General features: G+C 42.0%; 6 protein-coding genes and 1 long non-coding RNA gene across 10 annotated transcripts; 5 read left to right on the plus strand and 2 right to left on the minus strand.

The window, feature by feature from the left end:
* Positions 1 to 14361: 14361 nt before the first annotated feature.
* LOC109632240 (protein phosphatase 1 regulatory subunit 35-like) lies at positions 14362 to 66432 on the plus strand. Of its 3 annotated transcripts, XM_069537477.1 has the most exons (6): positions 14481 to 14696; positions 31521 to 31701; positions 36038 to 36125; positions 40223 to 40338; positions 40418 to 40508; positions 45266 to 45718. In XM_069537477.1, the coding sequence occupies exons 2-6, from the start codon at positions 31522 to 31524 to the stop codon at positions 45562 to 45564; spliced, it is 774 nt and encodes a 257-aa protein (XP_069393578.1). In that variant the 5' UTR covers positions 14481 to 14696; position 31521; the 3' UTR covers positions 45565 to 45718. The 3 variants fall into 3 exon arrangements, with proteins under 3 accessions (XP_069393579.1, XP_069393577.1, XP_069393578.1); XM_069537476.1 differs by lacking the exons at positions 40223 to 40338; positions 40418 to 40508; positions 45266 to 45718 and adding an exon at positions 64353 to 66002 and having other exon boundaries at positions 14434 to 14696; XM_069537478.1 differs by lacking the exons at positions 31521 to 31701; positions 40223 to 40338; positions 40418 to 40508; positions 45266 to 45718 and adding an exon at positions 64353 to 66432 and having other exon boundaries at positions 14362 to 14696.
* Positions 57098 to 76369, minus strand: kiaa1143 (KIAA1143 ortholog). The gene is made up of 3 exons (XM_020091453.2): positions 76145 to 76369; positions 75538 to 75688; positions 57098 to 58922 (listed from the first exon to the last, which is right to left on the minus strand). The coding sequence occupies exons 1-3, from the start codon at positions 76256 to 76258 to the stop codon at positions 58717 to 58719; spliced, it is 471 nt and encodes a 156-aa protein (XP_019947012.2). The 5' UTR covers positions 76259 to 76369; the 3' UTR covers positions 57098 to 58716.
* A 2644-nt stretch (positions 76370 to 79013) lies between these two features.
* Positions 79014 to 84728, plus strand: LOC109631960 (transmembrane protein 42-like). The gene is made up of 4 exons (XM_069537345.1): positions 79014 to 79300; positions 79747 to 79865; positions 82777 to 82923; positions 83022 to 84728. Exons 2-4 carry the CDS (start codon positions 79815 to 79817, stop codon positions 83163 to 83165), a joined length of 342 nt encoding a protein of 113 aa, XP_069393446.1. The 5' UTR covers positions 79014 to 79300; positions 79747 to 79814; the 3' UTR covers positions 83166 to 84728.
* LOC138413516 (uncharacterized) lies at positions 83066 to 86930 on the minus strand. Its single transcript, XR_011245874.1, has 2 exons — positions 86793 to 86930; positions 83066 to 86630 (listed from the first exon to the last, which is right to left on the minus strand). It is a non-coding gene; the product is annotated as an uncharacterized lncRNA (long non-coding RNA).
* An 11945-nt stretch (positions 86931 to 98875) lies between these two features.
* On the plus strand, positions 98876 to 110249 carry polr1h (RNA polymerase I subunit H). Of its 2 annotated transcripts, none has more exons than XM_020091031.2 (5): positions 98876 to 99080; positions 99362 to 99507; positions 100100 to 100203; positions 100293 to 100402; positions 109685 to 110249. In XM_020091031.2, the coding sequence occupies exons 2-5, from the start codon at positions 99390 to 99392 to the stop codon at positions 109707 to 109709; spliced, it is 357 nt and encodes a 118-aa protein (XP_019946590.1). In that variant the 5' UTR covers positions 98876 to 99080; positions 99362 to 99389; the 3' UTR covers positions 109710 to 110249. The 2 variants fall into 2 exon arrangements, with proteins under 2 accessions (XP_019946590.1, XP_019946592.1); XM_020091033.2 differs by having other exon boundaries at positions 98883 to 99143.
* Positions 110250 to 128089: 17840 nt separating this feature from the next.
* On the plus strand, positions 128090 to 130876 carry LOC138413506 (uncharacterized). The gene is made up of 7 exons (XM_069537167.1): positions 128090 to 128261; positions 128501 to 128581; positions 128686 to 128772; positions 128881 to 128952; positions 129043 to 129102; positions 129195 to 130299; positions 130504 to 130876. The coding sequence occupies exons 1-7, from the start codon at positions 128228 to 128230 to the stop codon at positions 130727 to 130729; spliced, it is 1665 nt and encodes a 554-aa protein (XP_069393268.1). The 5' UTR covers positions 128090 to 128227; the 3' UTR covers positions 130730 to 130876.
* Positions 130867 to 139540, plus strand: LOC138413558 (uncharacterized). Its single transcript, XM_069537639.1, has 6 exons — positions 130867 to 131499; positions 131597 to 131732; positions 131901 to 132960; positions 133849 to 133985; positions 136347 to 137120; positions 137226 to 139540. The coding sequence occupies exons 1-6, from the start codon at positions 130867 to 130869 to the stop codon at positions 139025 to 139027; spliced, it is 4542 nt and encodes a 1513-aa protein (XP_069393740.1). The 3' UTR covers positions 139028 to 139540.
* The last annotated feature ends 2124 nt before the right edge of the window (positions 139541 to 141664 follow it).

Raw genomic sequence — 141664 nt, forward strand, 5'->3', positions numbered from 1 at the left:
ATTGGAATCTATCTGATAAATATGATTTAAACCAGTGTAGTGCTGTTCCTTTAATTCCTATATGTTGTTCTAATATCTGTAGCAGAATCTTATGATCTATTGTGTCGAAGGCTGCACTAAGGTCCAACAAGACGAGGACAGAGACAAGTCCATCATCTGATGCCATAAGAAGGTCATTAGTGACTTTCAATAGTGCTGTTTCTGTGCTGTGATAGGTTCTAAATCCTGACTGAAATTTTTCCAATAAACCGTTACTATCTAAGTAACCACACAGCTGGTTAGCAACGGCTTTTTCTAGGATTTTGGAAATGAAGGGCAGGTTGGATATGGGTCTAGAGTTAGCTAAAACCTCTGGATCAAGCGTAGGCTTTTTAAGCAGAGGTTTAATAACGGCTACCTTAAAAGCCTGTGGTACGTAGCCGGTTAGCAAAGACATATTAATCTGATTTAAAATGGAACTGTCAATTAGGGGGAGGACTTCTTTAAAAAGTCTAGTTGGAACAGAGAGATGATGAAACTAACGAGGTCAGTTCAGGAAGATCAATAGAGTAAAATTTGTTTAGACATAAATCTGGTGCTATGGTTTCAGGACCAGACAATGAATCCGTGTTATTCACTGGGAGGAGGTCGTGGATTTTATCCCTGATGGTTGTCATTTTATTAGCGAAGAAGCTCATGAAGTCATTGCTTCTCAGATCTAGAGGAATAGATGGGTCAGTAGTGGTGTGACTTTCTGTCAGCCTGGCTACAGTGCTGAAGAGGAACCTGGGGTTGTTCCTATTTTCTTCTATTAGTAATGAATAATACGAGGTTTGGGCATTTCTAAGTGCTTTTTTGTAATTTATAAGGCTATTCTTCCAGGCTAGGTGGAAGTCTTGGCGATTGGTGGAACGCCACTTCCTTTCTAGCTCCGCCACTTCCTTTCTGTTTTAGAACGCGCTTTTGGGAATTATACCACGGAGCCAATCTCCTCTGACTTACTTTCTTCTTTTTTAATGGGGCGACAGCTTCAAGTGCTGTTTTTAGTGAGGCTGCAGTACTATTTACAAAGTTATCAACTAGTGTGGGAGTAAGGTTTTGATAATCTTCTTGTATTGTACTGACACGTGGCTGAGAGGGAAGTGAAGGGGGGAGCAGTTCTTTAAATTTGTGAACAGTTTTGTCGGATAAACATCGACTATAATAGAATTTCTGTCCAGAATTGACGTAATTAACAATTCTGAATTCAAATGTAAGTAAAAAATGGTCAGACAGAAGCGGGTTCTGTTGGAATATTGTTATATTTTCTATGTCAATGCCATATGTCAGGACAAGATCAAGAGTGTGATTCAGGCAGTGGGTCAGTTGATTCACATGTTGAGTGAAACCAATCAAGTCTATTATTGATTTAAATGCTGAACTAAGGCTGTCATTGGCAACATCTATATGAATATTGAAATCACCGGCTATAATGATCTGATCTGTTTTAAGAACTAGTTCTGATAAAAATTCAGAGAATTCAGATAGGAATTCAGAGTAAGGGGCGGGTGGACGATATATGATGACTATATTAATTGGTTTATGTGACGTCAGGCTTGGGTGGATGAGGCTGGTTCTAAGATTTTCGAAAGAGTTATAACTGTCTTTTGGTCGGGGGTTGATAGATAGATCAGATTTAAAGATTGCTGCAACCCCTCCACCTCTGCCTGTGTTCCGAGGAATGTGAGTATTAGAGTGGGTTGGGGGCGTCGCTTCATTTAAACCTACATATTCTTCGTCTTGTAGCCAAGTTTCTCTTCCCTCCAGATGGCAGCTTGATTAAACCTACGCAGAGTGCAGACCAGTGAACTAGTTGACTCTCTTTCCTGGGAACAAAAGTGCAAAAGCATAAAAATAACAATAAAAGCGTCTCTCTCCATCTTTCGACGTAATCACAGAGCTGAAACAAAAGAGAGACCTGGATATCTAAGGCTCCACCTGAATGCTCTTTGCAGGCAAACAATCACAGGCAACGGATGACCAGCATTTAAGGCTAAAGGAATATGAAGCAGAGTGGCTCTGTCTTCATTCTGGGGCCCAATGGCAGCCATGGTGCAAGCAGTCCCCATTTCCCCTCTCTTATGCACATAAAAGAATGGGGTGCTGTGCATGAAGGCAGTGGGGCAGACTGGACATATTAACGTCCAGACGATGAAAGCTGTTGTTTCAGCTAGGTAAGGTCTAGCCAGTTGAAAAAATCATCATGTTTCATATTCAAGGTTAAATACTGTCAGAACAGTCATGGTACATATACATAAACTTCCACTACATTTCCCTCCTTTATCACACTATGATAATAACATTATATCCAGTAAGATAAATTTACGTCTTCACAAATACATTTACATGAACTGTGAATAGAAATTACAATGTAAACCCAACACTGGTTTTGGACTCCTTCAACAACAATGATCGACGTTAGGAGTAAACAACACAGGCCACACCAGTCTAAAAGGATGCCAGGGTCTGTGTTCCACTGTAGATCCCTCAAGGGTGTTGGGACCTGGTATCTGTGAACCATAGTAGGGCCTACATGTGGAGTCAAAAGCCTGACCGCATGTCTCCTTTGCTCTGGAGACAAAGGAGAGCTTCCAGAACTCAGTCTCCCAGGGTGCTTCATCTTCATACATAGGTGGTAAAACTGCTCCTGGAGACAACTCTCAACCACTATTGGTCACTGTGTGCCCCATGACCCCATGATATAAGCAGAATTTCCCCTCTCCTCTACGCTCTCTTCTCTCTTCTGCTTCTTCCCCTGCTCTCCCAGCCAGGGAGACTTCCTCCCTACACAAGCTCCTCAACCTCAAGCAGGCCTGCCTGGAGCAGACTGCTAAAACCTTCCTTTTGTCTTCATAGTGGCCAGCCGCCATTTTGAATCTCACTCACTCACTCACTCACTCACACACATGCATACACATCCGTATATAGTAAGTACATCTTTTGTTTGTTTGTGTGTTTATATTATTCTCATAATAAATGTTTTTTTTCAAAAATGTTGCATATGTTGCATAAGTCTGAATTTTGCCAACCTCTACACTGTCAAGAACTCCATATCCTTTAACTTTGCTAGCTATTGATGTGGTAATTTTGGTTATAGTTATTTATTTAATTATTAATCACAGTTCCAAATTTGTAGTCAGTAATTTCATGAGACTTATTCAATAAATTGGCTATCTTTTCCCCTTTCTTTGAAGTGTGGTGCCCGGATTTATCTTTTATCAGTTTAATTATTGTTTAATATTAATATTTTTAAGGGTTCTGTCCGCAGCGTCTCCATGTCGTGGGCGCAACACTTTTGCCCTTCGGCGCACAGAAAAAGGATGCAGGCAGGGGTGTGGCGTGTCTCGTACCACTGCCCCCTGGAATCAGTCCTGCTGTTTTGGCTCTGGGTGTTCTGACGGGATCCGGTTGCTCCGTCCTGTGCTGGTTCTGGCTGGCCGCTGTACTCACGGCCTCTCCCCTCGTGTCGGACGGCCAGTGGCGCATCACCAGGAGGACAGCTTCGACACCACTCATTTTAATCACGATAATAATAAATTGTTTTATTTGGTTTTGTTTCTTTCTATCAGTTGTAGGATTTATTCTGTTTGGTATTTTCCTTATTTTGTAGCTGAGTTGTGCATTATCTGTTTTCTTTATTGAGTGTTTATTTTATTTTGTTATTATTGATTTGGAGTGTGTGCATGTGTGTGCATGTGCATGCAGTTAATGTGTGTTAATCCGTAATCATTGTTTATTTCTGTTATTTCTATCAGGCATTGTTTTGAGCACTTATGGCGTTATTTTAACTTTTCCTTTTGTGTTGGACAGGTGCTGTGGGCCCCCAGCGGCAGCCCAAATTCCCTGGTGGTGGTGTTCATCACGATCCTCTTTTTAGTTGGTGTGCAGTGTCACGGTTGGCTAGGTTGTGATCCCTCTTCCCTTTTTGCTCCCCTGCCGCGGTGGTAAGTAGTTAATATTTATTGTTTATTTGTGTTGTATTGTTCAATATTCATTTTAATTGTAATAAAAATATATTTTTATATGGAACGCTCTCTGCCCTCTGTGGATATTTGGACATGTGCGACCTTAGTTGTTAATTCATTCTAGGCAGACCTATATGAGCCTTGTAGGACGTTTATTGCGTGCACACACAGAGCAAGCTGAGATGTACTCAGTGACATCTTTGGTCATGGCGGGCCACCAGAACCTTTGCAGTCCTTTTGACCCCAGGATGACATGTAAGCAGCGAAGTGTGAGCCCAGTGGATGACCTGAGGACAGAGGGAGACTGGGACAAACAGCCTGTTTGCGGGACAACCTCTAGTTACTGGATTCTCACCACTGACGTGCTTTACCTCAGTTTCTATAGGCTAAGAAACCGCTCCTACCACACAATTCAGTGGCAGGATGGGTTTGGGTTCTCTGGCCACTGAATCTGGGTCATAAAGCCGGGAGTGGGCGTCCGGCTTGGTGTTCTGGGCAAATGGTCTGTAAGACAGTGTGAAGTTAAAACGATTGAAAAACAGAGTCCATCTTGCCTGAGCCTGACGTGAATTCAAACTTTTTGCCTTGCGAATGGACGGATGAGACCGGCTTTGAGAGATGCCTCAATGTAGTTGGTCATCGCCTCCTTCTCTGGCATAGAGAGGGAATACAACCGGCCTTTGGGGATGGTAGGGTCCTGGAATGAGGTCAATGGAACAGTCGTATGGTCTGTGAGGGGGCAGTGTAGTGGCTCTGGACTTGCTGAAAACCTCCCTTAAGTCATGGTAACAGGTGGGGACTTGAGTGAGGTCTGTGCCGTCTGAGTCTTGGTCGGGGCTGTGAGTCGAGGAGTAGTAGTAGTCTGGGTGGAAATCTTTCCCACCACAACATTGTCAGCATCAGGGTTCTGTAAACATGAGTCTTAACATCTCTCTCCCCAGTTTATAATTTTACCTGATCTCCTATTTATGTGTGGATTGTGTCTGGTGAGTCATGGATAACCTAAAATGATGGGATGCTATGCTGAGTCAAACAGATGAGTTCTGAGTGAATGTTATTTACTATGACTTGGACAGGCTTGGCAGGTCTCAGGACGGGAGGAGCTGGGGAATGCCCCCCAGGGAATCAAAGGGGAACAGCCGTCTTACTCTTTTCTTTTTCCCTCTCGTACAGCCGATTGTCCACTCTGATGGCCATGGCGATGATGGAGTTGAGATCTGGGGGGAGTTCAAATGGTGCCAGGTGGTCCTTCATGGGGTCCGAAAGTCCATCCACAAACGCATCTAGGAGGGCGCTGGAGTTCTGGTCTGCGTTGGTCCGGAACTCTATGGCATAATCTGCCACTCTCCGCTGGTTCTGCCGTATCCTCACCAGCATGCGAGCAGTGTCTCTGCCAGATGCTCTGTGATGGAAGATCTTTGTGAATGTTTCAATAAAAGAGTCTAATGATATGCAGATCGGCGAGTTGCCAGACCACTCCGGCAGTAGCCCAGGCAGCCACTCAGCTGACCATATGAGTGATCATAAAAGCAATTTTTGCCTGCGCCGAAACATAAGCATGAGGCAGTAGTGTGAAATGGAAGATCACACTGGCCCAAAAAAGTCTTACAGTCACCCGTGTCTCCCGAGGAATTTCTCCGGGGTTGCCAGCCGGGGAGTGGCCACTGCCTGAATCCCGGGTGCTTGGTTCACCGGAGGGTCGAGGAGCCCCGGGGGGGCGCTGTCCATCCTCCTTGGTGTGGTGCCAAAGTGCTTGCCTGTTGTAGGAATTGTTGGGTTTCTCTATATTAATAAGATTTGATAGTCTTGACCTTCTATGTAAAGTGCCTTGAGATAATGTATATTATGATTTGGCGCATACAAATAAAATTGGATTGAATTGAAATTGAATATTTACGTCATTTACATGATACATATATCCATTTTTGGACATATGTTGGTGTCTACATTTAAACATGTAAATATTCATCAGACCTGACGCACCTGCATAATTTGGTAGGTTTTTAAGCATGTTATGTGTTGTTCCAAACACTTTGTTAGCATTCTGGCGAAGTGCATGCCATCTTTACCAATGTATCAAGGCTTCCTTGACCTATTTTTAGGTGGAACAAATGAAAAAACTGTCACAGCAAGACATGTATCAATCAATCAATCAATCAAATGTATTTCCCTCCGGGCACTCCTGCCTCCCTCATGGTTCCATGGCTCCAGAGGTGGGAGGTCCTCAGGTGGGAGTGCTGGTGGTTGTGTGACCCTCCATGTCAGCCCTGCGAAAGACCGGCAACCTCACTAGGTCCATCCCTCATCAGGACCCAAGCCAGGATGGGCTCCGGAGAGCCGCACAGTATTGACCAAGGAGGGGAGGAGAAGACCCAAGGAGTTAGAGATATGTAATAAGATATAACAAAATAAACCAGGCAGAGAGTGAAGAAGAGAGAGGAAGATAGAAGGTGCTCGTGCCTGATGGGTGATCCCCCAGCAGTGTAGGCCTATAGCAGCATAGCTATGGATGACTATGGTTCAGGGTGGAGCTAAAAGCTTTATCAAAAAGCAAGGTTTTAAGTCTAGCCTTAAATGTAGAGACTGTGTCTGCCTCCCTCACCGAGAGTGGGAGCTGGTTCAAAGGAGAGGAGCTTGGTAACTAAAGGTTCTACCACCCATTATACTCTTAGTAACTCTAGGCACTACAAGGAGTCCAGAGTTTAGGGAGTGAAGTAGTCTGTGGGGGCAGTAAGGGGTTAAGAGCTCTTTAATATATGATGGGGCCTGATTGTTGAGGGCCTTATAAGTCAGTAGGGGGATTTTTAACTCTATCCTCTGTTTAACAGGGAGTCAGTGAAGTGAAGCTAAGACAGGAGTAATGTGATCCTGTCTTCTGGTTCCTGTCAGTACTCCTGCAGTAGCATTATGCACCAGCTGAAGGGTTTTTAAGGATCTGCTGGGACACCCTGATAATAGGGAGTTGCAGTAGTCTAGCCTAGATGTAATAAATGTCAGGGTTCGAGTGGGGGGTGACGTGAGAAGGGGAGGACCAAAACGCAGAGACTAAATAAGGTTTAACAAAAAGTGTATTTTATTTAACAGGGGGGTAAACGTAACACAAGAAATCTTCAGGAAACAAAAAGTCGCACTCAAAAAACAGGAGTGGAAACACAGGACAGGGCAGGATACAAACTTACGGGGCAACGTGGCGGGCGGCCCGGAGGCCGGTCAGAAACAGAGCCCGGGGGCGCGGGCGGGCGGCCCGGAGGCCGGTCAGAAACTGAGCCCAGGGGTTCAGGGAAAATCAGCTGCTTCTGCAGTCCAGTCAAAGGGAGTTCTGGGGAAGATAGCAGCTGGGGCTGCTTCTGTGACACAGGAGGCTCTGGAGAAGATAGCAGCTGGGGCTGCTGCTGTGACACAGGAGGCTCTGGAGAAGATAGCAGATGGGGCTGCTGCTGTGACACAGGAGGCTCTGGAGAAGATAGCAGCTGGGACTGCTGCTGTGACACAGGAGGCTCTGGAGAAGATAGCAGCTGAGGCTGCTGCTGTGACACAGGAGGGTCTGGAGAAGATAGCAGCTGACGCTGAGGTCGACACTCAGGAGGAGATGACCGATGACGCTGCTGTCGCTGTACCGGAGGAGACGACAGCTGCCGTCGCGGCACCGGAGGAGACGACAGCGACCGCCGCCCCAGCTGTCCCGGCGCCGGCCTAACCCTCGACTGTGGGACAGGAACAGGAACTGAAGCGGAGCCAGGCGAGACCCGCATCCGTGGGACCGGAACAGGAACTGAAGCGGAGCCAGGCGAGACCCGCATCCGTGGGACCGGAACAGGAACTGAAGCGGAGCCTGGCGAGACCCGCATCCGTGGGACAGGAACAGGAACTGAAGCGGAGCCAGGCGAGACCCGCATCCGTGGAACAGGAACAGGAACTGAGGCGAAGCCCGACGAGACCCACAACCGTGGGACAGGAACAGGAACTGAAGCGGAGCCAGGCGAGACCCGCAACCGTGGAACAGGAACAGGAACTGAAGCGGAGCCAGGCGAGACCCGCAACCGTGGAACAGGAACAGGAACAGGAACTGAAGCGGAGCCAGGCGAGACCCGCATCCGTGGGACAGGAACAGGAACTGAAGCGGAGCCCGGCGAGACCCGCATCCGTGGGACAGGAACAGGAACTGAAGCGGAGCCAGGCGAGATCCGCATCCGTGGGACAGGAACAGGAACTGAAGCGGAGCCCGGCGAGACCCGCAACCGTGGAACAGGAACAGGAGAGCCGCTCGCCGTAACCCTCAGCCGAGGGACAGGAACTGGCGAGACGACTGCTTGAACCCCCGACCGTGGGGCAGGAACAGGAACTGGAGAGCCGCTCGCCGTAACCCTCAGCCGAGGGACAGGAACTGGCGAGACGACTGCTTGAACCCCCGACCGTGGGACAGGAACGTGAGTAGCATCTGCGGGAATCCCCGACGCCGGAACATGAGTGACATCAGCCGGGACCCCCGACGCTGGAACGTGGGTAGCATCTGCCGGGATCCCCGACGCCGGAACGTGAGTGACGTCAGCCGGGACCCCCGACGCTGGAACGTGGGTAGCATCTGCCGGGATCCCCGACGCCGGAACGTGAGTGACGTCAGCCGGGACCCCCGACGCTGGAACGTGGGTAGCATCTGCCGGGATCCCCGACGCCGGAACGTGAGTGACGTCAGCCGGGACCCCCGACGCTGGAACGTGGGTAGCATCTGCCGGGATCCCCGACGCCGGAACGTGAGTGACGTCAGCCGGGACCCCCGACGCTGGAACGTGGGTAGCATCTGCCGGGATCCCCGACGCCGGAACGTGAGTGACGTCAGCCGGGACCCCCGACGCTGGAACGTGGGTAGCATCTGCCGGGATCCCCGACGCCGGAACGTGAGTGACGTCAGCCGGGACCCCCGACGCTGGAACGTGGGTAGCATCTGCCGGGATCCCCGACGCCGGAACGTGAGTGACGTCAGCCGGGACCCCCGACGCTGGAACGTGGGTTGCTTCTGCCAGAATCCACGATATCCTGTACTGAGGTTGCCGCTTGTGAACTGGTGGAGATGGATGGAAACAGAGTGAGGGGGCTCCCCTCCGGCGCCCATCCCGCGCCGTAGCGTTTCTACGCAGACTGCGGGGGCCACCAAAAGCCAGGCGGGTGCCGAGGTAGGGATCTGCAGGGGGAGTTGGGGATGAGAGGATGTCCTTTAGTCTCCTCTCTACGGTCACCAGGTGCGGGACAAAGTGGCTGACCCAGGGTCTGTCCTTAAGCCAATCCCGCACCGGTGCCATCCTCTCCAGGAGCTTTGCACGCTGCTTGGTGTCTGCGGTGCTCAACTCGTCCACCAAGGAGTCTAAATAAAAAACCCTACTACAAAAAACATTTAGCTCTGCTTGGTCCATTTTTGGTTGGTTCGTACTGTCAGGATTCGAGTGGAGGGGTGACGTGAGAAGGGGAGGACCAAAACGCAGAAACTCAATATGGTTTAACAAAAAGTGTATTTATTTAACAAGAATTCTACAGGAAAACAAAAAGTCGCACTCAAAAAACAGGAGTGGAAACACAGGACAGGGCAGGATACAAACTTACGGGGTAACGTGACGAGAGCTGACGGGACACATGAACAGACAGAACCAGAATCTCGATGACGGACAGGACCAGACCAGAAATGACGATGATGAACCAACAACCACATGGGGGAAACACAAAGACTTATATACAGACTGGAACTAATGAGTAACTGGGGACAGGTGGCACAAGACAAACAGGTGAACCTGATGAGGGCAGGAAGTCAAACGGGTGAAAACACACAGGGAGCAAGGACTACAAAATAAAACAGGAAGCACTGAACAAACTTATCAACGAAAACAAAATACAATAACCAAGACAGGGATGAACACAGGAGAGGCACAGGGTGAAACATAGCGAGGGACAAGGAGGGGAACACAGGAGAGGGACACAGAGAACAACACAGGAGAATCACAGGGTGGAGCACAGAGGAAGGCAGAAGGGAACATGAGAGGAACACTGAAAATACATAACTGTGACAATAAAGGCATGAATCAGTTTTTCAGAATCCTGTTTTGACAGGATGTGTCTGATTCTCTTTATATTACGCAGATGAAAGAAAGCTATTCTGGAGATTTGACTAATGTCTTGGGTAAGTGACAGATCTTCATCAATGATAACTCCTAGGTTCTTCACAGTGGAGTTTGGAACCAGGCGGTTTTCATCTAAGTTAACCGACTGGTTAGACAGAGTTTCTCTGAGGTGCCTAGGACCCAGGATGATGACCTCAGCTTTGTCTGTTTTTAACAATAAGAAATTCTGGGTCATTTAGGCCTTGATGTCTTTAAGACAGTTTTGAAGTCAAATTAAATGGTTCAGTTCGTCTGGCTTCATAGATAAATATAACTGGGTGTCATCTGCATGGCAGTGAAAAAGAATGTTATGTTTTCTAATAATATTGCCTAATGGTAACATCTATAAATTAAAGAGTATTGGGCCAAGAACCGAACCTTGTGGGACTCCATGATTAACTTTAGTGTATGATGAGTATTCATCACAGACCCTAACAAAGTGGAATCTATTTGATAAATAAGACCTAAACCAGCTTAATGCTGTCCCTCCAATCCCAACCTCTTGCTCTAATCTTTGAAGGAGAATGTTATGGTCAATGGTGTCGAATGCAGCACTGAGATCTAACATGACCAGCATGGAGACAAGACCCTGGTCAGAGGCTAGGAGAATATCATTTGAAACTTTTGAAAGTGCTGACTCTGTACTATGGTGCATTCTAAATCCAGACTGATAGGCCTCCTGCAGGTCATTTCTCTGGAGGTGATCGAGCAGCTGATTTACAACGGCTCTTTCTAAAAGTTTATAAGTAAATGGGAGGTTTGATATAGGTCTGTAATTTGCTAAGATACCTGCATCTAAGCTAGGCTTCTTTAGCAGAGGCTTAATTACTGCTAGTTTAAAAGCCTTTGGTACATAGCCAGTTAATAAAAAGCTATTTATAAGATTCAATACAGTGCTGCCGACTTCTAAGAAAGCCTCTTTAAAGAGCTGAGTAGGGACGGGGCCAGCAACCAGGTTGAAGTTTTACAGGATAAGATATTTGTGAAAGGGTGATCTGTGAACTGATCTAACCGTGAGTCTAGGTCTACACTTTTTTCATAGTTGACATTTTGTGACTGAGTTTTTGGGGAGTAAAGGTGAATTTTCTCTCTGATAGTTTCAATTTTATCAGTGAAGAAGTGAAAAAGTGAAAGTGAAATTGCTGCTCAATGACAATGGGATTTTTGGTTCAATAGAGCTGTGGCTCTTGGTCAGCCTGGTTACAGTGCTGAAGAGAAACCTGGGGTTGTTCTTATTGTCCTCTATTAGTCTAGAGTAATATGAGGTTCTGGCACGTTGAAGAGCTTTTTTATACACTTCAAGGCAACTCCTCCAGGAGGTAAAGTTAACTTCAGAACGGGCGGAGCGCCACTTCCTCTCTAACCTCTGTGTTGCCTGTTTTACGGTCCGAGTTTCAGAAGTAAACCACGGAGTGAACCTCCTCTGATGAATTAACTTCTTTTTCAATGGAGCAATACTATCAAGGACAGTTTGAAGTGATGAGGTTGTATTATTCACTAAGTTATCGAGTTCTGCAGGAGCGAGGTTGAAAAGATTATCACGCGTTTCATTTACGCATTGGCTGCAGAATAGAGGGAATTATCTCCTTTAATTTATCAATTTTGTTATCGACTATGGGAGAATTTTTGACTCGCCTGAGTACAGTTGCTAGTCATAAATTCAAATGAGAGAAGGAAATGATCTGACAATAAAAGGTTGGAATCACACACTACTAGATTCTCAACATCAATGCCATGTGTTAGTATAAGGTCTAAGGTGTGGTTTAAGTTATGAGTTGGTTTATCTACGTGCTGACTGAAACCAAATGAATCTATCAGAGAGTTAAATGCACCTCTAAGGCTATCATTTGCTTCATCAACATGAATGTTAAAGTCACCCATGGTGATGATTTTATCTGCACTAAGGACTAGTTCTGATAGAAATTCTGCAAATTCATTTAGAAACTCTATATAAGCAGCGGGTGGGCAATAAAGGATGGTTAAATAAACAGGTTTATGTTGTTTGAGGGTTGGGTGGGAAAGACAAAGGGTGAGGTATCATATGGAAATGTTCAGGATGTGACTTTGTTGTACATATGTGGTTTGAGGCAGATTGGAAAAAATACATGGACCCTGACAAAAACTCATAGTTTATATAAATTCAGAAAGTCTTAAACATGGCTTAAAACAAATGTGAAGTTGTTCACATGAAATCTTTGGAAATATGCATTTGAAGTGAGCATCAAAATGTCAAAAAGCACAGCAAATTAAATTTTCAGGCCAAAATGGTTGACTTTCTTTTGGATGTGGCGAAGAGGATTTTTTGTACCTCTGGCATGATACACATGTGTGCCGATTTTCATTACTCTAGGCCAGGGGTCGGCAACCCGCAGCTCTGGAGCCGCATGCAGCTCTTCAGCCCCTCTACAGTGGCTCCCTGTACAGTGTTGTGCATGACACGCATATTTTTTTCGTATCAGGCCATCATGAAATACCAGGAGCAGGCAAATGTGTGAGTGTGTGTCCTCCCAGACAGCGCACACATACATAAAAACCACTCACATGCTGTCAGTGGGTACTAATGAGGAACCTAGTCTAAGAGGGGCACATAAGGGGTTTGTGACTTTACTTCAGAAGTCGCTAGATCGAAAGCTGCTGACGTTTAGAAGATCTGCAGTGATGTTATATATGTATATGTTTTATGTTCAGGAGTGACAGTTGATTGCTGTACATTTCCCACAAATATGGTGAGGACTAAAATAGGCATGCATAGTTCTGTGTTTAATTTATTTCAAAGCAGTTTTCTTTATTGTCGTTCAATAATTTCATAAATGCAACAAATTATAGTTTTTATATATATAGTATAACTATATATAAAACTTTATAAGCTGTGTTATCAAATATGTTTTGCAGCTCCAGACCAATTTTATTTGAGAGAAGAGGGCAAAAAATGGTTCTTTTGATAGTAAAGGTTTCCTACCCCTGCTCTAGGCAAAAGTAATTTAATAGGAAGACCCTCATTGAAATTGTAGGGGCGCGCTATTGATGCATTTTTGGACACACATTCCCGGTCACATTATAATACATACATTTTCTTCACCTGACCTGACCCACCTGCAAAATTTGGTGAGTTTTTTAAAAGTATGTTCAGGCCCCACAAAAAGCATTTCAATATTTTGGGACCTAATAATTGTTGCAAATCTGAACATTAATGAACTGACTTGGGAGGAGGTGAGAAAGCACAGGCAAGCCAAGAGTTTGCTTTGGTAATACCATGACACCCCAGCTCACAGGGGGACTGACTGGCAAAAACAATGGGGTGGGGGAGGAAAAGGACACCAGAGAGCAAACAATAATATCAAGGTTAGGAATAGGACACATGATTAAACAAAACAATGAACTTAATAGGGAAACATCCATGCCAGAAATGTAACACAGAGAGAGAAAGCTACAGAAGGAGCTGAGGAAATGTGAGGTGGAAGTGTTAAATCTGAACTAGAAAATCTCTCCTGCCGAGACATTTTGAATGGGTGTCTTGTGCTCGTTGACGCCGCTCGCACAGAGACATTTCCTTTAAGAGGAAGGACAGAGACCCTGCCTAAAAGATGCTGGTTATTTAAAATAAAAGTCCTGGATGATGACAAGACCTTACCAGTAAGCCCCAAGGAGTCTGGATTTTCAAAATAAAACCCCTGAATAGTTGCAGAATGTTCCCAGGAAGCCTGAAAGACACTGGATTTTCAAAATAAAATCCCCAAATAGTTAAGGGATGTTCCTAAGAAGCCTAAAAAAGACTGGACTTTCAAAATAAACCCCCCAGATGGTTACAGGGTGTTCCCAGGGAGCCGGAAAAAGAGTGGATTTTCAAAATAAAAACCCCAAATAGTTACAGGATCTACCTAGGAAGTCTAAAAAATGCTGGATTTTCAAAATAAACCCCCCAAATAGTTACAGAATATTCCCAGGAAGCCTAAAAGATGCTGGTTTTCAAAATAAAAGTCCAGGATGATGACAAGACCTTACCAGGAAGCCCGAAGGAGTCTGGCTTTTCAAAATAAAATCCACAAATAGTTACAGGATGTTCCCAGGAAGCCTGAAAGAGGCTGAATTTGTAAGATTAAATGCCATGGATGGTGATAAGACCTTACAACATGGTTTCTCTCTGTCTCTCTGAAATTGGTCAAGTCTCTCTGTCACCGACCTGGATCATGCATGATTACAAAATTGAGCAGCTTTTGGAAATGTCTTTCGCTCGCTCTCTCTCTCTCTCTCTGAAATTGGTCAACTCTCAGGGTGTCTGTCCTTCCTCTTAAAGGAAATGTCTCTGTGTGCGAGCGGCATCAACGAGCACAAGGCACCCATTCAAAATGTCTCGGCAGGAGAGATTTTCTAGTTATTTGTTCAGTATTGGGTAAAGGAAATCTGAAGCAAACCCACACTCCTTTCCAGGCGGTGGCGGTAATACATCTTTAACGTTAGGTGCAATCCGCCATGAAAGAAGAAGAAGAAGAAGAAGAAGGAGACGACGAAGAAGAAGGAGAAGGAGGAGAAGAAGAAGCAGAAGCAGCAGCAGAAGAAGACGTTTGAGGTGAGTGGCGATTGATATAAAACATTTGGATTTGGAGTTGGATTTAAGACCGTTTGTTTTGTTTAAGTAAACAGTGGATCGAGTGGAGAGTGAGGGCAGGCTTTCTCTCCTCGAGACTGTTTGCAGCGACGGAGGCGAGACTGGGTGTTCCAGTTTAACTGGAGATCATGGCTTCTGGTTATGTTGTCTTTATTGCAGATTTTTCTGGTCGGTTGCAGACTCAGTCGCAGGTTCGTCATTTTTCCCAAAGCGCCTGTGTGTGAAGTGCGGTGATATACTGAAGCTCTTTTTTAAATAAACATCCAACAAAAACCCATCACGACTTAATACATGTCTGTCCGTGCCAACATCACATTAAACAACAATATAAATCATATAGGTAAAACAATAAATATAGTCCAAAATCTTGGACGGGATTAGAAATGACGAGCTGAAGCAGTTTATTAAATACAGCTTGTTTTCCTCGATGAGATCTTTATTGAGAGAAGAACAACTCTTGTGGCAGTTAAACTTACGTTCAATGGTTAAACTTGAAGATGTGCGCTGCGGTGCGCACATCTTCAAGTTTAACCATGGAGCCTGCAGCTGCGAGCCAGCGCCCTTAAACACAATTGACGCTCGTTTGTTCCGAAATAATAGTAATTAAAAAAATCATGTTAAACAATAACTTAACCAAAAACAGAATAATACTTAGGTCTGACAGGTTTTGTCAAAATGTAACGCAAAAACTATCCAAAAGGCACCGAGTCTAAAAAGAGGGTGAGAGAGAAATAGCCTACCTAACAATTAATTAGGCTACTTAACAAAGCCTCATAAAAATAACTAGTAGGCCTAACTCACATACAACTTCAGCACCAGTCTACTGATTTTTGTTGATAAAGATAAGCATGTTAACATGCTCTGGGGTCAGACGTGAGCGCAGCCTGTTGACCGTCAGTCCAGCCACTGAAAACACCTGCTCTGAGGTGACTGATTTTGCCGGGATGCATAGGTACCTCTGTGCATTATTCACATCATTCAAGCATTTTATCGATAAAAAAATAACGGGATCAACGGAATTCTTAACGATCAATTATCAATTCATCGATTAATCATGCCCATCCCTAGTCCGAACACAGGATAAATGCTGCATACTTATTAACAGGCTTCACAAACTGATGACCATCGTTCATAGGAGACACATGGAGTTATGAAGAATACACATGCGTGACCCCACGGATTGTTGTAATTCACTTACAGCCAATCAGATTGAGACAGTTTTTGTCAGCTTTCCCTGTCAATGGTACTGAACTGTTTAATTACTTTTGAATAACAGTCAGGTTACACTCAACATCATTTCACTCTGAAATATCTACACATAAGGAAGTATAGTATAGAATATTAGTACTATACAGTATTAGGTTGAACTTCTCAACCTTTTCCTGGCTTGAGTATATAGTAGAATTCAGGCCACAGTCCCAGAGACTGAAGCTCAGATCAGGGTCCAACTTCTTATATCCTGATCTGGTGTCTGAGCTGGTGGGGGCACAACAGCAGAAGGTTTAGCTGAGGGAATAAGGATGAAAAAGGCAACACCATAATTGGTGACATGTAGTCGTTTAGACATGTAAATTATATAATAAATGAAAACATTTTGTTCTCAAACTAGTTAACGTTTTATCCACATTACTTCCTTCCTCACATAGCAAACTCAAACGTTAAAGCCACTGGTGCCTTTTATTTGAATACAATTTTGGATTTCTCTAACTTCTCTGGGTTGGAGATTTGTTGGAATTTATTTAACATGTGTTTCCATAAATGTTTCCATAAATTCCACAACTGTGTGGTGGCTCAGGTGTATGAGGGGCTGGCCCAGGTGTAGGTGGGGAAACACATTACTCTTCTTATTCTTCTCATTGACTGTACAATAAAGGACACATATGGGGCCCGATAATACTTAAGATTAGCCTTATGAAACATCTTACTGTATGGTTGTTCAGGTGTAAAAGGGGCAGAGGAGGTCTCAGGATGTAGATTCCTGAAAAGATCAATGGTTCAAGTACAGCCAGAATACTATTTAATTCCTCTATTAACTTTGTATTCAATTTACATGCTGAAAAACACATATGGGCCACAGTGTAGAAATTGTTAAATAAAACCTTTGACAGTCCTCCCACTTTGCTAGGAACAGTGGAGGGGGCTGAGGCCTAAAGACAACAATACATTTTATTTGGTCACATTCACATGGATAGATATAATATTTTTTTAGTCTAAGCCAAGGATTATATCCTATATATCATCAAAAATCATGTATGAATCAAAATGTTGTAAAACACAAGTGTGCCACAGAATTAAAAATGCCAATAATATAAGATACAAATACAGTAACAGAAAAAGCACAGAGATTGATGTAATTTAAAACAGTCTCTTACCTTTGCTAAATAAAACACCCCACATGTGTAAAGTATAGGGATAAGAATCTTGTGTCTCACGATTTGATTCGATTCTGATTCTTAGGGTCACGATTCGATTCAAAATCGATTCTCAATTCAAACGATTCTCGATTCAAAAATTTATACAGTGCATAGTGTGTTAATGAGGCAAATTATGGCATCAAAGTAATACAGGTTGTATAAGATGAGGATAAGTTATATCAACTGATTCCAAGGATGTAAACACACAAAGGTAAACTTCAGACAAAAGGTAACATTTATTCATGCTAAACAAATAGAAACTTACTTACTGTACCAGAAATAATACTGTTACATAAATAAAATTGCATACAATAAAACCTTAGGCCAGCTGCCCGTTTTCTCCCGGAAAGTTACAAAAATATAATTGTACACAAATAACACAAATTGGTGTTTTGTGTGATTTTTCAAAATACAAACTCTTTTTCTCTCTCATAAAGGTGTCCATTTCAAAATACACAACAATGAAACTGGTGTTTTCTTTGATATTTCAAAAATAAAATTGTACAAATAAAACTGCAAACTTTAACTGCTATTTTGTGTGATTTCTCAACAAATCACATAACAAGGGTGGACACATCTTAGAGTTGGTGTGTAGGATTACAGTCATTCATATTCCATGTGGGATTGCTGTCCATCAGTAATATCTAGGAATCAGGAATATCTGGTCATCTTTTGCAAGAAAAGGCAGTTCTTTGAACCTGGGGTCGAGTGTAGAGGCTGTGTAGAGAATGGTCTTATTCTGCACACTCGTGTATTTCTTTGTCAGGTCTTCGTGGATGCCAGTTTGATTTCTCGGACAATGGGTGTGTCCCCAGCGATGCTTGCGTCTGTGTCATGGAGCAGCTGTGCATGCAATGGAGCGATCACTGACAGTGTGGGTGTGGAGTCCTCCGACATGATGCTGGTTGCCTCTAGCTATTTCCTCAGCATTTGAAATGTCTGTTTCGCTGAGTATGCAGATGTCGCTTGAGCTACCACATTTCCTCACCTGTGGAGAGAGGAGAGTGGCACAAATAGCTGCCTGCTGCTCCAGAAATCTTTTGATCATTTTGAACACGCTATTCCAGCATGTAGGCACGTCAGTTTTCAGCTTGTGTAGTGGCAAGTCCAGGAGCCTCTGTTTATACTGCAGGGCATGGGCAGCGATGCTGCTGCGGGGGAAGAATCCGGTGATTTGCCTAATCCGCCCAAGCAGCCGCGACACCAAATTTAACTTCAGAGCTCGCTGAGCGGCGAGGTTTAGAGTATGTGCAAAACATTTAATGTGTGTCAAATGTTCACAGCGTTATCTGTAACAATCACCAACTCCAATTGCGTTAGTTTATATTCATCTGCGACACGGTATCCTATGAGTACGCGCAGAGAAGCGGAGAAACGATTTTTGAAGTTTATGAATCGATCCAGAATCGTGATTCTTACATGAATCGTTTTTTTCCCCCACCCCTAGTAGTAGTTGTAGATCGACATCTGCTGTAGTTTGTTGTTCTTCAGTCACTGAAGTTGAAGGAAAATTTGAGGAAGAGAGATGGAGATGAAGCTGAAACAGCACCAAAATGTTCAGTGGCTGGGAGGGGCATTATGTCCATAGTGGTTTAGCACTACCAAAGAGAATGAATGGGAAACTGTTTAGGGCCGTTAAGCTAAACAAAACACAACTGCCGCGCGGCTCCAAGAAAAGTGCCTTTCTGTGACACTGGTGATTTTGTTTTTCGTAGTTTCTGTATTGCAAGTGGTGTTAATCTGTGTGTAATCTACACATATACTGTCGGAACTGTGTCAAGTGTGTTGTCAATATGACGCATCTGGCAAATCTGGAAAACGTACTTAACGTCTTCATAGTCGAACAATGTGTTGTGTATTTCTTCTCTACTGTCAGATGACTATGTGCTTTGTTGAACTTGTGTCAGTCGAAGAAGTAAATAAAGTACCCTGTGTAACAATGAAAACTCGCAAATTATAATAATAATAATATAACTTTTTTGTATTTTGTATTTTCACGAACATTCTGGTGTTGCAGGCAATTGAGTACGCTTCAGGAAACATCATTAAAAATAAAAGGGCCGTTTTGTGTCAGTATCATCTTCAGACAAAACCACTTACTTGTGGGGCTAAATATAAATGTGAGTAAAATCCCACCAGGGGAGTAGATACACTGTCCTCCACATAAAAAGGTCTCACATAAAGGTGATGAAGCTGCCAACTACGCTACTGATCAAACTGAGAGGCAGCATTACTGCTAACTCTGACAGGATGGCAGGAAGAGGAACAGACATAGATAGCATGGAGTGTAAAGAAAATGACCAGTGTTGGGAAAATTAAATTATCTAAAGTTGGGAGAGTGGGGGAGCAAGGGACCAGTGGATGCAAGGGCTAAATCAGTGGAATACCTCTCACAGTAAGCTTGGCACAACTTGTCCCACCCTGTGGGATAGGGCAGTAGAAAATGAGAGGGAGCTGAGAAAAAAGAGACATATAGAGTATAATGATTGAATTTTAATTAAAGTGGCTACCACAGGAGTTATACTTTGGATTTATGAAATTAATCGAATTAGGGATTTCGTGCCAAAGCCAATGAGATGCTTCAACTATCAAGGGTTTTGGCATATAGCTAAGATGTGTTAAGGGAAGAGGAGATGTGGCGGGGAACATGAATATGGGAAATGTGGGGAGGGGGTGAAACCTAAGTGCTGTAATTGTGGAGGAAATCACAGTGTAGCTTATTGGGGATGTGAAGCACAGAAAAGGGAGGTGGAAGTGCAGCACATAAGGGAGAAAGAACAAGTTTCCTATGCTGAAGCAGTTAAGGTGGTTAGGCAGGAAAGACAGAAAAGAGAGGGGGATTGTAGTAAAGAGCAAATGGCAGAAAAAGAACATCAAGCGAAAAAGAATGCATGGAGTGAGAAAAAGAAATTGGTGACCTTTATAGCTGGAGTAATAAATGCAACATATGAGATCAAGTCCAAAACTGAAGGATCCAGGTTATTTTGAAAGCTGCAGAGCACCATCTGGGTATGATAGGTCTAAAATGGGAAGAAGTGATAGATGAACTCTATCAGCTCGCAGGCGGTGGTGGCGGTGGGGGAAATTTCCGATTCTTAGATGCATCATGATTTGGACGTGGACGATTCTGAATCGATTCACAAATGTCCAAATTTCGATTATTTAAATAAAGTAATACAGACGGTTCTAAAATGCGGAACTAAGAAGCCCGGTACGCGTCATCTCCGGGACACTATGAGGAGCGCATCTGAAGCGGGTACGCTGCACAGAGGAGAACAAACATAATGGCTGCAGCTCCTCATCTCGCCGTGAGATGCGAACAGCTCCTTTCAATTTAAAAGCAGACGTGTGTAAACACTTCGGCTTCTACAATGTCGACGGCGGAAGCTGTGTCGCGCTAAACTAAAATACTTTGGCAACACAACAAACACGAGAAGCCATCTAACTCGTTTCCACCTGACAGAGGAGACGGGGAGACGGAAGGCTGCGACTAGTGGCCCTACCGACCAGAGAACAATTGAGGAAGCAATTAGAAAGCTGCCACCCTCATCGGAAAAGGCGAAGCGAATTATGAAGTCCATCTCGGCATTTATTGCCAAGGATTTGTGTCCGTATTCCTTCGTGGAAAATCAGGGATTTCGAGCAGTTCAGGCATACATTAGAGCCCAAATACATCATCCCATCGCGACGCTATTTCATCGACACGTCCATCCCGACACTCTACAACTGTATTGCACAAACTTTGTTTACATTTTTTCTTAAATGTGTATAGGACACATTTAATTTTTGTGATTCAAGATACCTGTTACCTTTGGTTCTGTATAACGAAGTTGTAACTTTCCAGTTTGCACACATTTCCATTAGTTTAATAAAATCTAATGGAAATCAACTCTTGTTTCTTATTACAAATGCACTGTTTTTAAAAATTGCAAGTGATGAATTTGCATTCAGTGAGACGAAAAGAATTGTTGTGAAAAAGTGCATCAATATACATAAATTGAAGATGCATCAATAATCGTTTTATAATCGAATTGTTGACCTCTGAATCGTAATCGAATCGTGAGGTGCATAAAGATTCCCACCCCTAGCATGTACACAGTAATAGTGATAACATGTGAGAACTCCCGTGGGAGGTAATATGGCCACATGCTATCCGCTAGCAGCTTAATATCTCTCGTGCACCGCTGCTCCTTCACACAGATGTTCCGTAGGTTGCACCACTTATTGTTAATAAACATCGCCACTCCTCCCCGCCCTCTGAAGTTCAAAATTTTCCAATATAATCAATGAGTCCGAAGTGTTATCATTTAGCCATGTCTCTGTGAAACAAGTGATGCTCGCCTCCCGGTACTCCCACTGCTGGCTGGACAGTGCCGCTAGCTCAGTCATCTTATTGACGTGTGTATTGGAGCGATCTTACGTTTCCCATGATATGACAGAAAGTAAGCATGGTTTATACCTCCTTTTCTTCTCCCGGCACTTAACTCCAGCTCTGCAGCCCCTCTTACTTCTTCTGATCTCAGAGGGGATCTCTGGTCTTTCCGTGGGTAGTAGCTTGGGTACGCTGAGTGCCAACAGCTGGTCGCGGGTGTAAACAATGGAGCCCTGGCTGAACGGGTTGCCCAATGTCGTATTAAAGAGTCATATGGGTATGTAGCAGTGAGGACAGATAGAACAAAGGGGGCAGGAGGGGTGTGTGCCACTTTTGTGAAACAGGGTATTCCCTACAGAGTAGAAGGTATGGGAAATGAGGAAGGATATGTAGTATTGAATTTGGGTGGAAAAGGAAGAGCTGGTAATTTTAAATTATTAAGACTCACAGAGATAGAGAGGCAGAGTAATAGTACAATTGTTTGGTGTTGATAATGGGCACAGTGCCACATGGGGGAGTGACCAAACAGACACTAATGGTCAGGTTGCAATAGCAGTACCAAGTGTTAATTTTGGATCCAGTAAGCGAACATAGATAGATCATCTGAATGTGTATGCTGTTGAGATGTTTTTGCCATGATGATGGCATCAGAGTGGGTTGACCAAAGTAGCTGCACGAAGATAGTTATATGCAGTGAGTCCGTATCCTCGCACTAGGGCTGGGTATCACCAGGTATGTCGCAATACGATACTATCATGATATTTTGCCCACGATAATGATAATATCACGATGCAGCGATTCTGCGATAATCGATATATTGTAAGAAATTTCATCCACGATACATCACAATATCTGTGTCACTGAAGAAATGTATTAACTGCTCTAACTGAATGCAGAAAATACACTCTCACAATACACATACATAATACAATCTCACTGCTAGTATTATCAACTTCTTCTCTGTGAACATCGACACATATCTGCTGCTTAACAAGCAGAATCACATTGTTTTATGAAAATTGGCAAATTTCACTGCATATGAAAAATAAACATTTTAGTCAGTGCATTATAATCTCAAACAACTGGGTGGTCTATGAAAACGTGGGCACACATTTTAACTTGTACTAACCACCATGTGTAAAGTTTAACCTAAACCTGCACTGCAGACTGCACATACATTTCATTGCTATTACTCATATCAATTTGTTCTTTGTAAACTTGAAAACATTTAACTTGTGCTTAGTACTTAACACCTTGTGTAAAGTTTAACCTAAACCTATAGTACGCACACATTTCAAAACTGTCATCAGTCAGTGGTAGAGGTGGAGAATCTGGGTATTGCTTGACCTCCGTTTCAGCTATGGAAGTAGCCGACAGATGGTGGGTGGTCTTGAACGTCTGCCCAAGGAGATCAATTCAATTTATTTGCATAGCGCCAAATCATAATATACATTATCTCAAGGCACATTACATAGAAGGTCAGGACCTTAAAATCAAAATATAAAGAAACCCAACAGTTCCCACGATGAGCAAGCACTTTGGCGACTGTGGAGAGGAAAAACTCCCTCATTAACAGGGAGAAACCTCTGGCAGAACCAGGCTCAGTGTGGGCGATCATCTGCCTCGACCGGTTGGAGTGAGCAAAGAAAACGGGGGAAGGAGATGAGAGAGGGGTGGAAAAGAGGGGAGAGAAGAGAGAGGGATAGTGGGGAGGGGGAAGTAGGTGAGAGAAAGACCGGGGACACTTGAGTGCCATCAGGTATCAGATCTGACTAGTTAAAAATGGAACAACAGTGTAAAGACTATTAATTACTGTGGATAACAGACACATTTTATATCATAATGAATTAATGCGATATTGTAATTAGTAATAGCAGAAGTTGTTGTCCTGAGGTTCCGGGGTCAGAGATATCTGAAATGAGAGAGAAAAAAGAGAGAGAGAGAGACTATTTTTATGTATTAAAATAAATAAATGAGTAAATGTGGGGGGACAGAGAGAAGTGGAGAGGTTCTCAGTGCATGATGGGAGTTCCCCCAGCAGTCTAAACCTATAGCAGCACAACTAAGGGATGGTTCAGGACTCACCTGGTCCAGCCCTAACTATAGGCTTTGTCAAAGAGGAAGGTTTTTAGTTTTACTTTAATTGCTGGGACAGTGTCTGCCTCCCGAACCCAGAGTGGGAGCTGGTTCCATAAGAGAGGAGCCTGATAGCTAAATGTTCTACCTCCTGCTCTACTCTTACAGACTCTTGGAACCACTAGAGAGCCTGTGTTTTGTGAATGAAGTGATCTATTTGGATAATATGGTGTTATCAGCTCTTTGATATATGAAGGAGCTTGAATGTTAAGGGCTTTAAATGTGAGGAGCAGGATTTTGCAATCTATTCTGAATTTTACAGGGAGCCAATGTAGAGAAGCTAAGACAGGAGTAATATGATTTCTCCTTCTAGTTCATGTCAGCACTCGTGCTGCGGCATTTTGGACCAACTGGAGACTTTTTGCCAATTTTCTGGGCATCCTGATAATAAGGAATTACAGTAATCTCTTCTAGAGGCAACAAATGCGAGGACTAGTTTTTCAGCATCCTTCTGAGACAGGATGTTTCTAATTTTGTTAATATTGCGCATTTGGAAGAAAGCTGTCCTAGAGACTTGTTTTATATGTGGGTCAAATGACATGTCCTTGTCAAACATAACTCCAAGGTTCCTCACAGTGAAGCTGGAGGCCAAGCTGACACCATCCAAGGTAACTATCTATTCAGACAGTGATTTTCCAAGATGTTGAGGGCCAATTACATCGACCCTAGTTTTAGAAGTAAGAAGTTTTGGGTCATCCAGGCCTTGATGTTCTTGAGACATTCCTGAAGTGAACTAAGTGATTAGATTCATCATGCTTCAGAGAAATGTACAGCTGGGTGTCATCTGCGTAACAATGGTAGTGTATGTAGGCCTGGGACGATAAGAAATTTTGCTGGACGATATATTGTCCCACAAATTATTGCCGGTAAACGATATTATTGTTAACATGATAATATATCATAATAATGCACACCCTTTCAAATACAATAAACTTTTATTTCTCAGTGTTTTTTACCATTGTAATTGTAATTTCAACAACGTTTAAATATCCTTAATAAATAAAACAAACCAGAAACAATAAACAAAAATAAAATGGACTCTCAGTCTCTGTTAGCAAAAACAGCACTCAAATATAAAACCACACACAACCAAAACAATTAAAATGGCTTATCAAGTCTCCATTAACAAAATTGCACTTCAATAAATACCGAACATTTAGGCCGTTTGTGACATGTATTTTCTCGCAGGCAATTCGTACTGTCTGTCAAACTTTTGCAGCATCCCTCTCAATGCTGGCTTTTCAACTGTATTAAAGGGCAGCATTTCTTTAGCTATGTAGCGAACTTCACTTTATGTGAGCGCACACCAATTTGCGCTGTTCTGTTTATATTTACTTTGTCGACCAAACGCCTCAGTGAGTGTTGACTATCGGAACGAAGGCTCTGCATCTTGAGGTGCACTTTGTTTCCCCAGCTGGGAACACTGGGTCGGGTGGTTATGCTTTAGGTGGGCAGTTTGTTGTGTTGCCTTTTTTCGTTTCCACCACTTTTGAACTGGCTCATCAGTGTTGATGGGCTCACCTTGCTCATTCGGTTTGAAGCCGAAATATTCCCACACCGGGGCTGTGGCATTTGGCTTTGCAATCATCTTTTTTCCTCGCGTTACTTCGCACGACGCTCACTCACTGCACTCTGTATGTGTAGCATTTGTGGCTAATGCTAGCAGCCCCGCCTCCCCCCACAGAGACAAAGACACTGGATGACTGACAAGAGGGTTCACTCCGTTCATTCCGCAACAAACGCCCCCAGGTGCTGAGACCGAGCACAGAGTGAACCCTCTTGTCATCCAGCCTGCTTGGAGGCAAGAGACGAGGAAAACAAACATGCATGCATATGGCGATATATCGAGGCCGGCAAAATTATCGAGTTCATTTATCACCGGCCCAGGCCTAGGTGAAGAGTATCAGTCCAAGGACAGAACCTTGTGGAACTCCATGACTAAGTGCATGTGCATTGAGGGGTCATTGTTGATGTTAACAAATCAAAATCTATCTGATAAATATGATTTAAACCAGTATAGTGCAGTTCCTCTGATCCCTATATGTTGTTCTAGTCTCTGTAGCAGAATCTTATGATCTATGGTGTCAAATGCTGCACTAAGATCCAACAGGATGAGTACAGAGACAAGTCCATCATCTGAGGCCATGAAAAGGTCATTAGTGACTTTCAATAGTGCTGTTTCTGTGCTGTGATTGATTCTAAATCCTGACTGAAATTTTTCCAGCAAACCGTTACTATCTAAGTTATCACACAGCTGGTTAGCAACTGCTTTTTCTAGGATTTTTGAAATGAAGGGCAGGTTTGATATGGGTCTATAATTAGCTATAACCTCTGGATCAAGTGTAGGCTTTTAAAGCAGAGTGTTAACAAAGACATGTTAATCTGATTTAATATGGAACTGTCAATCAGGGGGAAACCTCTAATGTCTAGTTGGGACAGAGTCTAATTGACAAGTTGTTGGTTTACATGATGAAACTAAGTTCAGTCAGTTCAGGAAGGTCAATAGAAGAAAATTGGTTCAAACATAAATCTGGTTCTATGGTTTCAGGACCAGACAATGTATCTATGTATGTGCTATTCATTGGGAGGAGGTGGAGGATTTTATCCCTGATGGTTATAATTTTTTCGTAAAAAAGTTAATGAAATCATTGCTTCTCAGGGTTAGAGGAATAGATAGGTCAGTAGAGGTATGACTTTCTGTCAGCCTGGCTACAGTGCTGAAGAGGAACCTGGGGTTGTTCTTATTTTCTTCTATTAATAATGAATAATAAGAGGTTCTGGCATTTCTAAGTGCTTTCTTGGACATTTCAAGCTATCCTTCCAGGCTAGGTGAAAGGGCACGCTGTGAAGCAAGGTTAAGTACATGTGCAAAACACCGAATGTGTTCAAATCAAATCAAATCAAATCAAAGTTTATTGTCACATGCACCAAATAACTTAGCGTCATCAGAGCAGTGAAATTCTTGTGACATGGCAGGCAACATCTACGCAGTAGACGGGAAATACAAGATAAAAATAAAAATACAAAATAAAAAAAATAAAAATATATATATATATATATAATAACATGACATATAACATAGTAACATATAACATTTAACATAACACATTTAACATATAACCTAGTGACATATAACATTTAACATAACATTTAACATTTAACACACAACATAGTAACAACATATAACTTTTAACATATAACATAGTACAACAGTTTAAATTTGAATTTAAATGAAGGGCTAGCAGCAGTTTACAGGGTGAAGGAGTGCGGGATATTAAATTAAGTATTAAATTAAATAATATATGTGTAGTAAGTGTAGTTGTATGAATGAGGGAGCAGAATGTACATGGTGATGCGACTGTTCAGTGGGTTAGTGTTGCTGGTTCAGAAGCCTTACGGCCTGGGGGAAAAAGCTGTTTGTGAGTCTGGTAGTCCGTGCTCGGATGCTCCGGTAACGTCTTCCAGACGGCAGCAGTGTGAGGATTCCATAGCCTGGGTGGCTGTGGTCCTTTATGATGTTCCGTGCTTTTCTCAGGCATCTTGTGTTGTAGATGCCTTGCACGGAAGGGAGATGGCAGCCGATGATACGCTCCGCTGTCTTCACCACCCTCTGCAGGGCCTTACGATCAGCAGCGGAGCAGCTACCATACCAGGCAGTAATGCAGCCTGAGAGGATGCTCTCAATGGTGCATCTGTAAAAGTTTGTTAAAGTTTTGGCAGACATGCCAAACTTCTTGAGTCTCCTCAGGAAGTACAGGCGTTTTTGGGATGTTTTGACTGCCGAGTCCGCTTGTCTGGACCAGGTAAGGTCATCCTTGATGAACACACCGAGGAATTTGAAGTCAGAGACTCTCTCCACTACAGCTCCCTCGATGTGTATGGGATCGTGACCCCCCCTCTGCAGCTTCCTGAAGTCCACGATCATCTCCTTGGTCGTTGACGTTGAGAGACAGGTTGTTGTCTTGGCACCATGTTACCAAGCCCCTTACCTCATCTCTATAAGCGCTCTCATCGTTGTTAGAGATGAGACCCAGGATGGTAGTGTCGTCCGCAAATTTCAGGATGATGTTAGAACTGTGTGTTGCTACACAGTCCTGCGTGTACAGGGAGTACAGGAGGGGACTTAGTACGCAGCCCTGAGGGGCCCCGGTACTCAGGGTCAGTGAAGAGGAGGTGTGGTTGCCCATTCTCACCACCTGGGGTCTGCTCGTCAGGAAGTCCAGGATCCAGTTACACAAGGGGGTTTTAAGACCCAGGCTCCTGAGCTTGGGGACGAGCTTGGCAGGCACAATCGTGTTGAACGCTGAGCTGTAATCCACAAACAGCATCCTCACATAAGTGTTCGCCTTTTCCAGGTGGGAGAGGGTGGTGTGTGTTGTGAGGGCGATAGCATCATCCGTGGACCTGTTTGTACGGTATGCAAACTGCAGGGGGTCAAGGGTGTTCGGAAGGGTCGAGCAGATGTGGGTTTTGACCAGCCGCTCGAAGCACTTCATGATGGTGGAGGTCAGTGCTACAGGGCGATAGTCATTTAAACAGGTGATGGATGGTTTCTTGGGTATGGGGATGATGGTGGCCTGCTTGAAGCAGGTGGGGACTGTTGACAGTTGAAGGGAGAGGTTGAATATGGAGGTGAAGACCTCTGCTAGCTGGTCGGCGCACCCCCTGAGGACACGGCCTGGAACTCCATCGGGCCCAGTTGATTTACGAGGCTTCACTCTTTGAAGCTCTCGCCTCACGTCAGCCACGGTCAGGGACAGAGTGCAGTCATCATCTCGGTCCTCGGCCAGTCTCACGGATGGAAGGATGTCGGTTGTCTCAAACCGTGCGTAGAAGGTGTTGAGGTCATCAGGTAGAGAGGCGGCGGGCTGATCATCACTGCTATTTCTCCCTTTATAGCCAGTGATGTGTCGCAGGCCACCCCACAAGCGTCGGGGGTCAGAGCTGAGGTAGTTGGATTCCAGCTTGTCCCTGTATTCTCTTTTTCCATCTCTGATAGCCCTCCGCAGGTCCCATCTGGACTTCCTCAAGGCCTCTGGGTCACCGGAGTTAAAGGCAGAGGACCGTGCTCTGAGCTTAGCACGGACATTACCATTTACCCAGGGCTTTTGGTTAGGGAAAGTCCTGACACTGACCCTAGGGATGACATCATCAATGCATTTGGAGATATATGAAGAGACAGTGTCTGTGTATTCGTTGATGTCCCCATCCGCTGCAACACAGAACATCTGCCAGTCTGTTGTTTCAAAGCAGTCCTGGAGAGTGCTAATGGATTCAGCACTCCAGCGTTGAACTGCCCGAAAAACCGGTTTTTCCTGTTTTAGGCGCTGTCTGTAGGTTGGGATTAGCATGATGGAGGTGTGATCCGACTTCCCAAAAGCGGGGCAGGGGAGGGGTGTGTGGCTGTTCCGTATTTGGGTGTAACAATGGTCAAGAGTCTGGTCACCCCGGGTGGGAAAGTTAATGTGCTGATGATATTTTGGCAAAACTTTCCTCATGTTAGCCCTATTGAAGTCACCAACAACAATAGAGGCTGCCTCAGGGTGTGCATCCTCAAGTCCATTGATAACTCCATACAGATCGTCTAACGCGCACGTTTTGTCTGCCTGCGGAGGAATGTAAACAGCTGTGATGATGACGGAGCTGAATTCACGGGGCAGGTAGAAGGGGCGCACTTTTATCGCCAGCAGCTCCAGGTCTGTCGAGCAGCGTGTAGAAAGCACAACAACATCCGAGCCCCAGCGAGAGTTCACCATGAAGCATACCCCTCCACCTCTGCTCTTACCCGACTCGGGGGTTCTGTCCTGCCGGTAGATGGAAAAACCGGCCGGAGTAACGGCCGCGTCAGGCACCATGGGATCCAGCCAGGTCTCCGTGAGCGCCAGCACACAGCAGTTTGCGATGTCCCGCTGAAAGTTAATCCGTGCGTGTAGTTCGTCCATTTTATTGTCCAGGGATTGAACATTTGCGAGCAGAATGCTCGGCAGCGGGGGATTGCAGCATCTCGTCCGAGATCTGCAGAGGATACCGGCGCGCTTCCCTCTCTTCTTTCTTCTCCGTCGGCGTATTGGTAAACATAGCGGCGGTAGAACAAAGGGGCCGCAGCAAGCACTCCGGTAACTCGAGAAAAACTCCGTATTTAGCGAAGAGCGTATATCCAAAAGTGCGAGTCGATCATACTGTATGAGCGACAGTGCAGTGTGTACAAAAAAGCAAACAAGAAAGAGCGAAATAAACATAAAACTGCGTAGTGCGTGCGGAGCCATTGTCAGTGCGACCTTTCTCTACGGCGCACCGAACAGACAGCTCAACAGCAACAGTTATATTAGATGCGTTGTCTGTGACCACCACTGGGTCTTTCTCTGTAAGCTTCCACTCCACCATAGCCTTCCGTATGACTTCTGCCATGTTAGCACCGGTGTGAGACTCGGACATCACTTGAGTCTGGAGAACATAGGACTGCAGTTCCCATTCATGAATAAAATGAGCAGTGAGCAGTCACAAAGGACTCTGTGGCCCTGGAAGTCCACACATCGCACGTAAGTGCAACTCTCTCAGCAGATTGAGGTGTATTTTTCACTTTTGCTTTCGTCTCTGCATACAACGCAGGGATAGCTTTTTCAGTAAAGTATTTTCGACAGGGTATGTTATATCTTGGTTCCAGTGTACTGTATGTAACATTCGGCGGAAGCCTTCATTTTCGACTACACTATATGGTCGAAGATCTTTACAAATAAAGCAAGCAATTGACATGGTAATACTCGCAGCCCTGGGGGATGCAGAATGAAGCTTTGCTTTGAATACAGCATCAATTGTTGGCTGGCTTACAGAAGCGTTAGCATTAGCGTTGTTAGCCGTCCTCTCTTTCACATGTTTTTTTCTGTTTGCTAATCCTCCTTGCGCCATTCTTCTTCTTTTCTTTTTCCATTTCCTCTTTCTTCTTCTCTACCACAGTCGACTTCACCCACTCTCATTTATGCTGAGCGCCATCATGTGGAGGCTAGTAGAGGAAGTAGTGACGCTGTAAATCAAAATTGTGGCAGGGTTTTGTGAGGGAATCTGTTTAGAGCGGCTGTATGTTTATTGTTTAAATATCGATATTTGGCGCCAGTGTATCGATAACGCCCCTCAAGACGAAATAGCACGATATATCTTAGTATCGATATTTTGGAACACCCCACCCCTATGCAGAAGTATTAAAAAAGGAGAAGCAAAATACCATAAAGATCTTATGTTGGAAATATTATTTACAGTGACAAGAATGGGGAAACAAGGAAGGGATTTAATGTTCATGTGGATGCCAGCTCATGTAGGAATTTTAGGGAATGAGGGTGGATAAATCGGCAAAGGAGGCAGTTAAGAGAGAAGCTATTGAGGTCAACATTAAGTTGTCAAAGGCAGGGGGCAAAGGCATAGTGTGGAAGAAAGTCATTAAACAATAGACTTGAAAACGACATGCTCAACAATACACTTGAAAACGGCATGCGGCTGATTGACCATGCAAACGCGAGAGGCGGCTGGCTTGACCATAGTTGATAAGTCGGACAATTAACCCACATTAACTCTAAAGCGGGGTAAGGTCAAGTAATAAGTTGAATCTCTATGGTTAAAGCAATTCAGTTTACTGTATATATACCATTAGCTTAGCAATAGGCTTCTGTCAGTAGATAAGCTGGAGTACATCATATTTTATATGTAATCTCTTTATTTCCCTATATCTTCTGTGTGGTGATCCTAGAGTGACTAATAATCATTGTTTCTATTAATTTACTAGGCTGTGACAGTAATGATGTTTACAGCAGAGGGTCAAAGTTTTAAGGAGCACTAAACTGAATAATTAAACACTTATGGTGTCCTTGTCAGGATGAGGACCTCCTCCCTCCCCTCTCCTCCACGCCCTGCACCCCCTCTGGTGTCCACCTCTTCTTTAAGTTGCTGTGCAGAACTCGACCTGTCTGTTACACTCTGCCCCACCCCCAACACTGGCCACTCAGAGATGAAGCCCCGCCCCCCAGGACAGACAAGTGGAAAGAGGAAGGAACAGGTGACAATTTTTTTTACTTATGTAGCTGTATTCAAACATGACCTGTGGGTGTTCTCTGGAGAATTGGCTATGGAGTTTACCTGCAGATTGCCTTTCACACATGCACAACGCAGCATGAGATTCTCTGCACTCTTTGACACGTTCACTACCGTAACAGATCTTCCACATTATTCAGGTGAGAGGTTGAGCAAGTAATGTATTAACTCTGCTGCAGAGATCACGTGATCATGTTTACAGCACCCCAACACTGTCATCGACTTTTATCACCACAAACTCTCTTGACATCTTCGTTAGTGTCTTCTATTTGTATGACACTGCCCTTTTCCCGGGAGATATTTCTTAAGGGTTAGAGTTTTAGTTTTTCCATTCTTTCATCTGTCCTGAAATTAAAAAACGTGTTCCGATTTAAAAACATAAATCACACAGATCTAATTATCCATGAGTTGTGAGTGCTTGTTTTAGTACTGGGATGGTTTGGTTCTGTCAGGTCGGTCTTTGTAATCCTGGACTCAGTTCAGCACAAAGCTCCATGATCACAGCTCTACAGAATCTACATTAGCTGATCAATCAGTCATCATCATGGGCCAGGAAATCAGTAAACACTCCAACATGTCTGACATTCTACAACCAGGCAGCCCCAAGGTAATAACTGTATCCAGCAAAACAACACACTAATTTCTCATTGACTTTGATATTTATGCCAGCTATTTTGGCTGTTAAACAGATGTAATGTCACTGCAACTGTTTATTTAAAAAAAAAAAAAAGTAGGTCACTCTAACTGTCTTTGTTCTCATATTGTTGACCCCCAGTGAAGTTTTACTTTCCACAAGGATTGCACAGTTTACATTTGGGGTCCTGAGCCTATCTGCAAGTGTATGTGTGTATACTTATGTACAGTTGTGTTCAAAATAGTAGCAGTGTGTTTAAAAAAGTGAGTAAAGCTCAAAATCCTTATAATAGCTTTCCATACACACAAATGCATTGGGAACACTACACATTCTATTCCAAATCAAAACATGAAGAAAAATTTATCAAATTTGTTATTACTACAGAAATTGAAGAAAAAGGAATATCAGGCTGTTCTTTACAAACTCAAACATTTACTGTATAAACTGAAACATGCTTGAAGATTTAGCTTTCTTGTGAATAACTGAAGTAATATTTAGTTGTATAACCACTGTTTCTGAGAACTGTGTGTTGCATGGAGTCGACAAACTTCTGGCACCTGTGAACAGGTATTCTAGCCCAGGACGATTGGACTACTTTCCACAATTCCTCTGCATTTCTTGGTTTTGCCTCGTAAACAACATTTTTGATGTCATCCCACAAGTTTTCTATTGGCTTAAAGTCCGTGGATTGGGCTGGCCACTCCATAACATTAATCTTGTTGGTCTGGAACCAAGATGCTGCTCACTTACTGGTGTGTTTGGGGTCTAACCCTTGTTGAAACACCCATTTCAAGGGCATCTCCTCTGCGGCATAAGGCAACATGACCTCTTCAAATATTTTGATCTATTCAAACTGATCCATGATCCGTGGTATGCGATAGATAGGCCGACACCATAGTATGAGAAACATCCCCATGTCATGATACTTGCGCCACCATGATTCACTGTCTTCACAGTGTGCTGTGGCTTGAATTCAGTGTTTGGGGGTCATCTGACAATCTGTCTGCCCCTAGACCCAAAAAGAACAATTTTGCTTTCATCAGTCCACAAAATGTGGCGCCATTTCCCTTTAGGCCAGTCACTTTGTTCTTTGAAAAATTGTAACCTCTTCAGCTGTTTTTTCAACAATGTGACTTTGCGGGGGCTTCTTGCAGATAGCTTGGCTTCACATAGGCTTCAGCTGTTTTTTCAACAATGTGACTTTGCGGGGGCTTCTTGCAGATAGCTTGGCTTCACATAGGCATCTTATTGTCTATCACATAGGCATCTAATTGTCTATCACATAGGCATCTAATTGTCTATCACATAGGCATCTAATTGTTACAGTACTCACAGGTAACTTAAGACCTTCTTTGATCATCCTGGAGCTGATCATTGGCTGAGTCTTCACCATTTTGGCTATTCTTTTATCCATTTGAATGGTAGTTTTCTGTTTTCTTCCACGTCTTTCTGTTTTTTTTTTTTTTACCAATTTAAAGCATTGGAGATAATTTCAGCTGAGCAGCCCATCATTTTCTGCACTACTTCATACTTTTTAATCAAAGTACGCTGTTCTTCTGAACAATGTCTGGAACGACCCATTTTACTCAAATTTTCTGAAAGAAATGCTACATAAATAGCATGTACAACATTGGCTACCTGTTTGACGTCTGTTTTTTCACAGGATGAATGACCTCGCTAATTAAACTCCACACTGTTATTATTTTTGAACACGCCACTTTTAATTAATGATTAATTTACACAGAATCAGCAGCATGCATGTCATGACTGAAATATAATTTCTACCGAAAACAGTGATTGATCTGGTTAGTGATGTTGGACTGCTATTATTTTGAACACAACTGTATATATGACATTATTATTTTTTCTTGGCTAAACATCATATGGGGGGAGGGAACATCTCTGAAATTAAAAAAGAAATGGAGAGAGTGGAGTAAATGCATAGAAACATTCTTTAAAGCTAACACCAATATTCTCCATGAATTATGGGGGGAATATAATAATCTATCCATAACTAAGGCAGAGTTCATTTTGCACATGATAAAACACAGGTATTATTATGATTTTGACCGTGCAGGGCATTACTAAGAACAGTGTTTTATAAATGATCTTTGACCTGTATTACATTACATTACATTTAGCTGACACTTTTATCCAAAGCGACAATAATTGCATCAACCATGAGGGAACAGACCCAGAACAAGAATCAAGTGAGTACAATTTGCTTCAAAAAGCCAAACTACAAAGTGCTACATGTAAGTTCCATATAAGAGCAACAATATATGTATATTTAAAAAAAAAAAGAAATATATATATATATATATATATATTTTTATTATTATTATTTTTTTTTTTTTCTTGGCTACTAGACATCATCATCATCACCAAGGTGTAGTCAGAAAAGACTTGTCTATATTCTGGGCAGAAGATGTATAGACATTCTGCTGTCCTGGTGTCAATGGGGAGCTCATTCCACTATTTTGGAGCCAGGACATCAAACAGTCATGATTTTATGGAGTGGTTAGCTCACAGTGAGGGAGCAGCAAGCTGATTGGCAGATGCAGAGTGGAGTGGACGGGCTGGGGTGTAAGGTAGTTAATCCACAAATGCCAGTATTACAGTAAAAACAATCCAAAAGGACATTATTTGATGTTTGACCTCATGAATTGTATTGTTTTTTTCAAAATAAACACCTGAAATACTGGAAAGAATGCCTAAAAGGGGGGACGGCCTCCAACAATGTCAGACTTCATATTATTGATGCTACATTTCCAGTGGACTTTGCTGCTCTTTCTATCGATGCCTATAAAGCTTTCGATAGACTAAAATGGAGCCACCTGTGGCTGGTCATGAAGGGATTTTGATTTGGCCCTAAATTCTCTCCATTACGCAAACCCTTTATGGCAAAGCAACAGCATCAGTCCCTTTATGATCCGTCTTGCACCCCCACCTAAATTTTTTGCAGATATGCATTCCCTCATATCGAAGTTTATCTGGCAATAAAAACATACAAGAATCAAACTCACAACCTTACAGATGAGCAAGCCCACTAGAGGCTTAGCTGTCCCAAACCTTAAACTTTACTATAATGCTGTCCAAATAAGAGGATTGCAGGTTTTGAAAAATTGCAAGTCCCTTGGCTAGCTATATAGGCAGCACCGATAAAGCCACACAGACTTGAAGACTTGTATACAGGCACGTGCACAGAAACATTAATTAACCATACGGGAGCATCATAACCAACTCCATAAATTTGTGGAGGATGGGTGAAAAAAGTATATTACTTCTAACTTGCTATGGAATAACTGCAATTTCCGATCAGGTGGACAACCTTTCACCCCCCACTTATTATGAATCAATAAATTCTCTGTAAAGCACTTTGGCATTGTACATGTATGATGCTGCCGTGTGAAGTATTTACTTAATTCTTAATTTCAGCAGCAATAATCAGGATAAAATATTAAAACATTCTATTAAGGGCTAATTATAATTTATTATCATTACAATTTCTCTCAAATGCTAATGCACACATTTGATGGGATCCAATTGATCTTCATCATCTACTCATACATTTTTTACCACCTCTTTCAAAACGGTGTATGTCTGTGTGAGTGAGAAATGATATCATCCTTCAGTCCTGATGCGTGTTTCTTCTTTTGTTCTTTAGGTGTGTTTTGAAGAGCCAGTGGTCGTCAGAGATGCCCCACAGATGCAGCCCATTAGAGGTCAGCTGTGGAGGACAGGATGTTACCATGGTAATGTCAGAGGTCAAATTGACCCTGGGCTATGCTAGAACAAAGCCTGGGTCCTGCTGCAACAGTGTGTACTGCTCTTTCAGAGCTTACTGATATCCATTGCATAGTTTATTAGGTTCTATCAGACAACAACCATATTTTATCCACCTGTCACCCATCTCCTTCTGGATTGGTTCTATTTTGTGGTGCAACCTCTCATTTTAAATATCACTGGTTCTATTTGGTGCCAACATAATAACAGTTTACTAAAACAAAGAATCATCATTAGCTGGGGTGGGTTTTAGTTCTCTTGCAGCCTGTTCTCGATTGGAAAAAGGGAGAGGGTCACAGTGGGGGTCCGTTCTGACCAGGGGATGCACAAACTACCATTTGTAGTACATAGACTGCACTGAGGAGGCTCTGGCACAGTACAAAAATCTGTAGGAAGTTTCATCCACAGAAGGGGTGCTTTTGCTCTACCTGCAAGCTACACAGTTTAAAAAGCCCCCTGTGGTGACTGCACCTCAGGTATTGCATGTACACACTTTAGTGACCACTTGCATACTGCAAGCAGAGCACACGCCCACACAAGTAGCACATGCATCATAACCTGGTCTCAGCCAGGGATATCAGTCTGTCCATTTGGGAAGCACAAGTGATTGTAAATCAATTTCACCTGCTTTGGTTCAAATGAAAGTTACAACAGGTGCAATGTAGTTGTGGCCACAGACAGTTGCTCTCTCCCTATCCTTCCAGACCAAATATTCTCTAGTTTTGTGTTCTGGTTGTATCTTTGTCATTACTGGTAGCATGAGGTGTTACCAGTAGCCCAATCGGGTCGCACAGTAAGTCCCATTCCTCTAGGATGGCACATCCATATGTTTTGCTGTGTCTCACAAAACAGTATCTGAGCATGGAGTAATAATAATAATAAATGTATTATTATACAGCACCTTTCATTCATAAAATGCAGCTCAAGTGCTTAACAATAAAATCAATAAAGCCAAAGACATGAAATAAGAGAACATTTAGATGTGTTAGCAATAAAACAGATACAGTTTATTAAAAGAAGATCGTAGAAATCTTGAGTTTCTTAAAACTATTTTGGAGGAAATTTATCTCGAGGTCTTTAATAGAGCTCTGCAGAGGGTTTCACACGCTCAGAGTGGAACACCTCGAATAGTGAAAGGAGAAGGTTTTTATAGAGTCAGCTAAACAGGAAACATAAGAGACAACCATTAGTGAATAAGAGCATGAATGCGGAAGCCACCTGTAGTATGGTTGACACAGAAAACTGTCTGCTCTTGCTTCTGCAAGAAAGAGGAAGTTTGCTAGCTACACAGATCATGGTCAACAAGAGGATCATCATCAAGTATGGACATAAACTCTGTGGTTACATCTGCCAAGTGCATAGCAACACTCAGGGCATTTGTTAGTTAAAGGTAAAAAGAAAAGGTATCTATCTAGTTTAGAATTGTCTGTCTGCACGTATGCCAGACTCTAATGCGAGCACAACTGTATTTTTATATGAGGAGTTATTGTTGAACACAGCACATGAGCATTGATCAGACATAGGAAAGAGTTCAAGCTAAGATCATATGCAAATTTTCCATTACACTATCAACAGAAGAAGCTTATCTGATGTGTGGTGGGAGCTTGTTCCAAACCTTTGGTGCATAACAAGAGAAAGCTGTGTCCCCAAACTTTTTGTAGTTTGCTTTTGGGATATTGAGCAAGCCTGCGGTAGACGACTTAAGGGAGCGGTTTGAAACGTATTCCGATAGACAGAGATGTATGAGGGTGCTGTACCATTAAGAGACTTAAAAACAAGTAAAAATAATTTTAAAATCAATCCTCAGTGATACTGAACGCCAGTGTAAGGATGCTAAACCCGGAGTTATGTGATCTTTTTTCCTATTTCTCGTTAAAAACCTGTCTGTTGAATTTTGTGGTCGATCAATCGATTTTTTTGGTAATCCTGAATATATTGCATTACAGTAGTCCAAGCGAGAAAGTATAAAAACATGAGCCACCTTTTTGGCATCTTCCAGAGTGAGGTATGGTCTTACTCTTGCAAGGTTTCTTAAATGATAAAAGGTATGAATTAAAATTTTGAGTCAAGTGTAGCACCTAGATTCTCTACTTTTGATTTGTTGTGATGCACCAGACTTCCAAGTTTACTGATATGTTTTGTCTCTGACAAATTACAAGAATTTCTGTTTTAAAAAAAATTGTTGCTCACCCTTTGTTCCACGTTGGTGTGGCAATTTATAATTTGATTTGGAGTCATCTTGCACTAAGGATAGATACAATTGAGTATCATCAGCATAACAATGATAGCTGACACCAAGGTCACTAATAATTTTTCCAAGTAGTAACATATGTAGAAAAAATAGTAGTAGACCAAGAATGGAACACTGTGGAATGCCGAAAAGGCTATCATGCTTTTGTGAGACAAAATATGTCTTGCCAGTAAGGTATGTTTTGAACCAGTTTAGTGCTATGCCTGTAATACCAATCCAAGTTTCGAGCCTGTGGGATCTTGTGATCTACGGTGTCAAATGCAGCAGATAAGTTGAGGAGCATCAGGATAGATGTATTTTTCTTATCTGCGCTCACTTGAAGGTTATTTATTATTCTCCCCAGTGCTGTTTCGGTGCTGACTCTTTCTAAAAACTAGACTGAAATCGGTCATGTATATGATTCATAAATAGGTATTCATCCAACTGAATTAAAAGCACACAGCTTCAGGCTGCTAGTTGAAGTGAGGGTCAGAATAATCTTTGTTTTGAGGGCTATGAAGCCCTAACACTTGGCCCTACCCCTTCATCCCAATAGGTTTTGAACACATGAAATACAAAGGGGAAGGGCCAAGGGGTGAAATGGGATTGGGCCTTAGTCACATTACTATCTATACACCAGTAAAAGGAATGAAATGGTTCTGATGAAATAGTGTAAATGTACATGCGTTTAAATTCTTACACAATACTTGCAACAGGTAATTCCAATTTGCTGCTTCCATACAGTCCGTCAGTACTCATTCATTCCAGCTTTCCAGTTAAAGGCCACATGACTTTTGGGAGCATGCCAAACTGGAATCACCACAGTTTGAGTTTTCCTTGCATCAAGGTTTTGCTGATCCAAGTTATATGTGGGATGGTATCCTTTTTAAGTCGTTCAAACTGCTCTGTGGCCTTGAGCTTTGCAATTACCTGGCATTACTGCAATAGTTCAGAAGGGTGTTCCCTCTTTTTTCCTCAACTTTCTTAGGCTTCTGTTTTCTTAGACAAATCATTGTATAAATATGTATAACCAAACTTTTATGATATCTCCTTTAATAATGACAGACAGACAAACGTAATGTACGGTTTTATTAAACTAACTACATTAACCTAATAACTCCCACCGTAAAGGGTGTTCTCAACTGATGAAACAGTGTCACACTCAAGCTCGGACATCCGCTTACTGTCTTTCAAGTGTTTATTTCGATAAGCATTCCTATTTTACACATGCTAGGCTAACTAGCACATGAACAGTAACCGTGCCGTTCGCCAGGTAATCAACTGAAATGACATAAAATGAACACAAAACCACAATATTAATGACACAGACATATTATACATTGTATGATCTGTATACATGAACATATTTATAGCATTCAACAAGTTATAAGCAAATTGTATGTATCTCTTAACTCACCAGCTCAGCTTCACCAGTCAAAACAATAGCATCCATATAAAAGAAGATCCGGCAGGTTAATACATCCGCCCCAATTAGCCTACAGGGGGGTTTGCTACCACAAGAGGTCGCTATTACGTTACAACAAATGTTGAATAACTTCACACTTAAGCTCATGTTGATCGTCCATTATATTATCATTTGATGGTTAAAATTGTTCATCCTGTAAAGTCAGAAAGAATTCAGAAAATAAGAAAGGTCCTCTATATGAAAGTAAGGTAAAGAGTTTTCCGTTGGGCTTTTCGCGTTCTTGTTCTTCAGGAGAATGTATTCTTTTTATTTATATTTTCTCTTCCTCATCAGACAGATTGTTTCTGTGATCATAGATTATTGAACAATGACTAAAAAAAATTTCTTCCTCTTTTCTGCTTGATATAAAGCCCTTAGAAAGTCCGTGGAGCATCTAGCTGATGAATCAAATCAAGATCTTGGCTGTCTGGAGATGATGGAGTTAAATACCACTCTGGCTTTGAAGGCAGAGTTTCAGTCACTGCAGGTCAACACTGTTTATCAGTAAATCATCACTGAGATCATTAACATTTTGTTACTGTAGTAATGTGTTTCTTGACCTGCAGGATGTAGAGTTTAATTTCCAGAACGCCATCCAAGAGACTCTGTATAGGTCAGAGAGGACAAAGAACTTGATCAATGCAAGAGCTACTAAAGGTAATACATACGACCACACAAAGGATGCTTCTCTTTTGTCTTATTCAATGTCGTCTTGTAGGGCTGGGCAATGTGACTTCAAATCAATATCACGATTATTTCAAACTTTTACCTTGATTATAATTAATTAATGATTATTTCCATTTTGCAAGAACATGTTACCTTTTGCCTAAACATGAGAATCCATTTAGAGATGGTGATTTATTCAAGGAAGCAATGGCCATTACTGCAGAGTCAACAATATTTATACCACTTGGCCCTGCAAAAGTGACAAGGCGAGTCGAGTTACTAGCAGAACGTGCATCAACAAGTGATAAAGGACTTGTCACTGTGTTTTTCACTACAGTAATGGTAGTGAAATACATATCCATTTCTAGAACAAGTAGCAGCCAAATTCCAGCAAGTCTTTGCCTTGCCGTGTGGAGTTGACATGGAGATGGTTTCTTTGCAAAATGATTAGAGCTGAAAGCCAGATCAAGAGAAAATGACTCTTTGGGGAGTTTCCTCTCCTACACTTAAATCTGTTAAATGGTATTTTCACAAATCAAAATAATCTTTTCAAAATACAGGAGCAGTTGAAAAAAGACATAGTTGAGCCCTCTGACGAAGATAATAACGCCTTTCTAGCTAATGGAGAGGACGCTAATGAGCATGCAGAGGTACTGCCTCATAAATCCTCGAAAGAAGTCCATGACTTCAAAAAAAGATAGGGACGTGGCTATTTCTGAAATAATAGATGATGGAAGGAAGGACGTGAAGGAAACGTTGACAACCCTTAAACTGGAGCTGAACCAGAAAATTGTAGGTCATCCAACTTTTATATCCTTAAGACATGCTTGAAGTTTAGTTAACTGATTGGATACATTAGGCTTGATCAGTAAATATAATTGGGTGTCACCGGCATAAAAATGAAAATTAATGGAGTAATTCCAAATAATGTTAAAGGCAGCATGTATAAACTGAATAGGAGTGGTCCTAGCACAGAACCTTGTGGGACTCCATGACAAACTTTAGTATGCATGGAGGATTCATCATTGACATGAACAAACTGAGATAGATGTAAAAAAAATACGACTCAAACCAGCTTAAGGTGGTTCCTTTGATGCCAATTTGATGCCATTAGGAGGTCATTTGTAACTTTGACAAGTGCCGTCTCTGTGCTGTGATGCACTCTAAATCCTGACAGAAAATAAACGGTTCTTCTTATATTAAGATATTAAGGTCTTGACTGTTGTGATTATACTACATTAAACATGGCACCATTAAATGGTGTGCTTTTGGGCATTCAATAAATTTGGCTATCAGATAAATATTTCATATTAATATTCAAAATATTAATATTAAATAATAATTTATTTAATTGATAGAAGATAAATTGGGATACCACTCTTCAAAGGAAGGGAAAAGTTAGCCAATTTATTGAATAAGTCTCATGAAATTACTGACTACAAATTTGGAACTCTGATTAATAATTTAAAAAATTACTATAACCAAAATTACCACATCAATAGCTAGCAAAGTTGAAGGATATGGAGTTCTTGACAGTGTAGAGGTTGGCAAAATTCACACTTATGCAACATTAATGAAGACATGTTTTAAAGAAAAACATTCATTATGAAAATGGTTAAAGTATTAACACACAAACTAGCAAAAGATGTACTTACTATATACAGATGTGCAGCTGTGTGTGCGTGTGTGTGTGTGAGAGAGTGAAATTCAAAATGGCGGCTGGCCACTATGAGGACACATGTATGTGTTTAGTTTGTGGAGATGAGTGTGTGAGTTGTTGGTGCCAGGTTAAAGAAAGTAGTTACATGCATGCAGATAAAAGGAACAGCATAACAGAAGTAAAATTAACTTTCAAATAACAGATTACCAAATATCACAACAACACAAGTCAAACTTACAAACATCACGTGAAATAGAAATAGAATCAAACAGTCCTTTGCTTAGCCTAGCGTAATAATAAAGCCCAGTTGTGTTACCAGTCCATGAAAAAGGGGGAAACGTCTTTTTTGGATGTGCTGTTTGAAGTCCAGTGAAGTGGTCTTGTTGGTTTGTGGCTCCTGTTGTGCATCTGCTGGTCAGACCCTGTGTCGTGGCCAATTGTGCTGAAGTTCTTAGGCAGGCTTGCGTCGCTGCCTTTGGAAGGTTTTAGTCTTAACCAGGCAGGCCTGCTTGAAGTTGATTAGCTTATGTAGAGAGGAAGTCTCCCCTGCCGGGAGAGCAGGAGCAGTACCGACTCCTCCAGGAGCGGTCAGCAGGAAAAGAGGGAGAGGAGAGGGTTTCCCCTGCGTTTCCTCTGCTTTTATTGGCCTTGTGACCTCATGGTTCATGGGGCACACAGTGACCAATAGTGGTTGAAAGTTGTCTCCAGGAGCAGTTTTACCACCTTTGTGTGAAGATGAAGCACCCTGGGAGAATGAGTTCTGGAAGCCCTCCTTTGTCTTCAGAGCAAAGGAGACATGCAGTCAGGCTTTTGGCTACACATGTAGGCTCAAGTATGGTTCACAGATACCAGGTCGTAATATGACCTTCTATGTAAAGTGCCTTGAGATAATGTATATTATGATTTGATGCTATATAAATAAAATTTAATTTAATTAATGTCTTTGCCTTGTAATATTTTTGATCTGATATTAGCAGACTGAGCTATGTATGGCCTACATACAGGGCTTTGGAAAAAGACGCTTTGCTGGTTCTTTTGTAGATGCGAACAAGCGCCACGGGGGACCAGCAATGGATTTTGCTCGGGATGGGATCCGCGATCAGGTAGAATCGATAAACAGCTTGCTTGCGCAGCTGAGGAGGAGATAGGCCTGGAGTTGGCATGTTGTAGTGATGAGGAAATCAGCCCCACCTGAATCATTGTGTTGCTGGGCAAAGGCTCCTGTGCAGACCACTTGAAGAATTTGAAGCTAGATATTCCCTACAAGCCTACAGCACTTCCGGTCCTTTGCTAAAGTTGCCCTTCGGAATTTGAGACGCACGCAAATAATTTCCACACGTGGATTTGCTGTATTCGTTTGGGACATGTGCAATTCAGATACATGTATCGTTAAATCCATACCGAAAAGTGAATGGCCCCTTTTAATAACAGGTTACAGCATTGGATGGTTCTGCCAGATATGCTAAAAACCCACATGTTGCACATACATCACAAAGAGATGTCATTTAACTTCAGGGGTATCAATTTGTCCATTTTATGGCAGAAGTGATTGTGAATCAATTTCCCCTCCTTTGGTGCAAATGAAAGTGACAACGGGTGCAATGGGGAGGCAAAATTTAGAAACCCCCCCAAAAGGAAATGGTTTTGCACTCTCCTTAACCTTCCTGACTGAATCATCTCTAGTTTTGTGTTCTGTGATTGTCCTTGTCACTACTGGTAGCATGAGGCTGTACCTGCAGCCCAATCAGGTTGCTCAAGTAATCCAGGTCCTCCAGGATAGCGCATCCATATGTGCAGTCGCAAGAAAGTTTGCTTTGTCTCCCAGCACAGTCTCAAGAGCATGGAGGAGATACCAGAAGACCATCCGTTAAACAAGGAGAGCTAGACAGGGCCGTAGGAGCTGGACATGGCTGGCAGCAGGACTGGTATCTTCTCCTTTGTGCAAGGAGGAACAGGAGGAGCACTGCCAGAGCCCTTCAAAATGACCTCCAGCAGGCTACTGGTGTGCATGTTTCTGACGAAACAGACTTCATGAGGGTGGCACGAGGACCCGTCAGCCTCCAGTAGGACCTGTGCTCACAGCTCAGCACTGTACAGCTCCATTGGCATTCTCCAGAGAACACAATTGGCAGGTCTGCCACTTGCACCCTGTTCTCTCCAAAGATGAGAGGATGTTCACACTTAGCACAAGTGACAGGCATGACAGAGTATGGAGATGCCGTGGTGAATGTTATGCTGCCTGTAACATCACCCAGCATGACTGCTTTGGTAGTGTGTCATTGATGGTCTGGAGAGGCATATCCTTGGAGGCTCTCACAGACCTGCATGTCATAGGCTACAGTACCCTGACTGCTGTTAGGTACCGGGACGATTATCAGACCTTACGCTGGTGCAGTGGGCCCCAAAATTCCACAAGTTTGGTCATCCTGTGATATTAATTTTTGACTTTGATTTTCGATGTGGTTTTGAATCTAGCCCTTAAGGGGTTAATGATTTTGGCTTCCATTGACAGTTGTTACATTGTCAACAAATTGTAGAATGTACAGTATTGTACACTTGAATAATTAGTTCATCAAGATCGGATGGTTGACTTATTTTTTTAACAGTGCATTTGAAAAGCACAAAATTATTAGTAGAACTCTACATAAAGGTGAAAAATACAGCGAATATGCAATGAGTTGATTAAGTATAAAAAGTATCAAAAAGAAAAACTCATTTTCTGGGTGTTTCTTGGGTGTTTCCACAACAGGCAGGGCAAATGATAGACAAGGACAACAACTGGCTTTGGCATACAATGAAATAAACTAAAACTAAAAAAAAAAACTATTGATGTTAATAACTGATTACAATTTCTGTCTCTGACACAATTTGATGATGAACACAATCTAAAATTCTTACTTGAAGTCAGGCCTAGAGTGATATTTCTGCTGTGACTCTTATGACCTTACCTCTTCAGATGAAATTTTGAACACTAGCAGACTGTTAAAATTATAGCTTTATAGCTCCTTTGTATTTACTTTGGGATTTCCTGAGTCCATGTACATTCTGCTTTTAAGTGTCTACTCTCTCCCTCTCTCTCTCACTCTAGTGGTAAATGTCTCTCGCTCACAGTCTCTCTTCAACTCTCTGGTCAGTGTCAACTTGCAGAAGGATCAGCTGATCAGCCTGGTGCTTCAGGACAGGCTGACCACCCGTCCCCTCTTCCATGACAACACAGCAGCAGATGGCCCATCCCGCTTCCTTTTTATGTCCTCTGACTTACTCAGACAGAAGCCCCTCCCACCAGAGGAGGACAATGTAAAATTGACGCCCAACCTATCGTCACGACCCATTTACTCATCCTTTGACCTCTGCAGAAGACAGAGACAATGGGAAGCCATGCTCTGACTAAGACCTCTGATCAGCTGGAGGTAGTAAGGTTCTTATCAGACAGACTGATATGATGTAATTAAGTAGTAATAATATTCTAATTAGTATTGAAATTACTTTAATCTGAGTAGGGTTGAGTTGAATTCTGTGCAATAAACTATTTTTACCTTCACTCACACCTTCATTCATTGATGTGTTCTGCCTCAGGTCATGCAGTTGAAAAAATGTTTGTGTAGATGTGGAACAAAGTGTTAAGTTTAACTAAGCAGACAGAGGAATAACTACTGACAATCAGACTATAATAATAATAACTAGAAAAAACCAACTAATAACACATTCAAAATTTCTCTGGAAATGCCAGGAAATTCCAGAGACTGTCAGTTTGAGAGACAGACAGACTAGCTGATTTAAGAGAGAGACCCACACAGAGAGAGGCGAGCAGAAGTGTCTTACTTTGAAACTCCGGCCTTTCGAGTTTCCTGGTAACAGAGTCCTCTCTCTCTAATAGAGGCTGGGTTTTCAAAATAGAACCCCCCTAGATAGTTATAGGATGTTACCAAGAAACATGAATAGAGGCTGGATTTTCAAAGCAATAGCCCTGAGATGGTAAGAAGTGAGGGTCTCTTATTGGTGGTTTTATTTTGAAAATCCAGCCTCCTTTTGGGTTTCTTGGTAACAACCTGTAATTATCTTTGTAAATCCAGCCTCTATTTGAGAGGAAAAGGATTCGGAATGCAGCAGTAAAGAGCAAAATAAAAGTTTTGCCCTTACTTGGTCTTAAACTCACAACCACTGATTCACTGTTCAAGTTATGTACCCACTAAACTAAATCAAAATGTTGATAACTGTGAAAGTTGTTATCTTAAATAGTTCAACTGTCCCCCTCTACTCTGTGTGTGTATCATGTTGCCATAGAAACTCACTGATTGCTTGCATCTGTTCTTGCTCCACTGGAAAAGAGACAGATCTAAGCCCTGGCACACTCCTCAAACAAACTATAAGTCCATCTGATAGAGTTAGAGTTAAGAAATGTGACCATTGGGGTGAGTTACAAAAGTGTGATTTAAGTGCTCCTTCCAGAAATTTCCTCTCAAAATTAACAATAGGGGCAACGGAAAACTAAAGTTAAAAAAAATGGATACAGCCAAAATTTTAGCTCTGATAGATTTCATAGTGTGACATTTCTGCAAAGCTAACAAGTTTTCCTAAATTTTGATCTAAAAATCATGTGACACAAATGGAGGTTGTCATACATGATTTTTACAAGATTCATACATGATTTTTATGACCAGCCAGGGAAGCGTGGTGTTGTTGGCAGGAATATGGGAGGCCTTAGCAGCCACTGAGTCCAACAGTCGTTCATTCTCCTGGATCTGGTACAGGTTGGAAATCCGACCATCGAGTTGAACGATTATTTGACTCCAGTGCAGTCTGGAGTAGGTAAGTGGTGGCATTGATTTGTGTTGTAGCGGAAACCTTTTGTGATGATTTAGACAAGAATATAAAGGCAATAGAATAAAAATTAAGAATTAAAAGTCAAATAAAAATGAATGCTGAGTAGTGTACATTATATGTAGGATGGTTGTACAGGCAAGTAAAAATCTGTTTTGTACATAAGAATAAAATGTCCAGATGATGTAGTACAGTCTGACAGCAGTGGGAATGAAGGCACCCCATGGTGTCATCTAGGGGATGTCAATGATTGAATACAGCTTTGCTAGAATCTTCCTCTCACCCACCTCAGTGGAAACCAAAGGGCAGTCCAAGACCAAGCTGGCTCTCCTAACCAGTTTATTTAGTCTTTTTCTGTCCCTCTCAGTGCATCCACACCCCCAGCAGACAATTGCGTAGAACCCTGCGGAAGCCACCACATCTTCAGCAGATGGAAGTGACTGTGGCCCCTATTGCAAAGGACCACTGTGTTTATGGACACGTCCAGATTGTTTTTGAGGTGAACACCCAGGTATCTGTAGTCCTTTATGATCTCAATGTCCACATCCTGGATGTTCACCTGTGTGGTCTGGGGCAACTTCCTGCAAAAGTCTATCACCATCTCTTTTGTCTTGGTGGCGTTGATGTAAGGTGATTTGTGGTGAGAATTTGCATTTACAGTATTAGTATTTGGCCAAGTAGGGACAGAGTTCTTAAAGCCATGCCAGGCTCAAGAATCTGACAACTATCTCTTCTGACAAGCTGGCTTTTATACACAAAGTTTGAAACACACAGCTGTCCTCGTTCACGCCACCATTGATCCATGATCAGACATCCTGCAACCTGCTGCATGGTGGAGAAGGTGGACATTGATCTCTCTTTCCTAAGTGTACAGACTGCATATTTTATCAAATAATTCACCAGTTGATCCAAATCACAGTGCACAAACATTTCCCATGTATAACACCCAAGTAAACATTCCTATTAGAGCTTAATGCTGATTCAGGCTATTTTAACTGAACTCACTTTGCATATTCAAGTCAAACAGTTAGATCTAAAAATGTCCATTACTCTGAGGTGTAAGGTTGAGTGTCATAGATATATGACCTTGCAGGCTTGTTCTCACTGAGGTGTTTAGGATGATTGAGCTAATTCTGATATTTATATTGTTCTGAGAGATGAGGTTGACTCCCAACAAGAGTATTCAGAGCCCTCTTCAGGGCAGTCTGGGTTTAGGCAAGTCATAGGAAAAGGAAATCAACAGCTGCAAGATTTGGCTGTGAGGTCACCAGCTGCACTGGATTAATAGTTGGGGGAGCAAGAGGCAGATATGATGATACTATAGGCTGTTGACCGTGATTTAGATACCCTCTGATGTGTTAAGGTAGGGACTGACTGAATTACTGAAAGAAGACTGGACTGGAAGAAGAGGTGGGCATGTCATTGCGCATCATTGACTATATATATTTATTAACTTCCAGTTGATCAGACTGCATAGATATATCAGCTGAAACAGGGTCACATGGAGTGACAGTACCGTTTAAGGGAGATCAATGGGGAGAATGTGAAATTACACCCCCTGCTTTCTCTTGAGGGAAAATAGTTGTGTATGAGGTTTTATTCTGGTATAGACTGGAAACCAGTTTAGCCTCCTCAAGCTTTATCTGTTGTTTGACTGACCTTCCTAGCTCTTGAAAGTTGATTGGTAAAGACACTCCGATTCATGATTCTTAGTTATCCAGTTTACTGCAAGTCATTTCTGCCTCCATTTTCTCCTCATGTTGTTTGATTTCATCCAGATCCTTGATCCAGAGGAGGTGTGGTTAGGTGTCAATTGGAGTGAGTATGGCTGGATGAGCCGTTTTCCTTTTCCTGTGTAGCTCTGCATGAAGGCATATGTTGAACACCAACTGTAGTGACATAATCTTTCAGATAAATTGGAGGGTGCCTGTCTCACTGCACCCTGCTGCTTCCTGATGGATAGTTTTTGGCCTGACTTCTTAACTGGTCAGTTTATGTAGCTGCTATTCATGTGTTTATGAAGGGGAGTAATTTTAAGCATTTATGCATTTTAAAACTTGTCATTCAGGAGTTGGTGACAAATAAGGTAGATGTGATCATGCTTTAATATTTAAAAGCACTTGGCAACAGAACAGAACACTTTGACAAACAGCAGGTAAACAGTGAATGTCTTTGAGGCAGCAGACACCTGTGCCATTGCTGCTCCCTTCACCTCTCTCAGACATTTTCTTATGTACAAATACTTTGAACATTGACACACTTTTCCATTATGTCACAAACTGATTTGTCTAATCAAAGTTTTAAAAGTAAATACTGTTATTTTATTCATGTTCTCAGTTATATGTCTCAGTTAAGAGCCAAGTCCTGCCCCTGCCCCCATCACCCTGTGTGACTCTCCAGTGGACACTGTGTGGAATCATATTGCTTCATAAGCACCTTTATCGTCCAGGACCTGAAGTGGTAGCTAAACATCAGCTCTTTCACCAAAAAAACATCCTCATCTCATCCATCACTGTATGGTAAGCTGATGCCAAGGACAGGTCAGACTGTAGCACATCATTTGCTTCACCGAGAAGGTGATCGGCTCTCAAGCATGTCTCTCTGTTAAGCTGTTGTCAGGGCGTCAGCCTTTTCAAGTTGCTGGTTAATCTCAGTCTCAAAACTGGGGTATGGTTCCTCTGGTTGCACATTACATGAGGTGTCATCTCCTGGGTGAGTCGCACTAGCATATACAATCATGTCACCTTCGGTTGTCAATGAGACACCGCAGATGGTTTTGTCTTGCAGTGACTCATGACGCATGACAGTGATCATTTTGGTCAGAGACGTGAAAAGAATTCAGTCAACCTCACCATTCTTGACTAGGGATGGGGGAAGCTCCCCATTGACAGGTTCAAAATATGGAATGAGCTGTCTATCAACATTCCTAATGCTCAATATGCTTTTAACTGAACGGGGTAGTGTGTCAGGTTCTGGACAAGCAAATAGGCTGATTGATTATTTAACTCAAGCATGGGTGTACCACAGACTGTCAAGTTAAGTTCCCAGAAGGCTGGAAGAAAGCCTTTGGACCAGGTATCCATTGTCCCTTGAGGATTATGAGACGGATTGGTGCTCCCGCAGATCGCGGAGGGATGATTATTGATCGCACTGGACACCTGGCATGTCTGAGGGATGGTCTGCCCTGATGACATTTGAGCTTGTTTGGCAGATAATGTGTATCTTTCGGCACTGACCTGGGACCATAGGACTTGATTAATGGTATCCAGCTTTGTGCCTAGCCTGACAAAAAGGTCCGCCCCAACAAAGAATGAGGGGTGGAGTTGAGGAACCACACTCACAAGCTGCTCACCCCATCACTACTGAGGTGTAAATGCACTGGCATTGCCTTACCAGATGAGGTCTAACAAAATCAACAAAGGGGCAGTGTCAGTCGTGAAAGTCTCCGGAGTTGTTCTGATAATGTCTGGTCCCCCAAAGGAGGCAACTTTCAACCTCCCAAAGGTAGTCGTCTACGTTGGATTCCCGACTAATTGGGTCGGAGTGCTCTCTGTCCTTTGACAGGGACTCGAGCTGGCATTGCAGATTCATTCTCCTCAAGGGGGGGCCCAAGCCATCAAATTCATCTTAGTCATAGGCCACGTGGTAATGATCATTGCGACCTCTACCTCCTTGTCCTGGAGTTGAGTTCCATTCTGGCCGTGATTGTGCACCAAGTGATATGTAAGCATTATTGGCAGGCAGGGTCCCCAGCCCTCCAGGGTGGAGTTCTTCCCTCATCATGGCTCGGCGCAGAGTGGCTTGGAACAGGATTCGGCGCACCCCCTTGGAGTGGATCATCAATGTCGACGGCGAGTGGTGGGAGTAGTCAAGAGTCACTGCACTCCCAGGGATAACCATAGCGCGTGTCACTGCACAGTTGTTAAGTACAACAGAATGTGTTTTAGAGGACTCAGAATCTTTTACCTGGGAGGATAGAGTGTCCACTGGCGCATCAGGCTACACTCTATTGCCAGCCAGGTCATTTCCTAAGATGACCTGTACTCCCCCCATAGGCAAAGAAGGGCACACTCCCATGATCACATCACCTTGCACCAGATTTGAGACTAGTGTCAATTTATACTGTGTAGCATAAAAGACTGTCAAACCCATCCCTCGGACCGCAACACTGGAACCAGTGTATGTCTCAGGAGAGAAGGTCAATACAGACTCCACAATAAATTATTCTAGAACCCCTGAATCTCTTAATATCCTTACAGACACTTTCATCTCACTCTCGACCAGTGAAACATAACCATCAGACACAAATGCTGTATAACCAGGGTCAACCTCCTCATGAGTCGAGGTATTTGTCTGTTATTGATCCCAAACCGGAACCTCAATCACTGACTTTAAAGAAGACTTTTTGTGTGTGTCTGTACATCGGCAATAACACAGCCTCTTTCTTCAGCATGCAAAGACACAGCCGCCCCAGATGGTTTTGCTCGTAAATAAACAGGCTTTGATTTTTTTCTCAACATTGGACATTAATTTCACCAGTGACCCTTACCATAACAGTAATTACAGACGCAATTGGGGTCCAGCTTTCCCCATAAACCCCGGTCTGCTTTAACTGAAAACTTTTCTGTCCCTTTTGAATAAAATTTTCTGGAGTTAGCGCCAACAATACTCTCTCGGAAGCCAAAATCTCCAAGACCACGGTTCTCACCAAAAAACCCTTTATGGATCAGGACCATAGACTGTATATAAAGATGGACGTACTGTCTGTGACGTCACCTGTTGGTTTCTGAAGAGCGAAAACAAGGCTCGCAGTGGGCGTTTCACCCAGCACCATCTTGCCGGGGCCTGACTCCTCCTAGTTCCTGGCTAACCCATAAATGGGCAAAGAGGAAGCGTGTGAGTGGATGTTAGGTGGGCTGAGTGAAGATTGACAATTAAGCGACACCCACAGAGCTCATCATTACCTGGTTAGCTCAGGCTAAGGAGCTAGGCTACATGCTGCCCGCTACAACAAAAAAACCTAGTGATTTATCTATTATCATGATCGTACTACATATACTTAAATGTCTCAAGTGGTTTGTTATTGTGGTAATTTACAGTTTATTTAACATGTCTAATGAACAGTTTGAAGCAAGTTCAGAATCAAAATCAGAAATACTTTTTTAATCCTTGTAGGGAAATTCAAACTTTAACTACCTTTAGTAAAGGGTTGTGTTGTCATTTGATTGTAATTTTAATAAGTTAATATTAATAAGCTGCATGTGTAAGTTGCATGTGATACTGATTACTATTACAACCTAATTTTTTAGCTGCTATTACACAGCTGATATTACATGTGTCAAAAGTATTTTAATTATTGTATTGTAAGTACAGTATCTGTAAATAATCGTGTTTCTCCTATGTTCCGTAATATCTACAGATGTGACAATGATTTCAGCATAAAACATCCTTTATCGTGACTTTTTTCATTTCATGAAGCACTGCAACACCTGATGTCCTCAGAATCCACTGTGGCAGCAGCAACATGGTGGAGATCGGCAGCTTCAGGCTGGTCATGAGGATGACCTTCACAAGCTTCATCTTCACAACACTTCATGTGTTCCTCCCTCAACTAAAGATGACCTGCAACTGCTTACAGTTGGCAGTCATTGCAAAGCATCATGGATAATATTGAGTCAATTAATCTATCCATTATGGTTGGTAGAATTAACACTGTTATCACAACAATGTTCATCTTTTACTTTCTGATTTGATAAACTTCAGATAAAAACAGTGTTTTCTTTTCTTTTTTGCCATAAGAGACAGGACATGGTCAGCACAGCTGTGTCCCTCAGGTCCATCCCTAATAAAATGACAGGAAACATAAAAGTATGGCATTATTGCAGAGATAAGTTAATTTCAAACAAAGTTTGTGTCCTTATATTCTGTGGATATTCAACTATGTATTTGAATATGGTTTGGGATTAAACTGTGCACTACCAAGACAATGAATCTGCAGTATGGAGTTCTTCCACATTAAAAGTATTGTATATATAATCTAATGCATTTTGTGCAATACTTTACCAGTGCTGTTTTAAGTGCATCTGGAAAGATACTTTCAGTTTCCAGTTTCCAGTGAGCAATTTAAATGTCTAAAACATTGAGAATAAAACTGCCTAAAACATCTTTAAAAATCTAGTCAGGATTGCATCCAGTGAGCATTTGGAAGACTTAAATTGTGCAATAATTCTGCTTCACTGATTTTTCTCAAAGAATTTTGAGTTGTCTGGGAAGAGGTTGGGATTGAGTTATTTGATATATCAATGGCATTTACAATACTGGCATGTGTTATGGAATGTTCACACTGTCTCTTGTCCTCCCTGGGGCATAGTGCAACAGGCTATTGTGTTTGGGAAGTGCGAGAGCTTGGCGAAGGTCAAAGCCTTCACTCCCTAGACATCGTAGATATGAGACTGCGTAAGCAGGCAATACTGTCTCCATAACTAGAAAATACATTTGATTGTTTAGGAACAAGCACACCCATAGGAAAGCAGACTTCAGAATATGAGAGAGCATCATGCACAGATGTTGTATGGATGAATTTTGATTTTCTCCTTGGCCAAACTTCAATAAATATTTCAGCATAAGACATCAAAGGGCTCCTGAATGCTTTCTTCATTGATGAGTTGACCACTGATCAGCAGATTTTCCACAACAGTACGGATATTTATTATCTTGTTATCAAAAATTTCAGCAAACTCTTGCAAACAAAATGTGAGGCAGGACATGTATATTCCGAGCGCTGCGACAGATATAAAAGGTGATCAATTGTGGAAAATAAAAACCTAAGATTGTTTCTATTTTCATTAATTACTTTAGAGAAATATGCCTGTCTCTCACAGCTTTGTTGTAGGTGAGGAGGGATCTTGTGAGAATTTCTCTGAGTCAATTAGCTTTTTTCTCCACATTTTCTCTGCTCTATGGCATTCCCTCTTTAGCAGACATCTTGTGTCCTTTTTCCATGGCATTAGTTTAGTCTGCGATATATTTCTTTTGCATATTTTGCCAGTGGCAAGATGTAAGGACACAATGTGATTTAGGAATGCATATTTAGGCTTAACTATCCAATCGGATGCAAACACCTGCATTTTCAGACTTGGGGGTGATAATTGCTCATGTTACTCTGTTGACGTTTTTTTAATTTTTCCCCCTTCTGGTCTCCTTGATGCAACAAGTCTACATTAAAATCTTTTGCATAAGAGATCAGCTGCTGCCTGAGTTCTCCTTTCACCAGCTTCCAGAAAACTTTTTGTACAGTTTGTATTGTATGTTTTGTCAGGGTGTTGATGTTTTGTTTTGTTTGAAGAGAGTTAAAAACAATTTTTTTTAAAATAAGAGAGAAAAGAACAGAGAGCCAGAGCAAGACATGGTACTGCCTCTACAGTATGTCACCTGATTTTCCCAAATGTGGGTGTACTCTGAGAGAGTTGGAAATCTTCTCATTAGCTTAGTCCATATTAAAATAAGCTAGCTTTGTTTTGTGTTTGTGTGTTTTGAGTGTTGAGCCAATAAACTATTTGTTGGACTCTTAAAATAAAATCGGCTGTTCCCAAACAAAAATATAAAAAGAAAAGCAGAGCTTACTTCAGCTGTTGATTTTAAGACAGGTTTGGAAGCTACTTTTACATTTACAGTTTTAGGATTACTGAGACATGTGCTAGGTGGTCAATGATTTCTATGATTTTTAACCATGCCACCGGCTGCTTGAGATAACTGGCATGTTGGAAGAAGTGGCATGGGGCTGGTCTTAGATTTGTTGGACCTTTGAGTGGTAAGAAAACATTTTGTGGGCCGATGAACAATAAGTTGAATTGATCGGGAAAAGCATATAGCAAGATATATGGCATAAGAAGAGCACTGCTCACACACATATAAACATCATCCCAACTTATCTGTCTTCACCCATCAAAGATTTACTGTATTTAGTCCTTAATGTAAACCCACTCAATAAAAGAGCAATATCGAAAATATATGCATTACTTCTAGATAGCTGCACTTATACATGGGACAAAATCAAGGCAGCATGGGAAGGAGAGGTTGGAGAAACAATACCAGAAGATACCTGGAAAAATACCATACAGCGTATACACACCTCTTCTTTCTGTATCAGACATGGCTTGATTCAGTTTAAGGTTGTCCACAGGTTGCATTATTCTAATGACAGACTGTCTAAATTATACCCTAATGTTGCACCAAACTGTCCTAGATGTCAATATTCTCCTGTTTCTTTGGGACACATGTTTTGGTCATGTCCATCATTATATGGCTTCTGGTCTTCAGTTTTCCAGTCACTCTCAGCAATATCTGGCAAAACACTGCAGCCTGACCCTTTGATAGCTATCTTCGGTGTAGTTAGGGATGAGCTAAAGTTGTCCCGTCTCGACAAAAATGCAATTGCCTTTGCATCGTTGCATGCCCGTTGTCTGATACTGCTGAATTGGAAGGGGAAGAATCCTCCTGCCTATGTTCATTGGATTAGAGAGACGATGTTGGGATTGGCTTTGGAAAAAAATTAGGTACACAGTACACGGGTTGGAGGATTAATATGTTAGAACCTGGTCACAGTTCATAACTCATATCAAGAGCTTGTCTTTTGCCTAACTCCTTATTTTTATTTATTATGTATTTATTTTTCCTTCTTTCTTTCTCTGTGACTGCCGTCATAGTCCTCTCAATGCCCATATTCTGACTGTTGGGACCTTTTTCTTTTTTCATAATGTTAGAGGTCCAGAATGTTGGTGTTATGACCATAATAATCAACACAGATTGGTTTGAGTCTTTTTTTTTGTTTTGTTTTTGTCTTGTATGTCTGTTTTTTGTATTTGTTTATATTTGTTTTCTTCTTTTGGTGTTTTGTTTGCCTATTTGATACTCGAGTGTTTTTCGAGGGTTGGGGAGACACATGAACAACAACCCTCACAGAGATGCCAACAACGACTGGCAGAGTCATCGTGTATGTGTATTTGCCTGTAAGACGACAAATAAAAAGCTCTAAGTCAGAGTCAGCTAGTTTAGCGCAACATGGCAGAATACTTATCAGATTTTGAAGATGTGGACGACGACTTTGACTTTGATGGACGCCCTTACCGTTTTGAGCCAGAGTACACAGATGAGGAGCTCCTTGAAAGGAGGATGCGGCGGTAGAGAGAGGAACAGCTGGCCAGAGATCAACAAACCGCTGCACATCCGTGAATAGATAGAAACTGGTGGTGTTCTTGTGGACAGTGTTGTCAGCAGCAGCAAACTCCGTGTAAACAAACACAGCCGATCGTCACTGAGGCGCGCAGCCGCAGCACAGGTGACGAGTGAAAGCCCGGGATGTAAACAAAGCAACTTGGACTCACAGGGGATTAGTGCTGGCGATTCATAGTAAATAAAGAGTTTTGTGGCAAATAATGCGTTATTTAGAGGCTGTAATGTGGATGCCCCAATCACTTGCGTTGTATGGATATACGCCGATTGCATGTGGATCTAAAAGCATCCGAAGGACTCCATTTTACTCCAAACCTTTATGGGTGAGTAGATCTACATACCATATGCTGGAAATAAGGTCCAAGTTGAAAAAAAACAAACTTCTCCTTAAGAAGTAAAAAGCAAAAAGGTTAATTTTAGTGAGGTTAAAGGGGCATCTAAATACAGTAAATATTGTCTGTGTAAACACTGATTTTATGTTAAGGGTTTGTGGTGAGGATTTCTTTGATGCTTTTGCTATGGTGTATGGCTGCAGCAGGTGGCTCCATGAAGAGAGCAAACAATGGAGAGAGTGGGCATCCTAGCCTGCTGCCCCAGTGAAGCGTAAAATAATTTGAGATCATTCCATTTGTGGTGATGTTGGCTTTGGGTAAGATGTATAGTGTCCTTATCTAGTGGATGAATGACTCCCCACAGCCAAATTTGTGAAGTGTGTTAAATAAAAATGTCCAGTTAACTTGATCAAATGCTGGACTAGTGATACAATAATAGTTTTGACTTGAGTTTGTTATTAAAGGTTGACAAGATTAAATAGCCTGCACGTTATCTGAGCCTTCTCTTTTGTGGTGTATTAAAATGGAAATTATTGTTTAGAGTTACAAATGTTTATTATGTTTCATTTTCAAAACATTACAGCCACAAACATCCTCAATAAGAACTTAAAATGGACAGTTTATTGCTATTCACACACAAATTTATACAGTGCCACCCCATGTATTCATACATTCAATAGAACATTGAATGTATCAGAAACGTAAAGGGATAGTTCACCCCAAAATGAAACTCATTATCTATTCAGCACTATGATGATGGAGGGGTGGGTGAAGTGTTTGAGTCCACAAAACACTTCTGGAGTCTCAAGTAAACTTTGTAGCAGCTGAATCCGATACAACTGAAATAACCTCCATCCCCTCCATCATCAAAGTGCTGAATGGATATTGAGTGATGTTTTATTTTTGTGTGAACTATCCGTTTAACAATGAGCACTTCCCACATGGCACTTGTGATTAATATCACTATTCTGATGACAGCATTCATGACAACAAATGAGAAGGATTCAGACACAAAGCAAGAAAATTACCTCAATATGTTTGAGAGGCAGATTTCCGACCTTCAGATGGCAAGTGGTTATTCAGTGTCTCCTGGATCTGTACAGCAGGAGATTATATCGCTCTGTCAGATCCACATGACAAGACATCCTGTCACTTTACTCTTTCTCAAAGTGAAATGCACAACATCATCAAATGTTTGATCACTATTTGGATACTAACAGAAAGTTGTTCAATATTATGCTACATTTTTATCATTTCATTAAATATATTTAATTATATTCAATCAACCTGGTTATCTATCCAGTGTTAACTGATTGCCTTTTATCAAATTATGCTGCATCATTTGAAGAGGGAGTGGAGCTGCATCAAAATATACATATATGGTCTAAGGGGAGACCCTACCAGATGTTTAGAGGAGCAGTCTCACTCTGCTGCTTCCCCAAATGTCTTTGTTTAAAAGGCAAGCAATTTGTGGATATCCAAGGGTCCCTGATAGCACAAAATTGAGTTGAAAAATTTTCTCTGCGCAAAACTATACTCTCACACAACAATAATGTGACCAATTGAACGAACAAAGCGCATGCAATTCTTCCTTGTGGGAAATTGTTTACATTATGTAATTTGTGTCTCTGAAAGTAGTTTTTAAATATGATCAGAAACTGTAACATCAAACAGACAGACCAGTTGTTTTCACAGTGCTGAGAAACAGCTACACACTGTGAATTAACTCCAGATGTCAATTCTGCTCTCAATGCCATTAGTCAACAATCAATTTTCACTTTAGTAGAGCCTAACCTATTTATCACTTGGCCACTAATAATTGTTATTATGAGCCTTTCACATACTTATCATGATCACTGTTTATGTTTGCTGATTAAGGATTAATGCAGAAGACAATTTGCATTTATAGTCACATTGTATAAATAGACATTTTTATTTTCTTAATTTCATTTGTATTTTTGTTTTTTTTCATTTTATTAAAGATGATCTACTATCAAATTTAATGGAAAAAAGGAAAATACCAAATCCATTTCTTTGTCATAAGGATTGCAAAATGATATCTCAGGAATAACAGAAAGATATTGTTTGACCCCACAAATCCTCATTGGTCAGGCTCTATACTTCCTTATCAAAATATACTACAATGACAAGTCTTTCAGTCCTCATCTTTCTCCTCATCCCCTCCAAATGACAGAAGACTGTTATTCTTTACTTTCTTTCCAGACTTTATCTCCTTCTTCTCTCCTTCATCATTCTTTTTCTTCTTGCTGGAGCTGGCAGTGAGCCCCTGGAATTTGTCTGAGAATGAGCGCTTGGCTGGTTTCTTGAAAAGGATTTTACTGCCAGGAGGAGGTCCATCATCTGCGGAAAAGACAGACGAGATTCATTGAGTTTGTACAAAAACAAAGACACCCAGCCTCAGCACCAGCCAGCCCGGGACAGGCACAGCTCTCTTAAGTCTGCTTACAATGTTCATTTTGGGTCTCTTTTAAAACTTGTTTGGACAACAAAAGTTGTTTTTTTTTTACAATTCTTATCGGCTCTGTCAGTAATTTACTACTCCTTTCTATCATACGTGCTGCACACTGCGGAATGGAGCATGCCCTATATCCTCCGCCTCCATATATTGTCTAAGTTTTCATATTTTGTTGCTTTTACCCAGTCTGAGTTTAGACAAGTGTCTGATGACACTGTTTGTGTGAGTGTTTGTGTTTGGCTTTCTGTTAGAGCGACAGACAAAGAGAGAGAGAGAAAGCGCAGTGGAGTCTTTGTGTTTGTGCCGTTACCTTTCCCTGAAGTTCCAGGACTGTCATACAGAAGTTATGTAGTTCTTTTATAGTAACCAACCACTTATTGCGATCAGTTTGGCCCAGAACAAACGAACGAAAAAACCAAAGAATTTCTTCAGTAAGCAGAACGAAGTTTGCTGTGGCTCCTCTGTGTGAAGCACTTGGTTTTAGTTTCTCTCTTTATGGGCCAGCTAACCCACTCTGTTGTGATTGGTCAACAGCTTCCAGTGCATTAAAGGGATAGTTCCGAAAAATAAAAATGTACTCATTATCTACTCAACACTATTATCATTATGTTTTAAGCCTAAATGTCCACTGTGATCCATGGGGGACGCTGCTCCAGGAAAGAATATCAGAGGACATTTAGGCAAAAAGTATGGTGTACTTGCTGTTGTCAAATTTGAATGTAGGAGCTTACGGAAACTTGGATGACACCACAGGAGCAGTATGGAGGCATTTAATGTTTTTTGTGATGTTTTTTTATGTTTGAATAATCTGGCCCCAGTAACTTCAATTGTATTAGATTTGGCTACAACACTGTTTACCCCTGTTGGGACCTAGTATTTGTGAACAATAACCTTTGTTTTGAAGACAAAGAAGAGCTTCTAGAAAACTTCGGCTCCCAGGGTGCTTCATTTTCCCACCTAGGTGTTAGACTGCCCCTGGACACAACTTTCAAACACTATTGGTCACTGTGTGCCCCATGACACATGAGGTCACAAGGCCAATAAATGCCCAATTCCGCCAACTTTTCTTTCCCCTTTCTTCTCACAGAGACACCTCCTCACTTCTCCTTGAGGATATCTTTCTTTTCAACTCACTGCTCCTGGAGAAGAGGGGTTACCTCTCCCTACCCAAGCTCTTTCGACCTCCAAACAGGCCTGCTTGAAGCAGACTGCTAAAACCTTCCAAAAGGGAGAAAAGTGAGAACTTTAGCAAAAGCAATTTGCCACAACAGAAAGTCTGACCAGCAGAGGCACAACAGGAGACACAACCAGCAAGACCGCTTCACTGGACTTCAAACGGCACCTCAATAAGGACCTTTCACCCCTTTTCATGAATTGGTAACACAACTGGGCTAATTACACCAGGCTAAGCAAAGGACTGTTATATTCTATTTCGTGTGATATTTTGGTAATAAGTTACTTGAAAGCTAATGTTAGTTATGTTATGCTGTTCAGTCTTCCTTTGCATGCAACTAACTACTCTCTCTAACCTGGCACCAACACCTCACACACTCATCTCCCCAAACTTAACACATTTAACACATACATTTGATCTCAACCACATGACCCCACCACTCCAGCGGCTTTTTGTCTCACACGCACGCACACACACACACACACACACACACACACCATAAATTACCAAATAATAGCCGGGTTTCAATTAACCATAGGGTCCCCTTTAAATGCCAGGTGCAGGTGCATATTTTGATAAATAACCGCCGGTTCCAAATAAATGCCGGGTCTAATTCATTTTTTTTTTTAAATCAAAGAAGACTGACACTGCACGTTTTTCTTCTCCACCTTTTTCACGTATTGTGCTTGCTTTCTGATGATCACCATGGCTCCGGTGCAGCAAAAAAAATAAAATTCAAAATTGGAATTCAAAACTTTCTGTCGTAAAATATGCAGAGGAAAACTTGGGAGAAGCAGCCGCTAGATGTTTCTCTGTCAACCCCAAGAGAGTGAGAGATCGGCGAAAAAATAAAACTGAGCTTCAGTGTCTGTCTCAGGAGGACAGCAAAAGAGCCAGACTGCCTGGTAGAGGTAGGAAGAAGGCTAGTGAGGAGCTTGAGATAAACATGCGGGAAGGGGTTATCAGCAAATGGGCACGCCACAAGAGAGTGTCCCGCAAAATTATCAGGGCGATGGCGAAACAAAGTGCGCCACCGAGAGTGACAGCAGAGATGAGGAGTTTGCCGCGAGTGCTGGTTGGTTAAATCGTTTTCCTCTGCCTCAACAACTTCACTTGCAGAAGACGTACAACTATTGCCCAGATGGATTTTGTGAGGAAGAAATTAAACGCCTGTCCCAAACTGCCCAAATAAACGCCTGGTCTGTAAGTGATTGAAACAAATAAACGCTGGGCTATTATTTGGTAATTTACAGTATATAGTAAGTACACTTTTAGGTAGTTTGTGCATATACACTTTTAATACTTTCATAATAAATATTTTTATTGAACACATGTTGTCTTCATTAATGTTGGGAATTTTGCCAACCTCTACACTGTCAAGAAGTCCATATCCTTGAACTTTACTATCTATTGACATGGTAATTAGGGCCCGAGCAATGACAGTGCGAAAGCCCTATTGAAATTACCCTCCAAAAAGCCAAACTAAGAGCTACATGTAAGTGCTGCCGTCCTGATGTCAATGGAGAGCTCATACCACCATTTAGATGCCAGGACAGCAAACAGTCATGATTTTGTTGAGTGGCTAGCTCGTAGTGAGGGAGCAGCTGGCCGATAGATGCAGAGTGGATGGGCTGGGGTTTAAGTTTTGACCATGTTATGGAGGTAGACTGGACCTGATCTGTTAACAACACAGTATGTACTAGTACTAGTGTTTTAAAATGGATTCGGTTAGCCACTGGTAACCAGTGAAGGGAGTAGAGTAGTTTGAGTGAATTTAGGCAAGTTAAGGAAATCGATCAAGATGGTGCCACGGACGGCTGCCTCGGTACTTAGCTCTCTAGTACTTTTTACGTTTTTGTGTAATTGTTTTGTCTTTTGTGCTCCTTCTCTGGCCACATACTCCAGAGAAGAACTCATAAACATAGGAATAACCACCAGTAAAGTTTTTTCATCGGCTTTCATCGATCCGGAAAGTTTTCCAGAGCTGTTTATTGGAGAAGCAGCTGCTTTCATGAGCGGTAGTTTTAACACCCATCACGAACTGTCCCTTCCCCTGTGTCCAGAGACATTTATTTCCACCTTTCATTCCCGCATGCTTGGGAATCTTGGACACTATTGCTCCATATTGGTCTATCTCTGCTAAACCGAAGCCTGACCCGTGGCTCAATGATACCACCCGTGCCCTTAGGCGTCGCTGCAGACAAGCCGAAAGCAGGTGGAAGAATGATAGGCGACATGTTTCACTTGGCATTCTGAGGGACAGTCTTCATGATTATCAAATAGCTGTAAAAGAGGCAAAATGTCAATATTTGTCAACTGTCATATCCACCAGCTGTAATCACCCTCAGGTGTTATTTAATACCATTCAATCTATTACAAACCCATCCAATAATGTTCTGAAAAATGTGTCAGTGGCAACTTGCAATCAGTCTCTGCATTACTTTGCTGAAAAAGTAGCCTCTGTTGGACAGACTATTGGTAATGCAGCTATTGTTACTGATGTGTGTCTCTCTACTGTCACTTCTGTTATGTTTAATGTGTTTGAGCCAATATCTCTATCCCTTCTGTCTGAAGTGGTCCAGGGAATAAGATCCACCAGCACAGTGGGTCCTGTTCTCCTCACATTTATCAATAGTTGCCTCAGCTCAGGGTCTGTTCCGAAAGTGTTCAAGCATGCTGTGGTCAGACCTCGCCTTAAAAAACCCAACCTCGATCCTGCAGTTCTATCAAACTTCAGACCTGTGTCCAATCTATCATTTCTGTCAAAAGTTTTAGAAAAAGTTGTTTTCCTCCAGCTCCAATAGTTTGTGGAAGATAATAACATTCTTGAAAAGCTCCAATCCGGTTTCAGAACTCGCCACAGTACTGAATCAGCACTACTCAAAGTGCATAATGATATTCTCATCTCCCTCGATGCCAAGAAACCCGTGCTGCTTGTGTTGTTGGACCTCACCACAGCATTTGATACCGTGGACCACTCCATCCTCCTGGCACGCCTGGCCCAACATGTAGGACTGCAAGGTTCGGTGCTGCAGTGGTTTAGGTCTTACCTCATCAGCTCCTCTGTCTTCTGGCGTTCCACAGGGGTCCATTTTGGGGCCTGTTTTGTTCTCACTATATCTGCTGCCACTAGGCTTAATAATACTGAAGCACAACGTCTCCTTTCATCTGTATGCAGATGATCTACAACATTATCTGCCCATCATGTCAAACTGTCCAGATGCCTTGGAGTCAATCCACAAATGTCTGAGTGACATTAAACTCTGGCTATCACAAAATTTCCACTGTCTAAATGAGAGCAAGACAGAATGTTTTTTGTTTGGCTCATCAAACCCGCCTAGTACAACACCTGGTCTTGGTCCACTGGTATCCTACTGTAACAATGTTGTTAAAAATCTGGGAGTGAAATTTGATTCCAGTCTTAAATTTGACATACAAATTAACGCTGTTGTGAAGGCAAGCTTCTTTCAGCTTCGCCTACTTGCAAAAGTTAAGCCGTTTCTGAGCCGCTGTGACCTGGAAAGAGCCATCCATGCCTTTATTAACTCAAGGCTGGATTATTGCAATACACTGTACATTGGACTTAGCCAAGCATCTCTCAACAGCCTACAACTGGTACAAAATGCTGCTGCCAGGCTCCTAACTAACACCCGTAAACACAATCACATCACACCCATACTTTACTCCCTTCACTGGCTACCTGTACAATTTAGGATACAGTTTAAAACTTTATTATTTGTCAATGCAATAAATGGCTTTGCACCCACCTACATAAGCTAAACCCTGAAGCTCCACCAACCCGGCAGAGCTCTCCGCTAGAGGTCCCCCGATCCAGGAGCAAACAGTCGGGTGACCAATCATTTGCAGTAGCAGGTCCCAAACTTTGGAATGCACTGCCCTCTGAGCTACGCACCACCACTGACCTGCCTCTGTTCAAAACCAAGCTAAAAACATACTTGTTTGATCTAGCCTTTAACTGAAACTGTTGTTCTTGTCTTGTGTTTGTTGTTTGTGTATGTTTGATTTGCTTTCATATTGTGAAGCACTTTGGTCAACCCTTGGTTGTTGTAAGGTGCTATATAAATAAATGTTGATTGATTGATTGATAAAGACCCGTCTGTTAAACTCCTGAAATTTGCAGACGACGCAACGATCATCGGCCTCATCCAGGACAGTGACGAGTCTGCTTACAGACGGGAGGTTGAACGGCTGGTCTGCTGGTGTGGTCAGAACAATCTGGAGCTGAACACGCTCAAAACTGTGGAGATGACAGTGGACTTTATGAGATGCCCCCCCACTCTGCCGTCCATCACCATCACCAACAACTCTGTGACTGCTATTGAAAACTTCAAGTTTCTGGGCTCCACAATCTCCCAGGACCTGAAGTGGGAGACCAACACAGTCACCTTCATCAAAAAGGCCCAGCAGAGGTTGTACTTCCTGCGCCAGCTCAGGAATCTCAACCTGCCTAAGGAGCTGCTGTCACAATTCTACTCTGCCATCATTCACTCTGTTCTCTGCTCCTCAATCACTGTTTGGTTTGAATCGGCCACAAAACAGGAAAAGAACAGACTGCAATGGACAATAAGGACTGCAGAGAAAATTATTGGTGTCAGCCTGCCCTCCATCCAGGACCTGTACCTGAACAGAGTCAGGAAACGGGCAGGTAACATCTCTGCAGACCCATCACACCCTGGATACAAACTGTTTAAACTTCTCCCCTCCGGTAGACGCTACAGAACACTATACGCCAAAACATCCCGTTTTAAGAACAGCTTTTCCCCTCAGGCTGTCTCTCTGTCAAACAGCTAAAACCGGACTCAAATATCAGAAACATCACCTGTAATATATCTGTACATACAATATACTGTACAAACTGTATATGGATATTTATTATTTCATCCTTGCACTATGCACCATTTGCTACATTATTTAGCCTATTTGTACATAGCTTTTGTTTTTGTCTTTTGTCCTTGTTCATCTCATGTTTGTTTGTTGTTTTTTTTAAACTGTTGTACTAAGAGAACAAAGGAAAACCAGAGTCAAATTCCTTGTGTGTGTTCACATACCTGGCAATAAAAGCAATTCCGATTCTGATTCTGATTCTAAAGACCAGTCGAGCTGCTGCGGTCGGATAGCACTAGCAGGCAGACCAGCAGTAGTCGAGGCGTAAGATGACCAGAGCCTGGACTAGAACCTGTGCTGCCTTCTAAGTGAGAAGGGGACATATTCTCCTGGTGTTGTGTAGCATATCTACACAAGCTGGTTGTTGCAGTAATGTTGGCAGTAAGGGAGAGTTGGCTGTTGAGTGTCAAAGTTCCTAGCAGTCTGGGTGATTTACATAAAATGTTCATCATGTGGTCTGCACCTGATGGCATGAACCATGATTGGTTCCACCCAACAGTTCCCACAATGAGCAAGCACAGGCGACTGTGGAGAGGAAAAACTCCCTCATTAAAGGGAGAAACCTCTGGCAGAACCAGGCTCAGTGTGGGCGGTCATCTGCCTCGACCGGTTGGGGTGAGGACAGAAAAGTAAGGGGGGAGGAAAGGAGAGAGTGGTGGAAAGCGGGGGAGAGAAGAGAGAGATGAGGTGGAGAGAGAGAGACCGGGAACAATTGGGCACCAATCACTATCAGGGCTGACTATAACAATAACAATGTAGCGATCTACAACAGGATTATATATATTAATGAATTACTGAGTTATTTTAATAAATGCTAACAATGGTGATGGTAGTCGTTGTTGTCCTGCAGTCCCGGTGCCGGAGTTATCTGAAACGAGATAGAGAGAAGAGCCAGAGGGACTATGGGAGGACAAAGTGACACTTTGACATGATGATATGTTAAAATGAATAAATAAATAAATAAACAGGTGTGGGGGGGGCAGAGAGACAGAGAGACAGAGCGAAGCGAAGAAGTGCTCAGTGCATGATGGGAGTTCCCCCAGCAGTCTAAACCTATAGCAGCACAACTAAGGGATGGTTCAGGACTCACCTGATCCAGAACTAACAATAGGCTTTGTCAAATAGGAATGTTTTTAGTTTTACTTTAAATGCTGGGACAGTGTCTGCCTCCCGAACCCAGAGTGGGAGCAGGTTCCATAGGAGAGGAGCCTGATAGCTAAATGTTCTACCTACTGCTCTACTCTTACAGACTCTTGGAACCACTAGAGAGCCTGTGTTTTGGGAACGAAGTGATCTACTTGGATAATAAGGTGTTATCAGCTCTTTGATATATGAGGGGGCGTGATTGTTGAGGGATTTAAATGTGAGGAGCAGGATCTTGAATTCTATTCTAAATTTTACAGGGAGCCAATGTAAGGAAGCTAAGACAGGAGTGATATGATCTCTCCTTCTAGTTCCTGTCAGCACTCGTGCTGCAGCATTTTGGACCAACTGGAGACTTTTAACAGTCTTCATGGAGCATCCTGCTAATAGGGAGTTACAGTAATCTAATCTAGAGGTTACAAACGCGTGGACTAGTTTTTCAGCATCTGCTTAGACAGGATGTTTCTAATTTTGTTAATATTGCGCAGATGGAAGAAAGCTGTCCTAGACACTAGTTTAATATGGGGGTCAAATGACATGTCTTGGTCGAACAACTCTCCAAGGTTCCTCACAGTGGAGCTGGAAGCCAGACTGACACCATCCAAGGTGACTATCTGGTCAGACAGTGTTTCTCTGAGATGTTTAGGGCCAATTACAACAACCTCAGTTTTGTCTGAGTTTAAAAGTAGACAATTTTGGGTCATCCAGGCCTTGATATCTTTGAGACATTCCTGAAGTTGAACTAGGCGATTAGATTCATCATGCTTCATGGAAATATACAATTGGGTGTCGTCTGCATAGCAGTGGAATTGTATGTGGTGCTGTCTGATAATGTTGCCTAAGGGGAGCATATATAAGGTGAAGAGTATTGGTCCAAGGACAGAACCTTGTGGAACTCCATGATTAACTTGCATGTGCATGGAGGAGTCATTGTTAACGTTAACAAATTGGAATCTATCTGATATATATGATTTAAACCAGTGTAGTGCTGTTCCTTTAATTCCTATATGTTGTTCTAATCTCTGTAGCAGAATCTTATGATCTATTGTGTCAAAGGCTGCACTAAGGTCCAACAAGACGACAGGGACAAGTCCATCATCTGATGCCATAAGAAGGTCATTAATGACTTTCAATAGTGCTGTTTCTGTGCTGTGATGGGTACTGAATCCTGACTGAAATTTTTCCAATAAACCATTACTATCTAAGTAACCACACAGCTGGTTAGCAACGGCTTTTTCTAGGATTTTGGAAATGAAGGGCAGGTTGGATATGGGTCTATAGTTAGCTAAAACCTCTGGATCAAGCGTAGGCTTTTTAAGCAGAGGTTTAATAACGGCTACCTTAAAAGCCTGTGGTACGTAGCAGGTTAGCAAAGACATATTAATCTGATTTAAAATGGAACTGTCAATTAGGGGGAGGACTTCTTTAAAAAGTCTAGTTGGAACAGAGTCCAGCTGACAAGTAGTTGGTTTAGATGATGAAACTAACGAGGTCAGTTCAGGAAGATCAATAGAGTAACATTTGTTTAGACATAAATCTGGTGCTATGGTTTCAGGACCAGACAATGTATCAGTGTTATTCACTGAGAGGAGGTGGTGGATTTTATCCCTGATGGTTGTAATTTTATTAGTGAAGAAGCTCATGAAGACATTGCTTCTCAGATCTAGAGGAATAGATGGGTCAGTAGAGGTGTGACTTTCTGTCAGCCTGGCTACAGTGCTGAAGAAGAACCTGGGGTTGTTCCTATTTTCTTCTATTAGTAATGCATAATAAGAGGTTTGGGCATTTCTAAGTGCTTTTTTGTCATTTATAAGGCTATTCTTCCAGGCTAGGTGGAAGTCTTGGCGATTGGTGGAACGCCACTTCCTTTCTAGCTTCCGCGATGTCTGTTTTAGAACGCGTGTTTGGGAATTATACCACGGAGCTAATCTCCTCTGACTTACTTTCTTCTTTTTTAATGGGGCGACAGCTTCAAGTGCTGTTTTTAGTGAGGCTGCAGTACTATTTACAAAGTTATCAACTAGTGTGGGAGTAAGGTTTTGATAATCTTCTTGTATTGTACTGACACATGGCTGAGAGGGAAGTGAGGAGGGGAGCAGTTCTTTAAATTTGTGAACAGTTTTGTCGGATAAACATCGACTATAATAGAATTTCCGTCCAGAATTGACGTAATTAACAATTCTGAATTCAAATGTAAGTAAAAAATGGTCAGACAGAAGAGGGTTCTGTTGGAATATTGTTATATTTTCTATGTCAATGCCATATGTCAGGACAAGATCAAGAGTGTGATTCAGGCAGTGGGTCAGTTGATTCACATGTTGAGTGAAACCAATCGAGTCTATTATTGATTTAAATGCTGAACTAAGGCTGTCATTGGCAACATCTACATGAATATTGAAATCACCGGCTATAATGATCCGATCTGTTTTAAGAACTAGTTCTGATAAAAATTTAGAGAATTCAGATAGGAATTCAGAGTAAGGGGCGGGTGGACGATATATGATGACTATATTAATTGGTTTATGTGACGTCAGGCTTGGGTGGACGAGGCTGGTTCTAAGATTTTCGAAAGAGTTATAACTCTCTTTTGGTCGGGGGTTGATAGATAGATCAGATTTAAAGATTGCTGCAACCCCTCCACCTCTGCCTGTGTTCCGAGGAATGTGAGTATTAGAGTGCGTTGGGGGCGTCACTTCATTTAAACCTACATATTCTCCGTCTTGTAGCCAAGTTTCGGTTAGGCATAATAAATCTATTTGATGATCAGTAATGATATCATTTATAAGTAAAGATTTTGAATTTAGTGACCTGATATTTAATAAAGCGCATTTTATAGTTATGTTTTTAGCTGATGTTTTGGCTGTGTTAATTTTGACTAGGTTTGAATGTATCACCCCTCTCCTGTGTACTTTTGATTTAAAGAAATTAGGTGGTCGGGTGGCAGACACAGTTTCTATAGGATATTGTGATTGGTGACTGTTTGAATAGAGGCGCAGAGAAGCGTGTAGGACTGCGACTTTCTAACAAACGTTGTCATGTTTCTACATATGAGAGCTGCTCCATCCCAAGTGGGATGAATACAGTCTCTCCTAATCAGACCAGGTTTCCCCCAAAAAGTTCTCCAACTGTTAACGAAGCCCACGTTGTTATCTGGACACCACCTCGACAGCCAGCGGTGAAAGGATGACGTGCGGCTAAACGTGTCATCGCTGGAAACATTAGGCAGGGGTCCAGAGAAAATTAAGGAGTCCGACATTATCTTTGCATATGTACACACCGAATCAATATTGATTTTTGTGATCTCCGACTGACGTAGTCGGAGGTCATTACTGCCGACATGAATAATAATCTTATTGTTCTTACGCTTAGCCAGCAGTTTTAAATAGGACTCTACGTCGCCCGCTCTGGCCCCGGGAATACATTTAACTGTGGTCGCTGGTGTCGCAAACTTCACCTTTCTTAGAATAGAGTCGCCAATAACCAGAGTTTGCTCCTCAGCGGGTGTGTCGCTGAGTGGGGAAAATTTATTAGACACGTGAACGGGTTGGTGGTGAACCCGGGGCTTCGGTTTAGGGCTACGCTTATTGTTACGCAGCCACCCAGCCGACCTGTCTTTCCGGCTGCTCGGGAGCTGCTGGGGGGGCTGGAGAAGCTACAGCTATGTGGCTCGCACCGGCTACTGGGGACTGGCTAACTACATCGCTACACGATCTACTCTCCATGGTGCACAACCGCGACTCTAAAAGGCTCATCCTCGCCTCCATTCTGGCAAATAAGCTACATTTAACACATGTATCGTTATCGCTAAAGGAGGCAGAGGAGTAACTGTACATCAAGCACACTGAGCAGGGGAGTGAGAGGGAGAAGCCATCGTTAGCTGCTAATGCTAAATTGCTTTAGCTAACACGGGTAGTGTGTAGCTCACAGTGATTTTATGAACGAGTCGCTGAGACAAGGGGGTGTATGAGCGACAAGTCAAGATAGCACAACTATGAAAGTAACTTCAATTTAGCGTCAATGATTAAAATGTGAAAGGGACGAAGAGGAGAAGAGACCGGTACAACCCACAGCAGCTAACACCGGAAGTGACACAATACGCTCACCGCAATACGTCAGCAAGTCAGGTTCTCAGTAACAGTAACACTCAGTGTGGATGACAACAAAGACCGTGTCTCAGTGGTTCAGAATAAAGTTGTTTATTCGGTTGCTCCTATACCAACGTACGATGATGGAATGTGAGTGATGCAGGCTTGTGTATGTTTTCTATTTGATCACAACTGGCTTCCAGAACAGTTGTGATATCACAGATCATGCTTTTAAGTACACAAATTAGTCAAGGTGTTTGGTGAGCACTGACAAAAACTTTATCAATTTCAAAATGGCCACCTAGTATCATTCAGCAGTGAAACTAAAACATATAATTCTTATACTAACATATCCTTCTTCTCACTTATTACACAAAAGCTTGGATCTATAAAAACAAACTTTGCAGAATGTGTGCAACAAGCAGATAGGATTGTAAAATTGAAGCAGATAATAGATTCAGTTTATCAAAAACAAAAACCAGCAGTGTTGTGTGCTTGTGCAACATAACTGTTCCACAACAAAATTAAGTTCTAAAAGGAAAATGTGATTCATCGTTTATTATATCTTCCAAAACTGTGCCTGTATAAGGGCTACAACTAACAATTATTTTGATAAACGATTAATCCGTTAAAATATTTTTTTTATTGATTGATCGAATAAAAGACAAAAGCTAAATCTAACCTTTCCAGCAGTTAAATCTAACCTTTCCAGCAGTTAAATCAAAAACAATGCCGTTTTTGTATGTATTACAGACATCTGCAACTTATTTAGAGTTAGTAAAGTAGAAAAAGTCCTCCAGAGAAATTTTGAATGTGTGCCTAGTGCTTGCTGCTGCTTCGAGACATTGTTTCAGTTTGAGAGAGACACAGAAAAACAGAGAGAGGGAGAGAGACACAGAGTAACACAGAGAGAGAGAGACAGAGAGACAAACAGAGAGAGAAAGAGTTGATTTGAAAACCCAGCCTCCTGTTGGGTTTCTTTTAACATCCTGTTACTATCTGGGGGGGGTTATTTTGAAAATCCAGTCTCCTTTCAGTTATCCATGTAACATCCTGTATTTACCTGGGGGGTTTTATTCTGAAAATCCAGCCTCCTTTCGGGTTTCCTGGTAACATCCTGTAACTATCTGGGGGGGGGGGGGGGGGGGGGGGGGTTATTTTGAAAATCCAGCTTCTATTAGAGAGAGGACTCAGAATGTTTCTATTTAGAAGCAGCAGTAAAAAGCAAAAAAAATGTCTTGCCCTAACTTGGTCTTGAACCAACAACCACTGATTTACTGCTCAAGAGTTTCAACCGACTTAACTAAATCAGAATATTGGTTTTTCATGATGTTTGAGAAAAAGGTTTGACGAAAGTTTTAGCAAAGTCAAGCACACTATTCAACGCAATTCAGCATGTTTTGATATAACTCTTGTGTATGTGCAACAAAAACTGGGGGGAGTAGCGGTACAACATTTTTTATGGAATTAGACAGAATAACTATAAGATTCCTCCCGAGAAATTTTGAATGTGAGCCTAGTGCTTGCTCCCGCTTCGAGATAAAGTCTTTCCATTTGAGAGATAAACTTAAGAGAGAGACAGACACAGAGAGACCAAAAGTGAGACACACACACACACAGAGAGAGAGAGAGAGAGAGAGAGAGAGAGAGAGAGAGAGAGAGCGCAAAATAAAACTCTTGCCCAGGACTGGTTTTGAACAAACAACAACTGACTCACTGTGCAAGCACTTCTATCACCTGAGCTAAACAAACACAGTGATAAAAGTTGTTATTTTTAAGAATTCAACTGTCCTCTACACAGGATTCCTAGTAACATTGTGTGATTTCTGGGGGCTTTTATTTTGAAAATCCAGCCTCTATTCAAGTTTCCTGGTAAGGGTCTCTAACTATCTGGAGGATTTTATTTTGAAAATCTAGTATCCTTTCGGGTTTCCTGGCAACTTCCTGTTAATATCTTGGGGATTTTATTTTGAAAATGCAGCCTCCTTTCGGGTTTCTAGTAACATCCTGTAACGATCTGGGGGCTTTTATATGGCTTTTATATTTACAATCCGGCCTCTATTAGAGAGACAGAGGACTCAGTATGTTTCTATTTAGCAGCAGCAGTAAAAAGTAAAATATAACTCCTGCCCTCACTTGTACTTGAACCCACAACCCTCCCGTGCAGCAGCTGTGGATTATTTAGCTAACTGCTCTAAACACCTTCCCATCCACTGAACATTTTGGCGATAATACCACTTAATCTCTATCTCTCTTCCTCTGCTTTCCTTCAACTTCACTGACTGAAACTACAGCAGTTATCGTTCTACAACTATATTACACATGTGAGTTGTTTCATTCAACAAAGGTAAGAGACTGTTTGACCAAAGATCAGATAAATGATGGGCAGATATGTGTCACAGAGTCATATTTTTTTTGCTTAATATTACTGCAACAACCCACTCGTGTAGATACATGCTGCACAACATCAGGAGAATATGCCCCCTTCTCACTCAGAAGGCAGCACAGGTTCTGGTCCAGGCTCTGGTAATCTCACGCATAGACTACTGCAACTCCCTCCTGGCTAGTCTACCCGCTAGTGCTAACTGACCACTGCAGCTCATTCAGAACGCAGCAGCTCGACTGGTCTTTAACTTACCTCAATTCGCCCCCACTCCTCCGCTCCCTCCACTGAATACCAGTGGCTGCCTGCATCCATTTCAACACACTAGTACTTGCGTACCATGCTGTGAAAGGATCGGGTCCAGTCTACATCTAGGAAATGGTCAAACCTTACACCCCAGCCTGTCCACTCCACTCTGCGTCTGCCAATCGCCTTACTGCACCCTCACTGCCAGCAAACCACCAAATAAAATTACGACTGTTTGCTGTCCTGGCTCCTGAATGGTGGAACGACTTCTCCACTGACACCAGGACAGCAGAAAGTCTACACATCTTCCGACGCAGACTAAAGACACATCTCCTCCGAATGCACTTTGGTGAAGAAGATGATAACTAATAACACCAATGCGAAATAAAAAAAAAAATAATAATTTGTTGCACTTATATGGCACTTAAATGTAGCACTTTGTAGTTTGGCTTACTTAAAAGTACAGTGTGTAGAATTTTGTGATATCTAGTGTTGAAATTGCATGTTGCAGCTTAATACCCAAAAGGGAACAGGAACCTGTGGTAGCATAAAAACTCAAAAGGTGTTTAGTTTGTACAGTCTGGACTAATGTAAAAAACATGGTGACCTTGCTAGAGAGGATCCCCTCAATGTAAATATAAAGTATTTAAATATAAAAGGCCTTTTCTGGGGAAAAAAAAACTACAATTTTGATGAAACAAACTAGTGAAAACATCATGAAGATTATTCTACATTAAATATCTGCCAATAGTTCCCTTTCACCTAAATCTTACACACTGGACCTTTAAGGCAAATTGTACTTACTTGATTCTTGTTGTTCTGGGTTTGTTCTCTCATGGTTGATGCACTTATTGTAAGTCGCTTTCGATAAAAGTGTCAGCTAAATGCAATGTAATCTTTAATATTGAATGACATGATTTTTTCTGTTACTGTATCTGTATCTTATATTACTGGCTCATTATACAAACATATTGTAATTCTGTGGCACACTTGTGTTTTACAATATTTTGATTTATATATGATTTTTAATCATATATAGGATAATATTTCTTGGCTTAGACTAATAAACTCTAAATAATGTAATTATATAAATCCATGTGAATGTGTACAAATAAAGTGTATTGTTGTCTTTTGGCCTCAGCTCCCTCCACAGTCCCCAGCAAAGTGGAAAGACTGTCACACTGTTTAACATGTTTTATTTTCTCCATAACAATGTCTACACTCCGTAACAATGTCTACCATATGTGTTTTTCAGCATGTAAATTGAATAGAAAGTAAGTAGACAAAGTAAATAGTATACTGGTTCTAATTGAACCATTGATCATTTCAGGAACCCACATCTTGAGACCTTCTCTGCCCCTCATACACCTGAGCCACCACACAATAAGATGCTGAACATATAATTTGTAACATTTCTACATTAATGTAGTGTTTAAATGACTACACCTACATATGTGTGTTGTTGATTTGTATATCTACATTATCTCAAAAGTTTTCAACAAATCTCCAAAACAGAGAAGTCAGAGATATCCAAAATTTTATTTGAGTAACGGGGCGCACCTGTTGCTATAACATTTGAGTTTGATATGTGATAAAGGAAGTCGTTGAATGAGCTATACATAAAGATAAACACTTCTGATTGAGACACTAGATGTTGCTGTTTTACAACATAGACAAAAACACTACTTCCACCAAAAACTCGCTACTTCATAATGCCATCAAACTATTTCTTCTGTTTTCTGTGTTTTGATTCAAAGATCCCTAGCAGAGGAAGTTACATATTGTGCATTTAATTATTACCGGGCCCCAAAAGTGTCCTTTCTTATACAGGCTATAGTAAGGAGAATAGACCAGACCAGCCTGTAAGATGTTTTTATAACTTCTCGGAAGATGTTAATCTTCCCCCAAAATGTTTTCATTTATTATACAATCATCATGACTAAAGGACTACATGTCACCAATTATAGTTTTGTTTTTTGTCCTTATTCCCTCAGCTAATCCTTCTGCTGTTGTGCCCCGCAAGCTCAGACACCAGATCAGCTGAATATAACTCATATACAACAAAACATAGCAGTCAAACAGAACATGAATTCCCAGTCCGTTACACTATATTCATTGTTTAATGGAGCATATTCTGTATATAAATTGTGTTAAGTCCTGTTTGTAGTTTGACGCTTTTAAGTAAAAATCTTGTTTCACTTGATTTAATTTCTTCTACTTATTTTCAATATGAATAAAAGGCCAAATAGGATTTTAATTCATTCTTGAATGCAACAGTGTGACAGTTCTGATTCGCAATGCATTGCCTAGTGGTGTGGAATAATAATATGTATTAAGGTTTATGATGTACATTGCCTTTTCTCTAGTAGATGTACTGCACACATAATAACAAAAATATACACAGGCAATAACAATTTGTGTAATGCATTGCCTAGTGGTGTGTGCAAACACATTTTTAAATTTTTAGCAGTGATAGGATTAAAACCTTTAATTGGATTACATGATTCTCTATGTAAAGTGAAATTAAGAGGCCCTATATACAGCTCTTGCTCCTTCATTCTTACCCTTCTCTGCACTACAACCAGCATGTATTTCAGCCTTGATATTCTTCACCTCCGCTGCCGTCAGGTCTCCACCCTTAAGGACCACGACCTGCGGTAGCTCATCTTCTCGATCACTTCCACTGTCATCACCCAGTGCTGGCATTACGTCACGCTGAGAAGAGGAGATGGGAACATGGACAAATAGGTTTTTCATAAACAATTCATACCAATATCTTAGAAGAAAACTGAAATTTGTGAAGGTTCACGTTCATAAGAAATTCAAGGTCTAGTATTACAAAGTTGTTGTTGGATAATAACCATGGTCCTGATATAATATTAATTCTACTTAATATTTTAGGAGGATTTAATACAGATGTTATTGAAAGTATTTGTAGATTGAACCAGAGATAATAAGTGAAAGTGAGGTCAGTACATTTCTAACCAGAATCGCCAAACGGTCCCATTAATCAAGGTGCAGATGTTTGTCGAATGACAAATGTGTGTTTTGTTTCAAACTTTTTTCAGCAATTTTCGTTTAGATCTCATGCACTACTAGAGGTTAACGTCTTCGGCAGCTAACTGCGTGCTGGAACAAACAGTCAGCCAAAGAAACCAAACCACCGCATACCTTTGTATCAACGGTCGGTCCGTCTTTGAATCCAACATCATTTTTAAACCTCTTCAGAAAGGAGGGTTCCGCTGGTTTCACCCACGACACGCCACTGACCTTACTTTTGTTCATTAGAAAACCGAGAACCAACGTACACAAATGCTGAAAGCTGCTGTGTTCAAACAAAACGCTTTTGGACACTTCTCGATGCACTTTCTCTGCGCCGGTACTTACGGTCGCAGAATTATGACGTCAACGCCCGGTCGTGGAAAACCTCACAATATTTTTTATATGTTTATCATACATTTGGTGTCAATACTTTAGCCATTAAAACACATTGAATTCCCATGTTTAAATGTAGAAATACGCGTATTTACCGTAGTTGTACTGTGATGCGCTGCCTTGCTTCTATGACATATTTTATCACCACAACTCATGTAGGTCATAAAGTACTCCATCAGAAATATTAGGGACGTACACAATAAAAAATGACTCTACACGACTGAAAAGATTGTTCAAATTGGTCTGTGAAAATGTCGCCAAATATAAACCTGTCTGTATTTATCCTGACGTCATGCATATTTATGATATGAGTAAGGAGTAGGTGAATCGCCAGGGAGAGAGGGCTGACGTACTACTCGTGCTAAACTAGCAAGTCAAATTGTAAGAGAAAAATTACGATATTGTAGTTTTATTTTTATAAACATATAAACACACATACATCATCTGAATTCTGTGTCAATCTTCTAGTCAGACTACACCCCCTCTTGGGGAAACAGATATTGCACAAATGTGTTTTCACTTGGAGAAACATCCTACTGCAGAGCCAGAGAGCCCCCTCCGTTTCACACGTAGGCGTGAGCGAATCTCGCAGCCCCAGTTTTTCATGTACTATAGTCTGTTGTCTTTCTCAGCCACCAAAGAGCAGTGTAGCTCACATATAATTAAAGTGAGCATGGTATGCAGTCGGCGTGTTATGTAGTGGCGTTGCTTGGACTGTACGTAAAGGCCCGGAAAAAACTCAACACCTGCATAGAAATATTCAGCAATAAATGGAACCCCACAAGGTAATTTATGTAGTCCAGTGTTCTTTAATATAATGTTGAAAGATATTTTGAAACAGGTTGAGCAAAGCACAGGAACATCAGTTTATGCAGATGATGGAGCATGCTGCAGTTAGGGGGCGAAATTTGTAGTACTTAAAAAATTAAATGCAAACTGCAGTAAATAAAGTGGAGGAATAATCAAATAAATAGGATTTTAAAATGTCAATCGAAAAATCACAGGTGATATGTTTCACTGAATGCCACAAACCAGTACAAATTCAATTATTTATGGGAAGCCACTAGAACAGGTTGATATGGTCAGATTTCTTGGAGTTCACTTGGATGAAAAACTTACCTTGTGCGCACAAATAGATGAAGTCAAAAACAAATGCAAGAAGATAAATAACTTACTAGGATGTATGTCAGGGCGAGATTGGGGAGCTAGCAGAACAGCGCTGTTGAATATTTATCCGGCTCTGAGAGCAGCCCTATATTATGGAAACATAGTTTACATATCTGCTGCAGAAACCAACTTAAAAATGTTAGATGTGGAATGAGCTCAGGCTCTTCGGATCTGCAGTGGACTATTTAAAACATCACCAGTTGCAGCAATACAAGTTGAGATGGGTGAGCTGCCATTAAGGATAAGAAGAGTGAAAAATAGGTTGGCTTTTGAGTAAGTCTCTAAGGACATAATAATCTGCATCTAACAAAAGGTGTTTTACAGGAATGTTAGGAGCAGAACAAAAATAAATGTTTTAGTTTCGGATGAATAGGAAACACCTAAGTGTAAGATTAAACAAAATTAACATCAGTTCTACTGTTCCAATATCAGAGATACCACCACGGAAATTTGTGTTAGCACCATCCATACACCAGACACCAGTCTGCAGCAAAAGTTGAAAGACAAAGACAAGAAGGTACTGAAGTGCAAAATAGTAATAAACCATAAAAATCAATAATCAAAATAAACTATTTATTTTCACAGATGCTTCAAAGGAGCCAGAAAGAGGGCGTACAGGTGCAGCTTTTTTCATTCCACAGTTAGACATAGCATTTAAAAAACGAGTCTCAGATCACCTGTTAGTATATACAGCAAAACCATTGGTTACTCTGTTTGCATTGCAGTGGGTGGAGGAAAGAAGCCAGGACAATGAGATTATCATTGCATCTTACAGCTTGTCAGCAATTGCCAGTATAAGGTCACTGAATTTATCACTCAGTTAGGATTTTACCGATTAATTTTTTTCATATGATCCTCAAATTATATCAGAGAGGGTGCAATACCTCCCTTATATGGGTTCCAGCTCACGTGGGAGTCGAAGGTAATGACAAGGCAGACATATTGGAAAAAAGTCATTAAAACTAACAACTATTGACAAACAGGTACCACTAAGCAAAGCAAAAATAAAAGCAATAATTAATACTCACACTCACAAAACATGGCAAGAATAACTAGGATTTGAACGACACAGGAAGACATTTGTATAACTTTCAAAAACATGTAGGCACTGGTGAGGGGAGCAGAAGAGATAAAGCTATTACTGTCTGAGAATTAGGTAACCAGACTCTATGAATACTGCAAAGAACCAGAAACTGTCACTCATGTACTGATAGAATGTAACAATTACAATGAACAAAGAAAGAAATTAATATCAGGATTGAAAGATGAAAAGCAAAATATCACATTAAAAATGTGTTAGGAAAGACACAAAAGATCATACATAATCTTCTAAACAACTATTCAAGAGAAACTGGACTTAATAAAATAATTGCAGGCTCTTTTTTTATTTTGTTTGTTTATTGGTAATCAACTGATCCACACTCCACTCCAGAAGGTGGCGGAATGCATTTATAAGCTGGTTTGCCAACCGCCAAAAACACTACAAGAAGAAGAAGAAACTACCGCCACAAGCGTTCAGGCGGTGTAATCGCAGCGCGACTCTCACAAACCTACACGCAACTATGGATTATCGGCCTCTGTGCGTGCCTACGGCTTAGCTCCAACGCGGAGGAATGAATTGGGCTTTATGTCGCATTATGTAAACCTCAGAGCTCGGAATTTCAGATTCTCGACTCGGAAGTGGCAACTGGAATGCCCCCTCAAATCGGTTTTTCGACTCAGAAGGTCGGAAGAACCTCAACGAAATCCAAGATCCATATACCAACAGTATTAATAGCCGTAGATTTTACTGTTTGTTAATAATTCTTTCATTAAATGTGTCGTACACATAATACAGTACAATCTGTTACTACAGCGTTAGTATGCGTGGGATACCGCGTAATGCGTTATTATGAATTGTTTTTGCTAACAATGGCTAGCTGGCTAACCTAAACATGGTTGTCGTGCAACTGGGACGCTATCAACTCGGAAGTGTAATGGAACGCGGCTCTAGTAATGGGTTTTGTCGTAACTTGGTTGCTTGCTGTAAAATGATAACTGTTGACTTTCATGATTGTTCGAAAAACTGGGGAAAAACTGGAAAGAAATTGGGGCTATAGTCTCCAATTCGAAAGGGACACTGCTTCTCCCCACATCAAGTATGTTCTCGTGGTCTGTTTGCGCGTTGTTAGCAGGGTTTTTGAGTGCGGCTGCCTCCCTGTCTGCAAAGCTTTCCCTTGGTGCAGACTACACGAGAGACATGTGTAAGTTAACGATGGAAAAATACGGTGGAACAACAGATTGTGACTGGGTAAGACACAGTTCCTTGTTTTGTGCCTTGCTCAACATTGTACTTTATTATGAAGAATACTGGGGATATAAGGAATAGTCTATGCATGTTAAATTGATATCAGAAGGCTAAAGGATACTGCAATAGCAATGAAGAAAAACATGATGTAATTAAATGTACATCCGTTGTACGGCCTGGCTCTGGTTAAACCCTACTGAAAAACCAGTAAAACTAGGAAAGCCCCAAAATGACTTTATTCAAATTGATGTTAAAGTGCAGCCACAGTTCATAAAAACTAAATGTTTTTGTGTCAACATCACATATAGTAGTGTAAAGCGCTTTGAGTGGTCATCAAGGCTAGAAAAGCACTATATAAATACAAACCATTTACCAAACCATTTTACCATATACAGAAAATGCCAACATGGCTGTCATAGATTTGAGAGACAAAGCAAGAAAAACGTTCGACATCATTTCAATATGTATAAGTCCCTAAAAGGTTTTCGGCAGGTAAAAAGTGATGGATTGGCTATAATCGGTCAAATATAACCCACATTAATGAAATAGAGCCAGGTTAAAGCAGAAAAACCCCTTTAGTTAAAACTCAGGATTTGCACTCACTTGTTGGCAATTGTGAAAATTGTGTTTAATATGTCGTAATAGCCCTTTAAAGGTATTTCAGCAGATAAAAGGATTGGGTGAGCTATGATTTGTCCAATATATTGCGGTGGCGTATAGCTCACCAGGTAAAGCTGCCACCCCAATGAGGCAAGGACCTAACCCCCCAGAGTCCAACCTGCAGCCATGTATGCATGTCCTCCCCACTCTCTCTGTCACCCCCCATCACAGTTTACTCTGTCCTATTCATAAAAAAAACCAAAAATATATATTTAAAAAATAAACAAACACCAGGAGGGGGAATATGATCCCAGGACAAACAGACTTATAACAATCATCACATGTTGAATGCACTAATTTTAAGTCGCTTTGGAGAAAAGCATCCGCATAAATTTAAAGAAGGCCGAAAAACACTTTTAGTTACAACCCAGGACCTGCAATTACTTTTTGTCAAAAGAAAAGGGGTATTTTTTTAAAAAGTGGATTCCAAACATCCAACACTGCTCCTACAGACAGGATTGGCTATTAAATTGAGTCCAGAGGAGGTAGAATAATGCAGATTTATTAGGATTACAGTAAAAAAGATCAAATCTTTACTTTATGTGACCCATCCTTAAATCTTGTTAGTTACTGTTTCCAAATATTATGTAAACATGGTAGACAATACTATAGTATTGCCTACAATCACCATGTTTGACTATGCAGTTAACTTCTATGACCTTAATTGTGATCATTTGCTTACGATAAATATTTCTCAACTTAAATCATACCTCTGTTATCACTGCGGAAATAAACGTGTATTTACACATTATGAAAGACTGTGATTGATGTGTGATGGAGAATGTGCTGCACATAGATTCACTCTATGAATGCATGTGTGCATGGGTGAAGGGCAAAACTGTACTGCAAAGCCCTTGTGAGTGGTCGTCAAGGCTAGAAAAGCGCTATATAAAATACTGACCATTACAGACTATTCATCCTCTTCTTGCCTTTATTTTATTTAATTTACCTATATGTTTGCTCATCTTGAAAAGAAACAAACTGCCTTAACAAAATTATATGTTACATTTGTATTATTGTTATTTTATTCATTCATAATTGATCAGTTATCTGTATGCCTCAGAGCTTCATTGTTGGTAATTTTCTTTTCTAAATCTATTTGTAGCATCTGTTTGAGGATATACATATAAATATGCAGTGGTGTGAGTATCTGGGCATGTTTTCACAATGTCAATGAGAATGGTAAACTAAAGAACGGAATCAGCTTGCTGCACTGCTCTCTTTGTAGCCTGTTATTCCAACATTTGCACTTATTTATTTAGATTCGATGAAGGAATAGGGATGACTTTGACATTGTAGAAATGGTATTCAGCATAAACTCATGAAGTTAGCAAGGACCATCAAGCTGACCCATCATCCTCATTACGTTTTTTAAAAATGTCCTTATGTTTGCACCATGGTCAGTGTAAGTCTTAAGTTTTCAGAAGTGCTCAAGGTACAAGAAGGCCTTAACGTTGCCAAGAGCTTCCATGTAAGAATCTCCTTACCTCAGATTAATCCGCCATTTTCAGTACAATAAAACTACTGTGGATGTTCATTCCACTCCCCTACTTTATGGAAAATTTCACATTACCAAGGTTACCATCACAGCACATTGTAACTCTGGAGGAATAACACCAGGGCCAGTTACACTACTTACTTCCTGATTCACATAAAGGGAAACACTATACAGCCTGTGTAAAAACTTCTAACCAATCAGCAAGGATACTTTCATGCTATGTCTTCAGGTCCTGCAGCCTGCTTTCTCCTCAGATGTTAAATAAAGGATTCAGTATTTAATAACTACATTTTCTAACATCACAGATGAGTTGCCAATATAACTTCAAACATCAAAGAATTGAACAACAAGATTTGTTTGTGTTCTTCGTAAAAACCTCCAATAAACATAATAGTAATAACTTGCTTGTTATGTTTTATTTCAGTCACTCATTATGGACATTTCTTCTTTTGTTTTCCTCTGTACATTTTGATTTGTTAATAGAGGAAGAGAAATTCATAGCGTGAATAATGAGAATTTTAACTCATAAGTTTATTAGTGTCCCTGCTGCTTTTCATTTTAACCCTGTCGGCATGACTGGCACCATGTGTATATGGCTTGAGTCGACACAGAATTATCTTTCTTTATCTTTATCAATCATGTTATTATAACTGGTTAAGTGTAGAAAAAAAGAATAGCATACATATAATACAGCACATGTCGTCTAGCATTCGTAGCTGACCTCTGCTGTCCTATTTTCCATGTTGGTGTTTCCAGCTCCATGCCCCCCTGCGGCTGCTGTGTGGAGCTCTGCTGTTCACCTGCAACACTGTCATGTGGTCCTTCTTCTCTAAGGCTCTCCGACACTGCTCCTCTACAGCCAGAGCTACAGTCACTACCACTGCGTCCAATTTCATCTCCTCGGTAGGCTCTCTTATAATACAATACATACGGTTTTAGTGAAAACTTTTAGATTATTGCCTTATCTCCATTTACCAAGTCTCTTCGCTTTGTGTGTCCAGGCCCTCCTGGGAAGGGTGATTTTTGGAGAGACGCATGCTGTTCTATGGTGGGCAGGCATCTCTGTCACCCTGTGTGGACTGCTGGTGCTTCATCTATCCACACCTCAGTCTTCCCCACAGGGGGAGGGGAAAAAGGACGACTAATGGAAGTCACTTAATTTGTCCCAATCTAGTGGCCTCTGCCCCTCATTCACAGTCACAGCAAACTTTGGTCAACCAAGTTGTTATAAATTTGCTTCATAAATAAAGACAACATTGACAAACTGTGGCAGGACTCCCTTAGAGACACATAATGGAATCTCTCAGACACTCACTTATGAAAAGAGGAAGATCATTGTATTAATATAAGAGCAGGTAAAACATGTTGCACAGATCTGACAGTACATACAGTTCGAGCAGTCCCAGACACCTCTTCACACACACTGATATGTCCCTGTGGCAAGTTTTTCTTTTTTTCCCATTAGAATATATTGTTAGCCCATAGATGTGACTTTGTCACTAAATTGAGATTATAGCAAGTTTTGGATCAATATGCACTATTTAAGAAGAGCCAGAGCACTGCAGACTGTATCTGATCAGGTGCCAGAGATCTTTTGGAGTGCAGGGGGCGCTCCTGGCGACTTTTTATGACTCTGGTGGTATCTGTTGTCTTCTTAAGAGTAGTTTGCTGAGGCAGCAGCATTTCAACTGCTGATAGGAAGAGACTGGATAGTCTGAATATGAGGACTAGCTCAGTCCTGGGATACGCACTTGACATAGTGGGGGTAGTGGGACAGAGGAGGATGATGGCGAAGCTGTCTTCTCTAATGGAAAACCAGTCCAGACCATAACAGCACTGGGCAGCTCCTTCAGCGACAGACTGACTTCCCTGTGTCTGAAGGAGAGATATCGCAGGTCATTTCTTCAGAGTGTTCAACCAGCTCTGCTCCTTGCAAAGACTACATTCAACACCATTATGGACTGCACTTATACACTTGGGGTGGCTGTGGCTGAGGGGGTAGAGCGGTTGTCCTCCAACCAGAAGGTCGGAAGTTCAATCCCCAGTCTTCCCATCTGCATGCCAAAGTGTCCTTGGGCAAGATACTGAACCCCAAAACTGCCCAATAGAACATCAAAAAAAGTGCTAGCTATAGAAGCACTGTATGAATGCATGTGTGAATGGGTGAATGGAAAACTGTAGTGTAAAGCGCTTTGAGTGGCCTTCAAGACTAGAAAAGCGCTATATAAATACTACCATTTACCATTTACACTTCTCAACTGTGCAATATTCACTGTGCCATATTCATCTGTCTGTGCAATATAAAACAGTTCATGTGCAATCCATTAACTGTACATATTCTCTCACATAGTATATTTCTGTTCACTGTATTTATTAGTTTAATTCATTCATATTTTTCTTTATTACTGCTGATGTGTTTTTGGGGCTGTAATATTGCAAATTTCCCCATTGTAAAAAGAAGAAGAAGATTTACTTTATTGTCATGTTTTACACTTTTACATGCATACATGAAATTGTTCTCTGCATTTAACCCATCCAGTTGGCACCTGTCAAAACACGCACGTGAATAGAAACACACATAGACAGATGCCATGTACACACATACTGGAGCGGTGGGCTGCCGTTGTCAGCGCCCGGGGAGCAGATGTTGGTCATATAATAAAGGATTTCTTATTATTAAATAAAATAATCATCTTTTTTTACTGATATTCTCTGACTCTTTACTGTCATCACAACAGCAGTCACTTTGGACCTAATCTGTAAAGAGGTTCTGTATGTTAATATGCAGAATATGTTGGCAAGGGAGACGATTTGGGAGTCAGAGGCCTGGTTTTCATTTCTAGTTTTATTTTTATAAATACTTTATTTTAACTATAAAACACAGGCAGTTGACAGACTTTAATATAAACATGGGAAACATACTGTACATATCGCAAAACAGGTATATTTTTAACACAAGTGAATTATTTTTTTGTCGAGTTGGGCAAGGAATGGATCTCAGATTTTTTTTTTTGTCCCTCAAAAACCTTACTCTTTCCATTTTTATGACTGAGACCATGTCAGCTATCCATATTTGGAGGGAAGGGGGGGACAGTGAATTCCATACCTTCAAAATGTGTATTTTGGCAACAATCGTAAGCATAATGCATGGAGTCCGACATGGACTGAGAGCAGCCGAAGATGGCAAGTCTCGTGACTACCAGTCTAACATTTTAGAATTCCAGGAGCAAGGTGCAGGTCCAGATAGTGTGCCCTCAGTCACCTGTCAAACAGGACAAATGGATGTCTTATGCAACCTGGATTTAAGATCCAGAGCAGATGAATCCTTATGCTCCAATATCCACAAATATCAGTGATAAAATTTTCCTGATAAATGCTGATGAATTAATGTTCGAAAGTTTCAAAAGAAAACATGTTGATAAGATGAGCAATGACTTTTACAAATGCCTACAAGATGAATGTGCTAAATAGGCAGTAAAGTTCAAATGTGTACGTGTTAACATTCTTGTATATAAGTGTTCTTTTGAGGAATTCACTACTGAAGTGATCACTGTTTCTTTGAGACTAAGCTTAGTCTCTTGACCAACTGAACAAAATCCATAAAGGATTTCAGATACATTAGATAATGTGTGATATGCTTGAATAGGAATTAATGAAATGTGCTATGTGTTGAATTAAGTATTTAGATCTTTTAAATTAGTAAAAGTACATAAGCAACAATAAAACATAAGTCTAAATGTAAGTATATTCATTGTGTGAAATCTTTATCCTGATCTTAACAGCACAAGCGCTATAAAATAAATGTAGTAGAATGAAAATTAAATAATGAAAATGGAAATATGGTAACTACTTTACCACTCAAGAGAGTTAAGTTATGTTTATTCTATCAAAACAGTATACTGCAAAAAAAAATAAAATAGATGACCTTCGAGTTCAGATCCAAAGGAAAGCAGGGTGAGACAGTCTCTGAACTCTCCTCTTCTATGTGGAACAAATGATGGAAATAAAGAATAATAATCACTACTGTTTAAAATCCTGTGCCTCAGCCCGCCTTCAGCCTGTTGCCTGCCTGCCACAAGCTTTTCATTAAAAACTCTGTTCATTTCACAAACTGTTCCTCTGTGTCTGCTTCCGGGTCCAGCCACAACAAAACTGTTACAGAACAATCTGGCCAACAGTGGACCCAGCAGACATGGATTCCTTCCGTCAAGCCTTGACTGCTCAAGGTTAGTGGAACAGCATGAGTGGACTCTCTGCGATGTAGTGGACATGCTGCAGACTCTCAATGGCAACGTCATCCGGCTCAGCTCTAACTGGGATCAAGCATCTACATCGCTTCCTCCTCCCACGACGCCGCTCCTGTCCCTCTCCTTCACCATTGGCCCAGCCTCCACGCCTCAGAGTGCCATTCATCCCCACACCGGAGCGCTACTCTGGGAAATTAGAGGCTTGTGATCGGTTCTTGCTCCAGTGTTCTCTAGTGTTCCAACAACAGCCGGCGACATATCCTACAGATCAATCCCGTGTGGTTTTCATCATCGGACTCTTAACGGGTAAGGCAGCTCAGTGTGCGTTGTGGGATAGGGGGTCACCCATTTGTCATTCATATCCTGCCAGTCCAGGGAAAAGAAGCAGCTAATCAGTTGATCACAGTACATCAGGGATTGAGATCAGTGGCGGAGTACGCTGTAGAATTTTGTATTCTTGCAGCACAGTCTGGGTGGGATGAGTTAGCGCTACAAGGGGTGTTTGTGTTTGGGCTAGCCAATTACCTTAAGGATGAGTTAGCGCCCAGAGACAGACAGCCTAGACATGCTCATATCCTTAATCGATAACTGCATCCATGCGTGCCGCAGGGAGAGATCTCAGCATAATCACTCCCCTGACACTCAAGCTCCACCCAGGCTAACATCCAGTCCCCAGTCAGATGATGTTCCCTCCCCAACGGCTTCCGCAAACTCTCCACCTCTTCTCTCATCTGAAGAGTCCACAAGCTTGGTTGTGCTTGCCTCTCACCAGGGGAGCGCCAACTACGCCTGGTGGCAGCACTTTGTATTTACTGCAGGAAACTTACTCATTGTTTGTCCATCACTGCCAAAAGAGAGGGTTCATCAGATATGAGAGAGGATCTGATGAGTCACACATGTGCCACCACTTCACTCTCTCACTCACGCATGCAGCTCCATGCCACCCAAGCTTTTCACAGCATCACCATCCCCATCCTCGCCCTAGTGGACTCCTGAGCAGATGACAACTTCATGGACACATCATAGGCCAACATTCCCCAGGAAGCCATCCCCTCTCCATGCAAGGTTAATGCACTAGATGGTAGGTTGTCCACATTACCCACCAGACAGATCCGGTGGAACTGATTCTGTCTGGAAACCACTGTGCCCTCCTGCCCCTATAGTACTTGGTCAGCCCTGGCTAAAAATGCACAACCCTCACATTGACTGGTCAACCGGCTCTGTAACCAACTGGAGCCCCTTTTGTTATTCCCCCTGCCTGCCTTATGCCCAGAACCCCTCTCAGAATAGTCCAGCACCTACACCAGCCCCTCATGATCTCCCCCTTGTTACTCCTGAATACCATGATCTAGCTGAGGTTTTTGTAAATTAAAAGCTCAGACTCTGCCTCCACATAGGCCATACGACTGCGCAATAGTTCCCTGGCGCCCCCTCCCGTCCTGGCCTTTACAACTTCTCTTGTCCTGAGAGGGAAGCCATGGAGAATTATATTAAGGACTCCCTGGCAGCTGGACTCATTCACCCATCCTCGTCGCCTGTAGGTGCAGGATTCTTCTTCGTGGCCGGGAAAGACGAAACACTTTGCCCATGCATTGATTTCAGAGGACTAAACGATATCACCATTAAAAAGACCCTCACCCTTTAATTGACCCTGCCTTCGAGCCACTTCATCAAGCCTCAGTATCTAAACTAGACATTAAGGAACGCCTACCACCTTATCCAAATCCAGAGACATACATAAAGTACACATATGTAGAAAAATAAATAAAATTAAAAATAAATAAAAATATAAAATGTAAACATCAGACAGAACCTAAGTTATACACATATAAATAGAGGAATTGCACTTGTGATATATATGGTAGAGAAAAAAATCATTGCACTGAGAGATTACATTTGAAACTGTGATATATAATATATTGGAGATCAGAGATGGCGCCATACTAACGGGTGCCTGGTGTAGCAGCTCCCGGTATCACTGTCGTTTTTGTTTGTTTTTATTATGTTTATCGTGTATTTTTTATCTTCTGTATTTTGTCTCTGTGGATCACTGGGAGCCATGCCGGCAATACTCGCCAGTATTCTTTACAACCGCAACCAGCTGATAGCCCTGAATTACACCACCCTCTTGGCCGGAGAGAGACCCACCATACCAGAGGAGCTAAAGAGGAGACGGCGAGGCTGCATAGCGGGGGTTAAACAGAGGATGGAGAAGAGGAAGTTTAAGCCCTTCATCCCTGCAGTCATCACTGGAAACGTGAAATTGTTGGCAAATAAAGTGGACAAACTGGAAGCGCTCGCTAGGACACAGAGGGAGTACAGGAAGTCTAGAATCATGTGTTTCACGGAAACGTCACCGTTCCCGGCTTCCAGACGGTTCGAGCAGACAGAGACACCACCGCAACTGGCAAGAAGAAAGGAAGGGGCCTTGCCGTGCTTGTGAACAACAGGTGGTGTCACCCCGGGCACATCACTGTTAAAGAGCATTCTGCAGCCTGGACATCAAGCTTGTCACCGTCGGACTTTGTCAATATTATTTTCAGAGGGAGTTTACCAGTGTCTTCGCCATCACTGTTTATATTCCTCCATCTGGAAACGCAGAAGCAGCGTGTGACATCATCCACACTGTGTCTGCTGGATTACAAACACAACACCCTGGGGCCTTTGTCATCATCACAGGAGACTTCAACCATGTTTCTCTCTCATCCACACTCCCAACCTTCTTCCAGTTTGTCAAATGTACCACCGTGAAAATAAGACTTTGGACCTGTTGTACGCAAATGTTAAGGATGCGTACAGCTCCACTGCCCTGCCACCACTGGGTAGGTCAGACCACAACCTAGTCCTGCTCTCACCATCATACAAGCCTGTGGTTCAGCAGCACCCAGTCACAGTGAGGACAGTGAGGAAATGGTCTCCTGAGGCCATGGAAACACTGCATGGAGCGCTGGAGGCCACAGACTGGGATGCTCTGTATGAGCCACATGGTGAGGACATTGATGGCCTGACTGACTGTGTCTCTGAGTACATTGAGTTTTGCCTAGGCAAAACCATCCCCACTAAAGAGGTGCGCTGCTACCCAAACGACAAACCGTGGGTAACCAGCGACCTGGAGGCCCTTCTCAATGAGAAGAAGAGGGCCTTTAGATCAGGGAACAGAGCAGCATGAAGGTCATGGAGAGACTGGTCCTGGCACAACTCAGACTGCGGTGCCCATCACAAGACCCCCTGCAGTTTGCATATCAGCCCCATGTTGGGGTTGATGATGCAATCATCTACCTGCTGCAGAAGGCTTACTCCTCCCTGGACAGACCCAACACCTCAGTCCGGATCATGTTCTTCGACTTCTCCAGCGCCTTCAACACCATCCAGCCCAGACTGCTGAATGCCAAACTGGAGAACATGCAGGTGGGTGCTCCCCTCGTCACTTGGGTCGATGACTATCTGACGGGCAGACCGCAGTTTGTGATATTACAGAACTGCGTGTCTGATCGTCTGATCAGTAACACTGGGGCCCCCCAGGGGCCTCTTCACCTTATATATGCTCCCCTTAGGCAACATCATGAGAAAGCACCACATACACTAAGACTGTTACGCAGATGACACCCAGCTATACATTTCTCTGAGGCATGATGAATCTAATCACTTCAGGAATGTCTCAAGAACATCAAGGCCTGGATGACCCAAAACTTATTACTTCTACATTCAGACAAAACTGAGGTCATTGTAATTGGCCCTCAACATCTTAGAGAATCACTGTCTGAACAAATAGTTACCTTGGATGGTGTCAGCTTGGCCTCCAAGTCAACTGTGAGGAACCTTGGAGTTATTTTTGACCGGGACATGTCATTTGACCACCACATAAAACAAGTCTCATGGACAGCTTTCTTCCACCTGCACAATATTAACAAAATTAGAAACATCCTGTCTCAGAAGGATGCTGAAAAACTAGTCCACGCATTCATTACCTCTAGATTAGATTACTGTAACTCTTTATTACCAGGAAATCGGTAAAAAGTCTCCAGTTGGTCCAAAATGCCGCAGCACGAGTGTTGACAGGAACTAGAAGGAGAGATCATATTACTCCTGTCTTAGCTTCTCTACATTGGCTCCCTGTAAAATTCAGAATAGATTTCTAAATCCTGCTCCTCACATTTAAAGCCCTTAACAATCAAGCCCCTTCACATATCAAAGACCTAACACCATATTATCCAAATAGAACACTTCGTTCCCAAAACACAGGCTCTCTTGTGGTTCCAAGAGTCTTTAAGAGTAGAACAGGAGGTAAAGCATTCAGCTACCAAGCTCCTCTCCTATGGAACCAGCTCCCACTCTGGGTTCGGGAGGCAGACACCACCTCAGCATTTTAAGTTAAACTTAAAACATTCCTTTTTGATAAAGCCTATAGTTAGTTCTGGATCAGGTGAGTCCTGAACCATTCCTTAGTTATGCTGCTATAGGTCTAGACTGCTGGGGGAACTCCCATCATGCACTGAGCACCTCTCCACTTCTCTCTTCGTCTCTCTGCCCCCCCACATTCATTAATTTATTTGTTTTAATACATGTCAATGACTATTTCACTTTGTACTCCCATAGTCTCTCTCTCTCTTTCTCTCTCATTTCAGAAATCTCTGACCCCGGAACCCCAGGACAACAACTTTTACTATTACTAATTACAATATTGCAGTAATTAATTATGATATCTAATGTGTCTGTTATCAATAATAATTAATAGTCTTTACTAGGGATCGACCGATTATCGGCGTCGATTTTCAGCATTTTGACGCATATCGACATTAGCCCTTTTTTTAATCCGAAGGCCGATAAGAGATTACCTCGAACCGGGTTACTTTGGCTCTGATGCAGCCCCGCCTCTCTGTCTGTAGTCTCTACTCTGTCTCCAGCATTGTCCCACCCACAGCACCACCTGATTGGTTACACACAGAGCCAGTTAACAGCCAATCAGCAGTGAGAGCTGTGCATGCACACTGGTTACACACACTGCAGAGAGGAGAAACAGTTTTGACGAGAGGAGAAGCTACGGAGAGCAGATATATGTTTCTGTAGCAGGATGAGCACTTTACCTTTGCTCTACTCCTGGTGTGGTTCCGTCCCTTTAATTGAGCCCCGGTGTATATAAGAGGGAGGGACCCTTAGTGCTGCCCTTTCGCAGCTGGTGCACACTTCCCCTTTCGGGTGACCTGGTCTCAGGTTCTGCAGACGCTCTGCACTCCTCTCTCCTCTCCTCCATTCACATCCGACAGCTCAGACAATGGTAGTGTCCGAAATGTTTGTTGGCTCCCTCTCTGCTCTTGGTGCCTCAACTACACAACGCTGACGTGATAGGCCGAAATCTCGGCACCTAGCCGACACGAGCCACGCCGCTCTGCACTCGGGACCGCTGCTGCTTTGTGGGGCTTCAACGTGCTGCCCGTGTGGAGCCTGTGCTTTTGCTCCTATTGAGGAAGATTTAGGAAATTGTTTGTTTTAAATCTGCCCTGTGCTGCTCAAAGCCTTTTTTCTTTGTTTTGAGTCTAGGTTAACATGATTTTTGTTTCTTTTCTTTTCATAAGCCAGCGTTAAAGTGTTTATTTTTGTTTGGTGCCTTATCATTTAGATACATTTATTTGTACATGATTTTGGGATTCAACGCTGTGTTTATCGCAAAGTTTTGATTTATTTGTTTTGGTTGTTTATTTTTAGTGTTCTTTTGGTCTTCTATTCACCCTCCTTGTTTATTTTCCTTCATTTAGTTATTTTTCTGGGTTGTGTGCTCCAACCTGAGCCTGCAAGAGCTGTATACACTACTGGCAGCATTTCTTTTAGTGCACCCATAGCAAAGAGTAGGGGGATAGTGAGTGGGGTTTTCTTTGTTTAATAACTTTGGGTTTATTTTGATTTTCTAATAGATTATTTGTGCGTTCTTATCATTTTGATATTTGTTATATATAGATATCATGTTTGTATATGGTTTCATGCTCCACTAACTGTTCCTCTCTGTCTGCATACTTGCAGGTGCTGAGGGCCTCACTGGTGGCGTGTGCGTGCGTGCGTGTGTCCGTCCTGTGGTGCTCCCACTTTAGTTAATGCCTGCACTCCCCTTAAACCATAGTGGTCCCAGCCCTGGAGGAAGCCTGGTGTTTTTGGTATTAATTAACAAGACTCCATTTTAGGGTAAATTCCTACTGCTCTTAATATTTATGACATAAACTTTTGTACATTTGATTGGAAACACGTCTCCTGCCTTCTCAGTATAACGAACTTGTGTTGTCCTTGGTTTAGAATATTTTAATTTATTGCTTTCCTTACACATCTACTTGTTCTTTTCTTTTTTTCCCCGGGTTACACCCAGGGGTGGCATTGTTGGTTTTGGTTATTTCTTGATTTGAGTTAAATTATAATTTAAGTACCTCCTCGCTCGCCACATTTCGAAGGTAAGTTAAGGCAGCAAACTCTCCCAAAATTGTAAAACACATCCAGCCCTCTACAACTCTCAACTACTAGTAATGTTACTGTGAGCCCAATAATGTTATATAAACATAAGCGGCAGCTCTGCTCGCTCGCAGTCCCTCCAGACGGGCTGCTGAACATATCCATATGGAAACAGTCCGTGTTAGTAGACTTATGTGTGTGGGTTAGACATCAAGTCCGATAATAACGGGTCTCTGTGACTGACGTGAGCTGAAGGTAGTAGGAGTGTATGTTGTGAGTTTAGGGGGCACGTCAGCCATAGCTGTAGTGTGTATGTATGTACGTGAGTGAGTGAGACTGCTGAACAGCGGGTCGCAGGGAGAAGGATCTAAAGTGCCTGTGTTTCGGCTACAACACCCTGCGGAACCGATCCGAAACCAGGCCAAATTTGTATCCACCTGCCTGGCAACCCTGGTCGCGTCTCACTTTCTACAGTGAGTGACGCTGTACAAGTGCAACTCCTGTGGCCTGTCCCGTCATGCAGTGTGCCCACTCATAAAGCAGCCGCTGATGTGTTTTTTTCCACAGTCGAATATTAATTTTCACAATCGAATCTCCGTTTTTTTAAATATTCAAATATATATTTGAATTTAGAATATTCGTTGACAGCCGTAGAGTGAGTGAGTGAGAGAGAGATGCTGCTGAGCCTTGGAACTCCCTGCACTTTTTGTTAGACAATAGACATCTTTGTTTTAAAATTCTAAGAAAAAAAACCTTTAACATGTTATCTGAAAATCTGTTTAATAAACATATGCTTAAAGGCATTTAAACAAATTTAAGTGTTGGAGTTTGTATTATTCTAAATTTTGATGCCGACATTTTCACTTTTACTGCAAATGAATATCGGCTCCAAATATCGGTTATCGGCCTCCTTGACTACTAATAATCTGTATCGACCCTGAATAAACAATATCGGTCTATCACTAGTCTTTACACTGTTGTTCACTTTTTAACTAATCAGATCTGATACCTGATGGTGCTCAAGTGTCTTTCTCCCTCCCCTACTTCCCCCTCCCCACTATCCCTCTCTCTTCTCTCCCCTCTTTTCCACTCATCTCTCATCTCCTTCCCCCGTTTTCTTTGCTAACCCCAACCGGTCAAGGCAGATGACCGCCCAGATTGAGCCTGGTTCTGCCAGAGGTTTCTCCCTGTTAATAAGGGAATTTTTATCTCCACAGTCGCCAAAGTGCTTGCTCGTTGTGGGAACTGTTGAGTTTCTCTATATTTTGATTTTAAGGTCCTGACATTCTATGTAAAGTACCTTGAGATAATGTATGTTATGATTTGGCGCTATACAAATAGAATTGAATTGAATTCACCACATACACTGCTGACTTTAAGTACTGCCCTGAGTCATTCTCTGATGACACGGGCCACTGTCGTGTGTGATACCCACAAAATAAGTGTTTTTGTTGCCATATTATTAATGTTTTATTTCCTCTGAGAGTCACTTTTTAATTAATTGCTATTGTATTATTTTTATTATAGTCTGTTTAATTCAGAATAAGATGTCACACAGAGAAACACACAATGACATGCTGTTGCGTGAAAAGGACACTGGGTGGCAGCACTTAGCGTTAGCGCCACTGGGACTCTTTGCAATGCATCGTGAAAGAATGAGCAACAGTTGTCTTACTTCTCTGATTTCTGTCTTATATTTCCAGGTCAGCTACTCACCTTTTCTGTGACTTCAGATGTTTATAAGCTAATATGAATCCCTGCTGATGTGTGGTCCAGAAGCTAAAAGCTTGTTAAGTGTGTGTAAATAAAGTAAAGTGTCACGGTACGTGATGATTGTAGTGTAGAAAATGGCATCCGATGCCGTAGCCAATTGTTTACTTTTATTGGTTTCTTTCGGGCTCCTAGGCATTTGTGGGTTATTACTGTATGTGTGAAAATCAGTTGTGTGTGTGTAGTGCATTGCTTTAAATGTTGAAGCTAATGCAAATGTGCAGTTTGTTTTCCTATGGTGTAAATGTAAAAAAATTTAACTGCAAAGGAGATTTATTCTGTTGATTTAAGTGAGCACTTAATGTACTTAACGTACTTTATGTACAGTTATATAAAGAGAGTACTCTTTCAATGAGAGAATAAAGATGTGTGAAAGGGCGAAGTACATACATGACTGATGATAGACAGATGACATGATTAAAAGGGAACATGTTTATCTTTGGTTAAATACAAATTTTGATAAGTTTATTTCTTGAAAATATGTAAAAATAGACATTTAATGTGAATGTTATCGAAAAATGGTTAATCCTAGTGCTGTAATTCAGGCAAAATAACAGAAATAATTCATGGTTGCAGTGAAAAAGTTAAAATGAATGTGAGAATAAAACATAATCCAGATGAATGGAGAATGAGCAACAGGGCTCCTGCTTCTCTGATTTCTGTCTTATATTTCCAGAGGATATCTATATATCTGTCAGCAGGGACCAAGCCGGGACCCGCTACACGTGCACACTGCACACTTCATTATTATCAGGCTCAGTCTTTAAAGCAGCTTGTCCAAAATGCTTCAGCACGTGTTCTGACAAGAATCCTGAAAATAAATCGCATTTCTCATGTATTAGCTTCACTACACTGGTGGGAATAGAATTCAGGCTTACTTGTTGTCCCTAAAGACTCTAAAAGTAGAGTAGGAGCCCGAGCTTTCAGCTATCAAGCTCCTTTCCTGTGAAATCATCTCCCACTTTCAGTTCATGAGGCAGACACCCTCTACGTTTAAGAGTAGGATTAAAACCTTCCTTTATGAGCTATAGCTTTTAGTTAGAGCTGGTTAAGGTTTGTCTTCGACCTGCTCTTAATTATGCTATAGGTCTAGAATGTCGACACATGACACATGGCACTTCTCTTTTCTCTTCTCCCTCCTTATCACATAAAAGAAATTGATCTCTCATCAATGCATGTTACTGACTTGACTTCTTCCCAGGAGTACCTTTGCCTTATCGTTCGCAGATCCAGCATTCATGGATTATGATGATATCGTGCTGGCTGATCATGATAGCAATCGCAGATCACGACGATGGATTATGATGGTGTATCCTGATCATGGTGGCCGCTGATCGTGGACTATGACAAGACTGCTTGATATACAATATTTCTCCTCAGATACTCTACCATTACTGACAATATTCCTATATTCATTTATCTCCCATCATGCTTCAAACTGTTTTTCCTTTCTCTTTTTGAGGGTTAAGGCCAGAGGATGTCACACCTTGTTAAAGCCATGAGACAAATTGTGATTTGTGAATATGGGGCTATACAAATAAAATTAGATTGCTTGATATTGTATCACCTTCTGGTCTCCTTGCTGCATCAAGTCTACATTCAAATCTTCTGCATAAGACATCAGCTGCTGCCTGAGTTTTCCCTTCACCAGCTTCCAGAAAACTTCCATAACAAACACATCTGCCAGCTGATCCGCACACACCTTGAGAGCCCAACCATGAATGTCATCAGGTCCAGGTGCTCTGTTTAAGTGAACTCCACACATCTGCCCTGAATATAACAGGTGGGCAGCAGTCCGGCATGGCCTCTTGTACCTCCACAGCCAGGGAGTTGCTCTCAAAGCAAGCACAGAAGGTGTTTAGTTCATCTAGGAGAGATGCAGACATCACCTCAGCACTGCTGGTCTTCCTTTTGCAGTCTGTAATGGTTTTTAGTCCAGCTCACTTGTTCATAGTGTTGCAGCCCTGGTAGTGAGACCCCACTTTGTTCCTGTCTCCTGGTACTGCTAATAGCACACCCCGGAGTGCGGACCTGGACTTCCTGTACTGCTCCAAATCACTTGAGTTGTAGGCGTCGGCCCGTGCTTTAAGCTTGGCTTGGGAGGACTACCAGTATGGCACAGAGCTGATCAGTCGCATCATTTTCATCACTAAGATGGTGCCGCAAGAGTGGCAGCCTGTTACAGTGGCTCTAACCTCCCCTGTGTGTTTTTGTCTTATTGAGCAAATTTTTTGCTTTATTTTAAGCCTTACCTCAGTAGAGTCCGGTTATTATTATTTTAAATAATAACCGGACTCTTAAATACGGCATCGGGCGACCCGTTCAGCCGGGGCTCCATTGTTTTCACCCACGACCAGCTGTTGGTGCTCAGCATACCCAGGCTACTCCCCACGGAAGGCCAGAGATCCCCTCTGAGATCAGAAGAAGAAAGCATAAGTTTTTCTGTTTGATATCAGTGTGCAAATGGCATAGTAGTGCAAAGACAGTCAGTATGTGGGTCAGAGGGTTCAGAGTCCAGAGTGTGGGGGGGGGGGGGGTTAGCTTCCTGACAGCCTGGTGGATGGAGCTGGGGGTAGAAAGGGTTCTTGTTGTAATCAGTGCAGCTTCCGCACCCCACACAGTGATGCAACTGGAAAGGATGCTCTCAATGGTGCCTCGGTAGAATGTGCACATGATGGATGGTGATGCACTTGCTCGCTTGAGTTTGCGCAGTAAGTAGAAGTGCCGCTGGGCTTTCTTCGCCAGTGATGCGGTGTTGGTGGTCCAGGAGAGGTCCTCACTGATGTGCACCCACAGGAATTTGGTGCTGCTCACTCTCTCCACAGAAGCACCATCGATGGTCAGTGGCGGGTGTTGGGTGTGGCCTCTCTGGAAGTTGACAACAATCTCCTTGGTCTTGCTGACATCCAGAAGGAGATTGTTGTTTCTGCACCACGTGGTCAGAAGGTTGACCTCCTTCCTGTAGTGAGTCTCGTCGACCTTGTAGATGAGACCCACCAGAGTTGTGTCGTACACAAACTTCACTATGTGGTTGGTGCTGTAGGATGTTGTGCAGTCGTGTGTCAGCAGGGTGAAGAGCAGGGGGCTGAGCACACAGCCTTGGGGGGCCCCTGTGCTCAGTGTGATGCCAACACGTACTGCTTGTGGCCCCTGACTGAGCAGGTTCAGCGGCCAGTTGCAGAGGGAGGTGCTGAGCCCCACTTTGTCAGGTTTGCACATGAGTTGTTGTGGGATTATGGTGTTGAATGCTGAAGTCTATGAACAGCATTCTCACGTATTAGTCTTTTTTTTCCAGATGGGTGAGGGCTGGGTGGAGGGCAGAGAAGATTGCATCCTCTGTGCATGTTTGATTGGTGGGCGAAATTGCCACCACAGTACACACCCTAACAAACAATTTTCCAATTCTATAGTAATCTTTATTCCTTCTCTTACTCAAGCCAAGATGCTGATGCTTTCTTTGAGCAAGGTATACATGAATTTCAAAGGCACATTTGATGCTTACTTTAGTGTGGATTAAGTGGAAAAGGTAGATCAATTCAGAGCAATATACAAGTTTTACTTGACCTCCTTTAAGTGTTTGATATTTCTTAAGCTTTTGGCAAGATTTCAAAGTTTATGTTCTGCACTTTAGAAATTATTGGTCTAGGAGATAACTATACAGATTTAGTTAAACTATTCTACAAGGATACTCATAGCACAGTCATGTTGCCACAAAGAGCATCTCCAAGATTCTAAATTCATGAAGGAATCAAACAAGGTTGTCCAATCTCCTCTCTGCTGCTCTAAACGGGAAACATTATGCCTTGTAAGGTTCAATTTTAACATAAACAATCAAAGTATGATATTGTTATCAGCCTGTGTAACAGGGCATAACAAATTATAATCATAATAAATTAAGAATAACTTTGAATTACCTATTTAAATTAAATCCATGAATGTATTTTCTCCAGTGCCTTTTGGGAGGATCTGCATTACTGGTTATATCCTAAACTTGACAATTTCTCTGAATAATAATGACATTTTTCATGTACTCCACTTCATCAGAGAGAGTTAAACATAACTCCTTCCTATGGGTCCAGCTCACGTGGGAGTGGAAGGCAATGAAAAGGCAGATATATTAGCAAAAAATACATTTGTAATCTGTCAAATTGTGGGCACTGGTGAGAGGAGCAAGGAGAGAAACTAAACTCTGTGAAATAAAATAAATTAAATCTGTTAAGAAATACATCAAAGAATATATATCATATTATACTTAACTATTTAAGAGAAACAGGACTTAAAAAAATTATTTAATTTAAGTTTTGTTTTGTTGCCAATCTACTGCTCAACACTCCAATTCATAGGTGGCGGTAATGCACCTGGTGCAGCTGGTTTGCCAACCGCCAATAAACGAAGAAGAAGAAGAAGACGAAAAAGAAGAAGAAGAAGAAAGAAAGACCAAAAAAGAGGGTTACGCACTCAAATGACGTTTCACAAAGCGACGGAGAATACTAGAAGGACCCTGCTCTATGTAACCGCATACTCTCAACTTCGGTTACAGTTACAGACAGAAGGGAGGTTTTGTGGATACTGCTAAGCATTTATTGGTATACGATTTTACATATTAAGCAGGTGCGTAACTTAAATCTTGTCTGAAAACAAATGTTTCCCGATATTGTCACACTGAATATAACGGTAGGTAACTTAGTCAAGTTATCACGTGCTTAAGTGATTTACTCCCTTAAACTTTGTGCAGACCTGTCCCATTTTCCGTTGTTATTATGTTTTTTTTTTTTTTAATTATTTAGATAGAGCACATGCTATAAACTAAAGTATGACTGTGCCAGCCAGCCAGTCTTTTAGTGTTTAACGTTGTGCTGTTTAATATTGAACACTTTGTCTTTCCCCCAAAGGGCAGTGCTCTTTTTGTTTCATAAGGAGATGTCGTGTTTAGGTGGTGATCCCAACTTCTGCCAAGAATGTGGGAATGTTCTTCCTCTTCCAGGAATACAGGACACCGTTTATTGCCTTCGCTGCTCCTTCTTCATTCCCGTAGCAGGTACAACTATTTGTCTCTTCATCTGTTGTTCAAACAACACTCTCAGGTAGAAAATGCTTCCATTGTACACATTTAGACTGGCATATTCTTAAGAGTCAACATTTAAGTATCTTGCTTTGTTCTGTTGTTGCAGCTTGTGGTGATGTGTGACTGAGAGCTGAGTTCTGTGGAAAGGGGTTTGGAAGAGGAGGTGGGGTAGTGTACTGGCAGAGCAGATGAGGGGGGTTGCCTGATGAAACCTGTTAAAGAACAGATTTCAGATCATTTGCCAAGTCTAAAAATGGCTTTCAATTCCAGTTACCTTTCTCAAGTTAAGGTGCTGGCTTCCTTGTTATTGCTATCAGACCATTTAAAGAAGGAATATTTGTCTGACACTGTAAAGTGTCTATCCAGAAAAAAGTCCTATTGCACTAAATAATCCACACACCTAATTTTCCACTTTGATCAATCAATCAAATCAAATATTTGCACTTTGATCTGAGAATGATTTCCATATGCAAACACACATTTTATCTTATGTCATATTATACATGAGTTTTGATAATGACACAGATGGCCACAGATTATTCTTACCTACGTTTTTATTGTCCAGAGTTTTCAGGTCTAGAGATCCAGTCTACAGTCACCTTTAACCTTGTGGAGCAGTCATCAGTGGCTCTGAATGAAGATGAGGAAGCTGAGCTGAAGGGACCTGTGGTAAGAACAGACAGACTGCTGCTCACTGCCTGTTGTGTGTGATGATCTCAACTGTTCACAGTATCAATGAGGGCTTCTTTTCCTTGTAGATTGACAGACGGTGCTCTCATTGCAATAAAGAGGGAATGGTTTACCACACCAGGCAGATGAGATCTGCAGATGAAGGACAAACTGTCTTCTTTTCCTGTATACACTGCAGGTAAAAATTATGTGTATTTTGTGAGCAGTTAACAGTCAGCTCCAGAGAGCTGTGTCAGACCAGAATCAGTTATCTGAAGTGCAGAGGTGCTGACAGTCATTCAGTTCAATTCAATTTTATTTGTATAGTGCCAAATCATAATATTCATTCTCTCAAGGCACTTCACATAAAAGGTAGAAACACAACAGTTCCCACAATGAGCAAGCACTTTTGCTAGTATGTAGAGAAAAAAACTGAGAGACAGAGAGAGGGAGAGATATAAATGCTCAGTGCATCATGGGAGTTCCCCCCCGCAGTCTTCTAAATTTTACAGGGAGCCAAAGTAGCTAAGACAGGAGTAATATGACCTCTTCTTCCTTGTGCTGCAGCATTTCGGATGAACTGGAGTCTTTTCAAAGACTTACTGGGACATCCTGATAATTAAAAATAATCCAGTCTATAGGTAACAATTGCATGGATTAGTTTCTTAGCATCCTCATGAGACTGGATTTTTAATTGTCTTAATATTGCACAGGTGAAAGAAAGCTGTCCTACAGACTTATTTTATATGTGCAATATTATGACATGGTTCCTCACAGTGGAGGAGGGGGGCAAACTAATACCATCCAAGGTGACTATCTGATCAGACAATGTTTCTCTGAGGTGTTTGGGCCAAGTGAGAAGTTAAAAGCAATAAGTTATGGGTCGTCCAGTTCTTGAGACAATCCTGAAGTGTGACTAAATAATTCAATTCACCAAGCTTCATAGATATGTACAGCTGGGTGTCATTTGTGTAAAAATGGAAGTGTATATGATGCTTTCTGATTACTGTGCCTAAAGGAAGCATAAAAGTATTGGACGACAGAACCTTGCGGACTAACCTTTTTGTGCATGGAGGAGTCATTGTTTCAAAGTGGAATTTATCTGATAAATATGAATTAAACCAGCCTATTGCTGTTCATTTAATCCCTACATGCTGTTCCAGTCTCTGTGACAGAATTCCATGATCTTTGATGTCAAATACGGCACTAAGATCCAACAGGAGGAGTATAGAGACAGGTCCATCATCTGATGCCAAAAGGTCATTAGTAACTTTTAACAGTGCGGTTTCTGTGCTGTCTTCCAACAAACAATTTATATCTAAGTAATCTAGTAGCTGGTTACTCACAGATTTAGAAAATGAAGGGAAAGTTTGATGTAGGACTATAATGAGCGAAAACATCTGGGCCAAGATCAGGCTTTTTAAGCAGAGGTTTAATTACTGCTACCTTAAAAGCCTGCGGTACAGACCCAGTTAACAAAGACATATTAATCTGATTTAATATGGAACTGTCAATTAGAGGATAACATTTCTTAAAAGTCTAGTTGGGATAGGACAAGTTGATGGTATAGAGCATTGGTCACCAACCTTTTCAAGATCACTTTTTAATTAGAAATGTAAGCTGAGATCTACCAACCTGATATCTTCCATAACTTCCAAACATATTGGTCATATTTATTATTTTTAATTAATGTTAAAGGCTTTATCTTTTCAATGCAAAATTTATTTCATATATACAGGATCTGTTCAATACGCAATATTTAGCCTCTCAGTTCAACTATATGTTCTGCAGATGAGCTGGTACTGCAGCACAATGCTTTTACACAGGCTTTGCCTTGAAAATGGCCGTAAATATGACTATTTCCTTAGTAGTGTACTCAAATAAATACAAGTACTATACAATATGAAGCCGTGCATCTTCTGCTCCTGTAAATATTTCACAATAAAACCCCTTTTTTACACAAATGAACAGGCATACAGGAAACGTTGCAACCATTTATGTTTGTGACATAAATTCAACAGATAAACATTAAATCTCAGGTGAAAGATAATTTTCTCAGTTAATGCTGCTGTGAAACGCTATGTTTATCTTTCCGTGTCACAAACATATTTCAAACACTGTTTCAATGTAAAAGCACTCAAGCTTTTCACTTTCTGAATCCATTCATTGGTTCTAACGGTGTTTTTGATTGTTGTCTACAGACAGCAGATGCACATCTCCAACTGTCCAAATGTATAAAAGGAAATGTATAAGAAAGGAAATTTAAAAGAAAGGAAATATATAAGAAAGGAATGTATAATGATGTAATGTATAAGAAAGGAAATGCAGTAGACTTACCAGCAGCTCCGCCGCCAATAGTGGACACGTTGTCAGTGTGAACAACAGACAACTGACACACAGCTGGTCTGCGGCTCAACCGCAGCCAGTGAGTCCAGAGCGTAATGGGATTGACAGTGAAGGTTTCTGAGATCAAAAGGGTTGGCAACCTATGGTTTAGAGGAAGAGACTATTGAAGTCAGTTCAGAAACGATTATTATTTAATAAAAGTGGTGTTACAGGTGGTTATATTGTTTCTGTACTAGACAATGTATTTGTGCTATTAATGGGCTTACAATCTTATTTGTAAAGAAGCTCATGAAATCATTGCTCCTCAGAGTTAGGTCTATCTCACCTCTCTCTCTCTCCCCCCTCCCCACTATCACGCTCTCTTCTCTCCCCTCTAAGACTGTGGTACTATTAACAAAGCCATCAACTAGTGGGGGTGTGAAGTTTTGATAACTTTCCTGTATCGTACTGACACATGGTTGTTCATTAAATATCAGGGGAATTATTTCCTTAAATTTGTTTACAGTATTATCTGACAAACACTCACTATGATAGCATTGTGGTCCAAAATCAGTGTAGTTAATAATTGTAAATTTAAATGTAATAAAACATGGTCAGACAGAAGAGGGTTTTGGGGGAAAATGATTACATTTTCGATTTCTACAAGAACAAGAGTGTGATTAAAAACGGTGAGTGGGTTTGTTTACTAAAACCAATTGAGTCTTTCAGTGAATTAAATGCCAAACTAAGACTCATTGCCAACATCTGCATGAATGTTGAAATCCACCACTATAATGATGCTGAACCCCAAATTGCCCCATAGAACAACAAAAACTGCTAGTAATCGATGCACTGTATGAATGTGTGTGTCAATGGGTGAATGGCAACTGTTGTTTAGTTGTATTGAGATCCTGTTTGTGACACCAATTGTTGTGAAAAATCTGCTGATCAATGGTCAACTCATCAGTGATGAAAGCATTCAGGGGCCCTTTGACGTCTTATGCTGAAATATTTATTGAAGCTTGGCCAAGGAGAAAATCAGAATTCATCCACACAACATCTGCATGATCCTCTCATATTCTGAAGTCTGCTTTCCTGCAGTCACATTTTAAACCCCAACAGATAATTTAATCTATGGGTCTGCTAGTTCGTAAAACAATCAAATGTATTTTCTAGTTATGGAGACAGTATTGCCTGTTTACACAGTCTCATATGTGATATCTAGGGAGTGAAGCCTTCGACCTTCAGCAAGGTCTCACACTTCCCAAACACAACAGTCTGTTGCACTATGCCCCAGAGAGGACAAGAGACAAATTCCATAACAGTAATGATTCACCTTTTTCCTAATGTTGTAAATTCTTTTTTCCTTAGCAGTGCTCATTAATGCATTCTGTCCCTCCCGACTCCATTTACGTGACCTTTCTCCTTATCTCTCTCTCACTCATGCCAACACAAACACACAAATGCAAAAATTGGCCACAATCGTGATTAATTGTGTATAGGGAAGTGGGATCCAATCGCCTAAAGTTTTTTATGTTAACCTTTGATGAGTACAGCCTTTCTGGGGTTTCTGATATACCTACAGTATTTCCTTGTATAAGAGTATTCCTAGGTACTCAAATAAATACTAGTACAGTATAAAGCTGTGCATCTTCTGCTCCAGCAAATATTTCACAAAAATACCTAATCAAAACATATGAATGGATTCAATCAAAAGAAATGCTGGAGTGCATTTATTTTGAAACGCGTAGACTACAGGAAGGGTTGCAAATATTTATGTTCGTGACATATATAAGCATTGAAACTGTGGTGAAGTTTTCTCTGTCTCTTTTGCTGAGAAACATGTGCAGAGCGCAACCTTGAATTCTCTAGAAGAACAGCGTGGTTCAATCGTAGCCAGTGTTACAGCTCTGATCTGTTAATCTTGTGTGCGGCAGTGAAAAGCAAGCCATTCTGCGACGCAACTGCAGCCAGTTTGTCTGGTTTTGATTTGGCAGTTTGGCTTAATCCTCACTTTACCAGACAAATGGTGTTCAGTGTTTCCCGCAGAAAATTTGTCAGTCAAGGTGGTGAGCAGGGGGGAGGGGGCGTGGAGCTCCTGTCTGTTGTCTATGCATGCAGGGATGCGGAATGTTTCTTTCTTTCTTTATTTTCGGGGGGGACGTAGTCAAGGCGGGGGGCCGTTGTTGTCAAGGCGGCCGCCTTAACTATAAAGCGCTGCGGGAAACCCTGGTGTTGTGTGATGGGGAAAGAAGAGCATTCACATAGATTCACTATAGAGATGCACGGATCAGCTTAACGTCACCCTCATTAGTACATATGCTTTACTCATCAACCCATTACCCACCTAAAGGAATTACTTTATCCAATTTAGAGACCCACAGTAACTTTCCAAAAATAAGGTGGCATTCACTGTTCCAGGATTTAGGTGTCTGCACCTCGCCTCAATGATGCGCACGGCTGCGCCGAATTAGCTAGCAGCACTCTTTGCAGGAATGCAAAAAAAGAAAACAAATTTTCCTCTGACGACTTGTCGAATTGGCTTCTTTCACCCACCCAAACCCATCCGCTATTAATCAGACATTTTCATTTTTATGACCCTATCCTCCTGACCTGGGGACCATGAGTCTGTGGGTATAACTGCAATTCCACGCATCACCAGTTCAATGACTTTCCTGAAGTGCTGCAAAGCATCAGCTTGTGCTGCTTGCTTGGGTGTCTGACGTTTCATCCTTGAGTGAGACTGGTTTTGCAGCCTACCAGGATGTGCTTTAGTGTTGCAGGAGTTGGGCATAGGGGGCATGTGGTTTTCATACAAGGCTGAGATCTTTTGGGAGATGGCAGAGAAACATAGGCAGCATTGATGGTGAGGCTTGCAGTGTATTTTACAGGTCTTTCCTGGAGATTTTTTCTTGCTTCACTCTTTTCATTTCCTTCTCATCCATTGGTCTAGTCTAAAACACATCCTCAACACACAGTAACACATGAGGTGGTGTTGAAGCCAAAGTAATGTTAGACTGTTTATATTGCCAAAGCAGAAAAGAGGAAAGATAAATGGTTGATGTGTGATGAGGTAAATAATGTTTGTTTCTAACCATGGGAAATATAATGTGGAGATAATTTTTCGAACAAAATCTGACATTTTTGTGTCTACTCATGTTCTGAGCTGCACTGATGGATGAGGGTAAAATCATCCACTGATCTCTTTTAGGATAAAATAATCTTTATTAAGTTAAACTTTTTGCTTTGTTCAGCCTACGTTTAAGAATAAGCTATAGGCATCTTTATATTTACTTTCACATATTTTTTCGGTTTCTTCAGATGGTGACCCCAGCCAAAACATAGTTAAACTGGTTCAAAAGGCTGTTGCACGCAGCGGACAAGAACACACCCACATACGTGCAATATTTTATCAGCACAACCATATTACATTAAATCATTCAAACCTCTGGGTCTTTGACAGAGCGCAGACATTGGGCACCCGCACACACAGAACATACAAAAAGCCTTTGCATATTAAACAGGTCTATGAGCCCACTGTGCACAGCGGGCAAGAACATGTCCAAATATGCACAATACTTTAACAAGTCCAACCGCCCTGTTTGCACACCACACAACAAAACACCATTCATTATTAGAGAAAATGCATCAGAGTGAAATTAATTAATGGTTATTGGTAATATTAAACTGCTCGGCAGCAGGTCATAATAAACCAAACACTTACCTTAAGCTGGGTGCTTCAGTTATGTTACACCAAATGTTGCTTGGCGCTCAGTGGTTGCAGGACTAGACTTGTTTCTGTGCCATTGCGACCCACTTTAAATGATGGAGCATTGCTGGCCAGGTAATGACTTCTGTTGACCATGATGCATTGTATTACTTTAATAATTATTCAGTATTGAATTATTTCAAAAAAATTCCCTAGGCAATCATTGAGAATATTGGAAGAGATGTTGAAATATCCCTGGGATGTTTGAAGGTCTTCTGCACAATTTAGGTTACCAACTACCAGTAGATCTTAGTAGCGTCATCAAGTGTTTTGACCTTGTAATTAATTATACAGGCCGATCTTGAGGATACACTGAGGCTAAAGGTAAATCTAACTGGCTACTGGCTTGTATGGCAGTAGTATGAAAGCATTGTGGCCTCCTCAGGAGGTCAGACATCATTAAATGTATGCCTTTTTAAACTGAACACTTTCCCTTTTTGAACATAGGACAAGATGGAGGATGAAGAATATGTAATGTATTTCCTGTCGCTCTAATTAATGCCTACCACCAGTTGATGTAATCGGATGTTAGTGACCACCAGTGGCTGTTATGGACATACACTGCCTGGCCCAAAAAAAAAAGTCGGCACCTGGATTTAGACAGATGAAGTGATGCACCCATCATGCCTAGTGCCTATTGTACAAGCCTGTGAGGGCAGTGCTATAATCTGGGGTTGCTGCAGTTGGTCAGGTCTAGGTTCGGCAACATTATGTGCCCAAAGAATGAGGTCAGCTGACTACCTGAATATACTGAATGACCAGGTTATTCCATCAATGGATTTTTCTTCCCTGATGGCACGGGCATATTCCAAGATGGCAATCCCAGGATTCATCAAGCTCAAATTGTGAAAGAGTGGTTCAGGGAGCATGAGACATCATTTTCACACATGGATTGGCCACCTCAGAGTCCACACCTTAACCCCATTGAGAATATTTGGGATGTGCTGGAGAAGGCTTCGCGCAGTGGTCCGACTCCCATCATCAATACAAGATCTTGGTGAAAAATTTATGCAACACTGGACAAAATCTTGTGACATTGCAGAAGCTGTTTTAAACAATGCCACAGCGAATGCGTGCTGTAATTAAAGCTAAAGGCGACCAATGAAATATTAGAGTATGTGACCTTTTTTTTTTGGCCAGGCAGTGTATCTTCAGTTATGTACCTTAGTGTTGTTATGGAAGTTTTCTGGAAGCTGGTGAAAGGAGAACTCAGGCAGCAGCTGATGTCTTATGCAGAAGATTTTAATGTAGACTTGATGCATCAAGGAGACCAAAAGGTGCAACCATATACAAATGCTAACAGAGTAACATGAGCAATTCTCACCCCCAAGACTGAAGATTTCTCCCACACCATCTCCAAATATCCTTCTCTACTTGCGTCACCCATTCTAACAGCACATCAATGAATGGCTAGAATTGCTGTCAGTCTCTATGTTCCATGTAGGTGTTTGCATCCTATTGGATAGTTAAGCCTAAATATGCATTCCTAAACCACATTGTGGCCTTACGTCTTGCCACTGGTGTAATAAGAGTTCAAGTTGTTGAGAGTTGAAGTAGGTGCCTCTCTGTCTGGGGCATCTGAATTAGATATGAAAGTCCCTAAGCATAGACACTACAATGCACTGTTTGTTGGTCCTTTAACTATAACCTGACCTTGGGTACTGCTGAGAGAGTGAAGAGAGTATCTGTGGAATTAGCCAGGCCTTCTTCTCTTAATGGTGTACAGATATAATGTAATATACACGATATATACATAATACAGTATACAGTGGCATATACAGTAATGTGTGAGGATATACAAAAAATCCTCAACAAGTGTCATCAGGTGTTTCTGCCTTTTATCAAAAGACACCTCTTCTAAGGCAGGCCCACAAGCAGGTTGATCAGACCTGGGTGCATGTGCCTTGCATCCTGGGGCCCATTTGGGATCTCTCCTCCTTATCCAGAGCTATTGGTTGCAGCTTTCTGCAGTGTTTGATGTTTCTTTTATGATCTGGTGCAGGACCTTTCCATGGATCCCCAGATCTTCAAGCAATCTGATGGTGGATGTTGCAAGGAAAAGTCCTGCAACCAACCTCCACAGGGCAAACTATTCCCCTTGAGCCTTGTTGCTCTGCCTCAAATGCCATGTCTTTGTGGTGTCTGAAATGCTATGTGTAGTCCTCCCCATAAAAGAAATTTATCTTTAGGTTTGAAGTCCACAGGTTTTGAGGAATTTGGAGAAAGCCTGAACGTATGGTAGGGCATTAGGTTACAGTTCTAAGTGCTACACTAAATTTGAGCTAGTGCCTTCTCTTTTTCTGTCACCGAACAAATGAGAAGAGCTGGATGAAATCCAGATGTGTTTTCTTTAGGTTTATGCAAACAACACTCCTATATAAACGAGGAGTTGAAGTTGTCCCCTTAGAAGAGATTCACATTGGCCCCGAATCTCTCTCCAGGCAGCGGAAGAGATTCACATTGGCTCCGAATCTCTCTCCAGGCAGGAGAGATTCACATTGACTTCGGATCTCTCCATAGGCAGATTGCATTGCTTGTATTGATGCTGAACTTTTTGTAATAAACATTTTATACAATTAAGACGGTGTCATCGGAGATTCCTTCATCATCTTCACATCATCGCAACCCCAATATACGACATCTTCATGCCTTTTCCTCTCATTCGCTTCTGGAATGGGTTCTTCATTTATGTAGAGCCTATGGTCTGATCTCTTACCTTTGCTTATTGAGATGCTTCTTGATTTTGAGGGATTTATCCTCATTCTGGCCAATGTGATATTATCTTCAAGTTGCCCTAGCAACCTGGTGCATAGGGCTGTTGTGGTCAGGGTTGTTATGTCGTCCATGTAGGCCCTGATTGATGTTAATCGGACCCCCGACGTTTGTTGCTCGCCACCTACTAGCCATTTTGAAGTTCTAATAATCACCTCCATTGCCATAGTGAGCGCTAGTGGGGAGATAGTACAGCCAGCCATGATGCCCACTTCGCGACACTGCCATATTGTGGTAAAATCTGGTGTTGTGAAGCAGAATTGCAGATCTTCGAAGTAGGCTTTAATCAATTTCTGATGGGCTCTGGTACTTTGAAGAAATTGAAAGCAGCCCAGAGGACACTATGTGGCGCTGAACCAAATGCATTAGTGAGATCAAGGAAGATGATTTATTAAGTAAATAAGATCAGGATAATTATTTAAAAATGTTAAAATACTTTTAAAATTTTTGAACATATTTTTTATACAATTTCTGTGATATCTGCCTTTTCCAGTGGCACTGGCCCCAGGTTACTTAAGTTAATGCAAAAACACTGAATGTGAACACACTGTATGTTGTGGAACTTTTTTTCTCTCTGGTGATTTTTTTTTTTCTTCTCTTTTTTTGGTGTTACAGGTATCAAGAGAAGGAGGACTCCTGAGAGAAATCTGCTTCACCTTGTCCACTCCTCCCCATGTCTGCTTGTGTTGGGTTCAGATTTACTCATTTTAATAGGTCCTTTACAGCTAGGTTTTACTGTGAGGATGTGGACTGCAAAGCATATCAGTGACTGTGCCTTCCTGAGCTCGAGTTATTCTTACTAGTGCACATACCTCTGCCAAGAGCCATCAGCCACTAGCTCTTGAGTCTACACAAATTGTAATGGTTTCCATCTTGGTTTGCATATGCCTGCTGACAATCAAACAAATAAATAAATGGACAGGACTAAAAATGTAATCTTCTTTGCAGAGGTAATTATTAGCATTCACACAGTTAAATTTGATAATCTCCACTCAGATTATTATTCACTTAATAGCTTTTTTTCTAAATCTTTCGTTTGGATTTCTGGGTTGTCATCACTGAAGTTTTATGTTTTCATGGAAAAAGTTTAGCTCAGTTGTAATTGATGATGAATGCTGTGAGATTCATTTGAAAGGCAAGTTTCATTTATAATATAAAATAAAATGTAATTAAAACTGTATTAATTTTTTGTTTGTTCTGTGCCCCTTGGGACATAAAACAAGCTCTTGAAAAAAGCATGCAAGTAGGTTTAAAGCCACAATGTGAAACATCTAAAAATCTTTGGATTTTGATGTGCACCCAGAGACAGATAACTATATGTAGAAGTAGCAATATCCCAGTATTTAATCAATATTTGTTTAACAGGACCTATTATGCTGATTGTCAGATAACATGCTTTAAAGGTTAAGTGTGTAAGATTTAGGTGAAAGGGAGCTATTGGCAGAAATTTTATGTAGAATAATCCTCTTGATGTTTTCACTAGTTAATTTCATCTAAATTGTATGAATTGTAGTTTTCTTCACCCCAGAAAAGGCCCTTTATATTTACATTGAGGGGGTCCTCTCTACAGAGGCTGCCATGTTTCTTACATTAGTCCAGACTGAACAAACTAGACACCTTTTGAGTTTTTATGACAACTGAAGGCTACCACAGGTTCTTTTTCATGTTTGGAAGGAGAGGGTGAGGGGTATTCAGCTGCAACATGTAATTTCAACACTAGATATCATAAAATTCTACACAATGTACCTTTAATGTTCAAAAAGCAACAAATCTTCAAAACAGCCTTACTTTCCTCATACTGTGTACCAGAGATGGGGACTCGAGTTTGCGTCTCGAGTCCGAGTCGCACTTAAGTAGCACACACAGAGACTTCAGACTTGACTTGGACTCCTGCTCAAAAGACTTCGGACTCAACAATCATTATGTTTTCTATTTTTGGCGTATTAACATTGAGGAAACTCCTTCCTTTCGTTTCATGGTAACCATATTACGATGATTATATATAATGTACCTTAAATTACCAAATAATTGCTGAGAAATGTGAAAAAAAGGAAAAGGGAAAGAAGAACAAAAGGAAAGGTTGAATTTGAAGCTTGAGGAAAAGTTAAATCTGCTGACGTGACTGTAGGCAGGCTGTTGTGTGAACCTTGGTGGAATGAGTCTAATTTGGCCTGGAGTTGCTGAATGTACTTGTACATTATGTGAGCCGTAACCGCCATGATGATCCAACCACTAAGGAGCAGCCCAAGGGCAACAATGCTAAAGAGATGTTCCATGTAAGATGGTGACCGGTTAATGAACTAATCAAATTTGGTGGTAAATCCAGTTGGTTTGACACTCAGCTATGAACAGTTGTTGGAGGGTGTGGTCAATCGTGAGATCCCATGATCTCAATCTCCACATTGTGTCTGTTGGGGTTGAGATGATGTGCGGCATGTCAAGGATAAAACATTCAACCTCATGAAGGTTGTCATCTATGTTACATTCTAGGCCACCTGGGTCAAAATGTTCTATGTCCCTTGCAAGGGACTCAAGCTGATGGGTGTGGATCCCATATCCTCATCAAGGACCTGGGCCATCAGAATCGTCCAAGTCCGGAGGGTTCCATAGCCCCTACAGTATTGAACAGGACACTGCCTCCCCCCTTGCACTGGATGTGGAGTCCGTCCAAGATTTGATGGTGTTTCATATAATAATAAGCATTATTGGCAAGTTCTTCTGCCATCAGAGACCAAAGCAGAGTGAACCAGGGTTAGATGGGATACACCCCCTTGGAGTGGATCATTTATGTCCACTGGACGGGCTGTTGGAGTCACCTGATAGGAGGTCAAAAGTCACTGCACTACTAGGGGTTACCAAGTTCCTAATCATAGGCCCTGAGTTTTCCAGAGTGGCAGTCGGTGGAGCACCTTGAACACTTTGTCGCAAGACTTCCTCTCTTGCCTGAGATACATGCTGTTCTGATTGCAGCTGAATTTCGCCAGTTGCTCCGGTGATTAAAATTTTTCCTGGTCTAGGACTTGTGTTCAGGGGCTTCAGAGCAGGTGAGATCACACTTAACTGACTGTTCCCTGTTTCCCCCCTTTGCTGCTGATCAGCTTGAAGTGGTGTGTGTAGAGCTTCGTACTCCTGCAGCTCCTGGTCATTCTCCTCCTGGGTTTGGGAGACTTCATATTTGACCCCCTAACTTCCTGCTGCAGGTGGCAATTTGCTCCTCATCTGGCCTGATAGATAGATAGATAGATAGACATACTTTATTCATCCCCGATGGGAAATTCTTTTGTTCCAGCTGTATAGGCGTGCAATAAGTACAGATATATGTAGGATATCGTGACTGAGTTGTTCAGACAGAGCTAAATTGAGGCAAAGTTAAAAATTTAAGTTAAAAACAGAGGAGACTAATGGAATGTTCCAATAATCAAGGAGCATAAGAACATAAAAACATAAAACAGTGCAAGCGAAGAGGTACAGCGATAAAGTGATAAAAACAGTGCAGGTAGTAAGTGATACAGTGATGTGCAAAAGAGACTAGCTACTATATACAATCTACAAGAATAACATTTACTGATATTGAATACCAGTCATTATAAATAGCAGCGAATAAATTTAATTTACAATGCAGATGGGACTACGAGACTTATGTAGTTAAGTTAAACCTTCAGATGTTACAATTGCTACAAGGAGTTATTATAGAACCTGATGGCGGATGGCAGGAATGACTTCCTGAATCTGTCCTTGTGGCAGCGGAGTTGTCTGAGTCTGAGAATGTGCTCCTCTGAGCCTGGAGGATTTGGTGGAGAAGGTGGTCGGGGTTATCCATGATGGATAGCAGTTTGTTCAGCATCCTCCTCTCCACCACAGTTTCCATGTTGTCCAGTTTGCAGTCGATGATGGAGCCAGCCTTCTTAATTAGTTTATTAAATCTTTTCGTTTCCCCGGCTCCAATGCTGCTCCCCCAGCACACAACGGCAAAGAACAGTGCGCTGGCCACAACGGACTGGTAGAACATCTCCAACATCTTGCTGCATACATTAAAGGATTGTAGCCTCCTCAGGAAGAAGAGCCTGCTCACCCCCTTCTTATACACAGCAGTAGTGTTCGACTTCCAGTCCAGTCTATTGTTGATGGTCACACCCAGGTATTTGTATTCCACAACCATCTCCGTCTCCTCCCCCAACACAATCAGCGGTCGTGGAGCTGTCGTCTTCCGCCTGAAGTCTATCACCATCTCCTTGGTCTTCGCCACATTCAGACGCAGGTGACTCTCACTGTCCCACTCCACAAAGTCCGCCACCACTGCTCTGTACTCCTCCTCCCGTCCATCCCTTATACACCCAACCACCGCAAAGTCATCAGAGAACTTCTGCAGGTGGCATGACCCAGAGTCATGCTGAAAATCTGAGGTGTATAAGGTGAACAGGAAGGGGGACAGCACAGTCCCCTGCGGGGCTCCTACATCACTGACCACCACATCAGACAGACCACAACCCAGCTGCACAAACTGTGGTCTGCCTGTCAGGTAGTCAATAATCCAGGAGATGGTGGGCATGTCTACCCCCATCACCTGCAGCTTCTCACCCAGCAACAGTGGCTGAATGGTGTTGAATGCACTGGAGAAATCAAAGAAAGTGATTCTTACAGTACAGCCAGCCTCATCCAGGTGCGACTGAGCTCGTTGCAGCAGGTAAATGATGGCGTCATCCACCCCCACATTAGGCTGATATGCAAACTGAAGTGGGTCCAGTAGGGATTTCCCCTGTGGTGTAACGTGAGCCAATACCAGCCGCTCCAGCACCTTCATCACGTGGGACGTCAGGGCCACCGGGCGGTAGTCCTCTGGTCCAGATGGTGACTTCCTCTTGGGGACAGGAACCAGGCATGATGTCTTCCACAGCGCTTGGACCATCCCCTGTTGTAGACTCAGGTTGAAGAGGTGTTGCAGGATAACAGACAGCTGGGTGGCACAGGCCCTCAGGAGCCTTGGGCTGAGACCGTCCAGGCCAGCAGCCTTGTTCGGATGTAGTCTCCCCAGCTGTCCTCTGACCTGGTAGGTTGTTACTGAGAGAGAGAGGGGAGGGAGGAGGAGGGGTGGAGGGGAGAGAGGAAGCGTACTCAGGAGGTGAGAGAGTGTCCACGAAGGCAGAAGGGGGTTGTGTTGAAGACTGTGAGCTGAACCTATTGAAGAAGAGATTCATCTCGTTGCCTCAATTTTTTTAAGCTGATCAACTTAAAAGTCAAATTTTTCCAGAACATAAAAGTTTGGATTACTTGTACCTTTTGATAACAGTTAATTTAAATGAAGTGCTCAAATATTTGCAGTTAATTTGACTTACAGTTTTCTGTTAAGGCAACTCAATTATTATCAGTTACTATTACTTAAAGGTTCCAGTTTTCAAACCACAGAACTTAAAAAAATAAGTAGACAACCACATCTTTTTATGTTAACAAAACTCAATGTTTATAAGTTTGTGTTGTCATTGTTTGAAGTACACTTTAGTCAAATATGTTGAGTTAGTATACCTAAAAACATGTGACTCAAAACGTAAAATCTTTGAGGCAATTGATTGATATAATTTATCATTATTTAACCAAGTCCCTTTGAGATCCAATACCTATTTAACAAGGGAGACCTGGGTCTCACTGTAAGAGGTAAAAAACAGAAGATCCATGTTCTGCACACATGAATCAGCCAATTTACCAGAGAATCTAAGTGGTGTGAGATAGACTGAAACTAAGCTAAAGGACATATACAGGAAATTGTTTTACTGAACATCTTATCACTTTGAACAAAATGCCAATTCAGTTCCTTTGTAGCGTGGAGAAAGAAAACAGACCATCAAGAAAACTGTATGGGTAGACTAAACAAAGGTAAGTCCTAAAACATGTTAGTATTTTAGATAGATAGAGTACTTTATTCATCCCCGGAGGGAAATTAAGGTGTCATAGCAGCTTGTGTATCGGAACACAACAAAACACAATGCAATAGAACAAAACAAAACAAAACATTTAGGTAAAAAGAACAGAAACAGAAACACAAGATGAATAGGCAGACAAGTAGTGCAGTGGCAATATGATGATAAAAGTAATAATGATATGATGGTAATGTTATTGTTAGACAGTATATAAGAATATTAGTACAGTATATATTTATATATATATATATAGTATACAATATAACATAATATATATTTATATAGACAGTAATTATACCAATATAATAGCAGTATATAGTAATAATGGCAGCAATAGTATATATAATAATAATAATAGTAGTAGTAGTAGTGATAATAATAATATAATAATAGCATGTACACATGTATAAATATGTGTATCTAGACTTGTAAATCCGAAGAATATACAGAGAATATGCAGAGTATGATATAATATGATATGATATATAATATATAGTAGGGTATAATTATAAGTACTTGACTATACAATATACTGGCAGTGTAAGAATACGTGGACTGGATGTGCAAAAGACAATATTATTGTATAAAAAGGTCTGTAATATTAAAGTGGTTTAAATTAACACACGTAGTGTAGTGCAGGGTACATGGTGCAAAGGTGACAGGTATATTAGTGCAGTTCTGTAATGGTGGCTCTGACAGAGGTAGATGAGTTATAGAGTCTTATTGCGGTTGGAATGAACGATTTCCTGTATCGCTCCTTAGAGCAGCGGGGTTGGATGAGCCTGTGGCTGAAGCTGCTCTTTAACTTGTCCAGTGTTTTGTGGAGGGGGTGAGAGGGATTGTCCATGATTGCCAGCAGTTTTGCCAGCATCCTGTTCTCCACCACCTCCTCCAGGGTGACAAGCTTAGAGCCAACCACAGACTCGGCTTTCCTGATGATTTTGTTCAGTCTGTTGGCGTCCTTTGCCTTGATGCCCGCACCCCAGGACACCACAGCAAAGAAGATGGTGCTCGCCACAACAGACTGATAGAACATCTGCAGCATCTTGTTGCAGACATTGAAGGACCCGAGCCTCCTCAGGAAGTAAAGCCGGCTCAGGCCCTTCTTGTAGACGGCCTCTGTGTGAGTGGACCAGTCCAGTTTATTATCCAGTGTGATACCCAGGTACTTGTATGCAGGTACCACCTCCACATCCGTCCCACCGATGCAGACAGGAGAGGGCACGGGCTTGTTCCTCCTGAAATCCACCACCATCTCCTTCGTCTTCTCCACGTTGAGCTGCAGGCGGTTCTCCCCACACCACTTCACAAAGCGGTCAACCAGGCCCCTGTACTCAGCCTCCCCCCCGCCCTCAACACACCCCACAATGGCCGTGTCATCAGAGAACTTCTGCAGATGACACGATTCAGTGCAGTGCTTAAAGTCAGCAGTGTATGTGTTGAAGAGGAAGGGGGACAGTACAGTTCCCTGGGGGGCCCCGATGTTACTGATCAGACGATCAGACACACAGTTCTGTAATCTCACAAACTGTGGTCTGCCCGTCAGATAGTCATCGACCCAAGTGATGAGGGGAGCACTCACCCGCGTGCCCTCCAGTTTGGCCTTCAGCAGTCTGGGCTGGATGGTGTTGAAGGCGCTGGAGAAATCAAAAAACATGATCCGGACTGAGGTGTTGGGTCTGTCCAGAGAGGAGTAGGCCTTCTGCAGCAGGTAGATGATTGCATCATCAACCCCAACATGGGGCTGATATGCAAACTGCAGGGAGTCTTGTGATGGGCACACCAGCGGTCTGAGGTGTGCCAATACCAGTCTCTCCATGACCTTCATGATGTGAGAGGTCAGTGCCACCGGCCTGTAGTCCTCCAGTGCAGCAGGACGTCCTTTTTTGGGCACTGGGACCAGGCAGGATGTTTTCCAGAGCACTGGCACTCTCTGAAGGTGTAGGCTCAGGTTGAAGAGGTGCTGGAGGACTCCACAGAGCTGGCTGGAACATGCCTTCAGCACACGAGGGCTGATGCGGTCCGGTCCAGCAGCTTTCCTCTGTTTGAGCCTGTCCAGCTCTCTCCTCACCTGGCTGGCTGTGATGTGCAGTCCAGACTGGAGGGTAGGGGATGTCAGTGGTGGGTTTGAGGGTGATGCAAAGAGGTGTGTGTTGCAGGAGGTGGTGGTGGTGGGGGACTGTGGGTGATGTGAGGATGTCCCGGGGGTGGAAGGTGTGAAAAAGTCTGTGGTGAAAGCCAGCGGAGGGGTGGGGGGAGATGGTGACGGGTGTGGTGTGGGGCAGAGGGTGGTGGGGGGAGGTGGGGGGTTGTTGCTCTGAGAAGCAGTAGAGGCAGTGGAGGCAGTGGAGGGTCCGCTGGGGGTGGGGGGGTTGTTGTTGAACCTATTGAAGAACGTGTTCAGCTCGTTCGCACGTCGTTCATTCCCCGTTGCTCCCTCACCTCTCCTCTGGAAGCCGGTGATCTCCTTCATCCCACTCCAGACGTCTCTGCTATTGTTGTCCTCCAGTTTGTGCTCCAGTTTTCTTCTGTAGTTGTCCTTGCTCTCCCTGATGCTGCGCTTTAGCTCCCTTTGTACCCGTTTGAGTTCTGCTCTGTCCCGTGATCTAAAGGCTCTCTTCTTCTCGTTGAGAAGGGCCTTCAGGTCGCTTGTTACCCACGGTTTGTTATTTGGGTAACAGCGGACCTCTTTAGTGGGGATGGTGTTGTCTATGCAGAACCCAATGTACTCAGAGACACAGTCAGTCATGCCATCAATGTCCTCACCATGTGGCTCATACAGAGCATCCCAGTCTGTGGCCTCCAGCGCTCCACGCAGTGTTTCCATGGCCTCAGGAGTCCATTTCCTCACTGTCCTCACTTTGACTGGGTGCCGCTGAACCACAGGCTTGTATGATGGGGAGAGCAGGACTAGGTTGTGGTCTGATCTGCCCAGTGGTGGCAGGGCAGTGGAGCTGTATGCATCCTTAACATTTGCATACAGCAGGTCCAAAGTCTTATTGTCACGGGTGGCACATTTTACAAACTGGAAGAATGTTGGGAGTGTGGATGAGAGGGAAGCATGGTTAAAGTCGCCTGTGATGACGATGAAGGCCCCGGGGTGTTGTGTCTGTAATCCTGCAGTTACAGTGTGGATGACGTCACACGCTGCTGCTGCGTTCCCAGATGGAGGAATATAAACAGTGATGGCGAAAACACTGGTAAACTCCCTCGGCAAATAATATGGACGAAGTCCGACTGCGACGAGCTCGATGTCCGGGTTGCATACACGCTGTTTGACGGTGACGTACCCGGGGTGACACCACCCTCCTTTCCTCTTGCCGGTCGCGGTGGTGTCTCTGTCGGCTCGAACCGTCTGGAAGCCGGGAATGGTGACGTTGGAGTCCGGTATCTGCTCGTGCAGCCACGTTTCCGTGAGACACACAATACTGGACTCCCTGTACTCCCTCTGCGTTCTGATGAGCGCTTCCAGTTCGTCCACTTTATTTGCCAGCGACCTCACGTTTCAAGTGATAACTGCAGGGATGAAGGGCTTAAACTTCCTCTTCGCCATCCTCCGTTTAAGCCCCGCTCTACAGCCCCGCCGTCTCTTCTTTAGCTCCTCCGGGATGGTGGGTCTCTCTCCGGCCAAGAGGGGGGTGTGCCTCAGGGCCATCAGCTGGTCGCGGGTGTAAACAATGCCGGCGTGTGTTGCCGGCATGCTTCCAGTGATCCGAAGAGACCGAAGTGCGGTTAAAAGTGATAAAAAGTGTCCAATCGGTTGCAAAAGCATCTCGTCTTTGTGCGGCACGAAGATGCACAGAGCAGTGCAAAAATAAATATAAAAAACAAACAGCAAACGTAATAAAAACACAAAAGACCGACAGTAATACACGGAGCTGCTACGACAGGCTCCCGTTAGTACGGCGCCATCTTTTGATGAACAATTTACATAATACACAGTAGTATCTCACTGTGCAGGTTCTGAAAAATCCAGAGACGTCTTTGTGCAGATACACAGGAAGGGCATGGAGAACGGTAGTGCGCTTGGTGTGGATGTCATGGATAACCTATTCAGATAAAAATAGAATTCTATATACTGCAGAGTTTACTGAACAAAGCTGATTTTAAACAGTCAAATCAAAACATATGTCCACAAATAACCTGTTCAAATCTTTAATGCAATCAGACAAATAGCAAACACAAAGTGGACTAATTGCAAATTTCAAAAAGCTCATTTGAATCATTAAACCTGTCCAATGTTCCACTGGTTCAACCTATGAAGGAAGATGGCAGTCAAGCTCAGCATAGAATGTGTTGAGCAGGTTCTGATTCATAATCCACTGTATCTCTGCATACAACTAAATTGAAGTAATAGCAAGAGGACAATACAGCAACAACACTTAAACAGTTCAATTTGAAGAATCTCACACACATTTATCAAGCAGCAAATAGCTACCAAATGAGTAAGAATCACAATTTTCACTTTAAAGAGAGAGCTGATCCATATTACCATGAGCTTGTTCACTGGTGGGCAGGACATCACTGTGGTCTGTCGGCGCAGGGGAAATGTGGTCTCCATCATCTTTCCAATGAGGGGCAGGTTCTTCTCTGTCTTCTTGACTTCTTCAACAATTGTCTGCCTCAACTGCTCAAGGCTTGAAGGATCCTTTCCTTGGGGAAAGTTGGGTAGGAAGTTGACTTCTGCTCGTGTAACCCCGATTAGATTTAGAGTACTAGAAAATACCGGGTTCCTTAAATGCATCGTATGGTAGTTTTTTGGCTGGTATTCAGATTTCCGCAACGCGCCTTGACCTGCAGCTCTCGGTGTGTGAAGGCGTGACACGAAAAAAAAGAGCAGAGAACTGAGAGAAGTCAGAAAAACTCTGTGCTGCTGCGAAGCACTCTGTTCTCCAATTAGCATATGATTAAGAGTTTTTAGCAGTGAACCATGAACGAGTACCTACCTCTAAGACACCGAAGTTGGTTGTAGGAGAGGCTCCGTCAGGGTGTTTTCCTCAATTTTAGAACTATTCTGACAGTTTTTTTTTTCAGGGACGATTCTGTCTGTGCCATGTGAGGAACTGCTTCATCGAGGTCCAGGACTTCATTGCTGTTCGTGGATGCCTTCTGCGTGCCAGGACGTCGACACGAGGATGCTTTCCGTACTAGGAGGGCAGTAGGAACCAAAACAAAAGGAAACCCACCTGAGAAGGTCTTTATCCATTTCTTTGCTACTTTATTCTGCTTGAAACTCAGGTTGTTTTTTGTTCTTGGGCCCAAGACTAACCAATAAATGACAGTTGACAACCAAGATAAACTGATAACTGACTAAAACTGACATCATAAGGAAACTGAAGGTTGACAACCGAGGAACATTCAAAGTAAAATGGTTCAAACCAGTGAGACAAACAGCTTTAAGTGAATTTAAACGACTATAACTGAGAAACAGTGAAGTGGTACCACATTTATTAATTTTTTTTCCTAAAACAAAGTGCATTTGTGTATTGAAGTGTATTGAAATACTTTATTTTAGTTTTACATTCATATTGGTTGTTTAAATTGTTTCTTTGTGGTATATTTGAGTTAATTATTTTACATGAAGCTGTTCCTACTTAAACAGAAGTTAAATGAAACTGAAAAGGATATTTATATAAAGACAATTTTCTGTTTCATAAAACTGTGGTCCTGTGTGTTGTGTGTGTGTTGGAGGTCTTATTTACTCCCTTACAGAGCCTGCTACTGCCAATCTCCTTTCCCAAACCTAGAAGATGAGTGAGCGTGAATCTGAGTAAACCATCGATAATTCTGAGCTGAATGGTCCTAGGTCTAAGATTTTTGATACAGACCCGAGATTTAGATATTGTAGATATTATACTTAGGTCAGCAGCATAGATCTGTTCTGTAAGAGAGAGGGACACACGTCCAGGTTACACTCGCTTGGGTCTTTTAATATTGGAATGTGAAGGTTCATTTTCAGGAATACTCCTACTTCTTTTTCGAGCATTAACAGTGACCTCCTGACATCCAGTCCATCTCATCTTGTTCCTGTAATTGCCCACCTTAAACTTGATGCTGTTTTTCCATCCATTCCAGCCAGTCTCAGATCCTGCTTCCTTCAAGCTACAAGAGCCTCAGTAGCCATTGCAGTCTCTTTATCACTTTGGTAAACCTTAAAACCATATAAAGTAGATGCAAGCATTTCTAAAATGTCGTGCTTTAGCTCTCATCAACTTAAGGTGTCTGTTTTTCTTCTCATATTCGGCATTTCCATATTTAAGTTTCAGTTCAACATCAAGCACAAATGTGGGAACTGGAAAAGGACCTGGAGGCCACCTGCTGAGACGTTCTGGAGATGACACATCTGAAAGTAGATCAGTAGATGGAGTAGAGCTGGAGTCTTGCGAAAGTGAGATGGCATCGTCCTTGCCATCAATGGTCACCTTTGATGTCCTGTAGATTGTGTCACTAGTTGTTTGTTCTCTAATGTGTACTTGAGCAACCTCTGGTAGAGCTGAAACCAGAACAGAGTCAACCCTGGATACCTGAGTTTTTGGCTTGAAAAATGATGGTGCAGCAAGATGATATGCTGTCATGTGTTGGTGTCTGATTGCCATTGTCTTCAAAATATTTTTGAAATGTTGAGCGTCATGCAGTGTTAATTTTGTTGACAAAGACTATGACGAAAAATAGTCGTCAACAAACCTTTTGTTATTGAAGGAGTTCTTCTTCTTCTTATTCTTTGTGACGATTTAGGGGTGTTCCAGTGCGTGAAAACTCACCGTTTTTTGCAGACGCGTCAGGTCAGGTAGTTTGGCTGAGGTCTATCCATTTTATCGGTGCGCTGATATGGGAATGATGTAATCTTGTGGTTCAAATACTACAAAGTGAAGTACTTCAGCCAAATCATCTCTTTAACACAAAGAGAAAGCTCCATGGGAATGATACCTTCCAGAAGACCATGGAGTATATCTGGAGGAAACCAATGATTGTATGAAAGTAATTCAGGGACTCACGCAAGACACAGCCACCTTTAACACCAAAGTGGCTGCTCAAAGTGTCACTTTCTTGAATGGTTTGTACATGTAGGTCATGGCTGGCTTTGGTTCTCTGAGGAAATTTCCTCTGACTTCAGTTACTTGAAACTGTTCTACAGAGCCCATACAGAATCTGCAAACATGGCCTGCTCTAAATGACTCTACAAAGTCACCTAATCCATGAGCAGCCAGATTGTCAACAGAAACACAAAAGATGGTGCCTCTGATATTCTGACGAACTCTTTCAATGAAGACACCATCTTGTTCCAGAGTATGAACATCACTGCTGCATATCCATACTTATAGAGGTATGTCACCAGTATTGCTAGCTGTATAGCATGTAATGCTGATGGGTATTTTGGCGGCACATTAGTGAGGACCTAATATACAGCGCAAAGTTTGTGAATTTTGCATGATGTGCCAAGCGGATTAGCAATTTCAAGATCATCAATATATAGCTGGAGTGGTAGGAGGAGATCACCTGTTGACAGTAACTCATTTTCAAGGAAATGAGAGCCATCAGAGCATGATGCATATTGACCAGATGCAGTATTTGGTTCAGTAATCTCGTTGAGAAAGTCTTTTCATTTAAAGGATAGGAACATACACACTGGTATGACCAGGTTGCTCCAACTGATACTCCACTGGCATTATACAAGGATAGTTGCACTCAATAAAGGTTTCTGCACTTGGATGAACTAAACTCAGCACCTTTAGAGGTTGATGTAGATAGAACATTGCAATCCATGACAGCAACAACTTCACTCAGTGTAGGGTCTGCAATACTGTGACCGTTTCTCTGCAGTATGTCACTAACTGCCTCTTTGATCAATGGCTCAGATAAGGAGAAGATCTGATTCAAGTGGTCTACTCTTTCTTGAGTAGCTGTGTTTGAGACATGGAGGATAGCCTGCACCTTTAGGAATAAGGAAGACCATTTTTTTTAAGTGGATTTCTTAGACTGTCAGTGCCACACTGATCATCATTCCCCACTTCTGTGCTCTGGCCTGGGCATTCTTCATGCAAATTATTAGTTACCTCAGAAATACTGGCTTGGAGATTATGGGGATCCTCACTGACAATATCAGTTTGAAAGTCTGCTGCAAAACTTGCTTGGTGTGCTCTACTTTTATGGGAATTGAATGAAGAGTCCACATTTGTGCTATAGCTACAATCCTTATATGGGCATGTCACTGTTTTCAAATGCTTTCTGAGATGACTGAAAAGGGCTGATTCAGAAAAGGGTTGCTGAAATGGGCATGAAGGGCATTTAAATAACAGAGGCCCCTGACTCTGCTCTGCACAACAGCTAAGTTGTGCTGTATGATATCTTGACAAATGACTCAGTGCATTAAGTGTCTGAAATGTACAAATGCAATCAGTGTAGAGGCATCTAGGAGGGCTGATTCTGGAATAGTGGCTGTGTTGCAGCCTTTAGTGTTTAAATAACTATTCTGGAGGTGAAAGAAGCTGCTGACAAATTACATTTCCTGATCATGTTGGAACCAGCAACCTAAAAGGCAAAAATAATTTTAGACCACCATCAAAAACTTTTAAAACCGAATTCTGTATACTTAATATAACAATAAGTTAATAACTATTAGCTTACCAAAACATGATCATGGACTACAGCTAACACTAATTTAAAATCAATTTTTTTTTCTATATAGCGTCTATAGATGGAAAATAGCATAAGTAAAAATATAAATTAAATATAAAATAAAACTAGAAAATCTCTCCTGCCGAGACATTTTGAATGGGTGCCTTGTGCTCGTCGCCGATGCTCGCGTACAGAGAGACACATATTATCCAGGTGTACATGAGAGACGGTGAGAGCGAAAGACATTTCCAAATGTTGCTTGATTTTTTAATCATGCATGAATCCAGGTCGGTGACAGAGAGACTGTACCAATTTCAGAGACAGAGAGAAACCATGTTATAAGGTCTGATCACCATCCATGGCATTTAATCTTAAAAATTCAGCCACTTTCAGGCTTCCTTGGGAACATTCTGTAACTATTTGTGGATTTTATTTCGAAAATCCAGACTCCTTCAAGCATCCTGACAACATCCCGCAACTACCTGGGGTTTTTATTTTGAAAGTCCAGACTTTTTTGGGCTTCTTGGGAACATCCCTTAACCATCTGGGGGATTTTATTTTGAAAATCCAGCATCTCTTAGGCTTCCTGGGAACATTCTGTAACTATTTGGGAGTTTTATTTTGAAAATCCAGCGTCTTTCAGGCTTCCTGGAAACATTCTGTAACTATTTGGGGGTTTTATTTTGAAAATCCAGCGTTTTTCAGGCTTCCTGGGAACATTCTGTAACTATTTGGGCATTTTATTTTGAAAGTCCAGCTTTTTTTAGGCTTCTTAGAAACATTCCTTAACAATCTGGGGATTTTATTTTGAAATTCTAGCTTTTTTTTACTCTTCCTAGGAACATCCTGTAACTATTTGGGAGTTTTATTTTGAAAATCCACTATTTTTCCAGCTCCCTGGGAACATCCTGTAACCATCTGGGGGTTATATTTTGAAAAACCAGGCTCTGTACAGCTTTCCTGGTAGCATTCTATTACTATGGGGGGGCTTATTTCAAAATAAAGGCTCTGTACAGACTTCCTGGTAACATTCTATTACAATGGGGGGGGCTATTTTCAAAATAAAGGCTCATTACCTGTTTCCTGGTAATATCCAGTTACTATTGGGGGGGTGGGGGGGCTTATTTATACACTTAAACATAAGCTCTGTACATGTTTCCTTGTAATATGGGGGGGTGGGGGGGCTTATTTTCAAAATAAAGGCTTTGTACAGTCTTCCTTGTGACATTCTATTACAATGGGGGGGGGCTTATTTTCAAAATAAAGGCTCATTACATGTTTCCTGGTAATATCCAATTACTATGGGGGGGGGGGGGGGGGGGGGTTATTTTCAAAATAAAGGCCCATTACATGTTTTCTGGTAATATCCAGTTACTATTGGGGGGGTGGGGGGGCTTATTTATACGCTGAAACATAGGCTCTGTACATGTTTCCTTGTAATATGGGGGGATGGGGGGGGGTTATTTTCAAAATAAAGGCTTTGTACAGACTTCCTTGCGACATTCTATTACAATGGGGGAGGGTTGTTTATTTTTATATTCAAAATAAAGGCTTTGTACAGACTTCCTAGTAACATTCAGTTATAATGGGGGGGGGGCTTATTTTCAAAATAAAGGCCCATTACATGTTCCTGGTAACATCCAGTTACTATGGGGGGGGTGGGGGGGCTTATTTTTACTTTTATTTAAATGCTCCAAAATTTAGCAAAAACCACCACCCTCACCCGGATTTGAACCCAGACTCACGTAACATGATCCAAGTGCCGCAATATATTTTTGGCCACTGAGTGTAATTTGGGGGCGCTGTTTCCCCGTTTCGACAGCGGAACCGGAAATCCCTGCTCCTTAACTTTTCTCATTCATTCTCTATGGTAGTCTCTTAACGCTACGGATGTAATATATTTTTGGCCACTTGTGAACCAAGTGTATTTTATTGGCGCTGTTTCCCCGTTTTCACATCTCTGTATTCAAAGAAGAGCATTGGCGGCAACAGTAAAGTACAGTATCAAGTTTTTTTTTAGACGTTATCATCAAGTTTGATCAACACAACTCAATTGTAAGTCAAGCTATTTTCTTCAAGTTGTCATTCCATGTTTCTCAGTGGTATTGGTGGAGGTGTCTTAGTACAGTGGTGTTACATACTGTATGTGGGTTTTTACATCCTGACCTCTTACAGTCTGTACATATCTGGAGGCCTTTTTAGTCTCTCACTGACACTTATCCAGAACCTTTCACTCTTTTCTCTAGATTCACAACTTTTCTTACTGTGTTTTACTGAAGCTGTTAATTGTTTATACCATCATTGCGTGAATTCTTTGCATGAAAGATTTAGGTGGAAATATTTCTGTTTCTTTTGGAAGTGATAGAATATAAGTTCTTAAACTGTAATGACTTATATTGCTGATAGATGGATGGATGTTTACCCAAGTATAAGAATTATTATTTAAAATACCTCAGAATGTATCCTTTAAATTTACATCAGGAGTCTCCTCTCTCGATGCCGGCTACATTTTACACGCACATGTTTTTACAGTAGCCCAAAATGGAAAAAAAAAATCATATTTTGAGTTTTTTAAAGCAAACATAGGTTCTTCTACATGTTTAGAAGAGGAGGCTGAGGTGATGGGTATCCAGCTGCACTTTCTGTGCATGAAAATATTTCTTTCAGATTATTCTCAGATTTCAGATTTTGTCATTACAAAAGTTCACTTTGTGACTCTGTTATGGAAAAATTTCCACTACTGACCTTTCTGAGACACTATCCTCTGTACTGCGGGAATTGTCTTCTCAAGTCTTTCACTCGTGTATCAGATTACTTTGATGCTTGATCAACTGTTCCTGTCTGTTAGAAGTTAAACCTATCTGGTCAGGTGAGAAAACAGCTAAGCATACAGTCTACTGAGGGGATGTAACACCAAATGTCCTTGGGGGGGTTTATTGCTTTTCCTGTTGCCTGTTGACCAGCAATCCTTAAGTGTAATCTTCAATGGGTTTTTCATTACTTTAACACCCTCAACTACTTCGGGAATACAGAGAGGGGGCTTCCTCTTCTGCATAATAAAGCACACTTTGATCTATTGTTTAGGAAAACTGTTTTAAGTGTCATATGTCTGTCCCCTCACTTGTCATGTGACCAAAGTCATCCCCTTTCCTCACTCCTCCCATCCTAAATGTATAAAACCTCAGTCACTCACTTTGTTTAGTCAGGGCAACATTGAGTCTTATACTTTCTGTATCTGTTAATTGTTTTCCTTCCTTGCGCAAAGACATCAAGCTACGGTCTGTGGTTCTTTTTTTACTCTCTCATTAAGATATTAGAACAAAATATTCACAACACTGTGTGGATGTGCAAATTGTGTAAATATTCCTATTATATATTTGTAAATATTACTCTAAAATCTGTATTGTACTTTGGACAGGTGATAATGAAGAAGACATTGAATATCTTCCCTGGACAACAGACAGTATCCTTCAGGAAGGGTCCATCTGGACATCTGCGACAGGATCCCAGTGATGAGGCCATGAGGATCAAAAACAATCCCTCCCTTCAGGACAAGTCTGCCCCTCAGAGTCACCAGCTCGTGAGGACCAACGCCCTCACTCTTGTCTTTCAGCGAGGAGGGGATGTATCAGACCGCGTGGAGGTGATGGGGGAGTATTTGCTCCAGTTTGGCAAATACAAGGGAAAATCCTTCAAGTGGCTCCTGGAGAATGACGTCGGCTACACCATCTTCCTGATGAAAAAGGTTGAAGAGGAGGAGAGAGAGGGGACCTTCAATCCCCAGGGACATGCCAAGGAGAGCCTCCTGTCATTTCTGGACTATGCAAGTAGCTTCCAGGACATCATGGACCTGCGGGCGTACCTGTCCTCCAGGAAGCCTTCCTCACCAGTGGCATCTGAGGGGGACAACATCGTGGGCTTTGGAGCCAGGGCCAGAGACACTTGGAGGAAGATCTGGGAGACAAGAGCTGACGGCTATGCTGCATTTATCCTGGGTGTAAAGTGCGTCAAGAACAGTAAAATGTACAACTTGCAGCAGTACCTTCTGAGCCAACAAAGGGCTGAGACCTGTCCACCCCCTGCAGAAGTCCCCACAACATTAGCCTCCTCCACCTCGCTGGCATCTACCACACTTGGTGAATATGCACACTAGAAATGGATATATATTTTTTATGTCTGCATTAAATGTACCTAACAATTGATTAATGTGACCGTTCAATCTCCTAGTGATGGAAGAGGACGTTGAGCTGGAGAGAGACATGCGACATCTATCACCATCTAAATATAACATTGAACCAAGTAGGTGGATCCAGTGTATTAAACAGTTTGACATTTAAAATGACTTGAATCAAAAGTTTATTTATTGATGATAACAGTCTCACATCCTTTGTGCTTTCAGGGCCTTCAGCAGTACTTCCCAAAGTCACAGATGAATCTCAAACAACAGGTTTTTCTCCCCCTGAGTGGAATAAGAGTGCTGTGTTGTCCGCACACTTGACCATCCATGAATTTCCCATTGGTCAACGCGTGTGTTGTTTCGGCCATGTTCTGGCCTGTTCTGATGTGTGCCTTTTTATCTCGTTCGTTGTTCTGGCCATGTTCCGGCCTGTTCTGATGCCTGTGTTCTCCCATGAATTTAAGAAACACATGTGTCAGCAACGGTGGTAAGTGTTTTTTGATTTCTGCATGCTTTTTTTCGACTGTTATTCAAGCATTTGGCATGTGTGAAACAGTAGATTTGATATTCAATCTTAGATACAGCTTGGCATGCAACATCTTTGATAAACAGATGGTTTGTTTTCTATTATATTGTATTGTAGCTCAATGTTGTAATGCCGCTCCCGCCGTGCATGTAAAGACAGATTGACGGTGTCAGAAAAATGACGCAAAGGTTTCTTTACAGCACCAAGAGCTATGGCAACAACTGCCACTGTGTCCAGATGTGGCGAGACGGTTGAACCCACTCGGATTGCTTCAGAAAAAGGTGATGGTATTTATTTACCTCTTACTTAAAAGAACCCTGAATGTGTACAAATTGTGAGATTGTTTTATTTTATTTTATTTTTTCATTTGATTCCATCGCCACAGCCAAAACCACCTTGCCAGTCCCTCCTCAGCTCCTTGCTATTGCTGCTCAACTTGGAATAGAACAAACACCTAATGTGCAGAGCCAAAGTAAGAAACAAATTAACATTGTCAGACCTAGTATTAATAGTGTCCTGTAATGTTATCTAATAATGACATCGGGTAACTGTTAAATTGAATTATCTTTTGATTTCAAAGCACATGGACAGCTTGTGCCGCAGGGATCATCTGTAGAGCTCGAGAATAAAGCGGATCCATCTCTGTCGGAAGGTAAATATTCAATTAATATTTTGAAAGAGAAGAGCTCAATCGTGTGTTCATTTTTTTTATGTGTTCATTTTTTTGTATTCCTTGTCCTAGATGCGTCATCGCATCATGTGGATCCTGTGGAGGCACAAGGGGACATCGTCCTTGATGAAGGTAGGATTTTGTTGTCACATTAATTGCATTACATTTAAAATTTGCTCTCTGTCTGTGTTTTTACTGTAGTTTTTTGTGCTTGTGTTTTTTAGCACCTCTGCAAACTCCTGCGCCCCAGCCCAGGCAGCCATCAGCCTCTGTCCCAGGCTACGATCAGGATGTTGCGCGGTGGAACTGCTCCCACCAGCAGAAAGTATGGATGAAGTGTGAGATGGAGGCGTTAGGTCTATGGCCAGGATCGCGTCCAGTACGTCACCTGATGAACATGCTGTCCCTGTGGCGTTATCCACCTCAGCCTGAGCTCATAGACACCATCTCTGAACTGCCCTCACCACATTACTTCCATCTTCATCCATTTTTCATTTGGAAGCCAGAGCATGCAATCATGGACAGGGTGAGGAACAACTACAACTTGCCTTGCCTTCATGGTTGTACAAATCCACTGGTAGTTTCTAGTGGCATTGGAAGGCCAAGGGTCATAGTAGGCATCACTGGCCAGTACTACATTTTAGCTTCACGACTCACATGTAAGGTTTGTAAGAAGTACTGGCACGCGGATAAGCCCCAATGGCTGGAGATGTTACCACAGCGCATCAGCAGCATTGTGCCAGCATTCCTGACATTTAAAAAAGCCATCTGTAAATCTGTCATGGATGAGCTCAGACGCAGTGGCAGATCAGCGGACGATATGAGCAAGCAGCTGACAGAGGTGCTTCACCTTAAATATGAAAGAGCTCATTTGGCCTACCTCTCGAGTGTACAGAACATTAGGGATGGTGAGGCAGGGGTCTATGGTCAGAAAACCATCACTGGGCTTCTTAGACAGGTGGACACTCCTGCTCAGTTTGGAGATTATGCGGATGGCGATGGCTGGTGTGGTGTGTCCATTTCCTCACACTATCTGGTCGACTGCCTGGTTCAGGAGTATAGGAGACAGGGACACCTTCTCACCCTTCTGCTGCAAGGGACTTTTGGACGGGCTTTAAGGGCAGATCACACCCGCAAGGTGGCAAGGAAGGTGGTGTTGTCATCAGGCACCATGTCCTCCTATTCCATCATGAATGAGAACTGGATGATCCTGAGCTGGGGGATGCTGCAGTCTGAGTGTGACCGGTCCCTGAATCCATTGTACGAGGGTCTGGATCGACGCTACACTGCAGCAGGAGTGGAGAAGGCAAACTACCAGTGGGTGGACAGGTAAACAGGAGTGGTTCAGATTGTCAGCAAAATATTACATTTCTATATTTAAAGTATATTTCGGTGTTAGGATGATACAATTTTCAAATTTGCTCAAATTTCAAATTCAGGTTTAACTGTTTCGCTGACACATTTTTTTCTGCAAGCAAACATTCACAGTCATTCTTTTAAGTTGTATAACATTATTTCTTTTTAATGTGTCAGGGACTGCTGTGCACCATTCAAGATCCTGGACCCGCGTCTCCATGAACACCTCCTATGGGACAGCTGGAGGACCACGGCAGCAATAGAGGCAGAGGCAACATCCGGGAACCTGGCAAACAGCTGTGCATCAAGACACAAGTTTAACAAAGACATAACAATCAAGTTAGACGTGTTTCACTGCAAGCTGCATTCTTTGTTGTGGATCAGAGGGACATGGAAAAGTTGAAGGAGGCATACACGGCATGTGGAATCTCTCCTGCTAATCCCACCAAGCAGCATGTGAGAGAGCACTGCAGGACGAAGGTGCCACAGCCGAGAGAACTGCTGCGGAGAGTAGAAGATGTTCTGCATCATTTCCACTCGATGAAAGATGTCAACGATGTGCTTCTCTTTAAGCCCTCCATGTTAAAGGCATGGAAGATTCAGCGTGTCCACATATTGAGAGGCTGTCTGAGCGACCCTGAGGTGGAGGATGGAATCCTCTACAGGTACGGTGGAAGTTTGCAGCTCAACTATAACAAAAGCAAAAAAGCTGCCGTACCTGTTTGGATCCCTGTGAGAGGCACTTCTCAGCAGGAGGGCTTCCACGCACACCAAGCCCGGTGGGTCACGGGAACTCGGGTTTCGAATGAACTTTTCCAGGCTCAGGCCATGACCGGGATGGTGCGCTGGAACTTCCAGAGGCTTGTGGACCTAAAACAGCCGGGTGTACAACTTCCAGCTGCGTTCGACCCACTGCTCATTGCACAGCTGAACTTAGCCTCTGTGAGTGTCACAGGAAGGGCAAAATATCCCACGCTACTCCTCTCAAGCGAGGACACTGGGGAGAGGTTTGGACTGGAGTATGTGGAGCCTGGCTGCTGCCCTGTTGCCTTGGACTGGGACATGGACAAAGAGCATCACATCAGCTCAATTCCTGTTGCCATGGAGATACAGCCACCCATCCAGCTTGAGATGGACCACAGTCCTGCTGCTGACATTGGCACAGACCCTCAGGTAATCCAGATTGGTCACTAATAGTGAATCATGAACTGACTCACTGACTGACTCACTGACTCATAAACCATTATGCTTAATACTGTATGTATTTCAGGAACTCAGTGGCAGTGCTCAGGACCCCCCGATTGGAGCAGTGCCAATTCTGTCCTCACAGCCGTGCATGGAAGCAGGTGTCCAGACCATGGAACAGACGGGTGTTAAAGCAGAAAGTCAATCTTCGATGGATACAGGTAATTCAAATTACTCATCTGCGATGCCTCATATCCCACTTCGTTTCACAGATTTCATTTAATGATGCAGTTGCATAACAATTTTATTCAATTAAAGTTTTTCACAATATGAATCACCTGAATTGTAGCAAAAGAGCAACACTTTCAACGTATTCTTTATTTTTACAGACCTGCCAGGGGTTACGCCTTTACCCGTATCCTCCTCTCCAAGGGCCAAACGCACTGGACCTGTTAAAACAGGTGGCCTCATCCAGGTTCTTGACCACAGTCGGTGGACAGAACCCATGAGGACCGCCATTGATGAACTGCTGATAAAGCACCATGGAGCTAAAGACATTCTGAGGCGAGTGGATGTGGACTATGCTGCCATGGTGCAGAGGGCGTGCAGGGACCCCAACAGCCTCCTCCATCCCACCACGTGGCAACACATATCAAGATATGTGAAACATGTTGCCAAATTAAAAAACACCAGCTCCTGTCTCAACACCAGCTCAGAGAGGGCATCAGAAACAAGGAAGTTGTGGCACAGTTTGACTACAGGCAGCCAGACAGTCAGTGTGCCCGTCGCAATTTTACCCCCTGCCCCTATCAACCCTCCCCCCGTTGGTCTCACTCAGGATGACACACTTACCAGGGCTGCAGTGGCAAGGATTGTGGCAGTGGTTCTACAGCAGCAGCAGCAGCAACAACAACAACAACAACAACAACAACAACAACAGCAGCAGCAACAACAACAGCCGCAGACGCAGAGGAAATTAACCAGGAACTGCTTAGCCTGTGGCCAGCCAAAGTCCCGCTTCCTTGGCGATGGCTCTTCTGTTCATTTTTACTATCAATCGCCATCTGCTAATTATTTTTACTGCTCCACAAGAGTCTTCAAGATGTATGCCGAGGAAGGGCTCAAAGAATCCAGAATGTCATTCCAAGACTTTGCTGCTTCTCCATATTTCCAGCGGGAACTTGATGCTGCCAAGAAGAGGGCTGCAGAGTGCAAAAGGGTCAGAGAGGAGAGGAAAAAAAGAAGCGCCACAGAGCCTCTGCCATCCGGTCGCCTGTGCAGGTTTTGTCACCAGCCTCTAAAGCAGGGCCCTAACAGCCCTCACGTCCACACCTGCTTCCCTGGAGTACAAGGGAAATATATCTACTGCCCCTCCAGAGTTTTCTCTTTCTTCAAGGCACAGGGCATGGTCAAGGAGATGACCTGGAGCGAGTTCCAAGCTTCCCAATGGTTTGAGGCTGAACGAAATAGATGGATGGTGCAAAAAAGATGACAATGACAGTTGTTTATGTTTATGTTTATTTTAATTGTCAATTCTGTATAAAGAATAAAAACTATAAAAGCCAGAACACATTTGACTTTGTGTTTTATTTCAATTTCATTCCAAACTGAGCAATTGATAACTGTTATGTTTAACATTACGCTGCCATTTATATATATTTAGTTTGTGTTTTATTTGTGTTATTATTTTTGTGAGCATGTTAGCCTTGCTTCAGAACTGTATTAAGTATTTAATGAATTAAAAACAAGTGTACCATAGAATGGAAATGAGCCCAACAAACAGATGAAATAGAATTAAATACCATTTTAATTGTATAAAGTTCAAAACATTTGATCAAATCAAGAAAACATAAACTATATTTGCTTCTAGTGGGAATAAAACCCACTCCCCTGTCTTACAAGGCTTCTGCAGCGCGTTCAGCAGCACCGGAGAGACGGGACACAGCATGCTGCAATCTGATTGGCTGTCAGTCCTCTACGGCTATACGCGACTGGCCTCCGCGTGACAGGCGGAGATACTGTCCACTATACTAACGAGGATTGGTGCAATATCTACATCGACAGGACGGTCACGCTGTTCTCTTAAGGATAAGTCATTGTGTGTTGTGGCCTTGTACAGTGATCTGGAATTTGAAAAGTAATTTCCACTGAGGCCTAACATTGATAAGTTTGTGTTCCCTGTATTTACAAAGACTGATCTGTAGGATATCTGGGATTCCAACCACATCTTTCAAGTTTCCTGGTAATCCATCCAGCGGTATTTTGCATAATCCTGCAAAATAACAGGTAAACAAATGAGACAAATAAATCTACTTTTATCTTTTTAATTTCCAACAGCCCCATCAATGAACAACAACATGAGCCACATCTCAATGAGAGATCTTTAGAACACTCCTCCAGAGAAACCTTGTGTGGAGCCGGGCCTGGAGGAGCTGAGGAGGCTGAGCAGAGACCTCATGGCCATCCGTCTGCAGGTGGACAAACACTTCCAGAGCAGCAACACGTCAGAGGAATGGCAGATGATGTAATTCGTATACGGCGTGATTCACATCAGGACGACAAGAAGAGAGTTTTAATCACTGTGGGTGTACCAGGAGCTCACACACTGGATTCTGAGACTAGCTACTGCTTGATTTACTGTGTCTGAGTGATAGAACAGGATTTTCTGTATTTTTATAAACTTTTTAGTAAGTTTGGACTAAAGCTTTGGAGAAGAAAATGGAAAAGGTTTTTCAGTCCACCTCAGTGACTGTGTCCATGCTGTGTTTCACTTACATTATTATTATATGATCAACTCGCTGATTTATACAAACAGTGTGAGAACCAGTAAACAGAAACGTGTAAATCACTCTACCATCTCTCTCCAAATTTGCATGTCTTTGAGCCCTTTGTGTGTGTGGGGGATTGTGGGTTAAACTGCGTGTATAAACAAATGAAAATGAGTGTAAAAAGAATTCCCCCTTGAGGGATCCATAAAGTTTCAATTATTAATTATTAAATCTCTTTTTAAAAAGTCAAACAAAAACCTGAGCCGTGACTTGAACCTTGAAATAAACTTAAAGTTATTGTGTGTTTTGCTCTTTAAATGAAATTAAGCATTTTCTCTTGTTTAAATTTCAAATCAAAATGTTTACTACAGCCTGTTTACACTAATTTATTAACTGGCTTGATGCTACTGTTGTTGATGATTATCATTAAAAACTAAGTTGATCTATGTTGGATTATATCCACTGGATGGCATCATTGGTCAACTGGTGCGTGCATGAAGTAGAAAGTAATGCTGCCGGTATCCACCTCTCAAGGGTAGGCTTTGCTCCAGATTGGGAGCCTATAATAACTGTTGTCAACCATGAATGTTGTCAAAGTGGTTCCTCGATAACAACAATTTCCTCACACGCAGTTTTGAATCTCTCTTCTGAAATCTCAAAGGACTCCTAGTAGCAAATTCTTTGCAAATAGATTTGGCTCCTCTCAGAAAACGGCTTATGGGACTCTGGTTGGGTTGGTTATGGTGTATTTAACAGTGTCAGGCCCTGGGGATTCACTGTTGGTCAGTTTCTGTAGTGTAGTGGTTATCACCTTTGCTTAACACGTGAAAGGTCCTCAGCGTGAAACTGGAAAAATAAAATGAAACAAAAAAAGGTCTATTGCATTAGCCGGGAATCGAACCCGGGCCTCCCGTGCAGCCTTCGAGAAAAGTTTAGCTAAACCGACCTGAACGCCTTTTAACATGCATTTCAATGATAGTGCTGAACCACAGTGTGGATGTAATATTCTTTTGGCCACTCTTCTTTTCGGGCTGTGGCGCTGTTCCGACTTTTTCTATAGACTCGCGGTCCTCCGATATTTCTTTTTTTCCTTCAGGCAAACCTCTAACGGCAGACGGTCATAAAAGCGTGCATATTCACTGTCTATTGTTGATGTCATTACGTGTTCTTACAGGGGCTGTGCATCATTCAAACATTCAAGTCATTTTCATTCGTCAAAGGTAAGACACGTTGTTTTATTTTCATAAAAGTTAGCCTGCTTTCTGATAACATTAGTTCGCTGCTGCTGCTAATTCGCTTGGTTGATGCGATAGAACTGCCCGGAATTAAGTTTGGGGTAATTATGGACTAAATAATGAATGAACATCATGCTATTTGTTGAGATTGTGTTTGGTTTTTAGGTTGTTGCTTAATATTATATATTCGTCAGCGCGGTATTGACAGTAATGTCGTGTCAGCAGTTGCCTAGCACCACTCGCAGGGTAACGCAGAAGATTTGTGGTGAAATAACACGTCAAAGTATGAATGGACATGATCGTTTTATATATTTATATGCATAGTTTTCATGACGTGACGTTAAATAGTCTTGTCAGTCCGTTTATATCAATCTTTTGTTGATAAGTTAACTATAGCCTACCTCAGCATTGCCCACTTGCTAAGAGACTGACGCTACAAACGTGTGTTGAAATTACGTGATAACATGATTGTATTTCATATTTTTGTGTATCTGGTTTTGATGTCGTGATGTTAACTCATCTTTACACCATGGATCTGTTACTCCTAAGATGTCTGACTAGTTAGGCTACATATTTTCTCTGGTTTTCTCTGGACCCCTGCCTAATGTTTCCAGCGATGACACGTTTAGCCGCACGTCATCCTTTCACCGCTGGCTGTCGAGGTGGTGTCCAGATAACAACGTGGGCTTCGTTAACAATTGGAAAACTTTTTGGGGGAAACCTGGTCTGATTAGGAGAGACTGTATTCATCCCACTTGGGATGGAGCAGCTCTCATATCTAGAAACATGACGACGTTTGTTAGAAAGTCCACACCGTGACAATCCAGAGTTGAGACCAGGAGGCAGAGTCGCAGTCTTACACGCTTCTCTGCGCTTCTATTCAAACAGTCACCATCACAATGTCCTATAGAAACTGTGTCTGCCACCCGACCACCTAATTTCTTTAAATCAAAAGTACACAGGAGAGGGGTGATACACTCAAACTTAGTCAAAATTAACACAGCCAAAACATCAGCTAAAAACACAACTATAAAATGCGCTTTATTAAATATAAGGTCACTAAATTCAAAATCTTTACTTATAAATGATCTCATTACTGATCATCAAATAGATTTATTATGCTTAACCGAAACTTGGCTACAAGACGGAGAATATGTAGGTTTAAATGAAGCGACGCCCCCAACCCACTCTAATACTCACATTCCTCGGAACACAGGCAGAGGTGGAGGGGTTGCAGCAATCTTTAAATCTGATCTATCTATCAACCCCCGACCAAAAGAGAGTTATAACTCTTTCGAAAATCTTAGAACCAGCCTCGTCCACCCAAGCCTGACGTCACATAAACCAATTAATATAGTCATCATATATCGTCCACCCGCCCCTTACTCTGAATTCTCTGAATTTTTATCAGAACTAGTCCTTAAAACAGATCAAATCATTATAGCCGGTGATTTCAATATTCATGTAGATGTTGCCAATGACAGATTTAGTTCAGCATTTAAATCACTAATAGACTCGATTGGTTTCACTCAACATGTGAATCAACCGACCCACTGCCTGAATCACACTCTTGATCTTGTCCTGACATATGGCATTGACATAGAAAATGTAAAAATATTCCAACAGAACTTCCACCTAGCCTGGAAGAATAGCCTTATAAATTACAAAAAAGCACTTAGAAATGCCTGAACCTCTTATTATTCATTACTAATAGAAGAAAATAGGAACAACCCCAGGTTCCTCTTCAGCACTGTAGCCAGGCTGACAGAAAGTCACACCTCTACTGACCCATCTATTCCTCTAGATCTGAGAAGCAATGACTTCATGAGCTTCTTCGCTAATAAAATTACAACCATCAGGGATAAAATCCACGACCTCCTCCCAGTGAATAACACGGATTCATTGTCTGGTCCTGAAACCATAGCACCAGATTTATGTCTAAACAAATTTTACTCTATTGATCTTCCTGAACTGACCTCGTTAGTTTCATCATCTAAACCAACTACTTGTCAGCTGGACTCTGTTCCAACTAGACTTTTTAAAGAAGTCCTCCCCCTAATTGACAGTTCCATTTTAAATCAGATTAATATGTCTTTGCTAACCGGCTACGTACCACAGGCTTTTAAGGTAGCCGTTATTAAACCTCTGCTTAAAAAGCCTACGCTTGATCCAGAGGTTTTAGCTAACTATAGACCCATATCCAACCTGCCCTTCATTTCCAAAATCCTAGAAAAAGCCGTTGCTAACCAGCTGTGTGGTTACTTAGATAGTAACGGTTTATTGGAAAAATTTCAGTCAGGATTTAGAACCCATCACAGCACAGAAACGGCACTATTGAAAGTCACCAATGACCTTCTGATGGCATCAGATGATGGACTTGTCTCTGTCCTCGTCTTGTTGGACCTTAGTGCAGCCTTCGACACAATAGATCATAAGATTCTGCTACAGAGATTAGAACAACATATAGGAATTAAAGGAACAGCACTACACTGGTTTAAATCATATTTATCAGATAGATTCCAATTTGTTAATGTTAACAATGAGTCCTCCATGCACATGCAAGTTAATCATGGAGTTCCACAAGGTTCTGTCCTTGGACCAATACTGTTCACCCTATATATGCTCCCCTTAGGCAACATTATCAGACAGCACCACATACAATTCCACTGCTATGCAGACGACACCCAATTGTATATTTCCATGAAGCATGATGAATTTAATCGCCTAGTTCAACTTCAGGAATGTCTCAAAGATATCAAGGCGTGGATGACCCAAAATGTTCTACTTTTAAACTCAGACAAAACTGAGGTTGTTGTAATTGGCCCTAAACATCTCAGAGAAACACTGTCTGACCAGATAGTCACTTTGGATGGTGTCAGTCTGGCTTCCAGCTCCACTGTGAGGAACCTTGGAGTGTTGTTCGACCAAGACATGTCATTTGACCCCCATATTAAACTAGTGTCTAGGACGGCTTTCTTCCATCTGCGCAATATTACCAAAATTAGAAACATCCTGTCTAAGCAGGATGCTGAAAAACTAGTCCACGCGTTTGTAACCTCTAGATTATATTACTGCAACTCTATATTAGCAGGATGCTCCATGAAGACTGTTAAAAGTCTCCAGTTGGTCCAAAATGCTGCAGCACGAGTGCTGACAGGAACTAGAAGGAGAGATCATATCACTCCTGTCTTAGCTTCCTTACATTGGCTCCCGGTAAAATTTAGAATAGAATTCAAGATCCTGCTCCTCACTTTTAAAGCCCTCAACAATCACGCCCCCTCATATATCAAAGAGCTGATAACACCTTATTATCCAAGTAGATCACTTCGTTCCCAAAACACAGGCTCTTTAGTGGTTCCAAGAGTCTGTAAGAGTAGAGCAGGAGGTAGAACATTTAGCTATCAGGCTCCTCTCCTGTGGAACCAGCTCCCACTCTGGGTTCGGGAGGCAGACACTGTCCCAGCATTTAAAGTAAAACTAAAAACCTTCCTCTTTGACAAAGCCTATAGTTAGTTCTGGATCAGGTGAGTCCTGAACCATCCCTTAGTTGTGCTGCTATAGGTTTAGACTGCTGGGGGAACTCCCATCATGCACTGAGGACTTCTTCACTTCCCTCTGTCTCTCTGTCTCTCTGCCCCCCCACACCTGTTTATTTATTTATTTATTAGTTTTAACATGTCATCATGTCAAAGTGTCACTTTGTCCTCCCATAGTCCCTCTGGCTCTTCTCTCTATCTCGTTTCAGATAACTCCGGCACCGGGACTACAGGACCACAACGACCACCATCACCATTGTCTTCATTTATTACAATAACTCAGCAATTCATTAATATATCTAGTCATGTTGTAGATCTATACATTGTTATTGTTATGGTTAGCCTTGATTTTGATGGTGCCAAATTGTTACCGGTCTCTCTCTCTCCACCTCATCTCTCTTCTCTCCCCCGCTTTCCACCCATCTCTCCTTTCCTCCCCCCTTACTTTTCTTTCCTCACCCCAACCGGTCGAGGCAGATGACCGCCCACATTGAGGCTGGTTCTGCCAGAGGTTTCTCCCTGTTAATGAGGGAGTTTTTCCTCTCCACAGTCGCCTGTGCTTGCTCATTGTGGGAACTGTTGGGTTTCTCTATGTTAATATTGTTTTAATGTCTTGACCTTTAAATGTAAAGTGCCTTGAGATAATGTAAATTATGAATTGGCGCTATATAAATAAAATTTAATTGAATTGAATTGAATTAAATCACCCAGTCTTCTCACACCTAAAGAAGCTCAGGGCTGGGGTAGCCTTTCTTCAGGAAACCCACTTGCATGATTCTGACCAATGGCGATTAGGTAAATGCTGGGCAGGACAGTTTTTCCATTCTAACTTTAAAGGAAAGCCAGGGGTGTGGCCATCCCTGTTGATAGAAACATTCCTTTTGAGCCCTGCAACATTACAGCAGATAAATTTGGACATATTACCCATGTTTCAGGCAAGCTTTACAATAAGCCAGTGGTCTTGGCCAATGTGCATGCGCCTAATGTTGATGACGTACAGTTTTTCAATAGATTTTTCTCTGAACTCCCTGATCTAAATTCTAAATTTTTAATTCTCGGGGGAGATTTCAATTGTTATTTGGATGCAGTATTAGACCGCTCCTCACCTAAACCTACCACTCTCAGCAAATCCGCCAGTTACATTAAAGCATCTTACTTTGGAGTAAAAGTAACTATTATGAGCACGGTGGAAAAACTGGCAAAGTCCTGGCTACTCAGCTGCGTGGGTTGAGAATGAACCAATTTATTGCTGGAGTACAGACTGATAATGGATGTATAACATCTGACCAGAAAGAGATTAATGACAAGTTTAGAACTTTCTACTCAAATTTATACTCTTCAGATTGTACAGCAGACTTTAATATTATGGAAAACTTCTTTAATAACCTTGACTCACCGTCCCTTTCTCAAGACCTGAGAAATAACCTGGATGCGCCCATCACCCAGGAGGAAATTTCAGCAGCTATATCTTCTATGCAATCAGGTAAATCCCCTGGCCCAGATGGGCTTCCATCAAATTTCTTTTTAAAAAATTCTGCTGATCTAGTCCCCGTCCTGTGCTCAGTGTTCTCTGATTCCTTAAACTCAGGTGCACTCCCTCCCTCGTTCAATCAGGCCTGTATCTCCTTGTTGCTGAAAAAAGGCAAAGACCCACTAGATTGTGCTTCATACAGATCAATTTCATTGCTAAACACGGATGTAAAGATCCTCGCCAAAGTTTTGGCCCACAGACTGGAGGATATCCTTCCTTCTGTAATATCGCCAGATCAAACTGGTTTTATTAAAAGACGCCATTCGTTTTACAATATTCGTCGGCTATTTAATATTCTGTACTCCCCCAAACATGTGGATTCAGAGTGCCTTGCCTCTATGGATGCTGAGAAGGCATTTGATATAGTAGAGTGGAACTATCTTTTTTTTACACTTGGAAAATTTGGTTTCGGTTCTGTCTTTTTGTCCTGGATCAAAACATTGTATAAATATCCTTCAGCCTCTGTTTTGACCAATAGTCATTACTCTGAATACTTTGATTTACACCGTGGGACCCGGCAGGGTTGCCCACTAAGCCCACTCCTTTTCGGAATTGCCATTGAGCCTCTTGCAATTGCCTTACGTAGCAATGGGCGGGTACAGGGAATATGGAGGGGAGGAGTCGAACATAAAGTCTCGCTGTATGCAGGCGACCTACTTCTGTTTGTTTCAAAACCAACCACTTCTCTACCAGAAGCCCTCACGATCTTAGATAATTTCAGTCAATTTAAATAAAAGCGAACCATTCCCAATTAATAAGGAAGCTCTTAAACTTAACTATACCCATCTCCCATTGAAGGTGGTGAAAGATCAATTTAATTACCTCGGAATTTGTGTCACCAGAGAATTCAAAAACTTGTTGAAATCAAATTTTCTCACTTTATTTGATCAGGCAAAACAGATTTTGTCTCTGTCCCTTATTGGAAGAATAAACTCGATTAAAATGACATTGCTTCCAAAGTTCCTCTACTTGTTTCAATGTCTTCCTGTTCTCATCCCCAAATAATTTTTTAGAGCCCTTGACTCATTATTGATATATTACATTTGGAATGGTAAACACCCTCGGCTGCGGAAAGCATTTCTC

This window comes from Paralichthys olivaceus, chromosome 13 (assembly GCF_024713975.1).
Source record: "Paralichthys olivaceus isolate ysfri-2021 chromosome 13, ASM2471397v2, whole genome shotgun sequence".
Taxonomy (NCBI): domain Eukaryota; kingdom Metazoa; phylum Chordata; class Actinopteri; order Pleuronectiformes; family Paralichthyidae; genus Paralichthys; species Paralichthys olivaceus.

Excerpts from the sequence above, each read along its gene's own strand:
- LOC109632240 (XM_069537476.1), top strand. The coding sequence starts at position 31,522 with ATGAGGACCTCCTCCCTCCCCTCTCCTCCACGCCCTGCACCCCCTCTG. Across the intron at positions 31,702-36,037 it reads GTGGAAAGAGGAAGGAACAG|GTGTGTTTTGAAGAGCCAGT; the intron begins GTGACAATTTTT and ends TTTGTTCTTTAG. Across the intron at positions 36,126-64,352 it reads GAGGACAGGATGTTACCATG|ACGACGCAACGATCATCGGC; the intron begins GTAATGTCAGAG and ends TGAAATTTGCAG.
- kiaa1143 (XM_020091453.2), bottom strand. The coding sequence starts at position 76,258 with ATGAACAAAAGTAAGGTCAGTGGCGTGTCGTGGGTGAAACCAGCGGAA. Across the intron at positions 75,689-76,144 it reads GACCGACCGTTGATACAAAG|CGTGACGTAATGCCAGCACT; the intron begins GTATGCGGTGGT and ends TCCTCTTCTCAG. Across the intron at positions 58,923-75,537 it reads TGGTTGTAGTGCAGAGAAGG|ATGATGGACCTCCTCCTGGC; the intron begins GTAAGAATGAAG and ends TCTTTTCCGCAG.
- LOC109631960 (XM_069537345.1), top strand. The coding sequence starts at position 79,815 with ATGTGTAAGTTAACGATGGAAAAATACGGTGGAACAACAGATTGTGAC. Across the intron at positions 79,866-82,776 it reads GAACAACAGATTGTGACTGG|CTCCATGCCCCCCTGCGGCT; the intron begins GTAAGACACAGT and ends TGGTGTTTCCAG. Across the intron at positions 82,924-83,021 it reads CGTCCAATTTCATCTCCTCG|GCCCTCCTGGGAAGGGTGAT; the intron begins GTAGGCTCTCTT and ends TTGTGTGTCCAG.
- polr1h (XM_020091031.2), top strand. The coding sequence starts at position 99,390 with ATGTCGTGTTTAGGTGGTGATCCCAACTTCTGCCAAGAATGTGGGAAT. Across the intron at positions 100,204-100,292 it reads CTGAGCTGAAGGGACCTGTG|ATTGACAGACGGTGCTCTCA; the intron begins GTAAGAACAGAC and ends TTTTCCTTGTAG. Across the intron at positions 100,403-109,684 it reads TTTTCCTGTATACACTGCAG|GTATCAAGAGAAGGAGGACT; the intron begins GTAAAAATTATG and ends TTGGTGTTACAG.
- LOC138413506 (XM_069537167.1), top strand. The coding sequence starts at position 128,228 with ATGAATTTAAGAAACACATGTGTCAGCAACGGTG. Across the intron at positions 128,582-128,685 it reads TCGGATTGCTTCAGAAAAAG|CCAAAACCACCTTGCCAGTC; the intron begins GTGATGGTATTT and ends CCATCGCCACAG. Across the intron at positions 129,103-129,194 it reads GGACATCGTCCTTGATGAAG|CACCTCTGCAAACTCCTGCG; the intron begins GTAGGATTTTGT and ends TGTGTTTTTTAG.
- LOC138413558 (XM_069537639.1), top strand. The coding sequence starts at position 130,867 with ATGAAAGATGTCAACGATGTGCTTCTCTTTAAGCCCTCCATGTTAAAG. Across the intron at positions 131,500-131,596 it reads ACATTGGCACAGACCCTCAG|GAACTCAGTGGCAGTGCTCA; the intron begins GTAATCCAGATT and ends TATGTATTTCAG. Across the intron at positions 132,961-133,848 it reads GAGTTCCAAGCTTCCCAATG|CCCCATCAATGAACAACAAC; the intron begins GTTTGAGGCTGA and ends AATTTCCAACAG.